This window comes from Ailuropoda melanoleuca, chromosome X (assembly GCF_002007445.2).
Source record: "Ailuropoda melanoleuca isolate Jingjing chromosome X, ASM200744v2, whole genome shotgun sequence".
Taxonomy (NCBI): Eukaryota; Metazoa; Chordata; class Mammalia; order Carnivora; family Ursidae; genus Ailuropoda; species Ailuropoda melanoleuca.
This window is the reverse complement of record NC_048238.1, coordinates 52,702,967-52,847,145: the sequence shown is the minus strand read 5'-3', so window position 1 is coordinate 52,847,145 and position 144,179 is coordinate 52,702,967. Positions and strand designations below refer to the sequence as shown.

General features: G+C 41.9%; 2 protein-coding genes and 1 pseudogene across 12 annotated transcripts; 1 reads left to right on the top strand and 2 right to left on the bottom strand.

Annotated features, from left to right (window-relative positions):
- Nucleotides 1–37,126: 37,126 nt before the first annotated feature.
- TAF1 (TATA-box binding protein associated factor 1) lies at nt 37,127–109,875 on the bottom strand. Of its 11 annotated transcripts, none has more exons than XM_034649841.1 (39): nt 109,620–109,874; nt 108,074–108,188; nt 107,814–107,930; nt 103,590–103,709; nt 102,022–102,263; nt 101,408–101,626; nt 100,812–101,030; nt 100,251–100,455; nt 98,690–98,866; nt 98,077–98,204; nt 97,863–97,970; nt 97,569–97,742; nt 96,534–96,707; nt 96,205–96,309; nt 94,269–94,469; nt 93,958–94,099; nt 93,461–93,591; nt 92,674–92,754; nt 88,086–88,235; nt 87,790–87,909; nt 87,332–87,507; nt 86,540–86,718; nt 85,126–85,339; nt 84,501–84,666; nt 83,259–83,470; nt 80,153–80,261; nt 79,839–79,937; nt 79,345–79,522; nt 74,068–74,135; nt 72,146–72,268; nt 71,321–71,413; nt 71,153–71,237; nt 47,950–48,017; nt 47,392–47,508; nt 44,072–44,197; nt 43,171–43,275; nt 42,751–42,907; nt 41,521–41,698; nt 37,127–38,937 (listed from the first exon to the last, which is right to left on the bottom strand). In XM_034649841.1, the coding sequence occupies exons 1-39, from the start codon at nt 109,797–109,799 to the stop codon at nt 38,718–38,720; spliced, it is 5,781 nt and encodes a 1,926-aa protein (XP_034505732.1). In that variant the 5' UTR covers nt 109,800–109,874; the 3' UTR covers nt 37,127–38,717. The 11 variants fall into 11 exon arrangements, with proteins under 11 accessions (XP_034505732.1, XP_034505733.1, XP_011235353.1 ...); XM_034649842.1 differs by having other exon boundaries at nt 85,126–85,336; XM_011237051.3 differs by having other exon boundaries at nt 102,022–102,200.
- Nucleotides 109,876–115,513: 5,638 nt separating this feature from the next.
- LOC100470143 (rho-related GTP-binding protein RhoG) lies at nt 115,514–124,752 on the bottom strand. Its single transcript, XM_011237049.3, has 3 exons — nt 124,588–124,752; nt 119,188–119,285; nt 115,514–119,009 (listed from the first exon to the last, which is right to left on the bottom strand). The coding sequence occupies exons 2-3, from the start codon at nt 119,197–119,199 to the stop codon at nt 118,419–118,421; spliced, it is 603 nt and encodes a 200-aa protein (XP_011235351.1). The 5' UTR covers nt 119,200–119,285; nt 124,588–124,752; the 3' UTR covers nt 115,514–118,418.
- Nucleotides 124,753–143,640: 18,888 nt separating this feature from the next.
- The window catches only part of LOC109491213, a 1,179-nt pseudogene continuing 640 nt past the window's right edge, over nt 143,641–144,179 (top strand).

Genomic DNA, 144,179 nt, shown 5'->3' with positions numbered 1-144,179 from the left:
ATTTGTCAGAGAGAGAGAGAGAGAGAACAAGCAGAGGGAGCGGCAGGCAGAGGGAGAAGCAGTCTTCCTGCTGAGCAAGGAGCCCAATGAGAAACTCAATCCCAGGACCTCGATCCCAGGACCCTGGGATCATGACCTGAGACAAAGGCAGACGCTCAACCAACTGAGCCACCCAGGTGTCCCTTTTTTCACAATTTCCATGGATCAGGAATCCAGGCACAAGTTGACTGAGTCCTCTGCTCAGGGTCTCACTGGCCGAAATGAAGGTGTCAGCTAGGCTGCAAATTCATCTGAGGTGTAGGGTTCTCTTCCAAACTCGTGATCGTGGCATGATTTAGTTCCTTATGGTCATAGGACTGAGGTTCCCATATCCTTGATGGCAGTCAGCTGGAAGTCGTTCTCAGCTCTTAGAGGCATCCCACATTCCTTGCCACGTGGCTCCCTCCATCCTCAAAGTCAGCAGTGGGGAGTCTCCCTTGTGTCAAGTTCCTCTCACACTTTGAATCTCAAAGAGCCCAGTCCCTCTCAATTCTTAAAAATTGTGATTTAAAAAATACATAATCTAAAAATTACCATCTTAACCATTTTGAGTGTACAGTTCAGTAGTGTTTAATATATTCACGTTGTTGTGCAACAGATCTCCAGAACTTTTTCATCTTAAAACACTGAAACACGATATTCATTGAACAACAACTCCCTATTTTCCCCCACTCCCAGTCCCTGGTAACCACTTTCTATTTCTATGAATTTCCTTTAGATACCTCGCACCAGTGGAATTACAGCAGATTTGTCTTTCTGTGACCGAAGAGCCCAATCCTTCTTTTTAAAGATTTTATTTTTAAGTAGTCTCCATACCCAACACGTAGCTCGAACTCACAACCCCAAGATTAAGAGTTGCATGCTCTACTGACTGAGCCAGCCAGGGACCCCAGCCCAGTCGTTTTTTAAAAGCTCGCCTGATTAGGTCAGCTTACTTAAGAAAATCCCTATTTCTTAAAGTTAGCTGATTTGGGATCTTAATTACATCTGCACAATTCCTTCACAGCAGCACTTAGATTTTTTTAAAAGATTTTATTTATTCATTTGACACAGAGAGAGAGAGCTCAAGTAGGCAGAGCGGCAGGCAGAGGGAGAGGGAGAAGCAGGCTCCCCGCTGAGCAGAGAGCCCAACGCAGGACTCAATTCCAGGACCTTGAGATCCTGACCTGAGCTGCCGGCAGACGCTTAACCAACTGAGCCATCCAGGCGACCCCCAACCCCAGATTGGTTTTTGACTAAATAACTGGGAGGAGGTGTGCATTCACCAGGCCGCCAGGTTTGGGGGCCATGAAAGAATTCTGCCTACCACGAACGGCAGAGGAAGCCTGAAGAAGGAGGGAGTGCGGACTGGTGCCTGTCAGACAACCAGAGCTCAATGTTCACGTATGGAATTAGTCCCTGTCCGCATGTGTACAGTAGGGCAACAGAGCAGTGAGAAAGACTAAAACAGCCCAATCCCATCATGTTCAAGCTATCAAGTTCTTGTCTCGGATTACTTGAAGGATTTGGCAGAGGGAAGCAACAGCAAGTAAGGAAAAAGAAATCAGCTGAGACCAAAAGCCTTTGATAATCCTATCCCTTGCCCCATACAGTGGGCAGAGTGGAGACATAACGAAAACATCCCATTCTCAGAGGTCCTGACAGCTGCCTCGGGGTGGGGTGGGGGAGCTGGGCCATGAAAGCCAAAATGGAGAGGATAAAGCTAGCTTCATATTACACCCTGAAAGAACACATGTGTGATATCAAAATAGCTCTGGAATTCATCCTCCATCTCCAGTAGCACAGCCGCTCCCTGCTGCTGGCCTAGACAACTGCAGCAGCCATCTCACTGGTCTCTAGCCCGACCCGGCCCTACGTCTCCAGGCTTCACCTTAGACAATCTAAAATACAAACCAGAGGGGCACCTGGGTGGCTCAGTCGGTGAAGCATCAGACTCTTGATTTCTGCTCCAGGTCGTGATCTCAGGGTCGTGGGATCGAGTCCCGCGTCGGACTCCACGCTCAGCACCAAGGCTGCTAAAGACGCTCTCTCCCTCTGCCTCTGCCCCCCGGAACTCGCACCCTCTCTCACACTCTCTCTCAAAAAAAAAAAAAAACTTTAACAAAATAAATAAAATACAAGTCAGAATTAAGTCAATACTCAGCTGACAGCTCCTCAGGGGCTGTCCGTCCTGTGTCAGCTCCTCCTGCTAATGCAGCCTCATCGGTTGCCCACATCCGTGCTGGTCTCGGTTACCTGAAAGTATCACACCACTGCACACTTCCAACCACGCCTTTTCCCAGTCTTTTCCCTCTATCGGGAATGGCCATCCCCTCCATTGCAGTCCTCCTAGACAATTTCTCTTTTTTAAAGATTTTATTTATTTATTTGAGAGAGAGAGAGAGCACAAGCAGGCGGAGCCGCAGAGGGAGAAGTAGGCTCCCCACTGAGCAGGGAGCCTCCCGAAGGGTTCCATCCCTGGGATTCTGACCTCAGCTGAAGGCAGACGCTTAACCAACTGAGTCACCCAGGCACCTCCTTCTCAACCTTTCTTAATCCCCTGCTTGATCACCTGAACTATACTCTCACCACCACCCTCTATCCCCTTTGCATTCCCATCTGCCAAACCAGTCCTACAAACATCTCACCTTGGGTCGGTACTAAACACCACCCTTCTCCCCTCCTTTATCTGGGTGTTTTCACCCTGCTAGAGAAAATCCACAAAACCATACAAATTAGTACCCCTGTAAATCCGTGGTCTTCAGCCTCCTCTGCTGAATCTCTCTACAAACAACACTACGTTCACACCCATCCTTATCTCCATCCCAACTTCCTGTTCCGGGTCCAACCATTCCCCCCCCCCCCCCCCCCCCNAATCTCCTTCAGAATCCTCCTCCATCAAGTATCCCTTCTTTTTCTGATTTCAATCTGTGGTGCCTTCTGCTCAGCCTTGAACATGTGTGGGTGTCTCTCATTAAGAACAAAACAAAAGAGGGGGTGCCTGGGTGGCACAGCAGTTGGGCGTCTGCCTTCGGCTCAGGGTGTGATCCTAGAGTCCTGGGACTGAGACCCGTGTTGGGCTCCCTGCTCCTCTATGAGCCTGCTTCTTCCTCTCCCTCTGCCTCTCCTCCTGCTCGTGCTCTCTCTCTCGCTGGCTGTCTCTATCTCTGTCAAATAAATAAATAAATAAAAATCTTTAAATAAAAAAAAAAGAGGGGCACCTGGGTAATCAAATTTAAATCGAAAAAAATATTTATTTATTTATTTATTTATTTTTAAAGATTTTATTTCTTTCAGAGAGAGAATGAGAGAGAGAGCTAGAGAGAGCACGAGAGGGTGGAGGGTCAGAGGGAGAAGCAGACTCCCGACGCTTAGCAGGGAGCCCGACGCGGGACTCGATCTTGCGACTTCAAGATCATAACCTGAGCTGAAGGCAGTCTCTCAACCAACTGAGCCCCCAGGCGCCCTAAAAAACTAAAAGTTAATCAGAAAGGGAGACAAACCATAAGAGACTCTGGACTCTGGGAAACAAACTGAGGGTTACAGAAGGGAGGGGGTTGACGGGTATTAAGGACGTGTTGTAATGAGCACTGGGTGTCATGCGGAACTAATGAATCGTTGAACGCTACATCAAAAACTTGTAGTATATGTTGGCTAACTGAACATAACGAAAAAAAATAAAAAATAAAATTCAAAAGCAACAACAAAAATACATATATAGATGGGAGAGAGACAGACATCCTGCTCCCTTCTGAGAGAGAAAACTTCGCTCCTCAGAGGCTGAAGTCAAGGATCCGGGTTCTTACACTAAACTTCTGTAATGTTAACGTCTTTCCAAAGGCCAGATAAGCCCTGTTATCTCCAGTTTTTACAGCCTAGAGCTGTCTCTAAGGTCTAGGCTTCATCCCTTTTGAAGTGTTAATACTTAGGGAAATAATGCTCCTCTTCCTGGCACCTTGGGAGCTTCACCAGCTGACTTAATCCTGGCTGTGACCCTTTGAATCTCTTAGGGAGATAAGAGAAGTTTTATTATCCACTAGGATCAGGGCAGTTAGCTAGACAAATGGCTAAAGATACCCTCATGGTATGTGAAAAGTGAAATGTGTCTAGGGGAAGTGAAAGCAAATATTTTCGATCTGTATATTGTATACATGGCAGTGGCTAGGGCTTTTTACAGGGCCACTGACAAACGTGGGGTAGTTTTATTTCCCGCACCAGGACTCTCTCTTCTGTCTTCTCATCTCACTCCACAGGCTCTCTGGACCATCCCACTCAGTCTTGTTTTAGCTGCTACCTGTGTGCTAAGAACCTCAAATATCTCACCCCCCCAAACATCTATATCTGTGTTCCACAGACACCTCACACTCCCCGTGTTGTTCAAATGGAAGTCGTCCTTTAAAAAAAAAAAAAAAAGATTTTATTTATTTATTTATTTATTTGACAGGGAGAGAGCAGGAGAGCACAGGCAGGGGGAGCAGCAGAGGGAGAGGGAGAAGCAGGCCCCCTGCCTAGCAGGGAGCCAGAGGCGGGGCTCGATTCCAGGACCCTGGGATCAGGACCTGAACCAAAGGCAGACGTTTAAGGACTGAGCCACTCAGGCGCCCCACCACCCCGAAAGTCTTGTACGCCGTATGCTAGTTGACAGCAGCACCATCTGGGTCACACTTGTGGCTGTCCTCATTATTTGAATAGCCTTTCTATATATAGAAGAATTTCCACCTTATGAGCTCTGCCTCCCTCATGTAAGAAGAGTCAGAACTCTTCACCAGCCTCCCTTGTGGATAGGACACCATCCGGGAACTTTGGCTCCTCCAATTAGAAACACCTGCATGAGACTCCGCTTTGGAACTGAGCAACGGGTTGAAATCAATAGTCAGACGCTTAACGGACTGAGCCACCCAGGCACCCCTGAATACATTTTGACGTTTAATAAATCTAAACATGGTTTTACTATATGACTCAGCAGTTCTACCCCTAGAATATACACTAGAAAAAATATTACATAAATGTACCCTTCCTCTTTTTTATTTTAAAGATTTTATTTATTTATTTGAGAGAGGGAGAGAATACAAGTGGTGGGGAGGGGTCTGGGGAGAGGGAGAAGCAGCCTCCCCGCTGAGCAGGGAGCCTCATAGGGGGCTCGCTCCCAGGACCCTGAGATCATGACTTGAGCCGAAGGCAGGCGCTTCACCGACTGAGCCACCCAGGCGCCCCTGACCATTCCCCTTAATCCCAGTTACCACTTCCTTGGTTCAGGCCCTGGTAGTTTTTCTGCTGGACTATTATACCTCCTAATTAGTCTTCCTGCCTCCAGTCTTGTCTGATCCTGGCCTCCGCACTGTTAATAGAGGGATTTATCTAAAACATAAGCCTGGCTGTCTTTCACTTGCTCACAACCTCATTACTTGCCACTTCCTATTGTGAAAAATGTTGCTATTACAACATGGAACCAGTTGTAATTACACACACACCTTCTCTATCTTGGCTCCATGCATTCGTTTGTGCTCTTCCCTCTGATTAAAATGACCTTCCTTACCCCCTTCACTTGGCCACCTCCTGCTCATTCTTTCAAACACCCCAGGCTGTAACGGGTGTCTTTTCTCCTAATTTCCACAATACTTCGTGGATGCATCTATCATTGCACTTAATGCAAGACACTATAATTGCCCATTTATGTATCTGCCTCTCCCACCTAGATTGTGAGCTCTCTGAGGGGAAAAATGAAAACTGAAATTATATATATGGATATATATATATATGGATATATATATATATATATATATATATATATATATATATCCTCAATGTCTACCTTAGTGCCTGGCATTTAGTATGCAAACAAAATGTTTGATAATTGATTCATAAATTGATTGACCCAATTCACACATCACTTCTATGAAAATTTCTTTTAAAAAAAGGTATAGTCTTTTTTTTAAAGGTTTTTTATTTATTTGAGAGAGACAGAGGAGAAAGAGGGAGAGCATGAGCAGGGGGAGGGGATAGAAGGAGAGGGAGAAGCAGACTCCCTGCTGAGCAGAGAGCCCGACATGGGGCTCAATCCCAGGACCCTGAGATCATGACCTGAGCTGAAGGCAGACGCTTAACCTACTGAGCCACCCAGGAGCCCCTGAAAATTTCTTTAAACCTTACCACCCTCTCATCTTCTGGAACTCCCCTAAAGCAGCTAGTGGTTCCTTCCTCTACACACTTTGTAAAATTCCTCTTTTTTTTCTTTACTTGAGGTAAAATTTACATAACATAAAATGAACCAATTCAGTAGCATATAGTATATTCACAATCTTCTGTAACCATCACCTCTGTCTAGTTCCCAGATAGTTTCATCACCCCAATGGAAAACCACATACCCATTAAGCAGTCACTTCCCATTCCTCCTGGTAACGACTAATCTGTCTCTATGGCTTTATCCTGGATATTTCATAAAAATGGAATCCTACGATGTGATCTTTTGTGTCTGTCTTTTTCCATAGAGCACAATGTTTTGGAGATTCATCCGCGTTGTGCCAGGTACCTGTACCTAATTCCTTTTATGGCTGAGTAAAATTTTACTGTTTGATGTACTATATTTTATCCCATTCATCCACTGATGGACATTTGGGTGTTTCCACTTTTGGCCGTTGTGAATAGTGCTGCTATAAACACTTGTGTACAAGTTTTGGTTTGAATTCCTGTTTTCAGTTCTTTGGGGTATAAACCTGGGAGTGGAATTGCTGGATCATATAGCAATTCTATTTTTTTTAACTTTTTGAGGAACCATCAAACTGTTTTCTACAGTGCCTGCACCATTCTACATTCCCACCAGCAACACACAAGGGTTCCAATTTCCCCACGTCCACGCCAACACGTGTACTTTTTCTTAAAAAAAAAATTATAGCCACTGTAGTGGGTATAAATTTGTATCTCTTGGGGCGCCTGGGTGGCACAGTGGTTGGGTTTCTGCCTTTGGCTCAGGGCGTGATCCCGGTGTTATGGGATCAAGCCCCACATCGGGCTCCTCCGCTATGAGCCTGCTTCTTCCTCTCCCACTCCCCCTGCTTGTGTTCCCTCTCTCGCTGGCTGTCTCTATCTCTGTCGAATAAATAAATAAAATCTTTAAAAAAAAATTTGTATCTCTTTGTGGGCTTGATCTGCATTTCCTTAACGACTAGTGATGTTGAACATCTTTGATGTATTTGTTGACCATTTGTATATCTTCTTTGGAGAAATGTCTATTCAAGTCCTTCATCCATTTATTTCAATTTTTAAAAATATTTTATTTACTTATTTGAGAGAGAGAGCACAAGCAGGGAGAGGGTCAGAGGGAGAGGGGGAAGCAGACTCCCTGCTGAGTGGGAAGCCGGGCATGGGTCTTGATCCCAGGACCCTGGGATCATGACCTGGGCTGAAGTCAGACGCTTCACCTACTGAGCAACCCAAGAGCTCTTTATTTTAAATTTTTTAAGATTTATTTATTTATTTTAGAGAGAGAGGGAGTATGTGAGCAGGGGGAGGGACAGAGGGAGTTGGGGAGAGAGAGAGGGAGAGAGAGAAGCCGACTCCCCACTGAGTGCAGAGCCTGACGCAGGGCTTGATCTCACGACCCTGAGATCATGACCTGAGCTGAAATCAAGAGTCAGACGCTCAACCTACTGAGCCACCCAGGCGCCCCATCCATTTATTTTAGTAGACTTAATTCTTTGAATGCAGTTTTACATTTACAGAATAATTGAGCCAATATTACATAGAGTTCCACGTACCCAACTTACTCCCTCTACCTCTACCCATTCCCACTCACAGGTGCACAGTTTTCCCAACTAGGAAATCTTGCAACAGTGTGGTACATTTGTTACGATTAATGAACCATAAAGGATATTGTTATAGTCTAATAATCTATAGTTTATATTAGGGCTCAATGTTTGTATTGTACCTTCTAAGGGCCTTGACAAACATATAATGACGTGTCTCCACCATTACACTATCATACAGTATAGTCTCACTGCCCTAAAACTCCCCTGTGCTCCACCTATTCAACCTCTCTTCCTTCCTCTCCCCTAACCTCTGGAAACCACTGACCTTTTTATTACCTCCACAGATAAACTTTTATTTTTTCGAAAAGTTTTATATTTGCAGAAAAACTGAGAAGACAGTACAGAGTTCCCATACACCCAACATTCAGCTTCCCCTATTATTAACATCTTACATTACTGTGGTACATTTGTTATAATTAATGAACCAGTATTATCCATCATTATTAGCCAAAGTCCACACTTTATTCAGACTTCCTTAGTTTTTACCTAATATCCTTTTCTTGTTCCAGAATCTCATCTAAGACACCACATTACACTTAGTCACCATGTCTTCTTGGTTGTGATGGTTTCTCAGACTTTCCTTGTTTTTGATTACCTTAATAATTCTTTTAAAATATTTTCTTTATTTATTTGAGAGAGAGAGAGCATGAGCAGGGGGAGGGGCAGAGGGAGAAGCAGACTGCCCTACTGAGCAGGGACCCTGACTCCGGGCTCCATCCCAGGACCCTGAGACCATGACCTGAGCCGAAGTCAGAGGCTTAACCAACTGAGGCACCCAGGGGCACCCTGACCTTAATAATTCCAAGGAGTGCTCGTCATGTGTTTTGTGATTTTTCTGGTTTTTCTCATGCTTAGATGGGGATTATGAGTTTGCAGAAGGGAGACCGAAGATGTAAAGTGCCATTGTCACTGTATCATAGTTACAATATATACTATACTTGTCATAGTTACAATATATACTATTAACGTGAGTTTTCACTACTGATGTTGACCACCTGACTGAGGCAGTGTTTGTAAAATTTCTTCCCTATAAAGTTACTCTTTCCCCTCCTTTCCATACTGTGGTCATTGGAAGGAAGTCACTATACACACCCACGCATAACAAATAGAAAGTAATGTTCCACCTCTTTGAGGGCAGATTAACTACATAGATTATCCGGAATTCTTCTGCATGGGACATTTGTCTCTTCTATTTCGTCATCTATTTCTTCAATCACTTATTTATATCGTATGGACTCATGGGTCTTTATTTTACACTTTACACCACTCTCGTTTTTATGCTCAATCATTTTTACTTTCTTTGTTACGCAATTAACAGCATTCTGGCATCAATCAACCAATAATAGGGTGGTTCACTTGACACCCTTAGCACATTGCTCCTGACACTGGGAAACTTTTCCTGGAACCTGTAGAATGTTGTCCTTCAAGTCAGAAGCAATGACGGCTCTCTGTAAGTATTTACTGAAGCTGACCTTCCCCTTGAGGCATACAGATAAAGGGAGTGCCTTTGGGGAGTGCCTCCCTATGCTTATCAATGAAATGAGGACTTCCCAGGCCGGATGGAGAAAACACTTTAAAAGATGTATTAGTCAGAGTTCAACCAGAGAAAACAGAACCAGTAGAAGACATATATTAAGAAATTTATTGCAGGAAATAGGCTTACATGGTTGTGGGGGCTGGCTAGGCAAGTCCAAAATCCATAGGGCAGGCCATCAAGAAGGGCAGGCTGGAACACCTGGGCACAGGCTGAAGCTGATGTTCCTAACGAGGACTTTCTTCTCCATCAGGGAAGCCTCAGCTCTGCCCTTAAGGCCTTTCCATCAATTGAATCAGGCCCACCCAGATTATCTAGCATAATCTCCCCTTTTGGGGGATACTCTCCTTTAGTAAAGACAACTGGTTATGGATTTTAACCACATCTATAAAATACCTTTGCAGCAACACCGAGATTAGTTTGACTCAGTAACTGGGGACCATAGCCCAGCCCAAGCCAGGAGAATGAGGAAGAGGGGAAAGGAGAAGTAGAAGAAGAGGAGAAGGGAAAGGAGAATAAGAAGGAAAAGAAAGTGAGGGAGTAGAAAGAGGTATAGGAAAAAGAGAAAAAAGAGAAGGAAGATGCTAGGTCAGCAGAGGGCTTCCATAACCAAAGTTATAGCAATAAGTCAAGGAATATGAAAAGAAAAACAAATTGAACCAGCCTCATTACACCACAGATAGGAAGCATTCTCCATGAAGGATTTGTACACACTCACTAGACAAGATGTTTTATCACATACTCCACAGAAGAAGAGGGAGGATTCTGTAAGTGGAAACAAAAAGAAGTGGAAACAGTTGCCCTTGGCAGGAGTAGCAGAGACTTTGTGGAAGTGGTTGGCTTGTTGCCACAGTGTTCAAGAGATCACAGGATAGAGCCTCTTTGTAGCCAATCAAAAAGGATAGTGCCATAGTCTCTGATCTAGAAATTCCACTTTGAAGGATGTTTTCTACATTTATTTATTCTCTCTATATATTTGTTCTATATTTATATAGAAACTTATATAGAAATATATAGAAATTTATATAGAAATATATATATTTGTTATATATTTGTTCTATATATATTCTACCATTAGATGTTTGAAATGACACATGTACAAAAATAGTCACTGAAACATTGCTCACAAGAGCAAAAAGTTGGAAGTAACCTAAACATTCATCAGGAGGAAACTGGTTAAATAAACTATGGTACAGTTAGCATGTAATATTACACAATCACAGAAACGATGAGTGACTTTATGTGGACTGACTTGGAAAGAACTCCAGGATGTACTATTAAGTGAAAGAAAGCAAGGTGCAAAAGTGGACACATAATGCTACAATTTGTGGGGATTTTTTATATGTTGATAAATGTATAGAATATTTGGAAGAATATACAAGAAACATAACCGCCGTTGCCTCTAGGGAAGGCAAGTGAATTGGGGGAAAGAAAAGGAAGGGAAACTTACTCTTTCCACATACATTTTTGTGGATTTTAATTTTTGTACTATACGGTATGTACACAAAAAACTAAATGCTGTATATAAAGCAATGCTCAAAGGGGACGAGGTGCTGTTTTCCCAACCTGTGAATCTGGAGTACGTCATAGACTCTCTATCAAACTTTCTTTTTTTTTTATTAAGATTTTATTTATTTATTTGACAGAGAGAGATGGCCAGCGAGACAGGGAACACAAGCAGGGGGAGTGGGAGAGGAAGAAGCAGGCTCTTAGTGGAGGAGCCTGATGTGGGGCTCGAACCCAGAACACTGGGATCACGCCCTGAGCCAAAGGCAGATGCTTAACCACTGCGCTACCAGGCACCCCCATCAAACTTTCTGATCTCTATCTGCTTCTGGTGCTTTCCACAGGGTTGAATAGGACTTCTACAACTAATTTGCAGAGCTCTTGGGCGGAATGGTGCCTGGCCAAAACTGAAGCCCTTGAGGGCCTAAGGGAGCATTTCCATTTCTTCATTGAGCTGAAGGCAGGGGTTTTGGAGAGCAAGGAGGATATGAGCAGAGGTGAATGCATAGCTCTTTGATAGCGTTAGAAAAATCAATTGAGGGGGGCACCTGGGTGGCTCAGTTGGTTGAGCAGCTCCCTTTGGCTCAGGTCATGATCCCAGGATCCTGGGATGGAGCCCCGCATTGGGCTCCATGCTCAGTGGGGAGTCTGCTTCAATCTCTCCCTCTGCCACTCCCCCTGCTTGTACTCTCTCACTCGCTCTCTCTGTCAAATAGATAAAATCTTTTTCTTAACAAGGGGATGCTTGGGTGGCTCAATAGGTTAAGCGCCTGCCTTCTGCCCAGGTCATGATCCCAGGCTCCTGGGATCGAGCGCCACATTGGGCTCCCTGCTCAGCGGGAAGCCTACTTCTCCCTCTGCCTGCCGCTCCCCTTGCTTTGTGATCTCTCTCTGATAAATATATAAAATCTTTTAAAAAATCTTTAAAAAAAGAAAAATCAATTTGGCCTTTTGGACCAGCTTTAAGATACTGAAATGACAGGGTATTAGCTATAGAATGAGGACATTTCATAAGGGTTAGAGAGTATTTACTTGGAGACATCTGATTTTATGGATTTTAAACAGAAAGGAAAATAAGAGTTAGAAGTATGTTTAAGTGAAACTAAATTTTTTTGCAATGAAGCACATTAAGAATGGCATTACAGGGGCACCTGGGTGGCACAGTGGTTGAGCGTCTGCCTTCGGCTCAGGGCGTGATTCCAGCGTTATGGGATCGAGCCCCACATCAGGCTCCTCTGCTGTGAGCCTGCTTCTTCCTCCCCCACTCCCCCTTCTTGTGTTCCCCCTCTCGCTGGCTATCTCTATCTCTGTCAAATGGATAAATAAAATCTTAAAAAAAAAAAAAAAGAATGGCATTACAGAGGGGCGCCTGGGTGGCTCAGTTGGTGAAGCATCCAACTCTTGATTTTGGTTCAGGCCATGATCTCAGGGTTGTGAGGTTGAGCCCCACATTGGGCTCTGTGCTGGGTGTGGAGCCTGCTTAAGATTCTCTCTCTCCCTCTCCCCCTCCTCCCCTTCCCTTTCTCAAAAAAAAAAAGAATGACATTAAAGAAAAAAATGACGGTAGAGTAGGTGTTGCCACCTTCACCAGATTAGGAAGCAGCTAATATCTTACATGAGAGCCTCAAGATGCTCTGTTTAATCCACATACACCCCCACCTGTTTTCCCCATTATTGCTTTTCTCAGAGACTTTTCCACTATGCCCTCTGGAGCCCCTGTTGCATGAGAAACAAATTACACTACACCCTTGTTTTCTTAACTGCACATTCCCTTCCATCCCTTGCCTTCGCTGAACTGAGGCTCTTTCCTGCAGTCTTCTCCTGAAGGAGATTGCTTCTTCTGTCATACTCTGAATACCAAAGATGGGGAAAGGAGGATGAGGGAAGCTTTCTGCGTGCACCCCATTGTGAAGTTCACCAGTTGTGAATAAACAATTTCTGTTCCTTTAAGGGTCATGGCATCTGGCTTTATAACTCTCTACACAATCTTAGACTATCATTCCAGGAACAAGGACAGGAAGATGGCGGCAGAAAGGGAGGACCCTAGGCTTGCCTTGTCCCAGGAATACAAGTAGATAGCTATCAAATCATCCTAAATACCTCAGAAATTGACCTGAAGGTTGGCAGAACAAACTCCACAACTAAAGGGGGAGAAGAAGCCACAATGAGGAAGGTAGGAAGTGCGGAGGCACAGCATGGGAAAGAAACAGATTGTAGCCATTACAGTGGAAACGGAACAGGGTCACAGAGAAGAGCAACAGACAGACTGGCAAATAGGGGAGCACAGGGGAAAATGAATCCCCACAGCAATTGGCTCAAAAACTGAGAGGGGCCAAATACTGTGACTTCTGGCAACCAGTGGGGCTTAAAGCCCGATGTTTTAAAGATCAGGGTGCTTGGGTGGGATAGAGCCCAATGGGCACTGTGCTGCTTTTGGAGAGAAGGCAGGCAAACGAACTTGCACACACAGCATGGAAGCAGTGATCTGAAGAGCACCTGGGGCACAAAGTGGGGAGGCTATTCACTCACCTTGGAGCAGAGTGTATCCCAGAGAGACAGCATTCACAGAGAGACCCCTCCAGGAACAAAGGAACCGGCAGGCACCATTTCCCTCTCCGACCCAACAGCCTAAGCACAGGGCCACTAGTGGGCACCAGCGCAGTGCCCATACTCACTACCTAACTTGCTTACACCAACCCCCTACCCTGCCCCGCACTCTGGTGGAACTACCTCTTCCAGTCACCCTTGCATCAGTACCAGCTTGGTGGGCACCCTCCCCCAGAAGACCACCCAAATCCCTGCCCACACCACGTATCCAGACCCAGAAGTTTCAGGGAGCTGTGATTCTGGTGGAGGTGGCAACAGGTCTCATTTCACAAATAGACCAGAGCACACCTAGTTGAAACTCACCACATTCAGGCCAGGGACCAAACATTGCCCACAACAAACAAAGAGAGCCTCTGCAGACAACTGGCCTGAAGGGTAAAGCGGCCAAGACACAACAGCAGAGCACATGCAGCATGCATTAGAGACACTCCCTGAAGCACCAGGTCCTGGGAAACAGGGGACACTACACTGCAGGCACCACAGGACCTTTTATTCCTAAAGCTATTACACTCCATAGCAAGAGATGTAGCTGGGGGGAGGTTAAGATGGCGGAGGAGTAGGGGACCCCTTTTTCAGCCGGTCCCCTGAGTTGAGCTGGATAGGTACCAGACCAGCAGGAATATCCACGGAATCAGCCTGAGACGCAGGAAGATACATCTGGATCTCTACAAATGAACATCTCCAGCGCTGAGTATCGAGGTACGAAGCGGGGAGCCGTGAAACCGCACACAGATACCGGAAGCTAAACAGAAGGGGGAGGGAGCCGCCATGTCAGGGCGCCGGGAAGCGGTAGCCACCTACAAGGGGGAGCGGACAAGACCGCGGACCCGCACGCTTGAGACAGCAGGCTGAGAAGGGAGCTCCGGGAGCGCACGCGGGACGGCTGGCGGTTGGCGGGCCACCTGCACGGGGGAGCAGGCGGACTCGCGGACGGCACCCGCGAGACAACAGACTTAGAACGCGAGCTCCAGGAGCGCGCGCGCAGGGCGGCTGGCGGGCCACCTGCACCGGGGAGCGGGCGGACCGCGGACCCGCACTCTGGAAACGGCAGACTGAGTCCGTGAGCCGGGAGCGTGCACCACCAAGCATCTCACGGAGCTCCGGAGCTCCGGTGTGCTCACTGGATCGAGGCTGAGACCGGGAGCTCCGGGAGCGTCCGCGGGGCGGCTGGCGGCTGGAGGGCCACCTGCACGGGGGAGCAGGCGGACTCGCGGTCAGCACCCGTGAGACACCAGACTGAGACGGGGAGCTCCGGGAGCCCGCGCGGGGCGGCTGGCGGCGGGCGGGGTTGGAAACACAAAGGACAGAGACGTGCCGGCCCTGGAAGTGAGGGCTGGGACGCCGGGTGTGGGGCGCACAGCCCGGGATGCTGCAGGGTTGAGCAGCACCAACAGAAACAGAGTTAAAGTGGCCAGAACATCAGTGGAGAACGATCCGCGATCCCTCTGTTCTGAGACAGAGGCTGAATTTCAGCCGCTGCTGCTCTCTCAGAAGAGGCATAGCAAACCGCCAGGGAAAGCCGCCAGAGAACAAAAGCCCGGAAATACCGGCTCACAGGGTGCCCATCCCCATCCCCCCTCGCAAGGGACACAGAGACTCTACCCAAACAGGGTTTTCTGAGTACCGGCAGGCAGGCCCCTCCCCCAGAAGGCAGGCTGAAAAATCAAGAAGCCCACAACCCGGAGCGCCTGAGTGGCGCAGTCACCAAGCACCTGTCTTCGGATTAGGGTGTGTTTACAACGTTCCGGAAAGGAGTCCCTCATCGGGCTTCTCCACCGGGAACCTGCTTCTTCCTCTCCCACTCCTCTGCTTGGGTTCCCTTTCTTGCTGACTGTCTCTCTCTCTCTCAAATAAATAAATAAACTCTTTAAGGAAGAAGCCCACATCCCTAAGATCTCTATAAAACAAGGGCGCACGGCCTGGGTCCCAGTCAACACTTGGGCTCTGGACAACCCTGCAATCTCTCTTCATCAGAATGACGAGAAGGAGAAGTCCCCCCCAGCAAAGAAAAGATAATGAGTCTGTGGCCTCTGCCACAGAATTGGCCTCGGCCACAGAATTAATACATATGGATGTATCCCAATTATCAGAAATGGAATTCAGAGCAACAATGGTCAAGATGATGAGTAAACTTGAAAAAAGCATCAGAGAAAGCGTTGCTGAGAATATAGAATCCCTAAGGGCAGAAATGAGAGCGAATCTGACAGAAATTAAAAATTCTATGGGCCAAATACAGTCAAAACTAGAGGCTCTGACGGCCAGGGTCACCGAGGCAGAGGAACGCGTTAGCGAATTGGAGGATGGGTTAGTAGAAGAAAAAACGAAAATAGAAGCTGGTCTTAAAAAAATCCACGCCCACGAATGTAGATTACGGGAGATTACTGACTCTATGAAACGATCCAATGTCAGAATCATCGGCATCCCTGAAGGGGTGGAGAAAAACAGAGGTCTAGAAGAGATATTTGAACAAATTGTAGCTGAAAACTTCCCTAATCTAGCAAGGGAAACAAGCATTCGTGTCCAAGAGGCAGAGAGGACCCCATCCAAGCTCAACCAGGACAAACCTACGCCACGGCATGTCATAGTGCAATTCGCAAATATTAGATCCAAGGATACAGTATTGAAAGCGGCCAGGGCAAAGAAATTTCTCACGTACCAAGGCAAAGGTATCAGGATTACGTCAGACCTGTCTACAGAGACCTGGAATGAGAGAAAGGCTTGGGGGGGCATTTTTAAAGCTCTTTCAGAGAAAAACATGCAGCCAAGGATCCTTTATCCAGCAAAGCTGTCATTCAGAATTGATGGAGAAATAAAGACGTTCCAAAATCGCCAATCATTAACCAATTTCGTAACCACGAAACCAGCCCTACAGGAGATATTAAGGGGGGCTCTATAAAGGTAAAAAGGCCCCAAGAGTGATACAGAGCAGCAAGTCACAACCGATACAAAGACTTTAAAGAGAAATGGCATCATTAAAATCATATCTGTCAATAATCTCTATCAATCTAAATGGCTTAAACTCTCCCATAAAACGCCACAGGGTTGCAGATTGGATAAAAAGACATGACCCATCCATTTGCTGTCTACAAGAGACTCATTTTGAACCCAAAGATGCATTCAGACTTAGAGTAAGGGGATGGAGTACCATCTTCCACGCAAATGGACCTCAAAAGAAAGCTGGAGTAGCAATTCTCATATCAGATAGACTGGATTTTAAACTAGAGGCCATAGAGAGAGATACAGAAGGGCACTATATTATTCTTAAAGGAAGTATTCAACAAGTGGATATGACAATTATTAATATATATGCCCCCAACAGGGGAGCAGCAAGATACACAAGCCAACTCTTAACCAAAATAAAGAGACATATAGATAAGAACACAGTAATAGTAGGGGACCTCAACACCCCACTATCAGAAATAGACAGAACACCCTGGCAAAAACTAAGCAAAGAATCAAAGGCTTTGAATGCCATACTCGACGAGTTGGACCTCATAGATATATATAGAACACTACACCCCAGAACCAAAGAATACTCATTCTATTCAAATGCCCATGGAACATTCTCAAGAATAGATCATGCTCTGGGACACAAAACAGGTCTCAGCCAATACCAAAAGATTGAAATTATCCCCTGCATATTCTCAGACCACAACGCTCTGAAATTGGAACTCAACCACAAGGAAAAACCTGGAAGAAACTCAAACACTTGGAGGCTAAGAACCATCCTGCTCAAGAATGACTCGATAAACCAGGAAATCAAAAAACAAATTAAACAATTTATGGAGACCAACGAGAATGAATACACAACGGTCCAAAACCTATGGGATACTGCAAAGGCAGTCCTAAGGGGGAAATACATAGCCATCCAAGCCTCACTCAAAAGAATAGAAAAATCTAAAATGCAGTTTCTATATTCTCACCTCAAGAAACTGGAACAGCAACAGAGGGACAGGCCTAACCCACTGACAAGGAAGGAGTTGACCAAGATTAGAGCAGAAATCAATGAATTAGAGACCAGAACCACAGTAGAGCAGATCAACAGGACTAGAAGCTGGTTCTTTGAGAGAATCCATAAAATTGATAGACCACTGGCAAAACTTGTCCAAAAACAAAGAGAAAGGACTGAGATTATTAAAATTATGACTGAAAAGGGAGAGGTCACGACCAGCACCATTGAAATTGCAAGGATTATTAGAAACTTTTATCAACAGCTATATGCCAAAAAACTAAACAATCTGGAAGAGATGGAGGCCTTCCTGGAAACCTATAAACTACCAAGACTGAAACAGGAAGAAATAGATTTCTTAAATAGGCCAATTAACTATGAAGAAATTGAGTCAGTGATAAACAACCTTCCAAATAATAAAACTCCAGGCCCAGACGGTTTTCCTGGGGAATTCTACCAAACATTCAAAGAAGAAATAATACCTATTCTCCTAAAGCTATTTCAAAAAATAGAAACAGAAGGAAAGCTACCAAACTCATTCTATGAGGCTAATATTACCTTGATCCCCAAACCAGGCAAAGACCCCCTCAAAAAGGAGAATTACAGACCGATTTCTCTAATGAATATGGATGCCAAAATCCTCAACAAGATCCTTGCTAATAGAATCCAACAGTACATTAAAAGGATTATCCATCATGACCAAGTGGGATTCATACCTGGGATGCAAGCATGGTTCAACACTCGCAAATCAATCAATGTGATACATCATATCAACAAGAAAAGACTCAAGAACCATATGATCCTCTCAATTGATGCAGAAAAAGCATTTGACAAAATACAGCATCCTTTCCTGATTAAAACCCTTCAGAGTGTAGGAATAGAGGGTACATTTCTCAATCTCATAAAAGCCATCTATGAAAAGCCTACTGCAAGCATTATTCTCAATGGGGAAAAGCTGGAAGCCTTTCCCTTAAGATCAGGAACACGACAAGGATGCCCACTCTCGCCACTATTATTCAACATAGTACTAGAAGTCCTTGCAACAGCAATCAGAAGACAAAAAGGGATCAAAGGTATCCAAATCGGCAAAGAAGAAGTCAAACTGTCTCTCTTTGCAGATGACATGATACTCTATATGGAAAACCCAAAGGAATCCACTCCCAAACTATTAGAAGTTATAGAACAATTCAGTAAGGTGGCAGGATACAAAATCAATGCCCAGAAATCAGTTGCATTTCTATACACGAATAACGAGACTGAAGAAAGAGAAATTAGGGAATCCATCCCATTTACAATAACACCAAAAACCATGCGTTACCTTGGAATTAACTTAACCAGAGACGTAAAGGACCTATATGCTAGAAACTATAGATCACTTTTGAAAGATATTGAGGAAGACATAAAAAGATGGAAAAATATTCCATGCTCATGGATTGGAAGAATTAACATAGTTAAAATGTCCATACTACCCAGAGCAATCTACACTTTCAATGCTATCCCGATCAAAATACCGAGGACATTTTTCAAAGAACTGGAACAAATAGTCCTTAAATTTGTATGGAACCAGAAAAGGCCCCGAATCTCCAAGGAACTGTTGAAAAGGAAAAACAAAGCTGGGGGCATCACAATGCCGGATTTCGAGCTGTACTACAAAGCTGTGATCACAAAGACAGCATGGTACTGGCACAAAAACAGACACATCGACCAATGGAACAGAATAGAGAACCCAGAAATGGACCCTCGGCTCTTTGGGCAACTAATCTTTGATAAAGCAGGAAAAAACATCCGGTGGAAAAAAGACAGTCTCTTCAATAAATGGTGCTGGGAAAATTGGACAGCTACATGCAAAAGAATGAAACTTGACCACTCTCTCACACCATACACAAAAATAAACTCCAAATGGATGAAAGACCTCAATGTGAGACAGGAATCCATCAAAATTCTAGAGGAGAACATAGGCAACAACTTCTATGACATCGGCCAGAGCAACCTTTTTCACGACACATCTCCAAAGGCAAGAGAAATAAAAGATAAAATGAACTTATGGGACTTTATCAGGATAAAGAGCTTCTGCACAGCCAAGGAAACAGTCAAAAAAACTAAGAGACAGCCCACGGAATGGGAGAATATATTTGCAAAGGACACCACAGATAAAGGACTGGTATCCAAGATCTACAAAGAACTTCTCAAACTCAATACACGAGAAACAAATAAACAAATCATAAAATGGGCAGAAGATATGAACAGACACTTTTCCAATGAAGACATACAAATGGCTAACAGACACATGAAAAAATGTTCAAAATCATTAGCCATCAGGGAAATTCAAATCAAAACCACACTGAGATACCACCTTACGCCAGTTAGAATGGCAAAGATAGACAAGGCAAGAAACAACAATTGTTGGAGAGGATGTGGAGAAAGGGGATCCCTCCTACATTGTTGGTGGGAATGCAAGTTGGTACAGCCACTCTGGAAAACAGTGTGGAGGTCCCTTAAAAAGTTAAAAATTGAACTACCCTATGACCCAGCCATTGCACTACTGGGTGTTTACCCCAAAGATACAGACGTAGTAAAGAGAAGGGCCATATGCACCCCAATGTTCATAGCTGCATTGTCCACAATAGCCAAATCATGGAAGGAGCCGAGATGCCCTTCAACAGATGACTGGATTAAGAAGCTGTGGTCCATATATACAATGGAATATTACTCAGCTATCAGAAAGAACGAATTCTCAACATTTGCTGCAACATGGACGGCACTGGAGGAGATAATGCTAAGTGAAATAAGTCAAGCAGAGAAAGACAATTATCATATGATTTCTCTCATCTATGGAACATAAGAACTAGGAGGATCGGTAGGGGAAGAAAGGGATAAAGAAAAGGGGGGTAATCAGAAGGGGGAATGAAACATGAGAGACTATGGACTATGAGAAACAAACTGAAGACTTCAGAGGGGAGGGGGTGGGGGAAGGGGATAGACTGGTGATGGGTAGTAAGGAGGGCACGTATTGCATGGTGCACTGGGTGTTATACGCAACTAATGAAGCATCAAAGTTTACATCGGAATCTGGGGATGTACTGTATGGTGATTAACATAATATAATAAAATAAAATTAAAAAAAAAAGAGAGATGTAGCTGACCTTCCTAACACAGAGACTTACACAAAATGAGAAAGCAGAGGAATTTGTCCCAAATGAAAGAACAGGACAAGGCTACAGCCAGAGATGTAAGCAAAACAGATATAAGTAACACGTCTGACAGAGAATTTAAAGCAATGATCATAAGGATACTCCCCAGACTTGAGAAAAGAGTGGAGCACATCAGTGAGACCCTTAACACAGAGATAAAGAATAACATAGCAAAGATAAAGAAAAATGAAATGAGAAACATGCTTGATGGAATGAATAGCAGGCTGGAAGAAGCAGAGGAAGGAATTAATGACCTAGAAGACAGAGTAATGGAAAGTAATCAAGCTGAACAAAAGAGAGAAAACAGAATAATGCAAAACAAGAATAGGCTTAGGGAACTCAATGACTCCAAGAAAAGTAATAACATTCGTATTATAGGAGTCCAAGAAGAAGAAGAAGAAGAAGAGGAGGAGGAAGAAGAAGAGAGAGAAGGGGGCAGAAGAAATAACAGCTGAAAACTTCCCTAATCTGGGGAAGGAAACAGATATCTAGATCCAGGAGGCACAGAGAACTCCCAAAAAAATCAACAAAAGCAGATCCACACCAAGACATATTGGAATTAAAATGGAAAAATAGGGATGCCTGGTTGACTCAGTCAGTTAAGCATCTGCCTTTGGCTCAGGTCATGATCCCAGGGTCCAGAGATCGTGTCCCACATCAGGCTCCCTGCTCAGTGGGGAGACTGCTTCTCCCTCTGCCTGCCACTCCCCCTGCTTGTGCTCTATCTATCTGACAAATAAATAAATAAATAAAATCTTTAAAAAAATAAATAAAATGGCAAAATATAGTGATAAAGAAAAAATATTAAAAGCATCAAGACAAAAGAAGACAGCTGCATAAGGCTATCAGTGGATTATTCAGCAGAAATTTTCCAAGACAGAAAGGAGTGGCATAATCTATTCAAAGTGCTGAATGAGAAAAGCCTGCAGCCAAGAATACTCTATCCAGCAGAGCTATCATTGAGAATAGAAGGAGAGACAGAGTTTCCAAAACAAACATAAACTAAAGGAGCTCATGACCACTAAACCAGGCCTGCAAGAAATATTAAAGGGAATTCTTTGATTAGAAAGGAGAGAACAAAAGTGACAATATGAAGTTAGGAACACAAACACAGTAAAAATGATTATTTCTGTAAAAAATCAGTCAAGGAACTCACAAGATTAAAGGATGTAAACTATGGCACAATGTACCTAAAACATGGAGAGGAGAGGAGTAAAGAATATAGGTTCAAACTTAAATGATCATCAACTTAATATAGACTGCTATATGCAGAAGATGTTATATACAAACCTAATGGTAACCAGAAATCAAAAACCACTAATAGATACGCAGAGAAGAAAGAGAAAGAAATACAAATATATCACTAAAGAAAATCAGCAAACCATGAAAGACAAGAAAGGATCAGAGAAAAATCTTCAGAAAGAAACACAAAACAAGTAACAAAATGGCAATAATTACATACCTATCAATAATTACTTTGAATGTAAATGAACTAAATGCTCCAATCAAAAGACAGGGTTTGGAGCGCCTGGGTGGCTCAGTTAGTTCAGCTCAGGTCATGATCCTAGAGTCCTCAGATTGAGCCCCACATCCGGCTCCTTGCTCAGCAGGGAGCCTGCTTCTCCCTCTCCCTCTGACACTACTCCCTGCTTGTGCTCTCTCTCTCTCGCTCTCTCTCTGTGTCAAATAAATAAATAAAATCTTTTAAAAAAGACATAGGGTGACAGAATGGATAAGAAAACAAGTCCCACCTGTATGCTGCCTACAAGAAACTCATTTCAGACCCATAGAAACCTGCAGTTTGAGAGTGAGGAGATGGAGAAACATCTATCATGAAAATGATATCAAAAGAAAGCCAGAGTAGCAATACTTACATGGAACAATATAGACTTTAAAACAAAGACTGTAACAAGAGACAAAGAAGGACACAATGTAATAATAAAGGGGACAATCCAGCAAGAAGACACAGCAATTGTAAATACTTATGCACCCAAATACATAAAACAGTAAATAACAAACATAACGGAACTAATCAATAATAATACGATAATAGTAGGGGACTTTAACACCTCACTTACATCAATGGACAGATCATCCAAGCAGAAAATCAACAAGGAAACAATGCCTTTCTTTTTTTTTTTTTTAAAGACTTTATTTATTTATTTATTTGAGAGAGAAAGAGAGAGCAGAGAGGGAGAGGGATAAACAGACTCCCCACTGAGCAGAGAGCCTGATGAGGGACTTGATTCCAGAACCCTGGGATCATGACCTGAGCCTAAGGCAGACGCTTAACCGACTGAGCCACCCAGGTGTCCCAGAAACAATGTCTGAATGACACACTGGAAAAGATGGATTTAGAGATATATTCAGAACATTCCACCCTAAAACAGCAGAGTACACATTCTTCTCAAGTGCACATGGAATGTTCTTCAGAATAGATCGCATTAGTAGGCCACAAAACAAGCCTCAACAAATAACAAAAAATCGAAGTCATACTATCTATCTTTTCTGACCACAGCGCTATGAAACCTGAAGTCCCAAACCACAAGAAAAAAATCTAGAAAGACCACAAATATGTGGAGGTTAAACAACATGGTACTGAACAATGAATGGGTCAACCAGGAGATAAAAAGAAGAAATAAAAAAGTACATGGAAGGGTGCCTAGGTGGCTCAGTTGGTTAAGTGTCTGCCTTCGGCTCAGGTCATGATCCCGGTGTCCTGGGATTGAACCCCGCATCGGGCTCCCTGCTCAGTGGGGAGCCTGCTTCTCCCTCTGCCCTTTACCCCATTCGTGCTCGCCCTCTCTCTCTCAAATAAATAAATAAAGTCTAAAAAAAAAAAGTACATGGAAATGAATGGAAATGAAATGAAATGGAAACACAATAGTCCAAAACCTCTGGGATGCAGCAAAAGTGGTTCTGAGAGAAGTTTATAGCAAAGGGGCCTACCTCAAGGAGCAAGAAAGATCTCAAATAAACAACCTAAGCTTACACTGAAAGGAGTTAGAAAAAGGACAAACAAAACCCCAAACCAGCAGAAGGAAGGAAATAATAAAGACTAGAGCAGAAATAAATTACATAGAAACTAAAAAAACAACAGAACACAACAGTGAGCCAGGGGCTGGTTTTTTGAAAAGATCAACAAAATTGATAAACCTCCAGCCAGACTTATCAGGGAAAAAAGAGAAATGACCCAAAAAAATCACAAATGAGAGAAGAATAACCACCACAAAAATATAAACAATTATAGCATAATAGTATGAAAAACCATATGCCAACAAATTCGACAACCTAGACGAAATGGATAAATTGCTTAGAAACGTATAACCTGCCAAAGCTGAAACAGGAAGAAATAGAAAATTTCAACAGACCAATTACCAGCAAATAAATTGAATCAGGAATCAAAAAACTCCCAGTGAACAAAGTTCAGGAGCAGACGGCTTCACAGGCAAATTCTACCAAACATTTCAGGAAGAGTTAATACCTATTCTTCTCAAACTATTCCAAAAAATAGAAGACGGAAGAAAACTTCCGAATTCATTCTATGAGACCAGCATTACCCTGAAATCAAAACCAGTTAAAGACACCACTAAAAAATAGAACAACAGGCAAATATCTCTGATGAATGTGGATGCAAAAATTCTGAGCAAAATACTTGCCAAGTGGATCCAACAATACATTTAAAAAAAGCACTCACCTTGATCAAGTGAGATTTATTCCTGGGTTGCAAGTGTGGCTCAATATTCACAAATCAATCAGTGTGGTACATCACATCAATAAGAGAAAGGATAAGAACCATGAGATCATTTCAATAGATGCAGAAAAAGCACTGAACACAGTACAACATCCATTCATGATGAAAACCCTCAAAAATTAGGTTTAGAGGGAACATACTTCAAATAATAAAGGCCACATATGAAAAACCCACAGCTAATATCATCCTCAATGGGGAAACACTGAGAGCTTTTCCCCTAAGGTCAGGAACAATGATGTCCTCTCTCACCACTTTTGTTCAACATAGCACTGGAAGTCCTAGCCACAGCATTCAGACAACAACCAAAAATACCAAAAGGCATCCAAATAGGTAAGGAAGAAGTAAAACTTTCACTATGTGCAGAAGACATGACACTCTATGTAGAAATCCTGAAAGACTCCACCAAAAAACTGATATACGAATTCAGTAAATTCACAGGACACAAAATCAACGTACAGAAATCTGTTGTATTTCTATACACCAATAATGAAACAGCAGAAAGAGAAATAAAGGAATTGATTCCATTTACAACTGCACCAAAAATAATAAGATACCTAGGAATAAATCTAACCAAAGAGGTGAAAGACCTGTACTCTGAAAACTATAAAACATTGATGAAAGAAAGTGAAGAAAACACGAAAAATGGAAGGACATTCCATGCTCATGGATTGGAAGAACAAATATTGTTAACATGTCTATGCTACCCGAAGCAATGCATAGATTTAATGCAATCCCTATCAAAATACCAATGGCATTTTTCACAGAACTAGAACAAAAATCCTAAAGTGTGCATGGAACCACAAAAGACCCTGAATATTCAAAGCAATCTTGAAAAAGAAAAGCAAAGCTGGACGCATCACAATTCTGGACTTCAAGCTATGTCACAAAGCTGTAGTGATCAAAACAGTCTGGTACGGGTGCAAAAATAGACACATAGATCAATGGAACAGGATAGAAAACCCAGAAATGGACCCTCAACTCTATGGTCAATTAATCTTCAACAAAGCAGGAAAGAATATCCAATGGAAAAAAGACAGTCTCTTCAGGGCACCTTGGGGGCGCAGACGGTTGGGCGTCTGCCTCTTGATTTCCGCTTGGGTTGTGATTTTGGGGTCATGAGATCGGGCCCCTGGGTTGGGCTCCACGCTCGGCACGGAGTGTGCTCGGGATCCTCTCCCTCTCCCCACCACACACGTGTGTGGGTACGCCCTCCCACTCCCTCTCCCTCTCTAAAATGAATAAACCAATCTTTAAAAAAAAAGTCTCTTCAACAAATGGTGTTGGGAAAACTGTATAGCTACATGCAAAAGAAAGAAACTGGACGACTTTCTTACACCATACACAAAAATAAATTCAAAATGGCTGAAAAACCTAAGTGTGAGACCTGAAATCATAAAAATCCTAGAAGAGAGCACAGGCAGTAACTTCTTTGACACTGGCTGTAGCAACTTTTTTTCTAGATAGGTCTCTTGAGGCAAGGAGAAAAAAAAGCAAAAATAAACCCTTGGGACTACATCAACATAAAAAGCTTCTGCGCAGTGAAGAAAACAATCAACAAAACTAAAAGGCAACCTACGGAAGGGGAGAAGATACTTGCAAATGACATCTCTGATAAAGGGTTAGTATCCAAAATATATAAAGAACTTTTTTTTTTTTTAAGATTTTATTTATTTATTCGACAGAGATAGAGACAGCCAGCGAGAGAGGGAACACAAGCAGGGGGAGTGGGAGAGGAAGAAGCAGGCTCATAGCGGAGGAGCCTGATGTGGGGCTCGATCCCATAACGCCGGGATCACGCCCTGAGCCGAAGGCAGACGCTTAACCGCTGTGCCACCCAGGCGCCCCAAAAATATATAAAGAACTTTTAAAACTGACCACCCAGAAAATGAATAATCCAATTAAAAACTGGGCAGAAGACATGAAACATTTCTCCAAAGATGACATCCGGGTGGCCAACAGACACATAGAAGGATGCTCATTGTCACTTACCATCGGGGAAATGCAGACCAAAACTACAAGGAGGTATCACCTCACACCTGCCAGAATGGCTAAAATCAACAGCACAAGAAGCAACAGGTGTTGGCGAGGATGTGGAGAGAAAGGAACCCTCGTGCACTGTTGGTGGGAACGCAAACTGGTGCAGTCACTCTGGAAACAGTATGGAGGCTCCTCAAAAAGTTAAAAATCAAACTACCTTATGCTCTAGCAATCACACTACTGGGTATTTATCCAAAGAATGCAAAAACACTAATTCAAAGGGATACATGCACCCCTCTGTTTATAGCAACATTATCTACACTAGTTGAGATATGGCAGCAGCCCAAATAGATTGATGAATGGATAGAGATGGGGTATGTATAGATATACAATGGAATACTATTCAGCCATAAAAAAGAACAAAATCTTACCATTTGCAGCAACATGGGTGGAGCTAGAGAGTATTACACTAAGTGAAATAAGTCAGAGGCAAATACCATATGATTTCCCTCATACGTGGAATTTAAGAAATAGAACAAATGATCAAAGGGGAAAAAGAGAGAGAGAGAAACCAAGAAAAATGCTCTTAACTATAGAGAACAAACTTGTGGTTACCAGAGGGAAGCAGGTGGGGGGATGGGTGAAAAAGTGAGGGGCGTAGGGAGCACATCTGTCATGATGAGCACCAGGTGATTAAAATAAAAACTTAAAAAAAAGGACAGATGAACCAAATGAAGTTTTATTCCTGGTATCAACAAGCCAAATGTAAACATTTTTTGAGACAACGTGGGACATCTGAACATCGATTGATTATAATAGATGGTATTAGGGATTATTGTTGTTTATGGTGTGTGATGAAGTTAGTTATTGATTTTTAAAGTTTTTATCCTTAAGAGGTACATACTGAATACTTTATTGGCAAATATGATGTCTGGGATTTTTAAAAAAATACTACAGCAGCCGTCCCAAAAGGCTGGAAGGGGGGAGGTAGATGAACAAAGACTCAAAAAATGTTGATAATGGTTAAAGCCAGATGCGGGCTTCATGGGGGTTCATTATGTTCTTCTAATTTTCAATATGTTGAAAATTTTCTACAGTGGAAATTAGTAAAATCCAGCTTACTGTCCTGGTTCTGATTCTCTCCTCACTGAGCAACATTCTGATTGCAATGTCTTCTCGTCTAGATTTGTCATTTAATAGAGAATGTACTTGATAAGCAAATACGAGTCCTTGCCTATCCGTTACAGTTCTCACTGCTGACTAATAATTTAGTAAATGTTCCTATATTGCTTTCAGCTTTGGACATAGCATCTGATTGGTGAGACTAAGGCCATGGGCTGGGATGAACGCTCCCAGTGGTCAACCAACTGGGTGCCAAACTGGTTGTCCCTGAGTAAACCTACTACTTCTCAGTAGTTTGGCATTCACTGTTTTACCAGCATGCCTTGCTTTTCTACTTGAACTTCAACAGTGGTAGACAAGTGATTTAGGAATCGATCAGCTGTGGAGTCAGAACAAGGCAAGGTCCATCGCCCCTCTCGTACCCGTTCCTGTTATTGAAATAGTCAAATAGTAAGTAGTAAAGTAACAGTTACCACGTACCGAGGGCTTCCTGTGTGCCAGACATCCTTCTACGCACTTCACCCTGCGATAGTTTTTCATCTTTATGATGATCCGACATTTACAGAAGAGGAAACTAAGGCCCCGGGGGACTTGCCTTAAGAGCCAGGTTTTGAGCGCAAGAGTTTGACTTCAAAGCCATGTTCTCAGGCACTGTGATGTATCATCTTCATTTGGAAACAATGTCAGAAGTCATCTGGTCTAGTTATTTTGTAAATCAAGCGTGTGAGGCTCTCTGAACTGCCTCGAGGCTCTGCAGTAGGCTATCGGAGACCGGCCAGGTAAACACGTTCCTGGCAAAATACAGAAGCATAGCATATGCTGGAGGACAGCTGAGTGCAAGGAAATTCAGTTATTATTTTGTAAGGAGTACTGGCGGCAGGGGACAGGGCAGCCTAGCCTCTTCTGCTTATAGTTAGAGACTATCTTCTCAGCCTTGGGGCTCTAAGACTTGATGCCTAGGGAAAGTTCCAGGTGGTCCTTGTCACACGGCTCCAACCAACATCAAAAGCAGTTTAAGTGCTTGAATGTTAGTAATTAGAGGTTTGCATGGAAAAACCTGGACTTTACATGTTATAAGATCAAGAGCTCTTGAAACTGGAAGTCAATGGACTAAACTGGGATATAAAATGTGTATTAATCAAGTGGATGTAGGACTATGTCATGACTTCCTTCTAAATAACGATTTAAAAAAAATCATCATGTGGGGCACCTGGTTGACTCAGCTGGTTAAGCAACCGATTCTTGATTTCGGCTCTGGTCATGATCTTGGGGTGGAGAGATCGAGCCTCGAGTCGGGCTCTGCACTCAGCGGGGAGTCCGCTTGAAGATTCTCTCCCCCCCTCTCCTTCTGCCCCTCCCCCCCCTGCTTACACATGTGTGAGCTCTCTCTCGCAAATAAATCTTTAAAAAAAAGTCATCATGCTACAATGCAGTTAAAGGGAACAACTTCTGGTTTAATTATAAGAAATGTCAACTTGCCTTTTTAAGAATTATATTACATTTTCTGGTAAATACATTCTTTCCAGTCTGATATTTATTGCTCAAAGTCAGGAGAAGCCATACTTATTTGGTGAGTTGAGAGTTAAATCTGATAACTTACAATTTGATTCTGAAGTTAAAAAAAAAATGGAATCATAAGAAGAGGAAACAAGAAACAAAACTTTTAAAACCCGCCATTTTTATTTCAAACATGGATTCTGGAAACACATCAAGAAACTTGGAGAAAAGCTAAAGTGAAATTTAAATTACAAAAGTTAGTGGCGAACCTACTGAAAATAAAAATTAAGTACATAAATAAATAAAGGGGCGCCTGGCTGGCTCAGTCAGTGGAGCGTGCCACTCTTGATCTCAGGGTGGTGGGTTCAAGCCCCATGTTGGGTGTGGAGCTCCTTCAAATAAAAACTTTAAAAGAAATAAATAGAAGAGAGTGGTGAAGAAATTCTTGTGCCTTTTTCACATCTACAACAGTTTGGCTGTATTTTGGTACTTGGAAATACCTGGAGCCCTCAAATATTTGTGTTTTCATTTTGATTGTGTCATCAAGAGTTCATTTTCTTATTTTTTTTGGATGATTTTATTTATTTAAGAGAGAGAGCACAAGCAGGCGGAGTGGCAGGCAAAGGGAGAAGCAGGCTCCCTGCTGAGCAGGGACCCCCCCCCCCCCCCGGGGACAAAAACTCGGGGGGGGGGGGCCCCCCTGAGCTGGAGGCAGCCACTTCACCGACTGAGCCACCCAGGTGCCCCAAGAGTTAATTTTCAATAAAGGGGAGTCCAGTACATTCAACAGTTCAATTATCTGGCGCTGCTGGAATGGGAGACGAAGTCAGTATGTGGTTCTGAAGCTTTTCAGCTTTCCCCTACCTTTGTCCATTTTCCTCAGTGACCGTGGCACCGATTTTCAGTCAAGGGCGTAACGCAACCCAGGGTGATAACAGAAGCAAATCCGAATGCGGGGAGGAAGATTCATGGGATAATGGGAGTTTGAAAAATCCTCTCGGGTGATTCGGACAAATCATCCTTTCTGGAGGATTCCCACATAGTCTGGAATACCCTAAGACTACATGGTGTTTGGAATTTATGATTTCACTTTAAAGCGTTAGGATTACTTACACTGGTCTAAATGGTCGAACTCTGGGGCGCCTGGGTGGTTCAGCCGTTAAGCGTCTGCCTTCGGCTCAGGGCGTGATCCCAGGTTCCTGGGATCGAGCCCCGCATCAGGCTCCTCCGCTATGAGCCTGCTTCTTCCTCTCCCATTCCCCCTGCTTGTGTTCCCTCTCTCGCTGGCTGTCTCTCTGTCAAATAAATAAAATCTTTAAAAAAAAATAAAAAATAAATGTTCAAACTCTGGTTTACTCAGAATATAGAACAAACCACAGCTAACGTTTACTGAGCGTGTCCTGTATGGTAGGCCTGGTGCTGAGCACTTCACACGCGTTAGCTCCTGTAGTTTCCTCTACAGCCCTGTCGGATAGCTGAGGAAACTGACCTTTCGCTAACTGCTCCAGGTAGCCCAGCGAGGAAGGCGTGGAAGCCACAAGTGTGACATTTAAGCCTGTATTTCAAACCACCACACTACACTGGAGGGCTTTTGTTGAAATGCTGTTTTTTCCTTGTCGTCCACGAAGAGACTATCGGAATCCGGAGTTACAGCTGGCATGTAGAAGGTTGGAGAGAGTGCAATGACTTGTTAACTTACCTCAAGAGAACGAAAATATGTTGTCCCAACTTTTCTTTCCTTTGTAAGATGGAAATCCGGCCTCTAACTTGCTTAGGACTCTTTCTTAGGATTTAGGAGTATTTAAATTATGCTCTATCGTTTGAGATTTAGACCCCTTTGGAGAGAAAATTTCTTTAGACCTTAGGCCACACCCCTTTTAAATTAGCTTCTTAACCAGGAGTCCAAGAAACATCTCATATTATATATAGAACCTGATGTATATATTTACCTTTTTTTCTGGAGAAAGAGTTCACAGCTTTTACCACCTTTTTTTTCCTTGAGAGGGAGAGGGGGTGAAGGGCAGTGGGAGAGGGAAGAATCCCAAGCAGAACCCACACCCAGCATGGAGCCTGACAGGGGGCTCGATCCTATGACCCTGAGATCATGGCCTGAGCTGAAATCACCAGTCGGCTGCTTAACTGACTGAACCACCCAGGTGACCTTTTACCATATTTTCAAAGTCGTCCATACCTCCCAAACAGGTTAAGATTCATTATTTTAACCGTTGTTTGACAGACTGAAAGTGGCTTGATAAAGTAGACCAAAGGTAAAAGCTGAAAATTTGTTATTGATAATCAGTTGGTTTTGAATGTAAGTGCCAAGGCCTAAGAATTTTTGCAATATTGGAGAAACTTCATCAAATTGTCTACATCAGGGACTGGAGGAGGCGGACAGGCCTCCCTACTACTTGGGAGGCTTTAAAAATAATCCTCTCCTCAAGGGCGCCTGGGTGGCTCAGTCGGTTAAGCATCCAACTCTTCACCTCAGGGTGGTGTGATGGAGCCCCATGTCAGGCTCTGCGCTGGGAGCGGAGCCTGCTTGATTCTCTCCCCCCTCCCTCTGCCCCTCCCCCACTAGTGTGGGAAATCTCTCTAAAAAAGAAATAGATCTTAAAATATACAGCGTCTAATACACTTACTACTGACATACTTTCTTCTGACACACAGTCGGGAAAACTGAAGCAAAATATATCTGGCACCCTAGCAGTCTCCATTTCTTGTTCGCAAATTCTTTTTCCTTCCTAATTAACTATTTCTCTATTTTAGAACATTTATTTGCTCCCAGTTTTCCCATATAGCCTTTTCCTCCTCTTAAAATATTCCTGATTTCATAAATAAGAAAACAAAGGAAGAGTGAACGGTTTTGTGACCATTGAGATTACTTACTTTCTGCCTACTACAGTGTAACTTAATTGTTTCCTCTGTTAGCTGAGCATTTCTTACATATGTTATAGATAACAGAGTCAAACCGTTGGTTGATAGGTCTTATTTGCACTATAGAGGTGAGAGAGTCACAAACACAGGATATAAGCATACGTTCTTATTTTGTTGTACATCAGGATGAATGGATATTTTAAAAACTTGAAAAGCTGTAATATGGAGTTGACTGAAAACGCTGGATTCCAAGTCCCCAAAATGTAGAAAATCCAAACCTATATAAGTAAAATTCAAGAGAAATGATTTTGAAACTCTTACATCTATTTATTTTTTTTTAATTTTTTTAAAAAGATTTTATTTATTTATCTGACAGAGATAGAGACAGCCAGCGAGAGAGGGAACACAAGCAGGGGGAGTGGGAGAGGAAGAAGCAGGCTCATAGCGGAGGAGCCTGATGTGGGGCTCGATCCCAGAATGCCAGGATCACGCCCTGAGCCGAAGGCAGATGCTTAACCGCTGTGCCACCCAGGTGCCCCTCTTATATCTATTTAAACCAACCTGCAGAATTTATAATTTATATGTAATTTAAACTGTCAGTTTCTGCATTACATTTATAAATAATAGGTGAGATACATAATATTAAAGGTAACTTGGGGCGCCTAGGTGGCTCAGTCGGTCAAGCATCTTCCTTTGACTCAAGCGTCTTCCTTCGGCTCAGGTCATGATCTCCGGGTCCTGGGATCGAGCCCCACATCTGGCTCCTTGCTCAGTGGGGAGTCTGTTTCTTGCTCTCCCTCTGCCCCTCCACCACCCCCCCACTTGTATTCTCTCTCTCAAATAGATAAAATCTTTAAAAAATAAAGGTAACTTATTTTTAAAATCTTTGACTACTTTTTATGAAAAGCAAGAGATAAATTTGCATTTACCTGATAATTAAAAAACTGTGACTGTATATTTCTTCTAAAGCACTTACAGTCACCAAAAGACTATTATTAATAGTTTCTATTATTACATTAAGGTATGCATATTAAAAATGCACATTCCAAGCCCAGGAATTTGAATTTACAATAAGTGACCCCGACTGCCACTCGGATGTCTACTAGTTTAACAACAGCTGAGGGCGCCTGGGTGCCTCAGTCGGCTGAGCAGCCGACTCTTGACTTTGGCTCAGGTCATGATCTCTGGGTCCTGCATTGGGCTCCACACTCAGCACGGAGTCTGCTCGTCCCTCTCCCTCTGCTCCTCTCCCTGTTTGCGTGCTTGCTCTCTAATAAAATCTTTGAAAAAATAATAAATACATAAAAAGAAGAGCTGATGCTGAGGCTAGCATTCATTTGGGAATGTTGCTGGATCAGTTTCCCAAAGCCCTCAGAGAAGAATTACCTGGGCCATCTGTAAAATACACAGAACACTGGTCCTCTTCCCTAGACATTCTGACTCAAGAGGGCTGGGTTGGGGCCTAGGAACCAGGGTGGTTTTTTTTTTTTTTTAAAGATTTTATTTATTCATTTGACAGAGAGAGAGCCAGCGAGAGAGGGAACACAAGCAGGGGGAGTGGGAGAGGAAGAAGCAGGCTCTCAGCAGAAGAGTCTGATGGGGCTTGATCCCAGAACGCCGGGATCACGCCCTGAGCCAAAGGCAGACGCTTAACGACTGAGCCACCCAGGCGCCCCATGGAACCACGGTTTTTAACAAGCACACCAGCTGTTTCTCTTTGAAGTCAGGAGGAAACAAGTTAGATTATTGTAATTAGGCAAATACTGTACTGCGATACCTAAGACCCTGGAATTGGGAAAGAAACAAACTACCAATAGGAAAGAAACTGGCTATTCTTACACTGATAAGGGACTTAGGTTTTGGAAACACAAAGCTGAGGCTACCTTCTCCAGCTCTACTCCTCTCCCACTGAAAAGCGTCTCACTACGTTTTGGATAAAGACAAAACTCCTTATTAGGATCTACAATGCCCAGGGGCAATGGTTTGCCCCCTTCCTACTGCTTAGATATATCCAACACTCACTCTTCTGGTCTTAATTTGAAGGGGGTCCTTCTGGGGCACCTAAGTGGCTCAGTCAGTCAGGTGTTCAACTCTTGATTTCGGCTCAGGCCATGATCTCTGGATTGTGGGATTGAGTCCCATGTCCGGCTCCACGCTCAATGGGGAGTCTGCCTGAGAGTCTCTCCCTCTCCCTCTGCCCCTCCTCCCCCCTTGCACTCTCTAAAATAAATAAATGTTTAAAAAAAAATAAAGGGGGTCCTTCTCCAGTCCAAGACTAATCCCTCTACCCTTTGTACCTCTGAATGCGTTCCCTCATTTGTAAAATGAGAAAAGTAATACCTATCTCATAGATGGGTCTAGATTAAATGAGGTCGGGTAAGAAGGGCTCTCTGCAGAGAGGCTGGCACAGTGAATGATGGCTATTACTTAATCAAATCAAGCTCTGTGTCTGCTTCCTCACATTCAATTGTTCAACCCACTTGCCATCTGGTTTCTGTACCCACAATTCCAAGGAAGCTCACCGATTGCCAAGTCCAAAGGACAGATTTCAGTCCTTATCTGATTGACCTTTCTGCGAGTATTAGACATCGCTGACCTCAACTCTATCCTTTGAAATTCTCCTTCGGCTTCCCTAAAAACCATGGATCCTATTTTCTTCATACTTCTCTGGCCAGTCTTTCCAAGCATCTTTTGTGATTCTTTCGATGCTTACCTTTCCAGATTTTTAAAAAAATATCTTAACTTCATCAAAGTAACACATGCACAGCTATCTGCCAATGACAGCATCCCAGCATCCAGTCTTGGTACAGAGCAGTCAAGAAATAGTAACTGAAAGGAATTCCACCAATTTCTCTCTTATATTTGGGTCTTCACCCCAAACTGCTTACCTTTGGTCCTACACCCTGACAGCTGTGTTGCTAAGTACCTTTGGAGAAAAATCACACAATGAAGTAAATTGGTTTAATGTTATGTATGTATATTTGTATGTATATATTTAAGTAGGTGGGTGAGCACGGAGCACAACGCAGGGCTTGAACTCATGACCCTGAGACCAAGACCTGAGCTGATATCAAGAGTCGGGCGGTCAACTGACTGAGCCACCCAGGTGCCCCAATTGGTACTATTTAAATTAACGTCTGTAACCTCATTTGTGTGTTCAACACCCAGCAATCCTTTTTTGCATCCTGTCAGCTCCAGCTCTCATTTCCTTTGGGGACCATTAAAAAACAAAACCAAACACCAAACCAAAGAGAAATACTTAAACAGGAATAGAGGGGTCAGGGTGAAAAAGATGAGCCCTCCTCCACTCCCCTCCCCACTCTACTTCACTCCTAGTGGTGTTAAGAGCTTGAAGTGCAGCCAGCTACGTCCTTTCTGTGAGTATGCAAACATGGATTTATATCCCCTTGTCCCTCAAAGAAATGAAATCAAACATCACTGCCCATTCGCTCATTTTTCAAGAATACTTTTCCATATTTGTACGCACTGCTCTTCCTCATTCTTTAACAGCGGTGTGCTCTTCCCCTGAATGGATGTGCCATAGTCCAACCTCTCCACTACCGATGGGGCACCGCGCTAGTTCCGTTCTTCGTGACCTCCCTTGGGAGCTCCACACTTTCGTTCAAGCTCCCATCCCATTTCCACTTTTCTCACAAGGATCTTCTTCCCTCTTTCCCAGAGGCAACTGAGGATGTGAAGTGGGAAGTCCTCCAGCTTCCTACCTCCCGAATCTACACACTGATCTGGGACTCCATCCATCCTCTGGGGTCTTCTGCCGGCGTGCACGCCCGCTATGCCTCCCGACACGCCCGCCCGTTCTCATACAGGGCTTCCCAACAGTTATCCTCTCTGGGGTTTTTCCCAACCCCTCTTCCTCTCTCGCTGTCTCCCCTAAGCTCACGTAAGCATGGTTACTTATATTCCCTTTTACGACTCTCTCCCTTTTATGCCTCACAGCCTCGCTTCTCGAGCATAGTCTATGATCTCTACTGTCACTTTCCTCATCTTCCATCTGCTGCTCGGACCATGCTGCCGGCTGGCTTCCAATCCCACTATTCTGCAACTGCTGCTGCTAGCCAAGGTCACCAGGGGCCTCCTAGGTGCCAAAGCCAAAGGCTCTCGGCTCATGCTTCCTTTTACTTCACCTCTCCACGGCATCCATGTGTTTTTTTGTTTTTTTTTTTTGCGGGGTGGGGGGTCTTAAATCTTCTCTGGTTTGAGAAGTATCTCTTCCGGTTATGCTTCTATTTCTGGCCACCCCCAAATAGTGGTGTTCACCAGGATTCTGTCCTCCATGCTCTTCTGACTACACGTTTCCCGGGTGACCTCACCTGCTCCCGAGGATGCACGAATTCTAGGCTTTCCACCTATCATCCTTTCAACGTCCGTGCTTCCAACCAAACACAGCCTGTGAACAGCATCACCATTGCCCAGGTCACCTAAGTCAGAGACCTACGTTCCACTCTTTCACCTTCCATCATCCAATCAGTCACCAAAGTGTACCTCTCATCACGGTCCTACTGCCCACATCTTGGCCAGCTTGAGTCTCCATCATCTCATCTGACATCGCCCCCTCCCCCCAGTCCATCTGTTCTCAAAGTGTGGCCAGCGCCATCTCTCTGAAACGAGCATTTGGTCCTAAGCACGGTCATCACCACCCTACGTATGCTCCCTCTATTCCACCCATTCAGAACTACTCGTTCCATGAACAGACCATGTAATCTCATGCCTCTGCCAAGAACGCCCCCCCACCCCCCTCTGCCTGGCAAACTCCTACCTACTTCTCATGGTCCATCTCAAAGGTCACCCCTGTGAAGCCTTCCCATCCTCACTCCATCAGCAGAGTTGGTAACTCCTTCCTCTCACCACAGATCCTCGTTAAGTATTTATTGCAATGATTGTGTTTTATTAAACTTATCTACATTTACATGTCTCTCTCTCATTCTAGCCCTTAGAGCTCCCCGAGACCAGAAACTAGACCTTACTTTTGTATCAGCATCCAGCAGACTGCCTGATAAAAGCAGGGGGGCCTTGATAAATGTTGACTGAACAGATGAAGGAATACCGTGTACCTACCCAATCTCCCAAACCAAAATTCTGAAAGCCACCTTCCATTCCATTCCTCCTTTTCTACCCTCAAATGCCAACTGGTCAAGTCCTGTCGATTCTACCCCCTGAAGATCTCTCAAATTCATGCCCCTCCTCCCCATCTTAATGCCACGGCCTTAGACTGGGCTCCAATACCCCTTACTTGAACTAGATTTGCTCCCCTCCAAACCATTCTCCACATTATTGCTGAGTATTTTAAAAAGTTTTTATTACAAAAATATACATACTTATTAAAAAATTCAAATACAGAAATAAAAGCACAATACATTCCCAGTATACACACAACCACAGAGCCCCCTTCCCTCCGATCCCATTCCCCAGAAGTTATCGCTGTGAACAGTTTAGCATATATCCTTTCAGACCTTTTCCTCCGCATATACAAGTATATACACACATATAAATATACACACATGGTTTTGTCTTTTACAAAAGTGGGGTCAAACTCGTCTGTTACATAGGATTCTTCAATTCTAAAGCACAAATCTGATGCAATCATTCTACCAGTGCTCCTCATTTCCTATAATACACAGTGCACACCCGTTAGCGTCGAGGATATGCTTCCTGCCAGTCTTTCAGTCTCATCTCTAGCCACTCCAGCATTAAAGGACTGGAGCACAAACCACCTCCGATCCTTTCTGGAACAAGGCAGGCAAGCACAAAAAAATCAGGAACACACTCTGCTAGAGATAGCAGATTACGCTCTGCCTGCACTTTTCCATCTGGCAAGCTCCTACTCATTCTTCAACAGTCAGCTTATAAATTACCTCTGGGAAGACCTCCCTTTTTCAGACATGGTCACTCCTCTGTTTTCCCCTCTACTTTACATCTAGTGTCTTCACTGCACTTAGCTCACAGCACCATTGTAATGATTTAAGAAACAAGTTTTGAATTCCACTCCCTCTCCCCAACTTGAGGGTGAGCTCTTTAGGTAAAAGCAATGTGTCTTATTTACTTTTGCATCCCAAGGATCTGACAGTGCTTATCACAGAGCAGATGGCCAAAAACAAATCTCTTGAGGATGTTATGATCGCAGGAACATTTACTAAGTACCTACTACGCACAGAATCAAATCCTAGGCATGAAAAGAAAGTCTTTGTCCTAAGGACCTTACCATTTTCCTACCCTGTCCCCTGGGGACGAGGGGCACAGAACACATTCACATGGCAACATATAATTTCTGACAAACAGGCTGTTTCAAAGATTGAAGTCATTTGCCTCAAATCCATTTAGGGACAAGGCATTGTAAAATCAAATAAATAATAAGGTAACAGGCAGTTTGTCCAATAGGTTTATGTGTTTACTGGGGCACCCAGTCTACCAGAACCCAGTTCTCTGTCCCAGCAGGGGGCTGTCACCTGTTCCAGCCTGCAAATTAGAAAACTGAGATGATACCATGCTTGGAAAATGTCTAATACACCAAGAGGAAAGAAAATTGTTAGTTCTTTCATAATTGCTCCTCCTTCCTGAGGGAAAAGTGATACCAAGAGCGGTCAACTGGAGCTAAAGGAGGGCACGGGAGAAAGAAGAGATTGTTCTCCTTTTGTTAGTGGTACGGAAAAAGGGGTTGCTTGGTTTTAAATCAAAGAGTGACACTGCCCCGGGAAGATCAGAAGAGGTGATTTGTTACCATTTATATACTATTTATTAAAGGCTAAGGTGTTAATCTAGTGATTTCAGGATCAGACGCTATACAACAATTATGAACAAATTAAGGAAGGTGAGCCACCTAGACCGGAGAACAGCGAAGGCTAACCAGGGAGGCCCAAAGGAAGCCTCATTCATCAGAGTCCAAGTCACTGTCCCCAGCAATGGAGTGGAAATCCTCACTGTCCTCCTCGTCCTCTGACAGGTGGACCTGGCTTAGTACGCTTGGCCCAGAGCGCTGCTCTTCCTCCTCATCTTCTTCCTCCTCTGACACCTCATACCCACCGATGCTGCTGAAGCTTGTGTCTTGGGTGTTCGACTTGGGATCAGGCTCCTCATAGCTCCCATAACTGAGAAGAGAAACAGGTCATCTCTCAAGCTCAGGTACCACCCTCTAGCTGACCAGTCCCGTTCTCAGTGCCACCAAGGGATCAGCCCGTCTCACCTCCCCTGGACACTAAAACGACTGTTCTGTAGGTCCCCGAGAGAAAAATGATCCTGTTCAAAACATCAACCTGCCAACTTCATATTCACAAGAACCCGAATGAAAGAAACTCCCCTACACCTGAACCACACACTGCCGGCTGGCGTGGCCGTAAATGCGGACAGCCTCAGAGTTTCATCTCCCACTTACAGCTTCACGCACGTACAGATCCAATTAGTTAACAGTCCTGAAGATTCTACCTCTTCCATTATCTTGTCCCTTCCTTCCCATCTCTACTCCGCCTGCCTTAGCTTAGTCCTTTGCTATCTCTGGCCTACGCCGCTGAAATCGGTCTTGATGCCTCCAGTCTTGCTCTCCTCCAATTCATTCTTCACACTTCTGCCACAGTGCTCTTTATTTTTTGTTTATTCTTAATTTTACTTAAAAAAAAAAAAACCACACAAGCAATGCATGTTCACTGTTTTTTTTTTTTTAAAAATAAAATACATGCCAGAAAAAAAAATCACCAGCAACTCCATCACCCAGATATAACCTCTTGGTATATGACCTTCCAAATTTTTTTTCTATGCGCTTAACTTAGATGCTTAAACATTTTTTATTTTACAAAATTGGAATACTCTACGTGCTCTTCAGGAATCTGTTTACACACTAATGATTATAATGAACATCCTTCCATGTCAGTGAACACCCATCTACAGCACCCTCTTAATCGCTGTATGGCACTCTACTATATGGCTGCCACATGACTTGACACAACCGTCTCTCACTGGGACGCTGAAGCTGTCTCCAACATTCCCACTACAAAAGACAAACTCCCTGTACAAATGTCTTGATGAAGGTGTTGTATTACTGCCACAGAATAATTTCCTAGACATGGAATTGGCCCCCAAGGGGGATGCACATTTTCTGAGTTTTTGGTTTATGATAAATTGCTACAGCTCTCTCCCACCCACCCCACCTTATCAATTCACATTACCGGCAGTCATTGGAGAATGTCTTTCCACACACCTTCCCAACACCGGGCATCATCATTCATTTTCATCTTTATCAATCTTACAGGTAAAATACTGCATTTCATTGTTTTATTGCCTTCCTTTGAGTCTTAGGGAAGTTATTTTTTCATATATTTACTGGCCATGTGCATTTCTTTTGGGGTACAGAGCACTCTTTCCAAAATGCAGATCTGCTCATACTTCTTATTCAATGTCTGCCCTGAACTTTCAGGCCCTTCATGATTTGGTCGTTACCTACCTCTGTAAATCGGCTCTCTCACACGGAGAGACCAAGCTGCTTACACGCTCTAGAACTGTTTCAGGACTCATACGCTGTTCTTGCTCTCTGAAGTACCCTTTGCTTTCTTCTTCTTCTTCTAGGTAATTCCTCATCCGAGTTAGCTCAGTTTCCTTCTCTAAGCAGCTCCTCTACCCCACTCCTATCCAAGTCCCAGAAAATCCCTGCGGTTGCCCATCACAGCATTTTCCAAGTCACACTATGATCGTCTGTTAACCTGTTCTAGGTTTCCCACTAGACTGAACTCTTTGAAGGAAGGCACCACATCTTAGTTGCTTCTGAACTTGCGATAAATATTTGCTTAATGAGTAAAGAAAGACTAACTGCTTCCTGGATACCTCTGGCTAGATCTATCTGATGTACCTTAAATCTAACATGTCCAAAGACAAATTTCATTTTTTTCTCCTTTCCTGCCTCATCAAATACCTACCTGCTCTTTTCACTTTCCTATCTCAGTGACATTCCCATTCATTATCTATCTCCCTACCTCCTAAATCCAACTGATCTATCCTGTAAATAGCTCTTCAATATGTCCCTTCCTTTCCCCCACCTCTAACAGATCCCAGCTGAAATCCTTATTATTGCCCTAGAGGTATTTAACATAAAAATCTGATGTTACTTCCTTTTCCTTGAAGTGATGATTCCCATTACCCAAACTCCAAGTGTCTGAACATGCCATGTAAGGTCCTCTACAATATACTCCCTTGCTGCTCCTGGAGCCACAACTCCCCACGACCTCCGTTCACCCTGGAACATCCTTTGGTATATTTCTGTGCCTTTGAACCTACTGTTCCATCTCTAAGGGTCTCCTCACCTCCTACCGCTTTTCTACTTAGCAGACTCTTCCTATTCAGCCTTACTGCCAGGTCCAGTTCGAATGTTCCCTCCTCTGCAAAACTTCCCCTGATTGCGCCAAGCAGAGTGAGACACTCCCTCCTCAGTGGTGACTTGGCACTTTGTACTTAGCCACCGTATTTGTCATGATTTTGTTGGTTACCAGTCTCTTCCACTAGCCTGTGAGCTCCTTGAGGGCAGGCTATGGCTTGCTTCTCTGTGTCTCCCCAAGGGCCTACACGGTGCCTGGCCCTAGAGGGTGCTCTGAAAATGTCTGACGGATGAAAGTAATCTGATGCCGGGCCCTGTGCCCTCGCAGCCAGGCACTGCTGCCGCAGCCCTGTAGCACGCTGCTGCCCATTACCTGATATTGCTATCCTCCAAACCATGAGAAGCCTCCCCACCGTCTGCCTCATAGGACATCATGCTTTCTTCGTTCTCCATGCCCATCCTTGTGTTCTCCTGAAGCATGCGGGGCTGTTTGGGTCTTATCCCACCAGATCCCACATCAGAGTCGCTTCCGCTTTCACTCAGCTGGATAGCTGTGAAAAGAAGACGGTCCTGAGATAAGCTGGACAGAATTACCCCCTTTGGCTTGGTCTTCCCAAACCAGTTACTGCCCCACATCTATACAGGCACCCTGCCTGGACTCCTCACCTCAGAGGGGGGCCTCGGGCCAACATCAGCAAGACCAGAGTTTAGAAACAGAATCCAAATAACCACTTCCTTTTCTCACCTCAGTCCGGTCTTGTTTTCTTCCCCCCATCATCTCCTGTACTTTTTCCTGCCACTGCCATTAATTGACAAAATAAACTAAATAGGATTCTTTTTTTTTTTTTTACTGAAGCATAGTTGACATACAATATTCTATTAGTTTCAGGATTACAACACAGTGACTTGGCAATACATACAGTATGCTATGCTCACTGCAAGTGCAGCTACCATCTGTCAATGGGCAATACTATTACAATATCATTGACTATATTCCATATGCTGTACTTTTTATTCCTACGGCATATTCATTCCGTAACTGGAAGCCTGGATCTCCCACTCCCCTTCACACCCATCACCCCCCCTCCCCCCGCCCACTGCACTCTGGCAACCTCAGTTTGTTCTCTGTTTCTTAGGGGTCTGTTTCTGCTTTGATTTTTTGGTTCCCACACGAGTGAAATCACACATGACTTATTTTACTTAGCATTATATCCTCTAGGTCCACCCATGTTGTCACAAACAGCAAGATCTCATTCTTTCTCATGGCTGAGTAGAGCAGGATCTGATTTCCTCATTCCCCCTCCCTTCCCTATTACAAACACAACACCTCTTTCTCATCTTAATCAAATATTCAAACCCAAGATGCTACTTAGGCACTGCCTCTTCCACGGTCATCTTCTGCACTTCTGTGTTCTATCTCTTCACCTCCTCAAAGGCTAATGAGTGTCATCATCCTGTGAGGGCTCAGTACTCTGAGTCTGTGAATGAGACTTCAAGGAGAGAGCAGCTTCTGGTAAAGGGATATGTGGCCCAGAGTTTCCTAGCCAGTCCTCAGGGTGCTACGGTGAGCTACCAAGAACAGAAGCTAAGGGACAAGACTTACCAGAGAAAGGATTGTCTCCTTCTTCATCACTCCCGGCGTCTTCCTCATCATCTTCTCCTTCAGACATAAGCAAATCCTCATACAGGACGCTGGCCTGAGGCTGTTGCACAGTTCCTTCCTCCTCATCTGCAAGATCACCGTCTGCATCTTCGCCTTCCTAAATGAGACCAGTTGGGGTCCAAGTCCCATCAATTGACCAAGAGACTAGAGGCCACCACCAGCACCCCCTTGCTGCCTCACGAGAAGTTAAGTAACTGTGGTGGATTGACTGATACAGCTGATTTTTCAAGGATTAAAGTCTGATTGGGCCTCACTATGGACTCTCTGATATCACCTTGGGATTTGGCCTGCCCTGTACTAGCGGGGCGCCTATCATGTAAGGGTATAACGTAACCATTAAGCTTCTGTAAGCATACTCACTGGGGCTGGAGTCTTAGGTTTCCCATCCTCCTCCTCCTCATCCTCATACCCTTCAATATCTACATCAGAGTCTTCCTCGCCCAGCCTACCTCGGCCCTGGTGCATCTGAGTAAGGAACACAAATAGCACATCATTGAGGGACGTGCCTGCAGGAGGAGTTAATCAAGGGCTCTTACCCAGGGCGGATGCTCCTCCCTGATATCCCAGCCAACCCCACAGCTAGTGGGGGCTGTTGACACAGCTCAAGGCATGTGTGCTTCTTCCCATTCATTCTTTGGAAATCACTGGTAGAGTAGAACAAAAAATCAAAAACCAAAAACCCGAAGAATGGGAAGGTCCTTGTTCTGCTCTTCCATATCATCACAAGGAGACTCTTCCTTCCTAACGCAAGCTTTCCTTAGCTTCTGTTAGGACTCCTGGGTTTTGTACTCTCCAGTGGAAGCCTGACTGAGATCACCTGGATTTTCAGCTTCAGATCAGGAGTATCTTCGGACACCTCTAGAACAGGCCAATTTTTAAAATTTCATTTAATTTTATAAATAATTTAGATTACAGCATACATACAGTATAGTAGCAGGGCCAATTATTTTGAACTCTGTCTCTGAATGCAGTTGGTCTTTCTAGTCACCTCTGAGGTTGCTCTGATGCCTCATACACTTTTCATACTTGTGCCTTCCCTGAAGTGCTTTTGTGCCTGACTTTGCCCATGGGGACAGACAGAAGACAATGCCAGTCAAGTGACCAGTCACCAGCCCACCTTGAAATCCCATTTCTAAGCCTTCATTTCCAGGGCCAAAGGGGCCCAATCATCCATGATACGGTCATGTATCACCACCATCACGCCCCCCACTCCCCACCAAAGCATATGACCAAAGCCACCAAGAGAAAAAGAACATCCTACCTGGGTCACCTGCTTTTCTGGAGTGGCAGTGGGAATATCCAGGACAGACATATTGCTCTCATCTTGAAATACAGAGGCATCTCGAGACACACTGAGGGATGTGTTGGTGTCATACAAATCAGGAGGCTGTGGCACAAATGTACAACTTAGCTTCTATTTAGGAAAGGGAGCAAGAAATACAGAACTCCCCTTCAGAGCATTCACTGCAGAAAAAGGTCATGCAGAGCAATCCACTTAAAGAGAAACAGTTTGACACAGCTTTATGGACAGCTCTTTGGGAATCCTACAAATGCTTGCTCGTTCTAGCAGAGTGGCGTCTGATGTATACGATCAGAAGCCTGAAGCAGAAGAGCGTCAAAGCTGTGGGATGGTTCTACGGCCCAATAGTCTTTCTGGTCAATAACCTAGTGTCTTCTAAGCCCTGACTTACACTGTTTGCAGGCCCAGGGCTTCACGCCTGCACAATTTTGATTCTTTGGTTTAGAGACATCTAATAGGAAATCGCATAAAGGAATTCCAATTCCAACAAGGGCATGTAGTGGGTTAATAGTTTATGAGCTCATCAGAGGATGCTATGAGGCAAAATGGTGTGGTATAAAAAAACAACACAGGCTTTGGAAAAAAATGCCCTGGGTTTGAGTCCTGGCTCCACTATTTGCTAGCTGAGTAACTTTAACAAATTATTTAATCACTCTAAGCCTTGGTTTCCTCAATTATAAAACATGGATGATGTCTGCCTCTCAAGGTTGCTGGGAGAATGAATGTGTAAGCTCCTTACCCCGTGCCTGGTATTCAATAAATTATAGATCCCTTCCCTCTTCCCTCTCCTGAGAGATGAGGGATTTAACAAATGGACTTTTCAGTGACAGGAGGGCAGGAGGAACTGATAAAGAACAGGCTGGAGAAGTATGAAAGCGTTCTCTAAAACTCGGAGGGTAAAAATATTACGTAGCTATTTAAAAATCATGTTTTCAAAGATTAATGAGATAAAATGTTCATAACATAATGTGAAGGGAAAACAATAAGACACAAGACCGTATTGACCAATTTCACTTTAACAGTGTCTACATACCCTGGTGAGCACTTGTGCGCGTGCGCACACATACACACACACACACACACTGCCCCCCACAGATTTGAAAGAAACACACCAAAATGTTCACGGTAGCTGGTTCTTTTGGAGTGGTGGACTTAACTCTAGGTAACTTACTCCTCTCCTTGATATTTCCTAATGAACATGTTGCTTCTATCAATAAAAAACCCAACATATGTGTTACGTTGTGGGGTTTTTTTTAAAAAGCAAACAAGCAAGGATGATTGAAGAGGGTTTGGAGAAAGAGGCAACACAGAATTTAAAGCATTACAGAGCAAGTAAACTAGTGGTTGAACAGAAGAAGAGAAAATCAGGGAATGAGGGGCTACTGGGGAACTGCAAGGTGCGCCATTTTAGGTGAAGTGTTAAGCTAAATGTATGATGTCATTCAAGCTAGGAGGAAACAGTTGAGTGAAAATACATTATTGACTACCACCATTTAGGGATGGAAGTAAAGTCCAATTACTGTTATGTTTCCATACACCCAGAATTATGACAGGTTAAACCTACACAAACCCTCTTGAGTAACACTGGGCTTGAAAATAGCAATGAGTAAGGACAACCGCTCGGGTGCACCTTCCTCAGGTTAAGAGAAAATGCACAGGGCTTCCTATTTTATGAAGTGTATGTATGCGTGAAGGCAATGATGGAAGGGTGAATGAAGTAATGAAGAGGTGCTCTCTACACCCTACTCACTCTTCACAGGGGACCCTCTAATTATACCGAACAACAGCCACTGCCCAGAAGGGAGAACAGCTGCCAGGCTTTCCTCAGCCGCCTGAGACAGTGGGGGAGGGGCACGCAAAAAATGAAGATAACCTTTGGGTCTGAGGCTTTGACTCACCAAAGGACTAGGTTTATGCTGTCAAAGATTAGAGCTAAGTATGTGCTGCTCAGTGGCTAGACTCTTCTGAGGAATGATGGCTAAAACCCAGGCTTTAACTTACCAGAAAGGGCCCTGTGGGAACTATAGGCCTATTAAGCAAAAAGGGCTTTCCTGGGCAACATCACTCACCCAAGCCCCCCGGACCCAATCTGCCCACATACTCCAACAGCCTTTCCTTGTTCTGGCCCTGGAAGTAGTATCTTAGGACTCTCTTTATACTTGGTCCCTCAGTAACCTAGGTTTTGGGGTAAAAGAGAGTAAAAGATAGATAGGGAGAGTACATGAAAATACAAACAGCAATAATCCAACAGAGATCATACAGGTTGCAGTATCAGTTCAGAGTAGAATGAAAAAAAATATTCCAGTGGGAATTGGGAGAATTTTGCATTAAAATGTTTGGTTAAATTTGAAAGGAAGTCTGAGAACTTTGTAGACAATTTTCATACAGACAAGGAAGCACTTACTGAATGTCTCCTACATGCCAGACAAATTAACTCATTTAATGTTTATGATAATCTCGAAAAGCACATTTTAGAGAAAAGGAGACTGAGCGGGCTTAAGCTAACTTCCCAAGTTCACAAAGCTAGATAAGAGCAGAGCAAAGATGCAAACCCAGGCCTGTTTTATTGCCAAAATTCATGTACTTCCCACTTTACCATAGTGCCTTCAATACAGAAACCAAGCACCAGCTATGTTCTTGGTAAGTCCCATTCTTCAAATATGGAAACATATGCTTATGTTCAAATATATCCAAGGTAACAGAACAGAAAGACTAAAAATTTCTTATTAATCCTGCTCCCTACTCTTGTGACATGTAACTTTAACAACATTATAAATGTTACCTGTCCTCATTTACAAGGGAAGGGAGTCAATCCAGGCAAATAGGTGACATCTGAGATACACTGAGATACATCTGAAGGAATGAGGAATCGGGCGTCTATGAGGCACAGGAACAATGTGACCAATGTCTATAATTGAGAATTCTATCCTCTAGGGATGAGCCTAGAACCCCAACTCATAGGCAAGGGAACTCCAGAGACTCAAGAGGATACCTGTGGCCACAGCAGTCAGGAATCTGGTATTCCTAAATACTGCCTCAACAACTAAGACCCCACCCCACTCCTTCATCCCACACCTGCTTCTTCTGGACTCAGCAAGGCCACCAAGACCCATGGCCCTCACTCACCTTAGCCTTTGAGAAGACAAGAAAGCACACGAAAGGCATATGAAGAGGAAGGACAGAGAAGAAGGGTATCTCAGTAAATATATCTGTTAACATGCTCCCAATTTCCCAAACCAATAAGAAAACTCTAAGAGGCAGTTCCCAGTCTTCAGACTCACCTGAGGTGTGTAAGGCCCTGGGGTCATTGGGTCCAAGCTTTCTAATTCTGCTTCCTCCAAAGCTGCTTCCTTAGCTGTACAAATATCCTTCTCAAGTTGAGTCAAATGCTCATCATACTGAGAAATAAACAAAACTAGTGAATTCACTGAACATGTTTTAGGCACTGAAGATATAAACATAAAGCAGGGGCGCCTGGCTGGCTCAGTCAGTAGAGCATCCAACTCTTGATCTCACGGTTGTGAGTCTGAGCCCCATGTTGGGCATGGAGCCTATTTAATAAATAAAATAAAATAAAATAAAAGTACACAAAGCAGACAAAAATCCTTGTCTTCATGGAGCTTCTTCTAGAGACAGGTCACATATGAAAAGTAAATAATCACATAGCTTGTTAAAAACAGTTAGCACTAGGTAGGAAAATAAAGCAGGAAAGGAAATGAGGGATGTGGGGTAGGAGGTTACATATGAAAATCAGATAGGCAGGGAAGACCTCCCCACCCAAGGGAACAAAGGTATTCCAGAATGCTACATCCCAAGGAGACCTCTTCTTTACCACCTACCTCAGTCAGTGTCTGGTAACAGACATTTACAATCTCCTGAGCAGTCTTAGTATACTGACTTTCAGGCCCTGCAAAAGAAAAAAGAAAAATGCCACGACTTTTGCAGACTTCAGTTCCAGAAATGTACTTCTGTCACCAGCAGTAGTGTCCCATGTTATCCTAGACCCAAAAATTCATGCCCCAGCTTTATCTCCGACTCTGGCTCTACTTCTGGAGGTGGGGAAGTTCAAATGCATACAAAAACAGAGACACTAATATGATGAACTTCCAAGTACCCATTACCCAGCTTCAATGATTGTCAACAAATGGCCAATCCTGTTTCATTTACACTTCAAATTTTACACTCCTCCCAAATTATTTTGAAGCAAATTCCAGCACCAATTCATTTATTTCACCCATAAATTGTTTTAGTATGTGTCTCTGAGGACTCTTCTAAAAAATAACTACATATGATAATGGCAGATATGTATCATTATACATTTGTCAAAACCCACAGAATGTACACCAAGAGTGAGCTCTGCTGTGAACTATGGGCTTTGGGTGATCATTAGGATGTGTAGTGTAGGTTCATCAAATGTAATAAACATACCACCCTGGTAGATGTTGATAATGGGAGAGCCTATGCACGTGTGGAGGTAGGGGGTATATGGGAACTCTCTACCTTCCACTCAACTGTTTCCTAAACTGCTCTAAAAAATTGGCGCGTGCGCTCTCTCTCTCTCTCTCTATATATATATATAAAACAAACCAGTTATATTACATCTGAGGTAATTAACAATAATTCTTTAGTATTATTAAGTAGCCAGTCAACATTTAAATTCACCAATTGTTTCATAAAGGTTCTTTTACATTTGACTTCTTTGAATCATAATCCAAATAAATTCTACACACCACTCTCAGACACTTTTACCTATTCCGTGATTCTTAACTAGACTATACAGTTCCCCATATGATCTTTGTCACAAGTTGCAGACCGGTGGCTTGCAAGTCACTCCTGTTTTGTTTGGCCCACATAAAAAATCACTTCAGTCTGTGAATACAGATTGAGCTGTCCACCCGTAACAAATACACTTTTTTGTATGTAAATTACACCTCCATAAAACGTTTTTAGACAACTCTTAATTAGTTGCCAACATTTAGTAACTGAGAAATTTCATATGAAAGCCCAAATGTCTGGCTTCTCTTAAAAGAGATGCAGTACCACAGTCGTCATGCCTACAGGGCACCCATGGGCTGGAGCTGAGCAGCAGCTGTCCCTTTGAGATAAGGCCTGTGCTCTGCAGGTTCCCATACTCCATACCAGGTCTGCTTAACTCATTTCTGCCTGGACCCTGGAGGCATTTGAGTTTTTAATCCCTGACTTCAATATGCTTCAATATACTGGGGTCACTCACCCATTCATTCATTCGAAAAACATTTCTGAGTACCTTCTACGTGCCAGGCAGAAAGGAGTACAATACAGACCACATCCTCAAGAAGCTTATGGTCTAGTCCAGTGAGACAGACTATAAACAAATAAGGAAATATAATGAAGTGGAAAAATCCATACAGGGTTACCAGTAGAGGCACAGAGGAAGAAGTGGCCAATTCTGGGAAGAGAGAGGGAAAAAGGAATTAGGAAAGGCTTCACAGAGGAGGGGATCCCTGAATTAGACCTATTTATTAGGATACAAAGGAGAAAAAATATACTACGTGTATATGCGCAACTTTCACACCAGACCTACTCTGATTATTACAAGCTATTACACGAATAAAAAAGTCTCTTTCAGGGGCTCCTGAGTGGCACAGCGGTTAAGCGTCTGCCTTCGGCTCAGGGCGTGATCCTGGCGTTATGGGATCGAGCCCCACATCGGGCTTTTCTGCTGTGAGCCTGCTTCTTCCTCTCCCACTCCCCCTGCTTGTGTTCCCTCTCTTGCTGTCTATCTCTATCTCTGTCGAATAAATAAATAAAATCTTAAAAAAAAAAAAAGTCTCTTTCAGTTAAAACCTCAGCTAGGACATCTGTTCTTTCAAAGATGTAATAAAAACCGTATCCTCACACAAGCTGACTGTGCCAAACACAAAGAAACAAGAAAGAAAACAAAGTCGACCATCAAGATATTTAGGACACATATAAAGACAGCGAGAGCTGGCTCACCACCAAGAACAGCTTGAGTGGTAAGAAGACTGCAGCTCAAAGTTTCCAGAGTTCTAATCTCCTAGGGCCACCAGGAGGCTAGCCCTCAAAATACTGCTGGAGACAGACGGCAGACGTTAACAGAAAGCTGGTTCATGTGGACAGCCATGCGTGGTGCTAGGGTAAACAGGCCGCAGACAGTCTACAGGCCGCCTCCAACAAGCCAGTGCAACATTAGCTTCTTCGGGACAGTGACTCTTCTACCTGCGGGGACTTGCCCTGTGGCTACAAGTCCAGCCTCTAAATGATGAATTTAGACCTTACTTGACTTCAGTTTTGAATCCTAAACCTAAACTAACCCTCTAACAGCTCATTGCTCTCGTTTAAAATACAGAGAAAAATTAGTTTTCTACATTTGCACAATTTTCTCTCTTAACCATTTTGAGGATGGGACCTTTTCCTTCCCCATTTTCTTTGCAACATACAACTCTAGAGAAATACCCGCTAATAATAACCCCAGAATATATTTTAAAAACACACTTATTTACATAAGCTGATACACCTGTTCATATGTTTGGATTACTAGCTGTTTGTGTCCTCAGTTTAACAGTGTGTGCTCTCAAGCATTACAGAGGGTTCAGCTATTTAACTCTGTTACTCTACTATATGCAAAGTAGTTTTGAGGTACTTTTGATAAAAGACAGCGGTGGAGTAACAGTGTATGTCAGTACACTTCAATAAATACAGAAATAAATGTACACTCCCCCCAAAAAAGGGATAAGGTACCCAGATGTTCTCTTATCCCAGGAATTCTTGAATGAGGCGGTAATGAGAGAAAGAGATCCATGAATGTCCCGAAACTGTAAACAAAATTCTGTATGTAGTAACAGTTTTCAGGGGGTGGAAGATCCATCGTTATTCCTCAGACTCTCAAAGGAGTCTATAACTACACCACTTCCACACAGAAAACCAAAATTAATTTTTGAAAGCATAATTTCCAAAACAACACAAAAATGAAGATGAAAGGTAAGACCATCTATGAATTATCACTGTGCCCTACAGGAGAATAAGCTACCCATTTACAAAAAGAAGTATTTTTCCAAATATACTTTGCTTTTTCTCTCTCCTTATTAAATCATAGCAATGCAATTGCAATGTCTTGTCAAGGAAATAGATTTATACTTTGTCTCACTCCAAATAAGGATTGGTCATAAACTACAGAATCACATATAATTCAAATCCAAATGTCCTTAAATAGTGGTAATTCCAATGACAGCTTTGGAAAGCTGATTTCCCACCCAAATCAAGAAAATTCTTTTTGTCACTTCTAAGTTAATTTACCTCTCTAGTGATGTGAGAAGAAAGTTACAAGCTTCATGGTTCTAGTTAGAGAGGGACAGCAAGTATTATTGCTATCTGAAAGGTTTCAGTGAAAAATACCAGTCAAGTTGGTGAGCAGTCCTGCACAACCAAGGAGAGAAGGACGTTTGTAATCACTCTTAAGTTCACATTTCCTTTGAGAATCTTTCCACCAATACTAAAAATAACCTTCCTCCTAAGAAAATGAGACTCTGCCAAAACAAGCATAAAGTATCATCTTGACAGTGAATGGTGCAGGGGGATATGCATGTGTTCCAATGTGAATCATTAAAATTAAAAAATCAAATCAAACCCCAGCAGCAGTAGAAAGCATCTTTTAAATAAAATCAGTGCCAGATTTAGAAACAGAAAAAGAGGAAAAAAGTCCACACAGCTAATTCCTAAAGAAACTACACACAGTCCACAGATCCCAAAGACATTAAGCTTGGACCCTCTCAATTCTTAGATATTTATCTCAAACTAGGTCTAGAAAAGGTAAAAAGAGAAGTAAATCTAATCTTTCAGACTGTAGGCTAGGCTCTTTACATTATGTAGAATGTGGATCAAATGCAAATTAAGATGTTTGGTTTCCAAGACAAGAGGTATGATCTCTCAAGCCAGAGTAACAGAACCCTACTCAGAATCTGGAATAGAAACTCAAGAAGCTAGAAACTATCCATAGGGGAACTGGGGTAATAAATCTCATTGGACAAGGGTAGGATTTACATTCAGGACCTGTCTGATGAAAAGCCCTGAAGAACCTGAAAATGCAGCCACTCTGGAAAACAGTATGGAGATTCCTCAAAAAGTTAAAAATAGAGCTACCCTACAACCTAGCAATTGTCCTAGGTATTCATCCAAAGGATACAAACATGGTGAATCAAAGGGGCACAGACACCCCGATGTTTATAGCGGCAGTGTCCACAACAGCCAAAGAATGGAAAGAGCCCAAATGTCCACTGGCAGACGAATGGATAAAAAAGAGGTCAATCATCAAAAAGAATGAAATCTTGCCATTTCCAACAACAGGGATGGAACTAGAAGGTATTATGCTAAGCAAAAGAAGTCAGAGAAAGACAAATACCATATGATTTCACTCATACATGGAATTTAAGAAACAAAACCGATAAACATATGGGAAGGGAAGGAAAAATTAAAATAAGATCAAAACAGAGGGAGACAAACCATAAGAGACTCTTAACTCTAGGAACAAACTGAGGGTTGCTGGTGAGGAGGGGGTGGGGGGATGGGATAACTGGGTGATGGGCATTAAGGAGGGCACTTGATGGAATGAGCACTGGGTGTTATATGCAACTGATGAATCACTAAATTCTACCTCAAACTAATAATACACTGTATGTTAATTTTTAAAAAACTTGAAAATGCTTTTCTTTCTTTCCCAAATGACCCACCATTCCATTCAGCAACTTAAAAAAATACATACACAGCCTTGGCTAAACACAGTCATCTCATACCTCTACAATTATCTGAAAAATGACAACACAGCAACTTCAAAACACCTTTTCCTGTAGAGTAAAATTCACAATAGGCCTTGACTCTTCATTTTTAAGCACTTACTATAAGCCAAGTATAGTGCCAGGCTCTGGTGATACAAAAGTAAAAATTAAAAAACAGAACAAACAGGTCCTTGTCCTTGATGCCTTTCATGGGCTCATGAAGATCATACAAACACTCACAATTTCAATACTACACAAAGTACTAAGGTACCGTAGAGCAAGTAGCAATGTGTCAGAGAACAGATCCATGTTAAAGACGACTTCATTAAATTTGCTCTCATCAAGTCAACCGATATGCTAACTGCCAAATCTGGTGAACATTTTTCATACTTGACCTTAGAAGCCCTGTGTCGTATTTGCAACTGGTATTTACTTCTCCCTTAAAACTCTAATCCCATGGCTTCTGGAGTAACACTCTCCACTCCTTCCTGGTACTGCACCGCCACCTTTGGCCATTAGTTCATTCAACAGATATTTACTGAGTGTCTACTATGTGCCAAACATTACCCTAAGCACTAAGGATGTAAGACAGACATGATTCCTGCCTTCATGAAGGTTACAGCAATCACTTATTAGATTCAGGCCATTTTTCTTCCTACACTCTTGGCCCAACTCTATATGACACCAACTACAATAGCTCATAAAGAATAAATATGGAGGAAGTTAACACAGATTTGTATCCCTCACAGTAAAGTTTTGTTTGGTTTCTCCTGGCACCACAGAGGTGCCTTGAAAATACATTACAGAAATTCCAGGGCTGAAAGAAAGCCTGTTTTTTCTTGTGTCTTTTTCTTTTAATAAATAATCATCTTTATTTTCCCCAATGGTATTTTCTAAATGTGCACTTTGTTGTAGCCTTAATATATTCTGGTGTGTATTTGCTTATTGGCATAATATACTATCTCACTCATCACAAGCACGAGACTTTCAGTGAGATGCTGCCTTATACCAGGTTGCTATATCGCTATCTACTAGCTCAATACAGTGCATAAGAGAAGAGGGCTAGCAAGCTATGGACATCATAGGTCTATTCCCTAACAAATATAAGTAGAAAGTGAATTCTTTTTTTTTTTCTTTTTTTCTTTCTTTCTTTCTTTATTTATTTATTTGACAGAGATAGAGACAGCCAGCGAGAGAGGGAACACAAGCAGGGGGAGTGGGAGAGGAAGAAGCAGGCTCATAGCGGAGGAGCCTGATGTGGGACTCGATCCCATAACGCTGGGATCACGCCCTGAGCTGAAGGCAGCTGCTTAACCGCTGTGCCACCCAGGCGCCCCAGAAAGTGAATTCTTGAACAAAGCAGTATTCTCATAAAAATGAAAAAAAACAACAACGACAGTTACCACTGAGCAATCTCCCTCTACTTCAGCCACAGTATTTTTTTTTTAAGTGGAAAGCCAATCTAGAAGTTTTTGCAGAAACATTCATAATGACATTCATTTAACTTTTCTGAGTCACATATGAGCAGATTTTACTTAAACAAGATCACATACATGAATGAAAATTGTCCATAACACATTATCAAGTGAAAAAAGACATACATACGGTATGTATAGAAAAAGGTCCATAATGCTTCACACCAAACCTGACAGTGGCCAACCCTGGAGAATGGGATAGGAAAAGGAAAAAAACAGAAGATTTTCCCTTTTCACTTACAATACTGTATGGTTTGGTGTTTTGTTTTTTTTTTTTGAAACAAGCATGTAATTTTTTAAGATGGAAAAATTTAGTTTAAGTTATATACTTGAATTTTACAGAAATAATTTCATCAGCAAAGATTTTTAAACATTGATAATTCCCGACATTGTAGAGGTTATAGGGAAACAGGCATTCTCCTTACTGTTGTTTTTCACTATAAATAGGTATATAGATTTTTAGAACACATTTTTAGAACACAGATCAAAATTTTCTACAAAAATACTCCTATAAGAGCACAATATCAACGAAATACAAAAATAGTGAAAAGCTGTTCACAAGCCAGCGTTACAGAAATACTTTAAATACCCAACAGGGGGATAGTTAAATAAATTAAGATACATATATCTATGCTATGGAATACATTAAAAAGAATGAGAGAGCAATATGAACTAATAAGACAGAATCAATAACTATGTCAATTTCCCCCAAAATTGATCTGTATGTTTACCTCAATTCTTATCAAAATCCCAACAAGACTTTTTCTGTAGACATAAATACTCCTCTAAAATTTATGTGGAAAGGCAAAAGATTAAGAAAACAATTTATGAAAGAATAAAATGAGAGGAATCACTCTACCTGATAAGACTTACCGTATAGCTACAATAATCGTTGTACTGTGCACAGGGATAGATACACAGATCAATGGAACAAAATAAACCTGGAAATAGACCCACACACTCAACTGATTCTTGACAAAGGTGCTCAAAACAATGGAGAAAGGATAGCTTTCCCAACAAATGAAATGGAACAACTGGACATCCACAGGCAAAACAAAATGAATCTCAACCAAAACCTCATACCATATACAAAAATTAATTCAAAATGGATTATGGATTTAAATGTGAAACACTAAAACTATAAACTTTTAAAAGAAAATACAAGAGGGAAAAAAAAACCTTTGTGACCTAGGGTTAAGCAGACTTCCTAGAGCTATATCAGAAGAGTACTCCATAAAAAAAAATTGATAAACTGGACTTTATCAAAATTAAACATTTCTGTTCTTTCAAAGATATTGTCAAGAGACTGAGAAGACACAGACTGGGAGAGAATCTTCATAAACCATACATCTATCTGATCTCTTCCATCTCTTAGCTATTGTAAATACTGTTGCAATAAACATAAAGGTCCACATATCTTTTCAAATTAGTGTTTTCATTTTCTTTGGGTAAGTAATTAGCAGTGGAATTATGGGATTGTACGGTATTTCTATTTTTAATTTTTTGAGGAACCTCCTTCCTGTTTTCCACAGTGGCTGTGCCAATTTACATTCCCACTAATAGCGCACGAGGGTTCTTTTCTCTCCACATCCTTGCCAACACTCAGTTTTAAAATAAATTATGGGGATACACAGTATAGCACTGGGAATATAGTCATGGGGATACACAGTATAGCACTGGGAATATAGTCAATAATATTGTAATAATGTTCTGACGATAGGTGGTAACTACACTTACATAGTGAGCACAACATAACGCTGAATTGTTGATTCACTATGTTATACACCTGAAACTAATATAACACTACGTCGACTATACTTCAATACATTTTGATTTTATTTTTAAAAATACAAATTTTTAAAAATCATACATATAATAAAGAACAAGTACCTAAAAGAAAGAATCCTCAAAACTCATTAAGAAAACAGCGCACACATACAAAGAAAGCAGCACAATTAAAACTGGGGCAAAGCAATGAAGAGACACCTCAACAAAGAAAATACATGGATGGCACATAAGCATAAGAAAAGATATTTAACATCAACAGCCATTAGGGAAATGCAAAGGAAAGCCACAGTGAGATTAAAGAATGACTAAAATGGAAAAAAAACCCAACAAGGATAATACTAAATACTAAAGACAAACTGGATCATTCATACATTGCTTGTAGGAATGTAAAATGGTACAGACACACGGGAAAAGAGTTTGGCAGTTTCTTACAAAACATATGTTTACCATCATCCTCTTGGGCATTTATCCCTGGGAAATGAAAATTTATACTCATACAAAACCCTGTACACAAATGTTCACGGCAGCTTTATTTACATTACAAAGTACTGGAAACTTGACAGTCCTTCCCTGAGTGAATGGCTGAACAAACTCTGGCACAAGGAACGTTACTCAACAATCGGAAAAAATGAACTATTGACACATTTAACAATTTGAACAGATCTCAAGACGATTATGCTTAGTGAAAAACTCAATGTCAAAACTAGTATTATTTATATTAACATGCTCAGATCCTGAGTGTTGCTGAACATCTGAACACGTTAATATATCGGCATCAGGGAAATACAAATCAAAACCACAACGAGATACCACCTCACATCAGTCAGAATGTCTGAAATTTAACAAGGCAGGAAACAACAAATGCTGGCAAGGATGTGGAGAAAGGGGAACCCTCTTACACTGCCGGTGGGAATGCAAACTGGTGCAGCCACTCTGGAAAACAGTATGAAGATTCCTCAAAAAGTTCAAAACAGAGCTACCCTATGACCCAGCAATTGCACTACTAGGTATTTACCCCAAAGATAGAAATGTAGTGATTCAAAGGGGAACCTGCACCCCAATGTTTATAGCAGCAATGTCTACAATAATAGCCAAACTATAGAAAGAGCCCAGATGTCCACCGACAGATGAATGGACAAAGAAGATGTGGTATGTGTATACACACACACACGCACACGCACACACACTGGAATACTACTCATTCATCAAAAGCAAATGAAATCTTGCCATTTGCAATGACCTGGACGGAACTAGAGAGTATTATGCTAAGCAAAACAGTCAATCAGAGAAAGACAAAAGAACATGTGGAATTTAAGAAACAAAACAGAGGAGGAGCACAGAGGAAGGGAGGGAAAGATAAAACAAGACGAAATCAGAGAGGGAAACAAACCAAAAGAGAGTCTTAACCATAGGAAACAAACTGAGGGTTGCTGGTGCGGAGGGGGTGGGGGGATGGGGTAACTGGGTGATGGGCATTAAGGAGGTCACATGATGTAATGAGCACTGGGTGTTATGTAAGATTGATGAATCACTGAACTCTACCCCTGAAACCAATAATAATATGTGTTAACTGAATGTAAATAAAATTAAACAAAAACAAAAAACAAACATGCTCAAATGTCAAAACTATAAAGATGAATAACAGTTAAGTGGTTGCCAAGGGACAAGACAGTGGTAGATGCACGTGGGGGGGATGCGGATACAGAGAGGTAGCATCAGGGAGTTCTTCTGTGGTGACAGAACAGTTCTAAATCTTGACTGCAGTGGTAGCTACATGATGGCATAAGCTGTATGAAGTTGTACATACACACACAAATGAACATAGATTTTCTAAAAAAGTGCAAACCAAATAAGGTCTGTAATCTAGTTAATGGTAATGTACCAAACCAATTATCCTGGCTTTGATACTGAACTATAGGTAAGATGTCACCCCTGGAGAAAGCTGGGTGAAGGGTACACAGGACTCTCCTTACTATTTTGTATTTCAAAAACAATCATGATATACTCACGAGCAAAGAGCAACTTACAGAGTAATTACCTATAAAAATGGCAATTCTTGCAAAAACAAAATTTAAAAAACCACATCATTGGGGGCTCCTGGGTGGCTCAGTCGTTGGGCGTCTGCCTTCAGCTCAGGGCGTGATCCCGGCGTTCTGGGATCGAGCCCCACATCAGGCTCCTCCGCTGTGAGCCTGCTTCTTCCTCTCCCACTCCCCCTGCCTGTGTTCCTTCTCTCGCTGACTGTCTCTCTCTATCAAATGAATAAATAAAATCTTTAACAAAAAAAAAAAAAAAAAAAAAAAACAAAAAAAAAACCACATCATTGTTAAACGTTTTATTCAAGTACAGAAAAAAGCATAGAAAGGATACGTATTACCTCTGGGGAATAAAACTATGAGAGACTGGGGTAGGAGAATAGGCAGAAACTTTAATGTTTAATTTTACATATTTTCAGACTGTTTGACCTTTTTATAAGAAATATTATTTTTTTATTTTTAAAAAAAAGAGGTCTATCTGACAGGAATGTGAATGACAGGCTAGTAAGTCTAGAGGATGGAACATTAGCCAGGTGACTATTTACTGTAATAATCCAGGCAAAATATAATGAGGGCTTTAGTGATATACTGGAAGTCGGAGATTTATTCAAGGGAAAGAAGTAAAAACAACTCTGAGGTTTCTAGGTAGAGCTACTGGGTAACACCAGTGCCACATTAAACCCAGACTGGAAACCATTAAAGGACTGAGTTGAGTAAAGGATGGAGGGGGAAAGTTGGACTAGAGGAGAGAACAACATTCAGTGTGAGAGGTATGTTTGAAGTTCCACGGGGACATCCAAGAAGAAAGACTCAGCAGGTGGATGGGGATATAGATCTTTGCTCAGAATAAAACTGAGAGTTACCAGGAAAGAGGTGGCTGCTGAAGTTAGAGGAATAGGCAAAAGAACATTCAGCAAAGGAGACTGAAAAGGAATGATCTACCAGGTAGGAGGAATATAAGTGCTAAAAATTACAAAGCCAATCATAATACAGTTTCAAGGAAGGAGTGGTCAGTGAAGTCAAATACTGGGGGTAAGGCCAAGATAATAACTGAAAAGTGCCAACTGTATCTGGCAATTATGTGATCCTATTCACTTGGTGTGTTGGACAAGGCAGAAGCCAAATTAAGGCTAAATGAGGCATGAATGGAAGGTAAAGAACAAAAGAGAGGTGTATTTATTAAAAAAAAAAATTCGGATCATGCTACAATATGAATGAACCTTGAAAACATTCTGCTAAATGAAGTAAGCCTGACACAAAAGGACAAATATTCCATATACTCTGATTCCACTTACATGAGGCACCTAGAAGAGGCAAATTTACAGACAGAGGAGAATAGAAGTTGCCAAGGGCTGGGGGGTAATGGGAGAATAGGATTTTTGTTTAATGGATACAGAGTTTGTTATGGGGTGATAAAAAAGTTCTGGAAATGGATGGCGGTGATGGCTGCACAACATTTTTAATGTACTTAATGCCACTGAATTATACACTTAAAAATGGCTAAAAAGGCAAATTTTTATGTTGTGTACATTTTACCAGAATTTTTTTAAAAAGTCTTGCTGTGAAGAAGAGGAAGAACAAGAATGGCAGCAAGAGACGGAAGCTGGATTGAGAGAGATTTTATTCTCTTCAATGATGCGAGAGACTGAAACTTCACACAGGAATATGTGTATCTTGGCCCCAATCTAAAGAAGGTCACTGACAGACTAAAAAAAAAAAAGAATCTTATATACTACTGGCCAACCTTACATAGTAGTCTCATAAGACAGACTTAGACACTAATATATGGAAATAGTTTAAGCATTATATTTACCTATGAACAATACTGAATCACCTACTCATTTGCAAACTGACTGAAAACTTGAGATTTAATAGCCAGTCAGGGAAAAAAAGAACACATGTATAATAGCAGCAAAACTTTTAAACTGCCTAGGAATAAACTTTAACAACAAAAAGACAGATGCTCAAAAGCAACAAAAACTATAAGATCTATGTGTAGGAACAAACTAAAGATACCTAGAAATTATCCAAAGAAAACTAGTAGCCTTTCTTTATTGAGGGAGTAAAAGAAAATGTGAATAAATGAAAAAAAAATGTAAGTTCCTAGATAGAGAAATGTAATATTATAAAGATAAACACTCTCTCCACATTAATCCATACATTAAATAAGATTTCAATACTATTTATTTGGGGACAAGTTAGAATCTAACAAAAATGATCCAGAGTTTATTTAATAATTGAGAAAAGAAAGCCAAGGAATTTAAAGTTATAAAGTCTGAGTGATGATCACAGTGATACTATCTGGTGTAATAATACTGCAGATTAGACAAATAAATAAAAGCGAATAGAAAACCCCCAAATAGGTTCAGGAATATATAAGAATTTAGTATATGATAAAGGTATCATTTCATTTAGTAGGAAAGGACAGACTATTCCGTAAATAGAACTTGGGACACTTTGGCTAATCATCTGGAAGAGAAAATAAATTAGATTTTTACCTTATACCATAGAATCTATTTTTAAAAATCAATAAACATTCGAGTATTTAAAATATGATAGGAACCGGAAGAGAACATAGTTGGATATCTTAGGGGTACGGGAGAGCTTTTAAACAATTATACCAAAGACAGAAATCATAAAGGAAAAGACTGATAAACGTAACAACATAAAAATGAAGTTTTTCATTTTCTCTGGGTACATACCCAGTAGTGGAATTACTGGATCAAAAGGTATTTATATTTGTTGAGGAAGCTCCATACTGTTTCCATAATGCCTATAACCAATTGGCATTCCCACCAAGAATGCACAAAGGTTCCTTTTCCTCCACATCCTCACCAACACTTACTGTTTCTTATGTTTTTGATTTTAGATATTCCGACAGGTGTAAGGCGATGTTTCATTGGGGTTTTGATCTGCATCTCCCTGATGATTAGTAATGTCTTTTCATGTGTCTATGGACCCAAAGAAAATGAAAACATGAATTTGAAAAAATATATGCAGCCCTATGTTTATTGCAGCATTATTTAGAACAGCCAAGATATGGAAGCAGCCCAAGTATCCATCCATAGATGAATGGATAAAAAAAGATGTGTGATACACACACACACCACACACACACACACGGAATATTACTCAGCCATAAAAAAGAATGAAATCTTGCCATTTGCAACGGCATGGATGGAGCTAGAGAGTATAAGGCTAAGTGAAACAAGCCAGTCAGAGAAAGACAAACACCATGATTTCACTCATATGTAGAATTTAAGAAACAAAAGAACAAAGAAAAAGACAAAAAAACAGACTCTTAAATACAGAGAGCAAACCGCTGCTTGCCAGAGGAGAGGTGGGTTTGGGGATGGGTGAAACAGGTGATGGGGATTAAAGAGTGCACTTATCTTGATGAGAGCACTGAGAAATGTATAGAACTGTTTGAATCCTACTATATACCTGAAACTAATATAACACTACATGTTAACTATACTTCACTTTAAAAAAGTAAGTTTCTATGTCAGAAAACACCGCAAATTAAAAGACCTTCTGGATGGAATAACTGCCACTGGCCTGCTATGAAACAGCTGTTTTCAAACACTGACCAACAAAAAGTGTGGGCCTATGATCCCTGAGAGAAGGGAAATAAAGGAGGAGGGCCCTACAATTGGCCTTAGCTTTCTACTGAACCCAAGCAAGGCACAGCAGTCTCACAAAGCCCCAGAGACAAATACCGGCATCGGAGGCTAAGATAGCTGGAAACTGCAGGGGAAAACTGGAGAGGAGGGAGCTCCACAGAAAAATAACTGAAGCTCTGCAGAGAGGCTCCCTTGAGTCTTTGGCTAACCTGCACCTGTTGAGAATGAGATTCCACAAGGGTCCTATAAGCAGAACAACTACCAGAGCTCACACACGGTTGGGAGTTACTTAAAAGAAAGTGGGGAGGAAAAAAAAAAAAACCCTCCCAGGAGTTTTTCGGTTTTTTGCTTTTTGTAAAGTTACTTTATATCTGATTGAGATTGTAGGGTCCCCACTGAGCATTCTGTAAGTTCAGGCTCTCAGGTTTAACGACACATGATCTACCTATCCTAGGCCTACCATGAAGATGGCTTCTCATCAGAGTTGATTTTTGGTTCGAAGAGCACTAGAGGAGGAACTTGCTAGGAAATTCTTTGGGAAAAGAAATATGAATAACTTGGCATCACCTACTGGTAGAGACGATGCAGTTCACTTCAAATCTGATCAAACATTAAGTAGTAACTTATGTCTACCAACAACTTATGGCCTTACGGTTTTGTAAAGACTGACAAGAAGTTTGGGTTGTGTTTTTCAGAAGGGATTTCTTGATCTATACACCGCTCTCCTTTCACAGACATGAAATGTTATGTGCCTTCTGAGACTACTGCAAATAGCTCCAATCCCAAGTTTGGGGTTTCCCTGATTATTAATGCTCTTTTCAAATGCTACTTGAACATGAAGAGAGGCTCTGAGACTGATTCTGATTCAGTACCTATGCGGTAGCTGGAAGGCATAAGGGCTTGGACTCTGTTACAAGTGTACAGCCCATCACCGCCACTTAAGTACAAGAGTCCTGTGACACGTCCTGCACCCTTCCAGGCGCACTTGCATATGCAGCGCTACTTACCTTCCACTTGCTGCCTAAGGAGCCTCGCCTCGGCGCTAGCATTCTGGCTACATACTGTATGCACACATACACACACACGGCAATACAGGATAAGTTGACAGAGCTCTAGAAAATGCTACAGAAATATGCTTATATGTAGTATGATACTACGTGTGAAGGATCAGAATGGCGAGAGTCTATGTTAACTAGATATACTGTTCTACTAACTTTGGTAGGGAATAGACCCTACGTGGACCCTATTACTATTAATTAAAAACAGAAGCATGTTCAAATCTGACCAGATCAACAAAATTTTAAACAAAAGTATTATTTTGTTTATGGTACCTGAGAGTAGGAAACATCTGGTATGTGGCCTTCAACTCCATGACTGACGTCCTTTTAGGACAAAAGACGTCACATTTTGTATCACAGGACACTATGAACCCTTATAGCCCTAGTCCGAAGTTTCTTATACTCTCATCAACTTGTTTAGGAGGGGAAAAAGTCAGCCTTCAAGGCTGTCCACTGCGGCTACCAAATCATTATCTACTACCCCTTGGGAAAAAAAATCCCCCCTACTTTGAGACTTGTTCCCTACTGTGCCAGAGGGTGAAAACCAGCAGTCTTGGAGCTAGACCTGACCTACAGAGAGAGGTTTTCAACTGGCCCAGAGAATTTTTTTAATTTCAAGTTATTAGTAAATATGTAAAACTTGGGAAATGTCACACACAAAAATCCACATTTTCGCTTCTCTTGAAAAATTAAGACTACTGAGCAACACTATACTCATTTCCTTAGGACAACAATCAAATGAAATAGATGACTCTTTAGATGGAGTACGTACTCTTCTAATTTACTACAATCCACACCTGGCCCACCTCATTTACATTACTTGCCTGGCCCCTGCAAAGCCACCTGAGTTTGAGATCGTGGCTCTTCATCTCTACTCACCATCACGAACCTACTCACATTCACCAAGGACCTACACACCTGGCAGAGTCTCCCTCTTGGCTCCAAATCCCTCCCCATCATGGTGGGTTACTCTAATGTTCACCCCTACTACCCATCCAAAATCCTTGCTAATTTCATGCCCGTGGTTTGCAGCTCCACTCTAGCCAAACATATCCAAGGCTGTAACCAGAATGTTGTCTTCAACTGAAAACAGATTCACTTCCGAAAGTTTCAATTCCAGTATCTTAACTTTTTAATCACAGCGTTGTATCTGTCCAGTTTTTTTCATTCCCTCTGACCTCAAGGAAACTTATAAGCCTATAAGCCCATTAGCTCCTATTTCCCAATCTATCAAGCCTCTCTTAGCTTTAGTTTCATCCCTCACCAGCCCCCATGCTTTAAAAAGTAAGGATGGATATATATATATATAGCATAGTACACCTCCCTTCATTAGCAACTGTATTTGAAGATGGAGGTTGGGGGATGATAGAAAATAAATTTGCGGGCGCCTGGGTGGCTCAGTCGATTAAGCATCCAACTCTTGATTTTGGCTCAGGTCATGATCTCAGGGTCCTGGGATGGAGCCCCATGTCAGCCTCCCTGCTCAGTGCGGGGTCTGCTTGTGCCTCTCCCTCTCCCCCAGCTCGTGCTCTCTCTCTCAAATATAAATAACATCTTTTTAAAAAATGACAATAAAATAATTTGGTAGGGGCGCCTGGGTGGCTCAGTCGTTAAGCGTCTGCCTTTGGCTCAGGGCATGATCCCAGGGTCCTGGGATCAAGCCCTACATCGGGCTCCTCCGCTGAGAGCCTGCTTCTTCCTCTCCCACTTCCCCTGCTTGTGTTCCCTCTCTCGCTGGCTGTCTCTCTCTCCGTCAAATAAATAAATAAAATCTTAAAATAAAATAAAATAATTTGGTAAGAAATGTGAAGTGTGTGAAAGTACAGATAAATCAAATGCAAACTCTGATTAACTTTTAAAGATAAAACACAAATTGCCAGGGACGCCTCGGTGGCTCAGTAGGTTAAGCATCTGCCTTCGGCCCAGGTCATGATCCCAGGGTTCTGGGATCGAGGGTCACGTCGGGCTCCTTGCTTAGTGGGGAGCCTGCTTCTACCTCTGCCTGCCACTCCCCCTGCTTATGCACGAGCTCTGACAAATAAATAAAATCTTAAAAAAAAAAACACACGAATTGCCAAGAAATTTCAAGCTTTTGTAGAGCTGCTTTGGGATATCCCCCAAACCAGAGACTATGCAGTCACAATCCTCTGCTATAAAGGGTCCTTTGGTGACAAAATTTGAGAAGTTCAAACTTCAACCTTTTTTTTCCTTGCTGACACCTTCAATTCTCAATCTTTCCAACATATTTAAGAAAACAAGATCCCAATCCTGAATCAATTCTATCATCTGCCTTCTTAGTTCCCTGACAATTACACAACTGTGCCAATTGATGCTACTATAAAAATGAACGGACTCCAGCATCAGCTGGACCCTCAAAGGCTCTGAAATGTCCCTAGTCAGCTACTTCCCAAATTTCCTATGACAGATAATTCAAACCCTTATGAACACTTCTCTTTAAATTCCTTCTCCCACCACCTCATCCACTGTCAGAAGAAGACCCTATTTCCTATTTTGGAGAAAAAGAAAGAGGCTACCAGGCAGAAACTTTCTCAGTGTCTATCTTCCCACCTTCCATAATGTCCTTTTCTTTCACCTATGTGAAGGTCCCTTGTCCAAATGCCTTCATCCCTTTCCACATATACATACATATTTAAGATATTTATTTGACAGAGAGAGAGCCAGCAAGAGAGGGAACACAAGCAGGGGGAGTGGGAGAGGAAGAAGCAGGCTCCCAGCAAAGCAGGGAGCCCAATGCGGGGTTCGATCCCAGCCCTGGGATCACGTCCTGAGCCGAAGGCAGATGCTTAACAACTGAGCCACCCAGACGCCCCTCCCTTTCCATATATTGATTACAGTTTTCCTCCTTCCCTTCACAGGCAAATTTCAGTTTCTACTTCCTCACTTCCCATTCATTCATATCCTCTGCAGTCTGGCTTTTGAAGATTTTATTTATTTGAGAGAGCGAGCAAGCAAGCGAGAAGAGTGAGCGAGCAGAGGGAGAGGGAAAAGCGGACTGGGCACTGAGTGCAGAGCCTGAGGCGGGGCTCGATCCCATAACCCTGAGATCATGACCTGAGCTGAAATCCAAAGTCGGATACTTAACTGACTGAGCAACCTAGGGGTCCCTGCAATCTGGCTTTTGATTCTAACCACCTCACTGAAACAACTCTTCTAACAACTATTCTCTCTGGTTTTCTATGTAGCACTTGACCTGTTGGCCATCTTCCTCTTCTCTTGGTTTCCAGGTCTTACTCTCTTTGGTTTTTCCTTCTTTCATTCCAGTCACTCCTCAGTATTCTCACCTGATCCCTTAAATGTTGGAATTTGTCAAGTCTATTCTCCTCTCACATTCTCTCTCAACTAAACAGTGGGTCTTAACTTTTTGGGGTTACATACAACTTTAGTAATCTGATAAAACTATGGTCTTTCTATCTAGAAAAACATACAACCATATATTTTTTTAAAGATTTTATTTACTTGACAGAGACAGAGACAGCCAGTGAGAGAGGGAACACAAGCAGGGGGAGTGGGAGAGGAAGAAGCAGGCTCCCAGCAGAGGAGCCTGACATGGGGCTCGACCCCGCAACGCCGGGACCACGCCCTGAGCCGAAGGCAGACGTTTAACCACTGTGCCACCCAGGCGCCCCCATACAACCATATTTTACATACAGCATCAGGGGTTCAAGGAATATACTCCTAGTCCCTACTTGAGCTCATTTACTTCTACTGTTATATGCTGATGATCTGAAAAATATCCATATTTACAGTAATGACTTCTCTCCTGAGCTTAGGACATGTATATAGTCAACCATCTACTGAGTCTTCACTTGGATGCTCTACCTCAATACAACACAGCCCAAACTGAACGTGACCACTTTCTCTCCAAAACCACTCCTCTATTTCCTATATTAGTCCATGGTACCACCAGTTACCCAAGTCAGAATTCTGGATGTCATCTGATTTATCCATCCTTCCAAAAGTGAATTTTTTTTAAATTATAAAGTATTGTGTGCTCAATTAAAAAAAAATCAAACATCTAAGCACAAACAAGTACAAAGTGAAAATTATCCTCCATCTCTCCCTTTAGTAATTCTATTCTATGGCAACAAATGAGCTAAACAGTGACTGATTCCTTTAGATGGGTATGTGCTCTCCAGTTCATCAGTCCCTGTTGTGCCTATTTCACGCATACCACCCTGGCCTTTATAAGATCTCAATTTGCAACCCCTTCTATATATACTGTTGAATAATCTATTTTTCAACAATACATCTTGAATACATTTTCATATCAGCATATACAAATATACTTCATTTGTTAGCTAATCTACCATTCTGATAGCTAATTAGTACTCCATCATATAGAAGTACCATCATTTATTTAACTGATTTCCTACTACTGGATATCAAAGTGCTCCCATGTTTTTGCAATTATAGTCAACTCTTAAACACAGGGGTTAGGGGAACCAACACCCTGTGCAATCAAAAATCCACTAATAACTTCTGATTCCCCAAAGACTTAACTACCGATAAAGATCCTATTGTTGACCAGAAGCCTTACTGATAATGTTAATAGTCAATTAACACATACTTTCTATATTATACGTATACATACTGTACTCTTACAACAAAGTAAGCTAGAGAAAAGAAGATGCTATTAAGGAAGTCATAAGGAAGAGAAAATACATTTACAGTACTCTACTATAAAAAATCTGCATATAAATGGACCTGCACAGTTCAAACCCATGTTGTTCAAGGGTCAACTCTTTGTTGCAATTATAAACATATGTGTATTTGTACACAAGCCTTTATATACTTGTGTGTGGAGTATTCCCCAGAGATGAACTGATGAAAAGTAATGAACATTTACAGTCCTTTAAAAAGTTTATACCCATTTATGTTTTCACCCAAGAGCATGAGTGCTTTGCATCATCCTGAATTCTCCCCACCCTTGACCCAACACCCCCAACTTCCAACCATTTATGAAGATATCAATTCTACCTCCACAGTATCTCTACAATCTGTCCCCATCTTTCCATTCTTACTGCTACTTAACCTTGGCTCAAGCCCTTAGTATTTTTTTTAAAAGATTTTATTCATTTGAGAGAGAGAGAGAGAGAGAATGAGTGCGAGTGGAGAGGAAGGGCAGAGGGAGAAGGAGATGCAGACTCCCCACTGAGCAGGGAGTCTGACGCAGGGCTCGATCCCAGGACCCCGAGACTCGTGACCCGAGCCAAAGGCAGACGCTTAACCATCTGAGCCACCCAGGCGCCCCAAGCCCTCAGTATTTTTAACCTGGACTATTGTCAACAGTTTCTCTATAGGTCTCTATATCTAATTCCCCTCCTAACTATTCTTCAGATAGCTTCCAGAATGACCTTACTAAAATACCTCATATGATCCTCTTTCCTTTTAAAGGCTTAGTGTGACATAGCAGGCCTTTTGTGATCTACCCCGCCTACCTTGAAAAACTCATCTTTTACCACCAAAAGTATCTCCTACTCTTCACCCTAGTCAAATCAACTATTCGAACTTCCCTATCCAAGGCACTCTCACCTACTTTTCTGTTTGTGCTCTCTGCCTGGAACTTCTTCCCCACCGTTCTCTACTTTACTATTCGGCTTGGCACAGAAGGTACTGAATATAAAATTAGCTACTATAATCATCATCCTTCAAAATTCAAAAACCTCTAGGAAGAGCTTCGTGCCTTTCATACTAGTAGGAAACTTGGAAAACATATAAAAGATGAAAACAAAGAAAATCCTAACCCTACATCTCAGAAATAGTGTTTCTTTCCAGATTTTTCTATGCATATGCAACTTTTAAAAAAAGTGTTAACTTAGATGAAGTAAGTTTTGTGTTCTGCTTTTCTCACTTAACACTGTGAATACTTTTGTCATTTAATTTTTTTCAAAAAAAAGCACTCAATCTTTATATAATAATCCATCATACAGATGGCACAATAATTAATCATTCCCTTTACATTAACCATTCAGGTTATTTCTCATTAATTATAAATAACATTATCATGAATATCTTTGTCTACATCCCTGATTAGGGCAGATTCTTCTACCATGTTGTATATACCATGCATGTATATTAAGCACTTACGTGCATTATTTTACTTAATCCTCACAACAGCCCTCTGAGGAAGGTACTATTATTATTCCCATTTTACAGACAGGAAAGCAAAGGCTAAGTTACTTGCCCAAAGTCACACTGCTATTACGTGGTGGGGCCAATATTCAAATTCAAGCCTACCTGATTACAAAGTCTGTTCACTTAACTATTTTGAAGTCTCTCAATGCTGCCAAAGAGCTTTCCAGAAATGTCTTACAAGTTTATACTGCCAACAGCAGTATGTGAGAGCACCTGCTTCACAAGTATTGAATACTTCCATTAAAAAAAAAACTGAGTTCATCTAATAGGTGCGGAAAAAGGTACCTCTTTGTTTCAATTTGCATTTCTTTGATTACTGGGTGTGAACGGAGTATTTATTCATGTTCATTAGCTATTTAATTTTGGTCTTCTATGATTTGCCTGTCTGCCCTTTGCTCATTTTTCATTTAGCATCTTCTGAATTTTTCTTATTACCTTATATTAGCTCCTTTTAAATCTGCCTTATATCTTAAGCCAGCCATCACCAAGGCCAAGCAGGCTTTCTGTAACATTCTTGCTTTATCACTTGTTACAGTCATTTTTAGACATCTGTGAGCCTCTCAACACTTCTTTTACCAGAATTCTGGCTGATCAGCTTTAGGTGTTTTCAGGAGTCAATAATGGAGAGATAACTGACCTGACAAAGGGCATTTCCACTCTCTAATTTCCAAAGAGCAATAAGAAGAACACAAGGGAGAAAGCAGACTCTTTTAAACCAACTCCGATGAAAGAAAAATTGAAGGCTCATCCCCTACCACCTTCCCTTAATGATATATGTAAGTTCTAGTCAAGTATCGTTTTTCTGAACTTGCCCCTTCTTTCATTCCCCCGTGGTATTAAACATTCTCTTCTTGATGCCCATTTCCTCATCTGCCTTTCTGGCTGTCCCTTCCTTCCCCTCCTCCCTCCAATTCTCTGTCCCGTCTATCTAGCAAACGTACAGTCACACTAGTTGGGCTGTTGAATACTGCTGCAGAAAAGTCATATAATCATGTGGATTTTTTAGTTGAGACCGTTGAGACCGCACTACGCCAGGCAATTCTCTCAAATGCCCTTAGCTCCCTCTTCTGTTTTGCTTAAGGAATTATATGAGATCACCGAATCACTGCTTAATTCCTCAATGTCTTTCCACTTAGGATAAAATAAAATTTCTTAAATACGACACAGGGCACACACAAAGGTCTCTAGGATTTGACTCCTAGAGACTTCTACAATATAACCAGTCATTCACCAACATGTACACATAACTGCAACCCCAACAACTTGTTTCTTAAGCCCATAAGCTTAAGTCTATTTAAATAGCCTGTCTCTGTGTCCCTCTGGCACTCTGTGCATACATCTAGCATAATATTTAACTTCTAGTAAACTTTCTTTTCTGTTTTCCCAAATAAACTACAACCAATCTGAGGGCAGGAATCATAGCTAAGTTGATTTTATATTTGTATCATCTCCCATGGCCAGCATATATTAGGTGCTCAATCAATGCTTACTTAACAAATCAGTCATTCAAAACTGATCTTTATTAGCTTATTTATGAAGCCTTTCCTAACCCGTAGGAGAAGGTGCTCCGTTTTCTCCGCTAGTGCACTTTGTATATCCTTCTAACACAGCCCTTGTCAAACTGCATTTTAACAGCCTCTCTCCATAAACTGGATTGTGAATTATGTGGGCAGAGTGACTACGTCTTTCCAACCAGTAGATTGAGTAGTTAGCACAGAAGTAACAACTTGGCATATATTATTGGTTCACGTACTGACCAAAAACTCCATGCTCTGAGAAAGCTCATGGTCTATAGACACATATTTCCTTAAGCTCCATCTAAGGGCCTGGAGCACAGGTGAATTTTCACATCTCATGGAAAGCAGTGATGGCGCAAAGCCCAAAGTAATACCAATTTGATTTTTATTCTCTTCTCATTTTTCTGTGCTTTCTGACGCTTAAAAAAATAAACGTACATTGCTTTTCCATCATTAAAAGTTATTTGCAAACTTTACAAAACACACTAAAATATGTGCCTGCTTAAAAAAAAAGGCACAGTACTGTTCAAGACTACTTCATGCAATTAAATTTTAATAATGCTAACTAACACCGGATGGATAGAATGATGGAAAGAAAAAAAAAGGAGAAATACCCACCATTATACTTAACACTGTTGGTCAGAATAAGGTTGACATCATCTAGAAAGCTCTCCCGACTCTGGTACTTGTGCTTGGAGATATTCTGTGATTAAAAGAACCAGGGGACTCAGATATATGTACAAATTTATTGGCTTCCAAAAAGACATTTTAGATCGAATCACTCACCTTACGTATAGTCTCTAAATCCATTGGGCTGACAATCACTTTGTAATAATCTGGAACAAACTTCTTATTAACTGGGTGATGAAATGGCCAAGACTAGAAAACAAAGCATGAGAAATTAAATGGAAACCGTTCTTTATACCAGAGATTCTCAACCTGCGTTGGGTCACAAATATTCCTAAGGTTCCAACAAAAGTTATGAACCCCTTTTCCCAGAGACATATAATCACACAAAATTTTGTATATAACTTAAAGGGTTCACGGATTCCTTTAAGGAAGAACCCCTGTTCTATACTCACAATTAAAACTTCTTATTCCCCAGTCCCATCCAGAAGTTTTATAGCATTAACACATATATAACATATGCCTACAACACAAAAGGAAATTCAGTTCAGCATTCCTAAGGGAGAATCATTACCAAAAAACGATATATACAGTGAACATGGTAGCCCTGCCATAAAGTTGTAAAAGACAAAAAAAAAAATCAAAAAGACGATAAACACTGGATAATTAATAAACTGCCAATTTGTCAAGAAGCACCTCTCAACCCAAAGCCTCCCATTAGCTGGCATCCTAATTTCTCTCCAGGGCTATTCAGGAACTTTCAACAACAGGAAGAAAGAATCTCTCTATATCCACAGGCTCCTGGCCTCTGATTTTAATGATCAAGCACTCATACGGCAAAAGAGTCAGTTTTCTAAAATCATACCAGTTTGAATTTACAAACACTACCCTCCAAACTCCCCTACACACATACACACTCACATTCTAATGTCCTTTCTCTTCCCCTACACTGTCTTCACAATCTTTAGCACAGAGACTACTTACATCTGGAACTGCCATCATTTTCTGGGTGACAATGTTGTCCAGAATGAAAGAAAATGCTACTTGGTCATCATCATCCAGCAAGGGGTTGATAGCTTTCTCTAAACGAGCCAATTTATCTTCTTTCTGGTATGAAACAAAGCAAAGGAAAAACAGAGGTTTCCTTGAGGTGTAATCACTGCAGAAACTTATGGATAACTTACGGTTCAGTTGTCTACTGCCCTTGCCCAAAAAAGCCTAACTTTGAATTCTCAACTTCAGTTCTAGGCAGAAAGTCCAAATGAGAGAAATGATATCCTAGTTAAAGGATTGAAAAGGATGTACCAATCACTCCTTTAGGTATTCTATTTCCTGTTCTTATAGATCACCAAAAACATACATCCCTGGGAATTGATAACTTAGCTCCCACAACAATTTTAGTTAGGTTTTAATGTTACACTGTTTTTGCTGTATACTATTGCTGAAAACACGGAACATATCATTGATTAGCGACTTTTACATAAGGGAATCTAACCCAATAAATTCGTTTCAGGGGCGCCTGGGTGGCTCAGTCGGTTAAGCGTCTGCCTTCGGCTCAGGTCATGATCCCAGGGTCCTGGCACTGAGCCCCACGTCGGGCTCCCTGCTCAGCAGGGAGTCTGCTTCTCCCTCTCTCTCTGCCTGCCGCTCCCCCTGCTTGTGCTCTCTGTCAAATAAATAAATAAATAACATCTTTAAAAAAAATCATTCAGACTGTACTAGGACTGTTCCAATTGCTCCACATCCTCCCCAACACTTAGTACTATCAGTTTTTTAAAATTATTTTTTAGTTTTTTCAGATTTTAGCCTTTCTGGTGGGCATGTAGTAATACCTAAACATGGTTTAAATTTCCATTTCCACAATGATCAATCAAGTTGAGGAATCTTTCCATGTTTATCAGCCATTTACTATCCTCTTTTATGAAATGTCCACTTTAATATTAACATCATCATCATACTTCCATTTTTTGTAAGCTTGTAAGGTGCCATTTTTTTGGTAAGTGGAATATAGGGGTGCTTGGGTGGCTCAGTTGGTTAAGCATCTGACTCTTGGTTTCGGCTCAGGTCATGATCTCCGGGTCCTGAGATTAAGCCCAACGTCAGGCTCCATGCTCAGCACAGAATCTGCTTGCCCCTCTCCCTCTGCTCTCCCCCCCCAACCCCGCCAAAAAAAGGAATAAACGAAATCTTAAAAAAAAAAAAGAAAATGGAATATAGAAAATCATAGAAAATCTTTTAGGGGTGCCTAGGTGGCTCAGTCAGTTAAGTGTCTGACTCTTGATTTCAGCTCAAGTCGGGATCTCAGGGTTTTAAGATCCAGCCCTGTGTCAGGCTCCACGTGGAGCCTGCTTAAGATTCTCTCTCCCCCCTCTCCCTCTGTCCCTCTCCCCACTCACTCTCTAAAGAAAATTTTTTAGAAATTAAAATTCCTCTCTGCCAAAACACAGTCTCTCAGCTCTAGCTGACTTCTTGGAAATGCACTTTCCTTGGGCTTTTCTAAAGTTATGTGGGTTCTAGATTTCAATCCTAGCTACACTACTTAATAACCATGATGTCTGGGTCAAGTAATCTTCTTCTACGGATCTCAGTTTTTCCATCTACAAAAGAAGGAATTGGTTTATATGATCTCTAAGGTCCCTTCCAATCTCTAACATACTAAAGATCTGCTACTCCTACATTTCTCTACTCTTCTGTTACACTCCCTCCTTCCTCAACCCTGCTACCAGCCCTCCCCAAATTCCATGCCTTTTTCTCATTTTATTTATTCATTTTTACTATCTATTTATTTAAGTTACCTCTACACCCAACATGGGGCTCAAACTCATGACCCCGAGATCAAGAGTTGCATACTCTTCCAACTAAGCCATCCAGTCACCCCTGCCTTTCTCTCATTTTAAATATCTTACCTCTTTGAGTTTTTCATCACAGAGATCCAGCATGGATTGAGAGATCTGGGTCAATGAGTGCTTTGGACCTAAATTTGTAGAGGAACAATAAGAGATAAGACCATTAAACACAGGAGACGAGAGCTGCCAATACCTCTCTAGACTTTTAACACATTTACTTTAAACACCTAATATGTGTCAGGCACCAGCCTAGCTGCTAGATTAGAGAGATACACAGTCTTATCTCCATTTTTCAGTGCTAACACATGGCAGATACACAATATAGATAAAAAACTAATTTTAACTCTCTTATTTATGTACATCCAACTATACTACTACTGATACTGCTGCCTTTAATACCTTGAAAGTAATAATAATGAACGGGGAATGTCAATTTGTTTAAGGATGGCTGAGGAGATGAAGGCATGATTTATAATCTCTCCATACTTAGCATATAAAATTTGTGATTGCAATTTTTGTTTACACAACTCATGGTTTGTGATGTCCTCCCAACATATGGCTAATCCAAAGCCTTTGTCATAAAAGACTTTCCATCCAATCTCGGACTATTTAGTTTCCTTAAAATCCGTAATGGGAGCTTCAGAAAATCCTCGAACTATTTCCTACAGTTCCCACTTACGGCTGCCCTGATTTAAGCTCATTATAGGGACGGTTAAGATTTTCGACTAGCCAGTAATTCTATTTCCTTTCAGTATTCCTTTGACTATCTTCCTCCATTCGTTTATGTAAGTGTTCCCCACACCCCAAACCTCAACTCTATTCTCAACTAATTAACCATTCATTTGTTTATTCATTCAACAAATGATTTTTTTTTTAAAGATTTTATTTATTTATTTGACAGAGATAGAGACAGCCAGCGAGAGAGGGAACACAAGCAGGCGGAGTGGGAGAGGAAGCAACAGGCTCATAGCAGAGGAGCCTGACGTGGGGCTCGATCCCATAACACCGGGATCACGCCCTGAGCCGAAGGCAGACGCTTAACCGCTGTGCCACCCAGGCGCCCCAACAAATGATTTTTTTTAAAGATTTTATTTATTTACTTGACAGAGAGAGAGGGACAGCCAGCAAGAGGGAACACAAGCAAGTGGGAGAGGAGAAGCAGGCTCCCTGCTAAGCAGGGAGCCCCACGCGGGGCTCAATCCCAGGATCATGCCCTGAGCCGAAGACAGACACCTAACAACTGAGCCACCCAGGCGCCCCAACACATGATTCATGATGGTCTGTGATGTGTTCAAATGAACACATTGGGTCAAAGAAAATGATATGAAAATAAATCATTGCCAAGACAGAGTAGGAGTGCTTGAAGTATTTATGGATGAAATGATATGTCTGGAAATACAGACTAAACAAGAATCGGCTATGAGGGTAATTGCTGAACTAGATGAATAGATGTGCTGAGGTTTATTCTCTCTACTTCTGTACATACCTAACAATTTCCATAATGAAGTTTTAAAAAACTGAGTATAGTGCAAATAGAGGGATACACTGGTTGCTATGAAATATGGTAGGGTTGCATATGAAACGTGTTGTAACCTATTTTTATAACAATTAAATCTGCATACTGGGAAGCAGGGAAGGCTTGCTGTGACTGACATTTTAGTGTCATTAATGAAGAGTAGAGGTCCATCAGGTAGACAGTAGGGTACAAAGACATTCCGGAGGAAAGAAAAAGTATACAAAGATACAAAATAAGCAAATGAACAGAAACAGGAGACACCACATTTCACAGGAACTGCAAGCAGTTTGGTACAACTGCAACACAGGTATGTGTGGGGGAGAAACAGGAAATGCAACTTGGAAAGGCGGGAGGGGCCACATTATAAAGGTCTCATAGGTGACAGAAAGCCACTAAGGATTTTTTGCTGGAAAAATTTTTTTAATTTGTGTTTTAGAAAAAATTACCCTATCAACAGTGTGAAGAATAAGGCAAGCAGCAAAGGGAAAGTCTGGAGCTGTTGCAAGGGGTCAAACAAGAAATGACAAGGGCTTCAACTAAGACAGTAGCAAGGACAGAGACTGAAAGTAAGGGGATGTGTTCTAGCAAACTGTAGAGGGTACAATTTATGGGACTTAGTGATCTCTGAGTATGGGGCAGAGAGAGTGGAACCAACAATGACCATCATTTCTAGGTTGTACAATGAGACAGACGGTAATATCATCAGTCTAAATAAGGTAACCAGATAAAGAGTTGCCAGTAGGGCACTGAAAAATGGACATGTCTGGCAGGCAATCGGAAACATGAGTATGGAGCTCAGAAGAGAGGCACGGGCTGGAGACAGTGATATCAGTGGATATATGGCAGCTGAAGTCATGAGAATGAAAAAGATAAGAAATAATTAGAGAAAGTACTCCTAGAAAAGAGAGAAGAGAGTATCGAGCAGAGACAAGTGGTCAATAGTGCCAACCACACTGGAGTTCAAGAGACTTCTAAGCACATGCAAATATGTTCAACATCAAAGACAAAAACTGTGTGATTTCACTTACGTGTAGAATCTTTAAAAACAAAAACAAAACCAAACTTGTAGAAAAAGAGATCAGGCTTGTGGTTACCAGAGGCAGGGGGAAATTGGAGGAAGGTGGTCAAAAGGTACAAACTTGCAAATATAAGATAAGAAAGTACTTGTACAACAGCATGAGGACTACAGTTAACACTGCTGTATGATACACAGTACAGCTACTGATAGTTAATCCTAAGAGTTTTCATCACAAGGCAGAAAATTTTTCTTCTTCTTCTTGTGTCTATGAGATGACAGATTCTTACTAAAATTACTGTGGTAATCATTTCACACTACAGTAAGCCAAACCATTATGCTGTACACCTTAAACTTATACGGTGCTGTGTATCAATTCTAGCTCAGCAAAACTGGGGAAAAAGATGCTCAACCCCATTTCCTGGAACACCAGGGAAATGCAGATCAAAACCACAATACCACTTCACATCCACCAAAATGGCTAGAATAAAAAAGATGGATAGTAACACAAGTGTTGACAAGGATGTGGAGAAATTAGAACCCTTACACACTGCTGATGGGATTAAAAATGCTGCAGTTGCTCTGGAAAACAATATGACAGTTTCTCAAAAAACTTAAACATCTACCACGAGTCACCAGCAATTCCACCCCTAGGTATATATCCAAGAGAAATGAAAACAAATGTCCACACAAAAGCTTACAGACAAATGTTCACAGCAGCATTATTTGTACTAACCAAAAAGTACAAATAATGCAGATGTCTACAAACTGATGAACACATTTTAAAAATGGGGTATATCTCTACAGTGGAATATTATGTGATGATAAAAAGAATGAAGTACCAAGCCATGCTACCACATGGGTAACACACATTAAAACTAACCACTTTAAATGCATGAATCGTACAGTATGTGAATTATTATCTCAATGAAGTTGTTTAAATAAACAGGTATTTCTGGAATGTGGCCACTTGATCCAGCAATTAGGAGGTTGCTAGTACTTCTGCAGAAGACAACTTCAGGGCTGTGAGGTGAGAATGGATTCACATCTCTGCCACTTTTTAGCAGTGTGACCACCTTAGTCAAGTTATTTAAACACTATAAGCTTATCTGCTCATTTGTAAAATGAGGATTATAATAGTACCCATTTCAGAGATTTCTTATGTTGAAATAAAGAAAATAATGCAAGTAAAACACCTGGAGCCACTGGTAGTTTTGCTACTACTACTGTCATCAGCATTGGGTAGGAGGAAGAAAGAAGATTGAGTTAGAGGGGGATATAAAGCTGCGACAAGGTCATAACTTAGATTTTTCAATTTTGTACTAACATCTCCACCTAAATGACCCACAGGTACCTCAGCTCTGTACTTTCAAAGTCGACTCTTAAACACCTTCTCATTCCTCTTCCAATCTGACTTTTAGGTATTTATCCTTGTAACTTGAATGACAGTTGGGCCTAACAAATGTGTTCTTCCCTTGTGTGTGACTAGCACTCTGCTAGGCCCTGAAAATACAAAGATGAATAAGACATAGTGTCTCCAGGAGGTCACAAAGTGATGGGAGATTCAGTAAATAATTATATACAACATAGTAAGAGTCATTAAGTTGATTTAATTGTGCTGGGAAGGACAATTTTTTAAAAAATAGGTATTTTGGGGCGCCTGGGTGGCGCAGCGGTTAAGCATCTGCCTTCAGCTCAGGGCGTGATCCCAGCGTTATGGGATCGAGCCCCACATCAGGCTCCTCTGTTATGAGCCTGCTTCCTCCCCCACTCTCCCTGCTTGTGTTCCCTCTCTCGCTGGCTGTCTCTACCTCTGTCAAATAAATAAATAAAATCTTTAAAAAAAAATAGGTATTTTGGGGAGTCTGAGTAAGTCTTCATGAAGAGAGGATACGAGCTGGTCTGGAAATATGAATGGAAATTCATAGGGCATGTTCCCACTGAAAGGGAACAAAGGGCATTCCAGACGGGGCAAAGACTGTGCAAGGGGCATGAAGCAAAGGCATAGGATATTTAGTGAAATATAACGTTGAATCTGGCAGGAGTCTCTAGTAGGTATGGGAGCCAGGCATCGGACAGGAGACTAGATAAATGGGTCAGGCTTGCTTATAAAACGTCTGGGAATCTAAGCACTGCTCTTGTCCCATGTTTACAGATGACAAAACTGAGGAGGCTGTGAGAGGCTGTCTAAGGTAACCGGGTAATTTAATCAGTAAGTGGCAGGGCCAGGTTTCATTCTCTATCTGTACCCTTAATCCCCACACTTAAATACATGAATCTGTGCTCCAGGATACAACTGGAGATCAGAAACCTTGATCCCTGATGTGCAGAAACTGTACTGTTTCCCCCCTTTTAGGACACAGAAAGCACATTTCTTCCCCCCCTCCCTTTGCAGATTTAGAGCAAAGTGAACATGTAAGAGCCTCTATAACAAATCTATAGATCAAATCCAAGATTCACCCACAGCAGATATGGTCGCAGGTACACACTCTGCATAGGTTCCATCCACACTGTCTCTCCCTTCTATTTAATCAGGCCCACTTCTTCCTCCCACTGATCTCCCTGCAACTGTTTCATTTCAACAGACAGACTCCAAATTCTCCAGAAAATACATTAAAAAGTGGGACTAAAAAGAAGCAACATTAAATGACAAAAATGTGCACTATCTGATTTTCATAAGCCCCAAATGCACTCATACACTATAGATCCTTTCAGTCAGTCCAACCTAGTCTAAATTTAGGACTAATAAGAGACAAATAAGGATCTGAAAGGTGATCTCTGCAGTCAAGGAACAGGTGATTCTTACCATTATAAGTTGCACTATTTTTCACGATTAGCTCCAAATGCTCTCTGAACTCTTCCCGAGATGGGTAGAGGCGTTTGCGCACATTTTCACGGAGTGTTTGTAAGTCCATTGGTCGAGTGATGATTTTGTAGTAGTCCTTTACAACCTTTGCATTGACTGGAGTATGGAAAGGGTAGGTCTGTGCAAATAAGAGACAGCACTATCCATGAGCAAAGAACACTTGTCAGGGCTAATTCCTGAAGACTCTCTCACACCTTACCTGTCTACCTGGCCATCGACTCTCAAAGGAATCTTTCTAGATGAAGCAGGTAGGTCTGTTTCGTCTACTAAACTATTTAAAAAATAAAAATAAAACAAACCCAAAAAACTACAGCCCAAGGAATTAGGAGTTCCACATACCTATGAGTATACTCTACTGCCCTCTATCTGAAATCACAGATAGAACACAAACGGCTTTGTCATTCCTACTGTAGATATGAATGCGATGAACTCACATTTGGAAGCTCTCTCATATCATTGATGATAGACTCCAAAATGGAGGACAATGTCACCATTGGATCTGTCCGGCGCCGGTGGATGGACTTATGAGGTCTCTAAAGAGAAACAAGAAATCAGAGTACTTCTTTAGATAAGAAAAACAAATAATACTTTCTAGCTATAGCTTAGGAATCTTGTAATGAACAGTACACATAATTTTCAGGGCAAGGCCAAAGGGAGAATCTAAGGCTGTGCCAGAGCCATGCATTAGAGGGCTGGAGGAATCAATGGGAACCCCATCTGGTCAGAAAGAAGCAATGCAGATACTCACATTTAAGTAGTCACAGTGAACGGTGGTTCCAACTCGCCGTTTCTTCTTAGGAGGAAGTTGCTGTTTAGGGAACTTGAGAACCAGAGACTTTCTGCGAACCTCATCTGCACTGTAATCAATAACACTTTCATAGCATGCAGTCCCTAACTCTAGTCCCCAGAAAAAAAGCAACTACAATGAAGAAGTCCAAAGTACCTGAGCATGAGCCTGAGGAGGAAAAACCCAAACCAAAGGCCAGATAGCCATAGTCTTTTTTTTTTTTTTTTAAAGATTTTATTTATTTGACAGAGAGCCAGCCAGCAAGAGAGGGAACACAGCAGGGGAGTGGGAGAGGAAGAAGCAGGCTCCCAGCAGAGGAGCCCGATGTGGGACTCGATCCCAGAACGCCAGGATCACGCCCTGAGCCGAAGGCAGACGCTTAACGACTGTGCTACCCAGGCGCCCCAAGATATCCATATTCTAAGGCTCAGCTCGGGCAAGGCCTCGTAAGATCTCCAAATTAATAAAGAACTAGGCAAGCCACAACTTCACCTCAGTTTCCTATTCGGAAGATAAGGGAACTAGGCTAAAGGAATTTCAAGAACCCTTCCGGCTCCAACATTCTATCTTAGGGTTCAAGAGCTAGGAGGCTAAACTTACAATGGAAACAAGGAAGAAATGAAAAACTGGTTTGGAAAAAAAAAACTAGTTTGCGTTTCCCTCAATCACTAAAAGCCCATTCAACTTCTTCCTTTCCATTGTATGGCATCAAGACACTAAATTTTCCTTTTCTAATGTGCTTCAAAACATAATGACTATTACAGATATTGATAAATTAAATCAGGAATGGAAAAAAGAACCCCAAACTTAATAGAAGCAAAAACAGACTGTATGGTGATGGGTGGTAACTAGACTTACGGTGGTGATCACTTTGTAACCTGTATAAATACTGATCTATAATACTGTACCTCTGAAGCTTACATAATGGTATCTACCAATTTTACCTCAATAAGAAACAAATGAATATAACTATATATCAAATTGATTAAAAATCACACACAAAAGAGAATTCAAATATATTTTGAATGTAATAACCTGACTGTACAACTGCAGTGGCATATAGTCTAAGGACAACAAACTACAGGAAACACCTTGAATTTACTTAATAGGTTTGTTGTTAGTGCTATTGGCATTGTAATTCTCAAACTGTTCTGTACATAACAGATGTACAGACAGAGCAAATGAATAAACATATTCATGCTGGGAAACAGAAAGGATACAGATATGAATGGGGGAAGAGGAAGAAGAATCTGTAGATATGATTTGAATTGGAGATTTTGATATGAAAGTTCTGATATGTGATTTACAATATATATTTATTTCCTAGTTCTGTCCACTAAAAGCCTAGAAGCAATGACATCTCAGTGGCAATGAGCATACCTAACACCTAGATCTTGGTTCTAAAAGCCATTCCCCAATAAAAGGAACCAGGGCTCCTTGAAGAAATGGCTGATTCTAGGTCTCGAACAAGGAAATTTCAAGGACAGCCTAGAACATCTCATGTCAGAAAAGCAAAGACACTCTCAAAGATTTACAGGATTGTTCCAAAAGGACACAGGATCTGGCTTTAAGAGGTCAAATGTAAGATAATATGGGCGTCACAATCACAAATAGTGTTAATAAATTACATTACATTCAGTGTACAAAAGGAAGAATTTCAGAATCCATAGAAATACTCAAACAGAAAGAAAAGGGAAGCTCTTCCTTATAGAATGCCAGTTAATGTAGAAAGAATGCTATAATTAGAAAAACCACTATTTTGCAACCCCCAATATAACAACGGAGTTAGGCAATGATCATCAATGGATGCTACAACTACTGAGAGAAAGATTGTTAGGGAACAGGATATTCACCCATATGCTAATTACAAAGGGAAAAACATACCTTTATTATAGAGGGTTCTGGGGATCACCACTTAAACAAGATGATCAAAATAGTGAGAAAACCTGACATTATGTACTTCTTGATGTGGTGTAGTAAGTACATAATATCACCTATGTAGTAATCTTGCCAAAGACATTTAATCTAAACATAATCAATGAGAAAACAATCAGACAAATCCAGAATATGGGATATTTTAGGAGACAGCTGGCCTGGACTCTTCAAAAAAGTCAATGCCATGAAAATCAAAATAGGTGGAGAGAACAGTTCTAGATTAAGAGACACTCAAAATACTTAACGTTTGAACGGGGATTGGATCCTGAGTTGGGGGTGGGGCAGGCCATAAAGGACATTGAGATAACCAGAGAAATTTAAATAAAAACCAAGTATTAGATACTACTGAACTAATGCTAATTTTCTTGGGTGTAATGGTAGTATCATGCTGTTATATCCTTATTCTTAGACTATGCGTGGTAAAGAACTTCTGAGTGAAACATCAAGATGCCTGCAACTTATTTCCAAATAGTTCAGAAAAAAAAAAGTTTTAGACATATAAAGAGGAAAATGCGACAAACGTTAAGTTGGTGACTTTAGAGGAATGATATACTCTATTAGCCTTTCAACTTTTCTGTAGGTTTGCAATTTCCACTTAAAAGTTAGGGGGAAAATGTTTTTTTAATTTAAAAACTTCTCCACTTGATTATCTATTAAATTCTCAGACAGCAAGAGACAGGGATAGGCATAGTTTATGTCTCCTTGGTCTTTCTGGGATGGTCCGTTATGGAACACTCTGAGATTAGGGACTTGCCAAGTATGAGGAGTGCCCACAAGTAGAACAGGAAGAGCACCTACGATATGCCAGGCACCATACTACACGTTTATATAGTCTGTCATTTTATCTTCATAACTACCCTGGAAAGGGTGGTTTTATTTGGTTAAAATAAGGAAACTGAGACTCAGAAAAGTAACATCGCATGCCCCAAGGCAAGTGGTAGAGGCTGAGGAGTGCTTTATGACAAAAGACCGTAACTGTCATTACTGGCAACAATTACTGAGGAAAATCCATCCAAGTTCCCAAGCTCTGAGTTCCACTTCAGAGAACACATCACATCCACCCCTGCCACCCCTTGATATCATCAACCTCCAACGTATCTCTCCACAGCACTTCCCACCTGCTATCCCTTACCTCTCAATTAGCTGTTTCCCCAGGACAATCTTGGTCCCTTCGACCTTGATAAGTTCTTCATTATCATTATGAATGACTGTCTTTTCTAACTCCTCCTCCTGCTCCTCTGTCATGGCAACAGGGTTGGAAGGTGGAGCATTTGTTTGATAGTAGAGGGGGCAGAATTTGTTTGTCCTCATGTGCCCAATGGCACCACAAGCCCCGCACTTCAGCTACAAAAGGAAAAGTTATCAATGTGTCAGAGGTAAACAGGCAGCCTAATGTTCGCTTTACAAAATACATATAAGGCAGGTGCAGAACTTCCGTCATACAGAACTGTTACACACCTTTCAAACAGAAGCCACTGGACAAGAGCCTGAATGGAAATGACACATCAAAAATAAAATGCAATCCAGAGACTGGACATTTTTAAAAACTCAAGCAAGGAAGAAAAGGGAGAGGATTTCCATTCTCGATTTAAGCTGCAGAGTATGAAAATGTTAAATATGCAGGAGAAAGTCTGTCGGAAGCCCAGGGCTGCATTCAGCGGCACAGGCAGGCAGCACGGGTATACTTCCGGTCCCAAGGAAAAGGCTCAATAATACCAAGTCCCCATCTCAGTTTTGCAACTGACCTCAGTTTCAGCTATAAAATAGGATCAACACTGTATCATATTTATGGAATATCATATATAAGAAAGAAACTTGAAAATATTTAATGACCTCTGCTGATAACTTTACAATTTATAAAGTGCTACACAGGCATTATATCACTTACTCCAACACACTATGAGACAGCTATCATTTCATACAGCAGTGGCCTCATTTCACGGTGTACATTAGTTACGTTGTATTATAATATCTGGAATCCTACTTCAGGCATGGAAAGCAACCTGTGCTGGTAAGTCTCTTTCCTGTTGCTTCTTTTAATATGTACAATCTTTAAAAGATGTGTGTACGTGTACACACACACACACACACACACACAAAAGTACACGTAAAAAACATCTCTCAAGGAAGCCTATCTCAAACCCTAGGAAGTATTTCCAACATACGAAGTATAAAATGACACCCAATGGTACCAGATTAGGTTGTCGGTACCAGTCACACTAGCAGTGCTAACACCTGAGTGGCCACACCAGTTCACACCAGCTCTCCACAATACTGCCCTCATTCCCAGTTAGGGAGGATGCCAAAAGCTAAGGGCAGAGGTATGCTTTCTTCCTCTGCCTTGTTAGCTATGACCATGCCACATTATAGTTACTTTTAGGTCAGGACGCTCCTTCATTTTTTTGGGCTTCTTCTCAGGAGGACCCTTAAGCTTCTCCTTTTCCTGGTTCCGCTTAAGCCGCCTCAGTTGCTCTTGAATCCTCCGCCGTTCCTTTCGCATCTCTTCTCGATGCTGTTCATCAAAAAGGGCAAACTTCCGACTGAACAGCAAGGGGGAAAAATATCACAGGACCGTAAGCAAAGCTAAACCAAGACGACGGTCCCAATAGCTAAACACCTCAGAACGAAAGTAATCCATCCAGACAGAAATAAAAGGGGCTATCCGCATTCCCATCTCCCCCACTGATCAGCCTTCCATGTGCAGAGCAGCACCTCAGAATGAGACGCCCTGAGTCATCCCTGAGATTTCTGCCAACCAACCATAATGCAAAGGACCCAGGTGGAACTGAAAACGTGCCTTTATCTTGGAACAAATTTGAAATTCTCCCTGTGATTTGGCTCTGTCCAAACCCAAAGACATAAAGGCACCCAATCAACACAGACTTCCAACTTCCAGCTGCACAGAATCCTGTCACTAAAACACCAGCACCTACCCTCACCCCTATCCCCTGCTTTCATCATCCTCCTTATTATACTGGACAGCGGTGAGTCAAACTCACATGAATTCCTCATCCTTTGTGGTTCGTATGCGCACATAGGCATCAATGACAGCTGGCTTTCGGACTGTCTCACAGCGAACGTACTCCTTCCCCTCTTCATCTCGAAATGTGCGATAAATCTTGAGACAACGGCCGGTGGCAGAAGAGTTAAGGCTAGTCACAGAAGCTGTGTCATCATCTCTGTGATTGTTTCCTGACGCTGCTGAACCTGCTGCTGCAAGGCAGAAAAAGATTTCCACACATTCCCCCACCCATCCGAACGGTCCTTTTCCTGAGGCTGAGCGGAGACCTCGAAGCTCAACAGGCCACAAAGGTACGGTTCTACCGAAAGCATCATACGGTTCTACCGAAAACATCGTCACCACCAGCCCCCAAATACACTGAATGAAGAGGAATCACCTGAGGCTTCTCATTACACTAGATTCCAATTCAGTAGGGTTTGATGGGAGGCCTGAGAATCTGCATTTCTAACAAGCTCCCTTGTAACGTGGATCCTGCTGGTCTAGAACCGCCCCAGTGGGAAGGCTTTACCACATCTTTACAAAGTAGCCAGAACACAAAATTACACAAAGCTTTTATAGAGAGGAGGAAACAAAGGGGAGGAGGAAACAAAGGAAAAGACTACTGGGAGTGAGAACAGTCATTTAAATCTCCATCTTCAGCCTTTAGCCTCCCTCTCATAGTATCTATATTCAAGTTTTCATTTGACTGCTTGACGTCTCTACTGGCAAGTGTCGTGGGGACCTCAAACTCCACCCATTACATCTTCCCTTCTCACACCTGCTTCTTTCTCTGACGTTTCCTACTTTAATCAATGGTACCACCATCTTTCTGGCAAGCCCGGAGTGAAATCTTACAGTCACCTTGATTTTTCACCTCTTTTCATTCCCAATATCCATATCCCAAACCAGTTCAGGCCTTTATCATCCCCACTCTCAACTTCTGCAATTTTCGGCTGGTGATTTTTAACTCTATTTAGGGCCTAGGACTCCTCTGAGAATCTTCTGAAAGTAACGGATCTTCTCAGAAAAAGCACAGTTGCACAGAATTTTACATATGATTTCAGAGGGTTCAAGAGCAACCCCTCAAATTTATCCACGAAATCTGTCTTAAAAACTCTTAGCCTCTAGGATGTATGCCCATAAAGCCCCCTTGATGTAAGCGCCGCTAGCCCTGGCTTGGACAGGCCTGACACAGACAGAGGCAGCAGTGGACTGGCAGCATCTCTTCCATCCGGCCCCCAAGACACACCTCCAGTCCGGCCTGCAGTGACCTCTCTACGTCATCTATGGGCTTTTCTACACTCATCCCCCCCCCACTTCTTCTGCCTCCAGCTGTGGCTCAGTTGTCAGTCTGCAGTTATTCCCACTTTTCCGATCCTTCTCTTTCTTGTCTGTGAAGCCACTACCCTCACCCAGTAGCATCCGCTGCAGTTCCTTCCGCTCCTGCTCCTCCCGCTCACGTGACAGCTGAGAGCTGGTTTTCTTATTCTGCAACATGTTCTCGATGTTCTTTCCCATTTCTTCAAAGTCACTGTCTTCAGCTGAGCTGCTGTCCGTGTCGGTTGATAATACTTCGGTTGATGACAAAACTCTGAAAAGAGAAAAAAACGATGTCAAAAATCAAGATGAAGGGAAACACGAAAGTGTATACAGAGCTGAAGAAATATGGCTTTAGTCAACAGTAGGAAATTGGGAAATCAACCTTAAAAAGGAATACTCGAAATCCACTAAGACACGGGGGCCTTAACAGAAAAGCTTTACAAAGTTTTCCTCGACTTTTGTCAACAAGGCAAGTCTGAAATATGAAATAGCACAGCAACTCTTTTGGAATTCCTAGAGAAAGCCTGAGAAATAAAACAGCACGCTGGTCACTTTTAATAGAGTGCTACCATCCTCTCACAAGTAAGCCTTCAGGAAAAAACACTCACTGTCCCCTATCACCACTGTAGTAACTGCTAGGCCCAAACAGGCTACAAAAGTTGCCATGGAACCCAGAGTACCTCTTGCCAATGCAAAACCTTTGCCAAGCTGCTCTGAAAGGAGCAGGTGTTCTAGCAGGATTATGAACAGATACCACCCTGAAATCTCAGATACCTGACCACCTAGTCACATTATCAAGTGACCTCCTCCTCTTCATTATAATATAGAGGCTGGGACCCCTCCCCTTTCCAGCCTGGATTTTCTGCAGCACTAAAACAACACACTTGTTCTGTAAGTCAAAGATGCGTTGACATTCCTCTTTGTAACGCTCTTGATGCTCAGCCACGGAAAACCTTGACCCACGGGCAAATTTACTCATGGGCCCCTCTCCAGAGCGGGCCTGCTCTGTGGACATCGTGCGGACTACATCGATCACTTCCCAGCGGGACAGCTTTTTAATCTACAAGAGAGACAGAGAAATACACACACACCTAAATCATCAGAGATTTCAAAGAATAAACCAAGGCACACACTTAGGAAGTCAGACCAAAAAAAAAAAAAAAATCACCCAAAGCAAATGAAACAGAAAGCTTAGGGAAAGCTAACTCCTGAAAAATTGCCTAAGATCCAGTGTACTATAATGTACACCACAAAATTATCCAGATAGTTCCTTGCATCTGCCTCCTAGCTTTTCCCTCTCTATACAAAGCCCCCCTAGGAGACTCAGAGTCTCCATGCTCACCTCTTCTTCAGGCACGCCAAATTTACGTAGAAGCTGCTTGGCATTTTTCAGGGAAAGGCGACGGAGATCTGCATCTGTTCCTGTCACTGTCTTCTTCACTGGCTGAGGTTCCTTATCATCCTACCTCAAACACAAAACAAAACAGGCAAGAATTGTAGTAAGCTAAACTTCTTCTAGTAGGCATGTAAGCCATCCCGTCAACTTAAGTGTTTTCCAGATCCTCCAGCCCCTTCACTTCCACTCCTTAACCTCCATTTCTTCCTCCCTTGATCGTTTCTAGGATTTCAGAGTCTCACCTTCTGCTGTGTGGGTTTGTTTGGAATCTTGACATAGGAGAATCCTTCACCACACCCTGTAGGATCTGCCACCCCAGTCACCTCCAAGAGACACTTGCCCTTCATGGCAGCAATGAAAGCCCTTGTGGTGTTCCAAGGAGCAGTGCGAACCTGAGGTATAGAAAGAGATTCTAAGGCCTGTGGGAAACATTTGCTCTACATCTAGCCATACTTAGAAGGTTGGAGTAATTACAATAATGTACAATTTGATGCTTTCTTAAATTATGCATGAAGATCAACAGTTGCATATAAACCTGCCCAGTACTCAGCTTACTCTTCTTCCCCGCTATGGAACTTATGTTATGACAGTACACAGAAATCAAGATCTCAGCCAGTATAAGGAGCAATATGCGGAACAGTGGTACCCTTCAGCCCCATATCCCTTGGGATATGCTGAGAGTTCTCAAAGACAGTGCTGCCCCTCTCTCATGATGCTCAAAGAGACTGAGGATGCATTTGACTGCCCAACTGCTGAAAGGGCTTCTTTAGAATGGCCAGTACATTCTATAATTAAATGTTAAGCATGTTCTACAAGGTACTGGCTTTAACCCCAGGTCCATTCTACCTCTGCTACTGGTTTGGTCAAAAATGTCTGTCCCCTCCTGGGACCCTAAATAACGTTTACTGACCCCGCAAAATAATCAGGGAATTAAGACAAGAGGAAAGTGCTTGTCCACACAGACCAGTTAAGAGTATACACAATTAGCTAAAAAGTGGCCAATTCTCTAAGCAAGATTCAATCCTGAAGGCTATTTGACAAAATCCTTACTTTCTGAAATTCTTAGACATCCACTCATTCTTCACTCCAACCTCAAAAGACCACCACACTGCTTCTTCACTCACTGTCTGACCTCATTTACAATCATTCACTGATTTAACAAATATTTATTGAACACCTACCACATGCCAGGCACTACTTTCTCATGGACCTCACGTTAGTGAGGAAGAGACAAATAACCAACCAAATTCAATACTGCATATCAGTGCATTGACAGTAAAGTAGAAAATGTTACATGTACATAAAGACGGGAAGAATAATGAGCCAATATGGTGGGAGTGAGGGCAGGAGTCAGGGTAAGCTTCCAAGGAAATACAAATTCTAGGTGAAAGTAAGATGGTAGAGGAGCGGCAAGAAAACATTCGAGGCAGAGGAAAAAGCAGTCGCAAAATCCTGGAGGGCAACAGAAAGAAACTGAGGGGATTGAATGAACTTTAGTATATTTAGAGCTTAGAGTACAAGATGGACAGTGACAGGAGATGAAAGAAGGTTAGAGTTATATACATTCCCAAATCATGCACACCTTATAAATCATGTCAAGAGCTCTTTCTAAAAGGAGTGAGGACCCAAAGGAAGTCTTTAGGCAAGAAAGTTACATGATCAGATTTTTATTTTAAAAGGTCATTCAACTTTTTAAAAAATGGTGCTGGAATAACTGGACCTGCATATGTAAGAAAAAGAACCTTAATCTATACCTTGCCACCCTATAAAAAAAATCAACTCAAAATGCATCTCAACGTAAGATCTAGAACAACAAAACTTCTAGAAGAAAACATAGAAGAAAATCTTTGCATCCTTGAGTTAGATAAAAATTTCTTAAATACCAAAACAACAAACAACAGAGAAAACTGACAATTTGGATTCTGCTCTTCATAAAACACTGTTAAAACAAACAATTAAAAGACAAGCCACAGACTGGGAGAAAATTTTTGCAAATCACATACATGATAAAGGAGTCAGACCTAGAATACATAGAGAACTCTCAAAACTCAATGTGAAGAAAACAAGGAATCAATTAAAAATAGGAGGAGACTAAAAAGATGAACAGACACTTGACCAAAGATGATGTCTGGATGATAAACACATGAAAAGAAGCTCAACACCCTCAGCCACTAGGGAAATGCAAATCAAAAAACAGCAGTGTGAGACCATTTCACATCTGACAGGAGAGCTGTAACAACAACAACAATAATAAAAACAAGTGTTGACGAGGATGTGGAAAAACTAGAACCCTCATTCATTGCTAATAAGAATGTAAAAATAATGCAGTCACTGTGGAAAACAGTCCAGTAGTTCCTTCAAAGCTGAAACAGGGGCACCTGGATGGCTCACTTGGTTAAGCATCTGCCTTCAGCTCAGATCATGATCCCAGGGTCCTGGGATCGAGCCCCACATTGAGCTCCCTGCTCAGCAGGGAGTCTGCTTCTCCCTCTCGCCCCCCCCAACCCCCATTCGTGTTCTCTCTCAAATAAATAAAATTTTAAAAGAAAAGGGTAACAGAATTACCATATAACCCAGTAATTCTTCTTGTAGGTATTTACCCAAGAAAAAAAGAAACGTGTCCAAAGATTTATACATGAATATTGACAGCAGCTTTATTCATAATAGCCAAAAACTGGGAACAACCAAAATGTCTTTTGATAGGTGATTAGCTAAACTGTGGTATATCCACATTATGGAGCGCTATGTGGCAATACAAAAGAACAAATGATCAATAACCTAGATGAATCTCAACATAATTACAGGGTGAAAGAAGACAGACAAGAAAGAATACATACTTTCAACAAATGGTGCTGGAAATAGAATATCCACATGCAAAATAACAAAGCTCAACCTTTACCTTATACCATATATAAAAATTAACTCATAATGGATCAAAGACCTAGGTATAAGAATTTAAAATATAAAACTCTTAGAAGAAAACATACAGGAAAAACCATGACACTGGATTTGCAATGATTTCTTGATATGGAACCACAAGCAACAAAAGTAAAATTAGATACAGTGGACTATATCTCAAAAACTTTTCTGCATCAAAGGACACAACAGAGTAAAAAGGCAACTTATGGGAGAAAATACTTGCACAGCACGTATCTGATGAGAGATTGATATCCAGAATTTATAAAGAACTCCTACAACTCAACAACAAAAACCAAAAAACCCAATTCAAAAATGGGCAAAGGACTTGAACAGACCTTTCTCAGAAGAAGATATACAAATGTCCAATAAGTACATGAAAAGATGGCTCAACATCACTAATCATTAGGGAAATGCAAATCAAAATCACAATGAGATACCACATCACAACCATTAGGATGGCTACTATCAAAAAAATAATAAATAACAAGTGTTGGCGAGAGTGTGGAGAAATTGAAATTCTTATGTACCACTGACAGGAACGTAAAATGCTGCAGCTGCTTTGAAGAACGTTAAGTATGGAGGTTGCTCAAAACACCAAAAACAGAACTACCATGTGATCCAGTAATCCACTTCTGGGTATATATGCAAAAGAAAACAGAATCTTGAAGAGATATTTGCACACCCACGTTCCCAGCAGCACTATTCACAATAACGAGAGGTGGAAGCAACCCAAATGTCCATCAGTGGATGAATGGATAAACAAAATGTGGTATATACACACAGTGGGATGTTATTCAGCCTTAAAAAGGAAGGAAATTCTGATATATGCTACAACATGCATGAACTTTGAGGATATCATGCTGGATAAAATAAACCAGTCACATAAAATCAATATTGTATGATTCCACTTAAGGGAAGTAGCTAGAGTAGTAAAATTCACTAAGACAGTAGAATGGTGGTTGCAGAGGCTGGGGGAGGAAGGAATGGGGGCTCGTCATTTAATAGGTAAGAGAGTTTCAGTTTTGCAAGATGAAGAGAGTTCTGGAAAATGGTTATGTAACAATGTGAACATATCTAACGTTACCAAATTGTACACTGTGTATTTTACCACAATTAAAAAAAGAAAGAGTACATACTGTATGAGTCCGTTTACCTAAAATTCTAGAAAATGTGAACTCATCTATAGTGACAGAAAGCATCAGTGGTTGTCAGGGCACAAGGAGTGAAGAGAGGAGACAGGAGAAAGGAATTCCGAAGGGGTACAAAGAACTTTTGGGGGTGACAGATATATTCACTATCTTGATACACGGATTCACAGGTATAAACATACATCACAACATATCAAATAGTACACTTTAAATATGTGCTGCTTATGGTATGTCAATCTTACCTCAATAAAGCTGTTTTTGTTTTTTTTTTAAGAAGGATAAATGGAAAAAAATAACAATGGATAAATGGGATGTACTAATAAAATTAGCATAAAACCAGGGCATCTGGGCAGCTCAGTCAGCTGAGCATCCAACTCTTTTTTTTTAAAGATTTTATTTATTCAACAGAGATAGAGGCAGCCAGCGAGAGAGGGAACACAAGCAGGGGGAGTGGGAGAGGAAGAAGCAGGCTCATAGAGGAGGAGCCCGATGTGGGACTCGATCCCATAACGCCGGGATCACGCCCTGAGCCAAAGGCAGACGCCCAACCGCTGTGCCACCCAGGCACCCCTGAGCATCCAACTCTTGATTTCAGCTCAAGTCATGATCTTAGGGTTGTGACACTGAGCCCCACACTGGGCTCCGCGCTCAGGGCAGAGTCTACTTGAGATTCTCGCCCTCTGCCTGCCCACCCCCCCCCACAAGTGTGCGCACATGCGTGCTAATAATTAATTAGTTTTAAAAAATTAGTGTAAAGCCTTACCTCATCATCAATCTTCATCTGGAAATCTTCCTCATTTTCTTCTTCTGGAGCAAAAAAGGATTTCTCACCATAGCCAGCATCCTGAAAGAGCACAAATCTAAGCATGAACCAATCAATAAACTGGAAAAGTTTGTACTTGTACCAAGTACAAGTTTCACTAAGTACCAAGTACAGAGTATCAAAGTACATTTTTGCATAGAGAATGGATTCTGTAAAGTCTTCACTGTCTCTGTCACCGTTCTACATCCTTAGGCTATCAGAAGATACTTTACATTTCAGGGAATTTGCCAGCTGATGTATGGATAGTTAAGGCCCATAAAGGAAGCTAAGTAGAGATGCTCATTACTGCTGACTCTAACTCAGTGGTCTAGCTGTGCCAGCTCACCCCAGCTGGATCTTTCCTGTTTGGGTCTGAGAAGGATATTGTGGTTCTCTAAAGCACATGTCCAGCACCATCATCCCTGCCCACCAGGAAGGCTATGGAAAACAACCGAGAAGTATTTGCCCTGTTTACACACCTGTCTTGTAAAGAACAAAGATTAAAGTCACCACTGAAATGGATGAAACAATATGCCCTAAGTCCCCATTAAGCCTTCCCACTGATACTTAGCTACACTGTAGTTTTCCTCAGAACCAACATACACAGAGTACTTCCGAGCCTGAATTTTTAAGCAACCGGTTAATAATCTAGTAACCATCATTTCTAAGACAGCGAGAACAGTCTTTATCCCCATTTCTCTGAAACAAACCCACAGGCACAGGCAGCACCTAACAGGAAGATGTTCACCTTCAGCCGCTGCTCTGCAGCTATCATGCTATAATAAGCACAGCACTGCTCTGGAGACACCATAGCTCTGATCTCCTCTTCAGTCGGTAAACGAAAATCAGACTTCAACACCCACCAGTTTGAGTCCATCCCTAGAAAAAGTAGAGAAAAGGAGACCATTCTGAATTCCAAAGGCCCTTCCACTGACAGCAACAAGGAGAACAAACCGAGACTGAACCAAGCAATGTCCCAGAATGTCTAGGTACAGTTAGCCTGACTGCCGGAAAAAAAACCCCGCTGCCAGGTTTCCTACACCTTGTGACACACAACATACAATGAATTTCCTGGCAGGCACGAATCAAAAAGCAATCAGAACCTCCGTTAATTAGAAGATTTACTACTTCCTTCTTTTAATGACTCTCAATTTCTAAATATGTGAGCAGTATATCCTTAGCCTTTCATTCCGTAATTCCCTTCTTGGAAAGAGACAGAACAAATAATTAGTCACAACTAATGACCTGTGCGTTTGAAGTCAGCGCAGAGCTTTAACCTCTTTCGGATGCTACTTTCTGAGTGAGAAGGAAAGGCTTTTTTTATATCTTCCATTCGGATCCGCCGTGGCCGATCTTTACTCTTCCAGAAGAGGCGGTAAATAAAAACCTGCCCAACAAACCAAATGTTTTTCATTTGGCAAAAGAGAGGACAAAAGTGCTCACCAGGGCTCCTTCCCCTGCTAAGCCCCTATGTATTTTATCTTTCCTGATGTGCCCCCAAATCCACAATCCCATTAGGTGCATCCTGACCCACCTCCCTGTTCTGTCATTCTTACCTGAAGAAAGTCTCGAATATGTGTATTAGCCCTTTTGGAGTTGGGCCCAGGAACTTCAAACAAGGGGCACTGCTGGCCGACCACAAAAATATCCACTAATTCCCGAATATAGTAACCTTGTCTTGTCCGAATGATAAGGAAGTCAGTTTCTGGCATCTTATGAAGATAAATTGGGGCACGAAAAAGATTGTTCTCAAATGCCTAACAAAAGTAAAAACACAAAAATTATATACAGAGAAATCCCTAGGAAATTTAGTCAACTAATGAGAAAGGGAAATCAAGCTTGTTCGCACTCTATCCCCATAATGCCATCTAAAACCTATCCAATAATATAAACAAATTGGAATATGGAACGTCAAACAGGATTAGAAAGTAATTTTTTACCCACTGGCTATCTTTAAGAGTCAGTAGTAGGGAAACTACAAGATTTGGTTTCAGATGACACTGACTCTGCTACTCACTGTATGATGTCAGATTAGTTATTTAGTATCTCTGAGCTTAACTGTCCTCATCTATAAAACAGAGATACTATTTAAAATGCCTATACCTTGCAGGACTGCTGTGATTATATGGAAAGATCACTTTATAAACTAACAAGTACTATATTACTACCCTAGGGCCCCAGCATAGCTCCTGACAGAATATAAGTAAGATCAAAACATTTGTAAAGTAAATAAAATGACAAAACCAAAAACTAATGGGGGAGAAAGTGTGCTAGAAAAGGCAGACTAAACATACAGGACAGAAACATTTGAGCTTGCTTAAGTATCAGCCAGATGAGGACCAATCAAGCCTGTGATTCGAAGGAAAGACTTCTCAGAAAATCAGAAAGAGAGAAAATCTTTAATATATGGATGTGGACAGAAAATTTTAAGTATGGGGGGGAAGAAAATTTTAAATATGAAATGGGGAGAAAAACAATTATAAAAGATAAAAGAGGATTTTTTTAAAGATTTTATTTATGCATTTGACAGAGAGTGGGAGAGAGAGTGGGAGAGCGAGCGAGAGAAAGCACAAGCAGGGGGAGCAGCAGAGGGAGAGGGAGAAGTGGGCTCCCCACTGGGCAGGGAGCCTGATGCAATGTGGGGCTCGATCCCAGGACCCTGGGATCATGACCTGAGCCGAAGGCAGACACTGAACCAACTGAGCCACCCAGGTGCCCTGATAAAAAAAGATCTTTAAGAGACTATAAAGGTAGCCACAAAAGAAAGGGAGAGATTGGTAGAAAACGTCAACAGAAAGTTATAGGGAGAGGAAGGCCAGGAACAGTCTAAAGATGCTTTGGGAGAATAAGCAATAGTAGTAATAGAATACACTAGCTATTAAGAGGAGGAAAAGTGGTTAAGACTACCAAGAGAAATGGAGGACAAAAAACAAGGTAGCAGAATGCTAGAGATGTCCTCACATTATTTGTGCACCTCTGTACTTCTCTTTAACAAAACATGTAAAAGCTAAGTTGCCAGAGGGCCTCTCTACACAAATCAGAACAAAAGGGGGGGGGGGCGGGAAACACTTTATGGCCAAGGACTGTAAATGGCATGGTTCAGGTGTGCTTTAATACCTCAAAATGACCATGACTAACACAATGAAAACATACCAATTCTGCAGATACAAATTAAATACTCATTAACTAACTACAGTAAATTATTAATCCCAGATTGACTTCCGCATACCACCCAAGTGTTTCTGGACCAGTGTGTGTTTTCCAAAAACTACTTCAAATTTAATTTACAAATAACATTATTAGGAGCCAGTTTTACTAAAAAGATCAAAAGAAAAATTGGGGATTAGAATCATTTGGGGATTATACTGATCCTCCCCATACTTGATATATAAGTAGTACCTCAATCAACTAGAACTGGTTCTTTCTGGGCTGACTAGCTCCTCACCTGTCAAGTTCCTTAAGAAAGAGTTGTAACAGGAAAGAATCCCTCACCTGCAGTAATTGGCCAGGATGGAGAGAGCCCAGGAAGGGAGATGTATGGCAGTAAACAGTTTCTCCATATTTACAATCTGGGGCTCCGGGATCTTTTCCAGGTTTCTAGAAGGAACACAGAAGACCCAGTTACTACCACCGAACAGAATCAATAAGCCTACACAAGATACTCCTTGAGCATAGCATTTTACTGTTACTAACGACAAAAAGGATACCACTTCTTTCTCCCAAGAAATTTACATCATAACACAGACAAAATATATGTTTGCAGACTATTGCTGGATATGTAATTACAACTCTATTAATAGCGAAAGTTTTCTGAGACTCACCCGCTTATAGTAGTTTTTTATCTTGGTTGCCATGCCAACCTGCATCATTAATGGTCCATTTTCCTCACTGTATTCTGCAAGAATAAGATCTCCATCTTTGCCTGTGAGGTCCTGAGGTGTGCGCATAAAAAACATCTCTCCACCACCAGAAGCTTGTCTCTCTTGTTCTCTCATCTGACCAGAACAAAGAGAATACAGTTCAATTCCTGACAAGAAGTACAAACTGATGTTCATTCTGAGACAATGACACCAAAAATGATTTTGCCTCCCCCTTTTTTTTTTTTAAGATTTTATTTATTTATTTGACAGAGATAGAAACAGCCAGCGAGAGAGGGAACACAAGCAGGGGGAGTGGGAGAGGAAGAAGCAGGCTCACAGTGAAAGAGCCCGATGTGGGGCTCGATCCCACAACGCCGGGATCACGCCCTGAGCCGAAGGCAGACGCTTAACCGCTGTGCCACCCAGGCGCCCCTTGCCTCCCCTTTTTTTAAACTTCATTGCAAAAATTTTCAACCATGAAGTTGAAACTATGAATACTTACTATCCCACCACCTAGATATAACTTTATATTTTACCTTGTTTTATCTAAAATTATCTCTATAGATTTTGCTGCATCATTTTTTCAAAGATTTTATTTATTTGAGAGAGAGAGAAGGCGCGTGCACAAGCGGGTGAGCAGCAGGCAGAGGGAAAGGGAGAAGCAGGCTCCCCATTGAGCAGTGAGGCCGATGCGGGGCTCGATCCCAGAACCCGGGGATCATAACCTGAGACGAAGGCAGATGCTCAACCAACTGAACCACCCAGGCGCCCCCGGAATCATTTCTGAAAGCTACAGTCACCATGACACTTCACCCTTAAGTATTTTCACATGCATCCTCTAAGAATAAGGACATTCTCCTAAATAACTACAATAACATTCTATCACATCTGAGAAAAAAGTAATTTCCGAATATCATTAATATCAAGTCCATTTCCCCAATTTGTACTCCAGTGTCTTTTACAGCTGTTTTTTTCCTAAACAGAGCTCAGTCATACCTTAGCCTTCTTTTTGATGTGTTTTAGCAAGGGCTGGACTGAGTGGGGACCTGGCTGAGAGAGTGCCCCGAAGGAGTATTTCTTCAGAGGTGGGCGATGGAACTGCCGAAGTTTGATGGGCCCCATATGGGTAGGAAAGAAGGGCTGGCGTAATTCCACAGCAGGAATCGAGTGCTAAGACAGGAAATACAGGGTTCAAATTAAATACTAACTCCAGCCTAGGCAAGAGTTACCCATATCCTCCATCAAAACAAGGCAGTGGTTCCCATCCATCACAGAAAAAAATGCTTTTACCTGGATAATATTTCCTCCAAAGGTGCCTCGAAGACCCTGCTGCTTGGGGTAGTAATATTCATCATTGGAGAGATTCCATGGATCTTTCACTTCTGGCTGAGACATGTTCTAATGATGGAACATCAAACAGACATCAAATAAACCTTAGACTACCCTTCTCCATTATCTTTCTCTGTTCTTCTAAACAGCCTAAGTCCCTTTTCCCTGGGCAGACCTGCTGTGGTTCCTCCTTGATGACCCCTGTTTTCCCTAACAGAATTCGACTCTTCTTCAGAGATGATTCCTTCTTACTCTCCTTGGAAGGGGAGTTGGAGGTGGCCTCTTCCTTCTCATCAGGAATTTCTAAGGATGAAACAAAAGTCACTCTGGAGATACTATCCCTGAAGCTTCACCTTTCCTACAGATATCTTTGTGCTTTCTAACCAGATCTTTCATCCCAACCCAGACCACTTCTAGTAGGTGATTCCCTCTAACCAAACTACACTCCTGAAATCTCAAGAGATACTACTTTTCAATATTCCTACACTAGGAGTTTTCCCTAAGCAAAACATAAATACTAGAAACTAACAGCCACAACTCTGCTCTCTCAACTGCTACCTAGAAGTTCTAGTCTTTCAGTTTTTTAAAGTAGGCTCCACACCCAATGTGAGGCTGGAACTCACGACCCTGAGATCAAGAGTCACCTGCTCCACTGAATAAGCCAGCCAGGCACCCCCGAGAAGCTTCTAGTCTTGACCTTCCCAACCCTTCTGATTTCCCTGTTCCTTGACATTAGCACCAAGCTGTCAATTACGGAGAAGGAACACTGGTCCCTGCCAATACCATACCCAAAATGAGGTTCTCATCATTGGGATCAAGTGTCAAAACAGGAGGCTCCAACAGCCGGGGCATGGCCTGAGCATCCCAAATGATATTGTCCTCCCAGCGTCCATACACCAGCTCCTCATTGTCAATGGGAAAGATAGAGTACCAAGGTTTGTCATCATCCAGGGTGGCTGCAAAACCTACTCGGAAAAGGAGGAAACACTCAATAACAGACAAAACAACTATGCTCCTTTCAATCAGGATTCTAGCAAAAGGAAAAGGAGTAAATGTTAGTGAAGTTGTTCATATTTTTCTTAAGACTCAAAATTTAAACAGCCATGTGTGTTTAATAAGGGACTGGCTAAAGAAATCATAAGAAATGATATGGTAAAATATACTAACGTTAAATGGTAGTAAAATATACATTAAAAATACAGTAACTATTGGTAAATTATGAAAACGTCTACATAAGAATACTATGCAACCAGCAAAGCATTCAAGATAGAACGAGAGAAGGGAAAAAACCTTTTAGATTTAAAAATTAAAGACATTTTTGTTTTCCTCTAGATTATAAAAGTAATCCAGGTTAACTGAAGGGAAATACAGAAAAATATAAAGGAAACTGAAGCTGTTTGTGATCTCACAAACCAGAAATAACCACTGTGAATCCCATAGTGCATTTCCTTTCAGTCAGCCTTCTATGATTATACATTGTGTATTTCCCACTTAAATAAACAGGGTATCCCATATGTCACTTTACGGTTTTTTTCTTTTTTACTTGAGTTTCCCATGTCATTAAACATTTTTATAAAGAACTTTAAATGACACAGAGTAATACTGATGTCAAGTGAAAAGCACGGTATACAAAACTGCCTACAGAAATGAGCTCAACTACACACACACACACACACACACGACAGAAAACCAAAAACAAAGTACACCGAAAACTTAATAGTAGATCATCTCTGGATAGCTGGATTATCAGTGATTTTTGGCACTGTATTCTATTTTCAAAGTTTTCTACATTAAGCATGACGTACTTTTTTTTTTTTTTTGCATACTTAGGGAGAGAAAAAGAAAATTCTAGCATGATAAAGATAAAGAGGCTGGCTTTGAAAACAGAAGTAGACCACAGAGATAAAACCTTGTTCTAGTTCAGAAAAACCATGAGCTTCAAAGTGGTTTTCACATTTTTCTAATGAGAAATCAGAGTCCATCCTAGCTTGTTAATAGTGTACAACTTAGGGGTGCCTGGGTGGCACAGCAGTTAAGCATCTGCCTTCGGCTCAGGGCGCGATCCCGGCGTTACGGGATCGAGCCCCACATCAGGCTCCTCTGCTATGAGCCTGCTTCCTCCCCCACTCTCCCTGTGTTCCCTCTCTCGCTGGCTGTCTCTATCTCTGTCAAATAAATAAATAAAATCTTTAAAAAAAAATAAGTGTACAACTTATTACGGGCTAGAATCAGGGCTCAGGTCCAAAACATTTTGCTGTCCCTCAGGAGCAGAAAAGAGTACAGCTAAACCCACTCAGGATAACTGAGATGAAGGGCAGTGTGCTAGACACAGCTGGCACGGAAGCACACCTTGCTGAACGTTGTAGGCCATGGCATTCCTAGTCATGCTGGAAGGAAGCCAGCCTGCCAGGCTTGCACGCTGAGGTTTTGTTCCTTTGTGTTTGACATCCTCCCCATCCCAGATGATATCATCCTCCCAATGCAGCTGTGTCACCATCAGGAAGTTTTCATCAGCCAGAAGGTCCATGCTGTTTTCCTCAAGTTTCCTAAAGTCCTACAGAAACAGAAAAGGAACAACAAATCCCTGAACGGTCACTGGTCGAAGCTCCCACCCCAGATCCCCCATCAGACACATCGAATGTAGTCCCTGACTTGAAAGAAGAACCTGATAATGGAGCAATGTCTGCCTCCTCCCGCTGCTGGTCTAGCGCAGCACTCACTGCCCGAACAGAATCCTTGCGATGGGGTCTAGTCGCCAGGGCGACATACTGTTAACAAGCATAAGGCTTAGAACCTCCATAGCCCACTGAAGACACCCTATCTGGTATCTCCCCAACTAGAAAGCAAAGTTAAGTAAAATGGAAAGGGCCCTGGGAGCAGATTCCTTTCTTACATACCAGTGTCACTTACCTCCATTACTCTACATTTCATCACAGGTTCATGGTCCATTTTTCTCAGTTTGAAGCCATAATCAAACCCACTGCCATCTTCAGGGACACCCAGCATATCATACCACAGCCGAGCAGGCCCGTAACGCCACTCAGCCACTCTTGGTTTGGTATCTGTCACTTTATCTGTATCTCCAGGTGACTGGGAAAACTTGGACTCAACAGGAGCCATCATTGTAATCTGTAACAGAACAAAGCAGGAGGGAAGGAGGATTTCCTGATCCCAGAAGTCCTAGAGCTATAGGGAGTCCACAGCGAGGAAGGGAAGTCAGAGGAACTATAAGGATGATTCTTCAACAGGACTGGAATTAGAATGTGAACAATGGAGCTAGATCATGGCACACTCTGCCTAGCAAACTCCTATTCACCAGTGCTGGCCCGCGATACTTTTCTACTATACAGGGAAGGGACAGCCGCTAAAACTGAACTCAAGATTACTCTTGCATAATCAGCACAGGACTCTGCCTGCTAAGGTGGAATTTCCAATTTAGAGATAAGCTAGGGAGAACTCATGTGTTCCTCTTGTAGGTCTCAATCCCAGGTCTCCATTTTGCCTACTTCGTCATCAGAGAGACACTGCTCTGGAGGTGGTGGTGGAGCGTAGTCATAGTTCCACAAAGACTTCTGGCTGACTTCTGACTCTACCAAACACTCCACCTCCTGGATCTGCTCTTCCTGTATCAGCTCACGGTGCTTCTTCTTCCTCTTTCTCCGAGCGCTCCGCCAAACAGATGGGACATTCTTCCCTGGTCCGAAAAGACGTAGGAAGCGTAATACCTAGAACACAAGAGACTCAAAAGACTCAACATCTGATGGGAAAGCAGCAGCGTCTAGGTCTGCAAACTCCCTTGAGGGGTCTACTAGGCTGTGGGGGAGGGACCGAGGAGCGCTGAATTCAGAGTTATAACATCTACCAAGAAAGTAAAGAAGTATCCCTTAGTAATTTGCACTCGTTCTTTTCAGACAACAAGGACAATTTCAAATGAGAACTACGTAAATCACATGTACTATCATCAATGCATACAACTTTATAAAAAAGACCTAATACAATGTCACTGAATAAGGAAACGCTTAAATCTTATCCATTCTATATTCAACATCTTAGCAAAAGAACTCAGCATTTAGGAGAGGTCAGTGGTTTGCAATGTGGGGGCATTCTCCATGGAAGGTACCTTCCCAGGCCGAAATTCCGGGAAAAGTTCTGTGACACTCGGCAACAGCTTGGTGGCATCATGCTGCATAATCCCAGCCAATGGTAGGGTCAGCTTTCCATCTTCAGATTCTGCCTGTGTTGCTTCCTGAGGTCCCATCTCAGATTCTGAGTCAGAGGAACTACTGAAGTCCACTTTCTCTGAGGCCAAAGAGGAAGGGGCAATGATGGAGGGCAAGATGATGCCTTCTCCATCCTCAGACACTGCAACAAGGAAGAGAAACCCCTTTGGCATGTAACTGTGAGCATATTTCCTCTGATTCAGCCAGTACCCACTCTAGGCTATATGCATGGCTCAGTGGCAGGGGATATAGTTCCAAGCACCCAGATTACTAGTATGCAACCCAGAAAACTCATTCCAACTCATTATCTCCCACCATCCCCAACTCACCTTGTACCCGGTACCCTAGGGTTGTGATGAGAGAAAACAAACACTATTACTACATTTACTACTTTCTACACATATATTAAAGGAATGTGATCAATAGCAGAATTATGTAGCACTTTTATACCAATCAGGCCTTATCATTTCTACTTTGGGGACCCATAAACTAAGAATTTAGGCCCACAGGATGATAATGAAGTTGTTGAACATAAAATAAAATTCAGGACATAAAGTTATCAGATGTTATTTAGCCTGCAGACTAAGGCAAAAATGGCTAAAACTCTAATAGGAGGAATTTAGGCTAACATAATTCTCAAAATACAGGAGATCAAAAATACTGTTCTTCCGCAATCTCCTAGCCTAGGACAGAGTAACTATTGTGGCTGACACAGGAAAAGTGGAGAGGATCGCTAAAGCCCTTGCCTTTGAAATCTCTGAATCTGGTAGTTGGCCCTTTATGATTTATGCCCATTCTAGGATGCCTTCCCCCATTTACTCATTTCTTTTAAAGACAGTCATCTAGACAGGTAGTTTCCAAATACCAATATGCAGATCGGTTGCACCAGCAATTACTTGGAGAACACTTGGAAATTCCTGGGCTCTATCCCAGATCTTCAGAATCAGACTCTCTGGGTGAGAGTCAGAAATCTGTATTTTTTTTTAAAGGCCTGGGATGACTGTGACGGGCAGCTAGATTTGAGAACCACTGACCTAAACTACTTTTTGTTGAGTAACTGTTAAAATACTGTTGCCAAGGGGCGCCTGGGTGGCACAGCGGTTAAGCGTCTGCCTTCGGCTCAGGGCGTGATCCCGGCGTTGTGGGATCGAGCCCCACATCAGGCTCTTCTGCTATGAGCCTGCTTCTTCCTCTCCCACTCCCCCTGCTTGTGTTCCCTCTCTCGCTGGCTGTCTCTGTCTCTCTGTCGAATAAATAAATAAAATCTTAAAAAAAAAAAAATACTGTTGCCAAATGTTTCAAAAGTAAAACTTCCCTTTGACATTAAAATTTTAAAATTGTATGAATCACTTCCAGAAGATGTATCCTTTCCTAGCAGCTTAATTTTAATAGCTCCCTATGGGTAGGCCAAAAACCTAGATCTATAAATGGAACTTGTTCCTTGGACAAAAAAAGAGTCTCCACTTACCACCGGTAAGTGGATCCTGGTCCTTATCCTTCTTCATTGGTCCTGGGGGTGGAGGTGGAGGAGGCATCAACTTGCAGTCAATGTCTTCACAGTCAGCATCATAGTCATCTCCATCATAATCTAATGAAACCAGGAGGATGATCTCAATATCCAGAATGTCACACAAGAGCTCTGAGTTCCTTTGTTACACAAGAATTTAAAGCACCATGTGAAACACTAAACAGATCCCTTAAGAACACACAGGAGGTGCAGCTTCTGCCTTCAGAAAGAGATGATGACACAATACCACCAAATACCAGAACACTATGTATATCTCATACAGAAACTTAGGGAACGCCCAGGAACTGTTTATTTTTTAAGATTTTATTTATTTGACAGAGAGAGATACAGCGAGAGAGGGAACACAAGCAGGCGGAGTGGGAGAGGGAGAAGCAGGCTTCCCACTGAGCAGGGAGCCCGATGCGGGCTCGATCCCAGGACCCCGGGATCATAACCTGAGCCGAAGGCAGACGCTTAATGACTGAGCCACCCAGGCGCCCCCGCCCAAGAACTGTTTAAAACCTTTGTTCCTTCTCCTGATCAAATCCTATTTGATTTTTTATTTTCATCCTGCTCAATCTCATAATTGAATTTAACATTCTTTCTTCTCTGTCAGTTTAAGACTAGACTTTCTCTCTGGGGCGCCTGGGTGGCACAGCGGTTAAGCGTCTGCCTTCAGCTCAGGGCGTGATCCCGGCGTTATGGGATCGGAGCCCCACATCAGGCTCCTCTGCTATGAGCCTGCTTCTTCCTCTCCCACTCCCCCTGCTTGTGTTCCCTTTCTCGCTGGCTGTCTCTATCTCTGTCGAATAAATAAANGAATAAATAAATAAAATCTTTTAAAAAAAAAAAAAAAAAAAGACTAGACTTTCTCTCTTCCCACACCCCAAATCTTTGACACATTTTTTTGTCTACCTTCTGCAGTTTGTTGTTCTTTTTACTGACCTTTAACCTCTGGGATCACTCAACACCTGATGGTGAACACTCTGCTTTTATTCCTCTACACAAGTTGCATTCCCTCACTCAAGAATCACCCTTAATCCAGATTAAACACAAATCTGTAGGTCTTGCCCTGACTTACCCCTCTACAATCACACTGCATGTTCTGCTGCCTAGAGAACCTTTCCACTCAGGGGTGCCTGGAAGGCTTAGTCAGTTTAACACCTGCCTTTGGCTCAGATCATGATCTCAGGGTCCTGGGATCGAGCCCTCCATCAGGTTCCCTACTCAGCAGGGAGTCTGCTTCCCCCTCTCCTGCCTCTTTCCCCTGCTCATGCTTTGTCCCTCTCTCTCTCAAATAAATAAAAAATATTTTTTTAAAAAAAGAGCCTTTCCACTCAGATATTCCACAACTGCATCTCTCATTACACTGAAATATCCTTCACCTCTTTAAAACTCCCTTTCCTTACTATCAATACCACCTCCATCCTCATTTTCCCAGCTTAGGACTTGAAGTCTCCTGTCTCCTCCATCAATCTCTTATCCCCCCACAACACACCTTTTCCAATCAATCATTAACAGCAGTCATTATAGCAATCCCATTTACTTAGTTCCCATTATATGCCAGGTATTTGTAGTTACTTTATAATTCTCCCAAGAATGTTGGCAAAGCAGGAATTATTCTGAGATAGTGAAGCGACTTACTCAGGGTCACACAGTTTTAAATGACAAAGCTAGAATTCAAGGCTGGTTGAACAACAAAGCCTATATTCTTTCTAATGCACTTCCTTATTTACCAGTTCTACTGATGTTTTATCAGCAACTCTCAAGTTTAATTCTGCTTAGCATTTTCCACAATTGCCACCCTACTCGATTGCTTTACATCTAGCCTACAAGAACAGTCTCCAAGTTAGTCTGGACCTTTACCCTTTTTCTAATTAAAACCCCAAGCAACAAGTATCACTTCTCATTTTCATTTAGGAAGGAAAGGCAAGGGGCGCCTGGGTGGCTCAGCCCTGCATCGGGCTCCCTGCTCGGCAGGAAGCCTGCTTCTCCCTCTCACACTCCCCTTGCTTGTGTTCCCTCTCACTGTCTCTCTCGGTCAAATAAATAAATAAAATCTTAAAAAAAAAAAAAAAAAGGAAGGAAAGGCAACATTTACAGAGCATCCACCATGACACTGTACTATGTAGGTGCTTTCATACCCCGTGATAATGAACTTAAATTCCCACATAAGACCCATTAATGAGGTATTATCACCTTTATTGCCGACAAGAAAACTTAGGCATCATTACAAATCTAAGCCTCAAAGACTGAGCAACTTTCCTAGGATCAAACTATATATATATTTGGAGCTGGGACTTGAACCTATCATTCTGACTCCAAAGTCCATTTTCTTTTCATTATACCACCCTGCCCCTTACTCAACAATCAATGTTGGTTTACAATCCTTTATGACATCAAATCCCAAGTAAGGCATACACATCAAATGCTGTCAAACTGCTCTCCCCTTGGTCCTTACTATCTAGCCGTATGTTTTCCACTCCTTTCAGGAAAACCTGCTGGCCAATTCCCCCTGCACTATTCACTTATTTCTATCTCCAAACCTTTAGACAAGACACGTTTTCAAACCAAAATGCCCTGCTGCTTCCTCTCCATGAAACCCTGTCTTTCGAACTTTTGCTCAAAATTCACCTCCATGACATCTTTTCTAATGACATCCACCCACTTTCAATTATTCCAGAGAATCCTTGTAAATCAAGCCACGTGAAGGGGCCAGTGCCAGAGAAGGAGGAAGTTAGGACACAAGTGAAGGCACCTTCACTGAGTAAGAGAACTTAGAAATGAGCATCCCAAAGTACTAAGACTACCAAATGCAGCATCCTCCTAGATTTTCTAGGTCAGCTCATAAAACCCAACTAGGACACCCCCATTCGTCCTCTTCCTTAACATCCCTATCCAAGACAATAAACCCAAACCTGAAAATTCCAATATTCCCTGAAAATCAGAGCTACCGCCTCCCCCTTAGCCTAAGTCAGGATGCCCAAAAATAACAGTTACAATATTTGTCTTAAATATTCTGTCAACCTCTTGAAATGAAATACAATACTCTATACAGAAATATGAGCCTGTAGCTGGCTTATGTCTTTTTGTTATAAATAATTATGCTTCACGTTTGTTTATCCCATCTTCCCCAAATGATAATAATATCCATGATTGTGAGACCTGTATCTTCTATTTTTCTGGGTTACCTCCCGTGTATGTGGTACAATTAATTCTCTCTCTATAACAAGCACTCAAATCCATTAATTGGTCCTGAAATCTAATTCAATGAGGTGGACAAGGAACAAACAATGAGCAACCTCATACAACAGTGTCAAGCAGTGAAAAGTAGTATAAGGCAGTGGAAACAATGTGTCAACTATACCTCAACTAAAAGTTGTAAACAATTACAAGTAAAAAAAAAAAAAAAAAGGAACTATGATCAGTAGCTCTAGGTTCCAGACCATAGAACTAAGCTCCTCAAGATCAGAAAATGGATTTTATTATCTTTGTACAATACTATCATAGTTTATAGTCCATAATAGCTCAATAAAAGTCTAATAACCTGAATTATTGAGTAGTCAAGGTCTGCCACTACCTAACTTATAGAACTTTTAATAAAGTCCCACATCTTATTAAAGTCCAAGTTTTCTTTATCTATGATGAGGTTAATAACAAATAATCACTAAGACCCCTTCCAGCTCTGATTCTGATTCTTTATGTAGCACCTTATACCAGGGAAAGAAACCTACATTGTAAGCAAGCATTAAGTGCATTCTGTTAGCATATAGGTGGTGAGTGATTAACAAAAGTGGAGCCAACAAATATGTGTGCTCATTTATATATGACATTGTATATACTTAATCCTCCTTGAACTACCAAGTCCTTAAGAGCAAAGACTGAGTTCAAATAACAACTAAAACCGTGCCATGAACCCTGTAGGTACTCAAATACCAGACGATAAGGAAAGCATTATCATCCTTACTTGGCATTCACCAAGAATTTGGGACTAACCTGTTTGTGAGAAATAAACACCTGCCCCAGAACACAAAAAAAGATAGCAGCTACATGGAACTGAGCTAACAAAGAGAAAAGCTAAGGACGGAGAGCAGGAACAATGGCAGAAAGCATACATAGAAACAAAATGGACTACACAGCAAGAAAATGAACTGGCGTGCTCTACTGAGGACACTAAAGAATCACCTGAGTGGCAAAGGGGCTGCAAGCTCCCCATTGTCTGCTGGTATCTTCGGCTTTCATCTTCTGCTACCTCATTGATGTCTGAATAGTCCACAGCATCTTCTGTGCTCCTGATCCACCCTATAAGTAAAAGGGGGGGGGGGCAGGTATATCTCAACAAAGAGCAAGTAACTCTCACTCCCTTAGATAATTCCCATTGAAAAGTGCATACACGGTAAGTGGCTAGCCTCCTCCCTCCTTACTCCCCACGACCCACACTTCACCTTCATCATTTACCAGGGCACCATCAGTCCCAGTCAATTCTTCATTTGCGGTGAGTTCAGTGATCAGGCTGCCCAGACCCAAAGCCCCCAAGCCTGCCAAGTGCTTCTTACACTCCTGAAAAAGGGACAGCACCAGAGTGGAAGATAACAACTAAACCTAAGCTTCCCACATCACAACGCTTATTTCCCTGGTCCAGCACAAAGCTATGAATCCGTATTAAATATAACTTTGCAGTGTACTAAAAGGAGCATCACATTCCAGAACTGTAAAGTAAATCTTCCACTAAACTCCACAGTGATCAGATCTTTATCAACATATTAAGTCCGATTTCATCACCATACTTTAATAAAAGATTAGTCAAAGAACCATCACCAAGGGGCGCCTGGGTGGCACAGCGGGTTAAGCATCTGCCTTTGGCTCAGGGCGTGATCCCGGCGTTATGGGATTGAGCCCCACATCAGGCTCCTCCGTTGGGAGCCTGCTTCTTCCTCTCCCACCCACCCTGCTTGTGTTCCCTCTCTCTCTGGCTGTCTCTGTCGAATAAATAAATAAAATCTTTAGGGGCGCCTGGGTGGCACAGTGGTTAAGCGTCTGCCTTCGGCTCAGGGCGTGATCCCGGCGTTATGGGATCGAGCCCCACATCAGGCTCTTCCGCTATGAGCCTGCTTCTTCCTCTCCCACTCCCCCTGCTTGTGTTCCCTCTCTCGCTGGCTGTCTCTATCTCTGTCGAATAAATAAATAAAATCTTTAAAAAAAAAATAAAAATAAAAATAAATAAAATCTTTAAAAAAAAAAAAAAAAGAACCATCACCAAGACCAAACAAATGAACAGTTCTCCGAATGAAGGCTAAGGCAAATGGCATCACTGGGATTAGAGAAAGGATGAGAAGAACTTTTTTTTGCTACCCTCTGTGTGTTTGTGTGTGATGCAGAACAGGAATAGTGATTAATATTTTCACCTTGAGAAAATGAACCTAAATGAAAGGTAAGGTTCATCTGGACACAGGAAACAATTTCATGAATGGCAGTGAAAAATGGGAAAACTACCCAAGAAGTGCACTGGACCAGAAGGGGTCTGCCCCAAATAGTCTGAACATTCACTGCTCTAAGAGCTGAGGCCTGAACCACACGATCTGTCACAGGTTCTGTCCAGTCCTCTTGCTCTAGAGCCACCTCAAGTCAACGATGTAAGACAGGCAGTTTCAAAAATCTCCGAAGTCCTCACAGCAACGGTTTAAAAGCAGTGTCACTAGGTTACGCTATTTTTCCGGCTGCCTTGTTAGGATGAATATTATCCCCAAAGCCACCCACATCGGCGCCCCTGACCTACAAGGGCTTGCCTACAGTTCTCTCTTCTTCCCACCCTCACCCAGAACTGAGCCTCCACACTCTACATTATGAACGCTCTACTAGGATAGTGTCCGCTTCTCATTTCCTCTCTTTACCTTAACCGCGCCCTCTCTCTCACAGGGGCTCCATTCTAAGCACCCTCTACTCTCCTCACTCAGCCGTACCACCAACCCATACCCACGTCCAACCCCTCACATCATCCAAGACGCTTTCCCCCTCCAGCTGTCCGGCTCCATTGATGTTGCCGAAAAGGAAACCGGTTAAAGAAAATGGGCCGCCGCCAGCAGAATCCTCATCGCTGTCCGTGTCCGACATGATGGCCGCTGTCGTGCCACCAGCGGCTTCGGGCAGCAGCAAATCCCAGCCTGGTCCCATGGACCGGAAATAGAAACAGTAGCCGCCCAGAAGTGACTTACAGGGCTCCTTGACCCCACCAGGCCCTACCGGAAGCGGAATGGGGAGGGGGGAGAGGGGAAGGGGGGGGAACTAACCGGAAAGACCGGCCGTCCTACGAAAAAGGAGAATTGGTTGCACTACTTTACTAACGGCTTTTGATTCGACCGTACGCGATCAGGCGGTTGGGTATGCGGAAACGGTTGGTCAAATAAAAGTTTGGTCCCGCCTCCTTCCACTAATCTCTGAATGAGCATTCCCAGTGCATTGGGTGAGAGTCACGGCTGATCCTCCAATCAGAAGGAGCTGCCTGGGTCACGTAGCGTACGTCCTAGTAACCGCGGGTCACCACGCCGTGGTACGCGGAAGTGAAGATGAGAAGCGGAACTCCTGTCTGCTGTTTCGGTTCTTTTTCTTAAGGAGAAACTGGCCCGTAAATCGCGCGGTGCCAGAGGTACCTATCCAAGTTGTTTTGAATTACATTTCCCCATGGAAATGGAGTCCCCTCCCCCTCGGTTTCTTTCGGGAAATGTGAAAAAGATGAGTAAAAGGAACAGCCGACCCTTCACCTAGGTTCACTAAACGTTAACATTTTTACAGGTTTTATTTTTTTTAATTTCTGAATCATTTGAAAGTAGGTTACAAATATGTGATTCTCCAGCCCTAAAAAAGACATTTTTTCTACGTAACCACAAAATCATTATTGCATCTTTAAAAATTAACATTAAATCATTATCATTTAACATACAGTTCGTATTTCGTATTTAGATTTCCCCAGTTGTCCTAGTTGGAGCAGTTTACACTTTAGTCCAGGATCCGCTGACGGTTCTTGCACTGCACTTGGTAATCTCCCTTCAGTCTTAATCCAGAAACACCAGCCTTTTCTTTGTGTTGCATGACACTACATTTTTGGGGAAAAGTCCAGGCAAATTGTCTTGAAAATATTCCATATTCTGAATTCGTCTCACTGTTTCTTCGAATTGACTTACGTTAAATATTTTGCCGGCCATCAGAAGGCACAAACATCAGGTTGTCACACTATTGGTGATGCTGTATTTGAGCACCAGATCTCTCCATTGCAAAGGCACATTTTTCCTTTTGTAATTACTAAATGGGGTTGAGATTGTGTGAATATTCACCCAATGGTTTTAGCATCCTTGCCTGAATCAATTATGTTGGGAGAGTGCAGAAGGGTGATTTTTCTAATTCTCAAATTCATTCTACACTTATTAAGTGGATTTATTCAGTAAAGAACTCAGTCTTAGCTCCCTTCCCCCGTTTTTATTTTAATGTGTCATAATCTAGCACCATCATTATCCTTTTTGAAGCTCAAACTGTTCCAACTTTGTCCAGTGGGACCCACTTCACTCTGGCTCCTGTGTTATTAGTCTTGGAGTACTTCCTTGCTTTTTGGCACAAGATGTTCTGGGCTTACTCTGTACATTCCCTGTCCCAGACCTGATATAAGCCATTTCTCCAAGGAGCCCTGGTATCTTTTAGTGGGGAATGGTATTTAGAAACTGGGGCATTATTACTTAATAGGCCCTTTCAGTGGAGAGAGCTAAAAAAAATAATGAGTTAAAAGGGCACCTGGCTGGCTCGGTCGGTAGATCATTGCAATTCTTGGTCTTGGGGCTGTGAGTTCAAGCCCCACGTTGGGTGTAGAGCTTCCATTTAAAAAAATAGAAATAAAAAATAATGAGTTTAGACTAATACCTCTAATTCAAGTCCAACACCACAGGGTTCTCCCTCACTTTTCCCCATTTCATATTTCTATCTTGCTTCTCTTACAATTAAAACTCTGGTTCCCAACATCCATATATTGACTCTCTTCAGAATTACAAGGTGGTTACCACTACCAACAATAAACCTAAGTAAAGTTCAGAAGTTCTTTGCAGTTGTTTGTGCTTAGAATATATCCTACTGGGGCACCTGGGTGGCTCAGTCATAAGCATCTGCCTTCAGCTCAGGTCATGATCCCAGGGTCCTGGGATCAAGCCCCGCATCAAGCTCCATGTTCAGCGGGAAGTCTGCCTCTCCCTCTCCCACTCCCCCTGCTGATGTTCCCTCTCTTGCTGTGTCTCTCTCTGTCCAATAAATAAATAAAATCTTTTTTAAAAAAGAATATATCCTATTAAGGATATATAGGGTACTGTGTGTAAAAATTACTTGAATCATTTTTTTTTTCCTCTGGGGAGTTGTTTCTGTTTATATTCAACTTTACAATTTGCTTATATTATCCTTTTTTATATAATTTAATTTTTAAAATATGTAAATTTTTACATGGTTAAAAGTCAAAAGTATGTAAAAAGTTATTTCCAGACAGTCTTGCTCCCATGCCTATGCCCTCTACCCCAATACCCAGCCACTCCCTATAAGTAACGATTCATTCATTTCTGGTTTAACCTTCCTGTGTTTATTTTTTTTTATTGAGGTGTAACTAACTGACATATAACATTCTGTTACTTTCAGGTGTACAATAGAATGACATGATACTTGTACTTCCTATGTTTCTTTTTGCAAAAATAAGCAAATGAGTATACATATTATTTCTTTTCATTACACAAAATAGCATACTATATATACTCTTTCACCTTGCTCTTTTTCACTTAATAATTTAGCCGGGAAATCACAGTGTACCACTTTGTAGCACTCTTCCTCATTCCTTTTTATGGCTCCTTAATACTTCAATGCATGGATGTCCCTTGGAATGTTAAAGGTAGTTATATTTCTAGGTCAGATGACAAACATCTGCCAAAACGTGCACAGTAGCTGAGATGCTGCACTTTAGTAATGAAAACTTAGGAGAATACTATTGCTATACTAATATTTAAAACAAAAAAGCAAAATGGAATATGTTTTTAAATGTACTTTATTTTTTTAAAGATTTATTTGACAGAAAGAGCCAGAGAGTACAAGTAGGGGGAACAGCAGAGGGAGAGGGAGAAGCAGGCTCCCCACTGAGCAGGGATTCCCCACACGGGGCTGGATCCCAGGACCCTAGGATTATGACCTGAGCCGAAGGCACACGCTTAACTGACTGAGCCACCCAGGCGCCCTAAATGTACTTTATACTGCTTCTTAGATGCTTGTGCTTAAGGAAAAACAGATTCAGCAAGAGGTAGATGGAGGCTTATAGAATGGGGAAGGGGGGGGCGTCCTGGGATCAGGCACCACATTGGGCTCCTGGCTCAGCGTGGAGTCTACTTCTCCCTCTCCCACCGCCCCTGCTTGTGCTCTCTATGTCAAATAAATAAATCTTTTTAAAAATTCTAAAAAAAGAAAAAGAATGGGGAAGGGGACTTCACATGCTATAAATGCTAAAGATGCTATTCTTGGGGCGCCTGGGTGGCACAGCGGTTAAGCGTCTGCCTTCGGCTCAGGGCGTGATCCCGGTGTTATGGGATCGAGCCCCACATCAGGCTCCTCCGCTATGAGCCTGCTTCTTCCTCTCCCACTCCCCCTGCTTGTGTTCCCTCTCTCGCTGGCTGTCTCTATCTCTGTCGAATAAATAAATAAAATCTTTAAAAAAAAAAAAAAAGATGCTATTCTTGACTCAAAACATGGTTTTATATAAATTTACCATATGACCCAGCAATTCCCAGCACTCCAGTATATACAAGAGAACTGAAAACATGTCCACACAAAACCTTGTACACAAAGGTTCACAACAGCACTATTCATAATAGCTAAAAGGTAGAAACAATCTGAATTTCCCTCAATCATAAGTAGATAAAATACGGTATATCCATACAGTGGAATATTATTCAGCAATAAAAAGAAATGAAATAGGGGCACCTGCCTGGCTCGGTTGGTGGAGCATGACTCTTGATCTCAGTGTCGTGAGTTAGAGCCCCACGATGGGTGTGGAGATTATAAATAAATAAACTTTAAAAATACCCCCCAAAAATATTATTAGTAAAGAAAGCATTGTTTTAGGTAAGGTCGCCCTTCAAAGGGGAACAGAGGGGCCTATAATTTCCTACTGCTGACCAGGAAAATGCATGTTGACTGGTTAAAGGTTATATTCCTGGTGGAACTGAAACTCTAGTTAAGTTAGGTATTAAGTCTTGGTTTTACTGATCTGGGGCTCCTAACCTTAGTGAATCCACTCTGGATTTTCTTTTTGACACTATGTACTGCAGAAGATAAAAGATACGTAGAACTATGGGAATTTAAAGAACACTTTAGATTACTTTCAAATGACCAAGGTTCTTTGAGGGAATACAGCAATTCTCTTACTTGAAGATATAGTCAAACTAGGATGCACTAAGGGGGAAAATGGGAGAGGCAATAAATATAATTAGGGAGGTGGGGTGGAAGAGAAAGCCTTTCTTGATCTTCTCTGCAAGACAAAAGTAAGTTTGGTCAAAACCCCCCCCAACAAAAAGGAAATAAAGTACCCCTATGTGCTGCAAAATAGATAAACCTTGAAAACATTATGCTAAGTAAAGGGAAGTGAGTTCCAAATGACCACATATTGAGTGCACCTGACTGGCTCAGTCAGTAGAGCATGCAACTCCTGATCTCAGGGTCATGAGTTCAAGCCCCATGTTGGTGTAGATCTTACTTGATAAAAAAAAAAAAGACCACATATTATTTGATTCCATGTACATGAAATGTTCAGAGAAGACAAAGTAGATTACTAGTTGCCTGGAGCGAGGGGGAAGGGAACAGGGATTAAGTGCATGAGGAATCTCTTTGGGGTGACAGAAATGTTCTAAAACTGGATTTAATCAGGGTGCCCGGCTGGCTCAGTCAGTAGAACATGTGACTCTTGATCTCAGGGTTGTAAATTTGAGCCCCGCCTTAGGTGTAGAGATTACTTAAAAATAAAATTTTGGGGTGCCTGGGTGGCTCAGTCGGTTAAGTGTCTACCTTCGGCTCAGGTCATGATCTCAGGGTCCTGGCATCAAGCCTGGTGTTGGGCTCCCTGCTCAATAGGGAGCCTGGTTCTCCCTCTCCCTCTGCCCCTCTCCTCCCCCCCTCCCTGCTTGTGTTCTCTGCTGTCTTGTGCTCTCTTTCTCTCAAATAAATAAAATCTTTAAAAATAAATAAAATCTTAAAAAAATAAAACTGGATTTTGGTGACAGCTGTGTAAGTAAGTAAATTTACTAAAAGTCATTAAACTGTACACCTGAAATGGGTGAATTTTTTGGTATGTAAATTATATTTCAATAATGCTGCTTGCAAAGCAAAACAAAACACAACATGGTTTTGCTGTTCCTTACTAGTCACTTAATAGTGCACCAGCACTATATACAATTAACAGTATCAGTTTATTTTTATAACAAACAGGAAGGATATTTTCCTGAAATAACTGGAAGAGGGAAAGGACATTAAATGTTATGTCCTATATTTACAACCCTAGTCCCTAGTACTGTAATACCTATAACACAATAGGAGTGTGATAATTGTTTACTGAATGTAGTGTGGTGAGAAAAATCATCTACGGGGAGCTCACTGGTCTGTCATTAGTGAAAACAAGCAGGAATGAGAATACCAATGTTAGCAGGGAAGACAGTTCCCGACCCTGATTGTCTGAGGTAGAAAAATAAGTACAGTTATGCACAGGTGTGACGTGGAATACAATTATAGTTATTTCATCCTTTGCAAGTTCAAAGGCATTTAGAAACCACTCGAAACAAAGGAGGAGGGTTGAGGAATTGCTGATTTTTAGAAAGCAACAGACCCAGTAAAATCAGAAAAGTTTATTGCCATTCATTATGAACAATTTAAAAGTGGTATCGGCGTGTTAGTCGTCATACAAATTCCTTGTAAGTCTAAAAATCAAGATGTCAGTATCTGTTTAGGACCATCAGATCAGCCCAGTACAAAGCCATACTCTCAGATTTGTGGATCATACCTCCATTCGCTAGAGGACACACGTTCGACCAAACCAAGCCCAGGCTTACATTTGAGATTTTGCCAGGCAAAGCGGAAGCAGGAGGCACTATTAACTTAAAAGCCAATTAAAACGATTTCAGTAGCTAAATGGAAAGTTCCCAGAGACACAGGCGACAGCTGTGTTTCTAGCTCCCTCCAACCATGAAGTCCTGTAAGCACCTCAGGCGTCAATCTGAACATCCTGAGACTGGAATACACTCAAGCAATACGTGCTTCATTTGGCTGCCTGTTGGGAACACTCAGTGACTACACAGAGCAGTTGGCACACGTGCCCACAGGCCAGTTGACTCCTACAGTCCCCACACTATGATTCTAGACCCCACTTTCCAAAGTGCTACTGGGCCTTAGTGAAGGAGGGCTACCCTCACCCTCTTCCAGTTAACATCCTGTTCATACAGAGCCCCTACAACACCCCCCCCAACAGGAGGCCCTGGGTCACACACCAGAAATAGATACAGTACATTGAAACTGAGATAGAAGACATCTACTGGACAATACTATCCATCCTGGACCCTCCACAGCTGTAGACAATGGTGTAGAAATATACACCAATGAATTACTATATGAAGAGGAGAGTGCTGTGATAAAGGAGAAGCAAAACAGAACACTTCAGTCTATGGTGAGGGAAGGGAAAACCCAAGGAAAAGGAGGAAGAATAGTGAGCTAATGTAACCTTTTCCTTTCTAACAATACTTGGTATCTACTTGACCTCCAGCTTTCCGATTCTCCAAGAATAGGGGTGCCAGATTTAGGAAATAAGAATACAGGATGCCCCATTAAATTTGAGTTTCAGATAAACAGCAAATCATGTTTTTTTTTTTCACTCTATGTCCCAAATACTGCATGGTTCATACTTACACTAAAAAATTATTTGTAAAAAACAAAACAAAACAAACCACTCTCTTTTATCTGGCAACCCCATCCAGGAGGCTCGGTTAACCTGAGGACTAATCAGATCATATACTGTCAAAGGGCAACACCAGACCGTCCTAGAACAAAGCAGAGACACTTTGTTCACCACAGAAGGAGCTATGTGACCCTTTAACTCCATTTCCCAAACCCTCAAAGATCCCATGCTTTTTTGGCAGGGTGAGAGGATATGGGCACAGTGGAGTTGTCAACCACTATCCGCCACGTAGAGAAGTAAGTTTCCCTTCTGAATCAAAAATACAACTAGAGAGAATAAGGAGAAGCAGGCTTACTCGGGTAAGGAGTCAGACTCCTACCGCCCCAGCGCAGGCTGAGCAACCCCAGCACAATCCCCACACATGGGACAGCCCCAGGGTCTGGGGATCCAACATACGCCAACTCTCTTGGAGCAACTAAAAGACCTCAAAAGGCAACTAGGACTGAAAACACATACACACACACGCACACACAGATGTACAGAGGAGGGAGGAACAGGAAGAGAGCAAGGCAGGACACTGAGAAGAATTACACAACTCCCTGCTAATGACTGGCAGAACATTTTGTTTGGTTGGTTGGTTGGTTGGTTGATTTGTGGGGTTAACCTTCAGTAGTCTTTCCCTAAAGCAGAAGCTGATGGAAAAAAGGGGCCTCACAGAAGCCTCAGGGACAAGGCTTTATGGGGGATTAATTCCACATCACCAGGCCCATAGTGCTATCATAATCTGATAGCAGATCTGACCATCAGACCCCACATCCCATGCACTATCGTGACTAAGTGCCAAAGCCATCTCCTAAGGGTGGAAGAGGAACCAGTAACAAGTTCATGGCTGATAAACATTCCTCTCAAAGGCATAAAGAGGGAAACATCATTATGCTTTTTTTCCACAGCCTCTTTGGCAATTTCTAGTTCCTATTAACCCAGCATCTCTGAAACTCTGTTTCCAGAGATGTTAACAGGTGTTGTGTGGAACCAAAAAAAAAAAAGTTCAGTGAAATAAATTTGGGAAATGTTGCCTACTTATTAAAAGTTATAAATCCCTCCAGTAGAGGAACCTGTTCAGCTTTATTTAAACCACTGGTTACCAGAAGAGGGTGGGGTGGGGTAAATAGGTGATGGGGATTAAGGAGGAGGGCACCTGTGATGAACACCAGGTGTTGCGTGGCAGTACTGGATCACTGTATTGCACACCTGAAACTAACATTACACTGTATGTTAACTAACTGGAATTTAAAAAAACACTTAAAAAAAACCTACTGGTTCCTGACTTACTTGACCACGGAACCTTGTTAATGAGCATCTATTAGTATCTCCCAGAACTCTGAAAAATGCTGCTTAACCATTTTTTGCGAACATGTCTTATCTCCAGAATGGGAAGAACATGTCGACACCGGGTATCCCCAGGAATCACATGACTTTCCAAAATTAGTATATCAGAAAGTTTAAGGCAATGATTTGAAAACTGTAGAAACTTGTCCTTCTGTGAGGCACTTGCTCGATGGTAAATACAGCTAGGAAAGCTAATTCAGAGGTAAAAGTCAGTCAGTCAGTCTCTCTCTCTCACTCTCTCTATCTCTCTCCAAACTTCCTCCAAAAGGTTCAGACCAAACTTCAAAGCAGCCATGTACAAACCAGGCTATCTTTGTTCCTCCAAAAGCCCAACAATCTGGAGTCTAGGGTTTCTAGGAAAAGAGACAAATGGCTCACGCCGGCATTGTTCAATGCTATCAAAGGAATCCCTCTTCTTCTTCCCCCTTACGTGCAGTCCCCAAGTGGCACCCCAAAAGCTATAAAAGGACACACTTCTTGGTGTTCTTCTTTGTGGCAGGGTAAAGCACAGCCCGGACAGCTTCTGAAAATACCTCGTGCACCCCATCCTGCATCAGGGCTGAACATTCCAGATACTTCACAGCCCCCACCTGCTTAGCCAGGGAAGTGCCTTGCTGAGGCGTTGTGGGCACTAGGCTCTGTTCCTTCAGCTTCTTCACCGTCTCAATGTCATTCCGCAGGTCTCTCTTGGTACCCACCAGCAGAACAGGTACATTGGGGCAATGATGGGAGACCTCCGGGTGCCACTTATGCCTCACATTGGCATACGAGGATGGGTTGCCAATGGAAAAACAGATGACAAAGATATTGGTCTGGGGGTAGGACAGCGTTCGCAGTCGGTCATACTCCTCCTGGCCAGCTGTGTCCCACAGGTTCAGGCTGACAAGCTGGCCATCCACGGCTGTCTGTGCGCTATAGTTGTCAAAGACAGTGGGGATATACTCCTCAGGAAAGGCATTTGTGGTGTAACTGATGAGGAGGCAGGTCTTACCTACAGCCCCGTCTCCTACCACCACACATTTGATCGTCTGCATTCCGCCCTTGGAGTCCTAAGTGCAAGAGAGAAAGCAAGAACGTTCACAGGTGCTTGGTTCATTGCGGGAGCCTAAGCTTTATCAACACTTCTCTCTGAGGACAAAGAGGGGACGGAAGACCCGCCCACTGCCCAGCCCCTTAACACCACAGAAGAGTCAGCTGGGAAAGACTACACAAGGCAAGAGTTCTTACCGTGGAGTCCATGGACTGCTAGAGGATAAACTTCAGCAGGTCCTGGAAGCCGCCTCTGAAGTATGCAATATTATGTGTACATACATAAGTGAATTTTTCTGGAAAGAAGATCCAAAACTGTCATCGGATTGTCAAAAAGGGCTGTGAGCCCAAAAAGATTAAAAACCATTCATATACATAGGTATTTAGGTTACATTTTTGCCATGAGGTCTGGCTATACTCTATCAAAGGTGCCAAAACATAGTGGGTGCTCGATAAATGGAAACTAATTTTTAAACTACCATTGATGTTGGGGCGCCTGGGTGGTGCAGTCGGTTAGGCATCCGACTCTTGGTTTTGGCTCAGGTCGCGATCTCAGGGTCGTGGGATCGAGCCCTGCATTGGGCTCCGTGCTCAGCACGGAGTCTGCTTGAGATTCTTTCTCCCTCTCCTTCTGCCGTTCCTGCTCATGCGTGCACATGTGCTCTCTCTCTCTCTCCCTCTCAAATAAATAAATAAATCTTTTAAAAAACACACTGATGTAGGGGCGCCTGGGTGGCACAGCGGTTAAGCGTCTGCCTTCGGCTCAGGGCGTGATCCCGCCGTTATGGGATCGAGCCCCACATCAGGGCTCCTCTGCTGTGAGCCTGCTTCTTCCTCTCCCACTCCCCCTGCTTGTTCCCTCTCTCGCTGGCTGTCTCTATCTCTGTCGAATGAATAAATAAATAAAATCTTTAAAAAAAAAAAACACTGATGTAGAAGGAGGTTCTAAAGGTTAAAACAAAAGAAATATGGCTCTTACTTTGGGTCTGTGGCTATAGACTGAGCAAAGAAACCTCTGTCCCTGACAGTGACATCATAAAATCGGAGAAAGGTAGGCCAGTCAGACTTATTTCAGAGTCCAAGCTCTGATGTCAGACGACCTGGAGTCCAAAACCAGTCCTTTCTTTTTCTAAGCTTTGTCAACTTGGGCAAGCTTTTCACCCGTGGCTTACATGAAAGAATGTTTGTGTAGTACTTATTAGTGCCTGCCACATAGGAAGTACTCATTAAGTATTAGAAACTACTATGACTTCATAATAATTCTTCTGTTCTGGGGAAGGCAAAAGTTCTGTAATGTCATCATAATGCTAGACAAACCAGGGACCTCATCCCCTCCCACCTTATCTGATCAAAACCATTGGTCATACCACCACCATACTTCCTCATCCATTTCTTCATGAATCAAGTATTTGAGAGTTAATGGTAAGGCACAGATGACCTCCAAGAAGCATGTTTACTGTGAGCTCCCATGTTTATACACCCATATTAAAACCCTATCAATCCCCTACCCTGTCAGTGCCCCCAAAGCACTCCATTTCCTTTAGCTTAACTACTGCACTAATTTCAGACCTGATCCTGATAGCATTAACTTCTTCAAGTGTTGGAACATGGAGGAAAGGGCATAAATTGTCATATGTATTTGATTATAGAAAAAAATTGAGGGGCTCCTGGGTGGCACAGCGGTTAAGCATCTGCCTTCGGCTCAGGGCGTGATCCCGGCGTTATGGGATCGAGCCCCACATCAGGCTCCTCCGCTATGAGCCTGCTTCTTCCTCTCCCACTCCCCTTGCTTGTGCTCCCTCTCTCGCTGGCTGTCTCTATCTCTGTTGACTAAATAAATAAAAATTAAAAAAAAAAAAAAAAAGAAAAGTTGGCCTTCTGGGGCGCCTGGCTGGCTCAGTTGGAAGAGCATGCAACTCTTGATCTCAGGGTCATGAGTTAGAGCCCCACATTGGGTGTAGAGATTACATACATACATACACACATGAACTTAAAAAAAAAAGAAAGAGAAGTTGGCCTCCTGAGTATGCTTCACACAGGCCCACTAGAGGTAGCTCTCTTCCCACACAGCCAATTCTGACTAGCAAGGCATTCCATCCAGAGGCCTTCATTAGCACAGGTCCCACAGCTAGAACTCCAGCGTATAATTCAGCTCTAGTATTCACTGACCAACAGCCCTATCTTTTTCCATCTAGGAAGAGGCATAAGGATCAAACATACAAGGTCAATGGAAAAAGGGTAAAGTCACCACCACATTCTTGGAGAACAGCCTTCCTGATTTTCCCAGTCCAGATTAATTTCTTTCTCCCCTGAATTCCTATAGCAATTTCTTCGGGAGCAACTCATCTTCCCAGCCTGCTATCCATATCATCTGGTACCCAACATCTCTGTTCAAAGGGACTGCTTTCAGGCCAAGTGTGCGTCTGAGGGAGCTGCTAAACCAGAGCAAACTCTTAGGCCCAAAGACCACTTTGGACCCCAAGCTCAGCTCCTCATCTCTGTAACTAGGAAAAGGCATCCACATTCATTTCTTTTTTTTTTTTTAAGATTTTCTTTATTTGAGAGAGAGAGAGAGAGAGAGAGATAGTGAGAGAGAGCACAATCAGGGAGGAGAGGGAGAAGCAGGCTCACCACTAAGCAGGGAGCCGGATGTAGGACTCGATCCCAAGACTGTGGGATCATGACCTGAGCCGAAGGCAGGTGCTTAACTGCCTGAGCCACCCAGGCATCCCCACACTCATTTCTGCTTTATATTTACTAACCCTCCTGGTATATATGGTCTGCAGATTGGCATTCAAGCCACACTGATGTGGCTAGATGACGAAGGGGAGCTAGAACATCCCAGCTCTGAAACAAAACCCAGGACATCCTCACCCATGGTAAACTCTCTTTGAAAGGGAGGGTTCAGGAAATGTCCCAGGTACTTTGGGGGCTGCTTTGTACAATTAATTGACTCATTTATTCAGCCCACATGTTCATTATACTATTTTATTTACTTATGTGTATGTTTGGAATTATCTGTAGTTAAAAAGTTTAAAAATAGTAAAAAAATATATCTAAAAGAATTGAAAACAGGATCTCAAAAGACATACTTGCGCACCAATGTTCAGTGCAACATTATGCACAAGAGCCAAGAACCAACCTAAAGTCCATCAATGGATGAACATATAAAGAAAATGTGAGATATACATACATATGCATGTATGTAAGTATATATTTATATTTAAGGATGATATATATGTGTGCATGTGTGTGTATATAAATATATATGTATATAGTTAAGGCTGAATATTCTTCAACCTTAAGAAGAAGGAAATCTTGGAGCACCTGGCTGGCTCAATTGGTAGAATACGTGACTCTTGATATCAGGGTAGTGAGTTCGAGCCCCACATTGGGCATGGAGCCTAATTTAAAAAAAGACAGAGAGAAGGAAATCTTCATACGCTAAAGATGGATGAAACTTGAGGACATATGGTAAGTGAAACCAGTCATAAACAGCCATATACTGCAAGATTCCACTTACATGAGATATCTAGAGTAGTCAAACACATAAAAACAGAAAGTAGAATAGTAGTTGTCAGGGCTGGGGGAGGGGAAGAGGGGAGGGATTTTTAAAAAATTGTATTTATTTTAGAGAACGAGAGAGAGTAGGGGGAGGGGCAGAGGGAGAGAATCTTCAAGCCAACTCCCCCGCTGAGCAGGTAGCCTGACACAGGGCTCGATCCCATGACCCATGAGATCATGAATTGAGCCAAAATCAAGAGTCAGACACTTAACCGACTGAGCCACCCAGGGACCCCAATGGGGAGCTGTTTAATGGTGACAAAGTTTCAGTTTTGCAGGGTGTCTGGATGACTCAGTCAGTTAAGCATCTGGCTCTTGATTTCATGTCATCATCTCAGGGTCCGCTAAGTGGGGAGTCTGCTTGTCCCTCTGCCCCCCCCATGCTCGCTCGCTCCCGCACTCTCTCAAATAAACAAAATCTTTAAAAAGAAAGCTTCAGTTTTGCAAGACGAAAAATTCTAGACATCTACTGCACAGCGATAAGCATATAATTAACACACTACTGCATGTGTTTAAATGATTTACAATACTAAAAATAAAAATATTTTGAAAGGGTTTAGAGCTCTGAGAGAAGGCCAGGAGTTATAAGAGAAAGGCAAATGAGAAAAGCTTGTTTACCTCAGCCTCGGGATCTAGCACAAAGCTGTCCAGCAAGGATCACCTACAGCTTTCCCCTCCTCATCACCACCACTATCTGCATTCTCCCGGGTACTCCTATGGGCAACGCACTGCTGGACGGGCCTCAAAACAGAGTAAAAAGGGGGACGCCTGGGTGGCTCAGTCGGTTAAGTGGCTTCCTTTGGCTCGGGTTCCCGGGGTCCTGGGATCGAGCCCCACATCGGGCTCCCTGCTCAGCGGGGCGCCTGTTTCCCCCTCTCCACCACTTGTGCTCTCTCGAGTTCTCGCTCTCTCTCACACAAATAATAAATAAATACAATCTTTAAAAAAAAAAGAGTAAAAAGAAAGACTGCTAGAAGCTTACAATCTTGTGGATTCACGAGGCAAACAATAATACAAAGTAATGCATGGCTCGCAGGGGGAAAAAAGTTGCTATGGGGAAGCAAAGGGAAACTACAAAATGAGAGCTTGTTATAGGCATTGTGCCAAATACTTTTACATATCTTATTTAAGCCTCACAGTAGCACTGTGAAGGAGACACACCAGAGCAGCTCAGAGACCTTTAGGTACACCTCTAGGATTGGAAACTGGGAGAGGCCTGGTGCTGCAGAAACCAGCACCCCCAGAAAGTTCCCTTCCCAATCATTCACAGTGAACTGGAATTACAGTTTCTTCTCAATCTTCCCACCTCGTCTGACAAAGCACCCTTCTTCACACGTACAGTCTGCGTAGGAGTCAATTTTCTCCTAGGTTGGACACAATGTAAAAGACCCAATAACAGTCAAGACAAGACTGCTCTTACTGTTTCTAGCACATTCTCCCCCAGGTCTCATCCTTTGCAGAAGTCTGAGTCAAATCCACTTGAAATCACTCTGTAACTCTCTGAAACCGAAACAATTCAGCAGAGGACCCCACATTTGTATTTACTACTCCCCACGACTAAATTCCTCTACTAAAGCCCGGCAGCTTTTTCACGCTCACGACTGACTTGTTTGGTGCAAGGCCAGTCGAAGGCGGCTTTGGGATTCTCGAGGCCGAAGGAAGCCATGTGAACACTGCCCAAACCCGAGCCCGGGGAAGACTACCCTACGGCTGGAAACTTAACCAGAGAAGCAGGGGTGATGCCCCAGCACCAGCACCACCACAAGCCGGCTCGCCACTTCCCTCGCACCCCTCCCCACCGAGGCTACTTGGTCGCGGCATTTCCTCGGGGTTCGTGAGCCTGGGACACAGACGCGCCGCACAGGGGATTCACAAGTAGCAAGAGCTGGGACCTACACCTCACCCCAGCGTCAAATGCCTTCCACCCAGGAACGGCTCCCGGACTAACGCGAGCGTCCGGGGCTGGGGAGACTCAGGAGAAGTGCGGGGGGTAGGGGAGGAGTGCTGGGGCCGGGGAGTCTCCACGAAGATTACCGGGCGAAGCAGCGGTCCTCCCGCGTAGGTCACCGCAGCGAGCAGAGCCTCGGCGCGCCTCTCGCCGGGGTGGGCGGGCTCGGCGGGCTCGGCGCCACATCCGGGCAGCTACCGAGTCCCACCCCGTCGTCAGACGCAGTCTCGGCTGGGTGCCCCGACACCTCCTGGGAAGTGGAGTCCTAGCGCCGGCCTCGCTGCCTGCGAGCCACAGGCTTCTGGACTCCACCCCCGGGGTCATCGAGGACTACTTGGATCCGCCCCGAGCTGCGGGCCTCTAGCTACTCTGTTCGGAGTTCCCCTAGGCTCCTCTTTCCCTTGGCAAAGTGAGGCCGGCCCCGTCTCCCCAGACCCCGGTTTCCTCCTCGAGGCCACCACTGACAGAAGGAGGCAGGCAGGAAACTGAAGTTAGGAATTAGGAAAAACGGAGGCGCTGAAAGAAAGTGAGAGTGAGCGAATTAGGGTTACTTTTGGTCACCATATTCATTTCCATTTTCTAGAGTTTCCTGTAAGTGGAATCATACAGTATGCACTCCCTTTTTTAGCGGCTTTATTGAGATAGAAATTCACATACCACACAATTCGCTCATTTGAATTGTACAATTCAGGGGTGCCTGGCTGGCTCAGTCGGTGGAGCATGTGACTCCTGATCTCCGGGTTGTAAGTTCCAGCCCTACCTTGGGTGTAGAGATTGCTTAAAAATAAAAAATAAAAAATTTTTTTTAAATTTCGTACAATTCAGTGTGTTTTTTGTATGTTACATCATTAATGTTTCAAATTGTAACTATACATAATAAAATTTGCCCTTTGAACCATTTCCGAGTGTACAATTCAGTGGCATTAAGTACATTCACAAGGTTGTGCAAAACCATCACCACTGGTATTTCCAAAACTTTTTTGTCGTCCCAAGCAGTAACTGAACCCATTAAGCAATAACTCCTCATTCCCCCCTGCCTCCAGCCCCCGGAAACCAACTTTCTGTCTCCATGATTTTGACTTTTCTATTGATGGACATTTTGGTTTTTTGCAACTTCTGACTATCGTGAATAATGGTGCTATGAACACTGGCTTACAAGAATCTGTTTTTGTTGACTTTCCCTATCGTTTTCTGTTTCACTGTTTTCCACTTTGATCTTCATTTTTTTTTGTCCCTATACGTTGAGTTTTATTGGCTCGTCTTTTTACTGAAGTGAAAGCTGAAGTCATTGTTTTGAGACATTTCTTCTGTTCTAATTAATATAGGTTTTTAGTGCATAAAAAACTACTCGCTAAGGGGCACCTGGGTGGCTCAGTGGGTTAAGCAACTGACTCTTGATTTTGGCTCAGATCATGATCTCATGGTGGTGAGATTGAGTCCTCCATCAGGCTCTGCACTTAGCGTGGAGGAGCCTGCTTAAGATTCTCTCTCTCCCTCTCCCTCTCCGTCTGCCCCTCCCTCCAGCTCTTCACGTGCTTGCTCTCTCTCTCCCCTCTCTCTCTTTCTCTCTCAAAATAACTAAATAAAATACATTTTTAAAAATTATCCCCAAAATACTGCATTAGCAGAATGCCATAAATTATATGTGCGGTTTCATCTTTATTCAGTTCAAAATATTTTCTAATTTCTCTTTTGATTTCTTCTTTGACCCATGGGATATCTAGAAGTGGATTGTTTCATTTTCAAATATTTGAGGATTTTCCAGAAATATTTTGGTTGTTGGTGTGTAATTTAATTCCATTGCTTTTAGAGAATATATTTTGGATGACTTGACCCTTTTGAATTCATTGAGACTTTTTTTTTGTGGCCTAGAATATGGTCTATCCTGGTAAATACTCCATGTGCACTTGAAAAGACTGTGTATTTTGTTGTTATTGGGTGGAGTGTTCTAAAAATGTCAACTGGGTCAATTTGGTTGATAGTGTTGTTCACTTCTTCTATATCCTCACTAATTTTACGCTTACTCATTCTATTAATTACTGAGAGAAGGGTATTGCAATCTCTGACTAAAACTGTGGATTTGTCTGGTTTTCCTGCAGTTTGTCAGTTTTCGATTCATGTATTTTGAAGTTCTTATATTAGGCACACACATATTTGGAATTGTTACATTCTCTTCATTTGTTGACCACTTTATCATTATGAAATTACCTTCTTTATTCCTGGTATCTTTGTTCTGAAATCTACTTTGTCCCATATTTATATAGCCCCTCCATCTTTCTTTTAACCAGTGTTATCATGGCACATCTCTTTTACATACTTTTTATTTTAACCTATTTGTGTCTTTGTATTTAAAGAGCATTTCTTGTAGGCAGCAAATGGTTAGGTCTTGCTTTTTTTTTACTCAATCTGATCATCTCTACCCTGTAATTGGGGTGTTAACACCATTTATATTTAACATAATTGTTAATATGGTTTAAATTTGAGTCTGTCATTTTGCTATTTGTTTTTCATTTGTCCCATCTCTTCTTGGTTCTCTTTTTTTTCCCTCTTTTTCTACCTTCTTTTAGATAAATCAATATTATTTTAATTCCTTTTTATCTCCTTATTGGCTTATTAGCTTTACATCTCTGTTTTGTTATTCTAGTGGTTGCTTATAGGTTTATTATGTACAGCTGTAACTTATCAGTCTACCTTCAAGTGTTATTATACCACTTCATGAAGAGTTATATGTTATGTTATGTACTTACGTTAATGTACTTCCATTTCTCTCTTTCTGGACTTTGCACTGTTGTTATGCATCTTACTTTTACCCCAATTATTATTTTTTTAAACAGTTAAATTTTTTTAAAGATGTATTTATTTTAGAGAAAGAAAGAGGGCAAGAGTGCACGAGTGGGAGGAGGGGCAGAGGGAGAGAATCTTCAAGCAGACTCCCCACTGAGCATGAAGCCTGGTACAGGGCTCTATCCCATGACCCAGGAGATCATGACCTGAGCTGAAACCAAGAGTCAGATGCTCAACCGAATGAGCCACCCAAGGGCCCCATAAACAGTTAATTTTTTTTAGAGGTTTTATGTATTTACTTGTCAGAGAGAGAGCACAAGCAGGGGTAGTGGCAGGCAGAGGGAGAAGCAGGCTCCCTGCTCAGCAGAGAGCCCGATGCAGGACTCCATTCCAGGCCCCTGGGATCATGACCTGAGCCGAAGGCAGACGCTTAACTGATGGAGCCACCCAGGTGTCCCAACAGTTCATTTTTAATAGACTTTATTTTATTTTAATTTCTTTTAAGTAGGCTCTACCCCCAGCGTGAGACTCGAATTCATGACCCCAAGATCAAGAGTCATATGCTCTACCCAATGAGCCAGCCAGGCGCCCCAATAGACTTTATTTTTTAGAGCAGTTTTAGGTACAGCAAAACTGAGCAGGAATGACAGAGAATTTCCATATACCTCCTGCCCCTACACAGGCAGAGCCTACCCCACTATCTCAACATCCCACACCAGCAGAGTAGCACATTTGTTACAACTGATGAACCTACATTGACACATTGTTACTATCCAAAGTCCATGGTTTACATTAGAGTTCACTCTTGGTGTTGTATATCCTAAGAGTTTTGACAAATATACAATAACATATATCCACTATTACAGTAGCATACAGAATAGTTTCACTGTCCTAAAAACCCTCTGTGGTCTGCTTATTCATTCCCCTCTCCCCACAATCCTTAGCAAGCATGATCTTTTTACTGTCTCCATAGTTTTGCCTTCTCCAGAATGTCATATAGTTGGAATCATACAATATGTAGACTTTTCTGATTGGCTCTTTCACTTTAGTAATGTGCATTTGAGGTTCTTCCGTGTCTTTTTATGGCTTGATGGCTCATTTCTTTTTAGTGAATAATATTCTATTGTCTGGATGTACCACAGTTTATTTATACATTCACCTTCTGGACATCTTGGTTGCTTCCAAGATTCGGCAATTATGAATAAAGCACTATAAATATCTAAGTGCAGGTTTTTGTGCGGTCGTGAGTTTTCAATTCATTTGGGGCAATATGAATGTGATTGCTGGCCCAAATGGGCAATTATCTTTTTAAAACAGCTTTATTGGGGTAAAAATTTACGCATCATAAACTCACCCATTTTAAATGTACAACTAAATGATTTTCAGTATATTGACAATGTTGGGATGCCTGGGTGGCTCATTGGTTAAGCATCTGCCTTCAGCTCAGGTTATCATCCCAGGGTTCTGGGATCGAGTCCCACATCAGGATCCCTGCTCAGCGGGGAGTCTGCTTCTCCCTCTCCTGCCACGTGCTCATGCTGTCTCTCTTTCTCTAAGATAAATAAATCTTTAAAAAATCCTTTGTCAGACATGCCTTGTGGTATTTTCTTCCGCTCTGTGGCTTGTGTATCATTGTGTATCATTTTCTGAAATAGTAGGAGTTTTTAATTTTGATATGTTCAAGTTTTCCTTTTATGCTTAGTACTTTTTTGGGTCCTCTCCTGTGTAAGACATTGTTGCCTATATGTTTATGTATTTTACAGCTTTTGTTGCCAATATTTATATCTCTTATTTTGATTTCTCATTTCACTGCATTGGTTAGGACTTCTAGCATAATGCTAAATGGTAGCTACTTTGTCTATGAAAGTCTGTGATTAGGTTTTAGGGAATAACAGTGAGACTGGAGGGAAGCTAGAGACACTACAAAGGAAGAATCAATAGATTTGGTAAGTAACCAAATAAGGGGGGTGAAAGAGAATTATAGTTTAGAAATAACTTGGATGTTAAGATTAGGAACAGGGAGAATGACGTTGCCATTATCAGAAATGAAACAATGAAGAAAGTTATTTGGGGAGAAAGATAAGTTCCATTTTAGATATTTTCATTTTAAGTTTACAATGGAGCTTTTATTCAGAGGTGTCCTCTAGGCAGTTAGAGAATTGGCATTTGGATGAGAAGCTTGGCCTGGAGATAAAGACTTTACAGTCATCAGCAAAGGTGATAACTGAAATAATAATGTGGATTAGTTACTTGAAAGAAAAGAAGTTAGGGGTGCCTGGGTGGTTCAGTTGATTAAGCATCTGTCTTTGGCTCAGGTCATGATCTCAGGGTCCTGGAATCAAGCCCCGCAACGAGCTCAGTGTTCAGTGGAGAGTCGGCTTGTCCCTCTCCCTCTCCTCTACCTCTCCCCCTGCTCATGCTCTCTATCTCTATCTCTCTCTCTCTCAAATAAATAAATAAAATCTTTTAAAAAGGGGGGAAGGTGTGCTTGGATGGCTCAGTTGGTTATGTGGCTGCCTTTGGCTCAGGTTGTGATTTCAGGGTCCTGGGATCGAGCCCCAAATTGGGCTCGCTGCTCTGCTCCTCCCCCTGCTCGTGCTCTCTCACTCTCTCTCTCTCTTTCTCTCAAATGAACAAATACAATCTTTAAAAAAAAAAAGGGAAGTTAGAGAAAAAGAGAAAAGAGTTTGACTTTGGGCCTCAAGGATGAAGGTAGGAGGAAGTAGAGGAGCCAAGAAAAAAAAGAAAAGAAGGATTTAGAACAGAAAAATATCTAGAATAGCTTTAAAAGTTATAAGGAATAGTTAACAGTGTCAAATAGGAAAAAGAACTTAAGGGAAACAAGGAGTGGAGGTGGCGGATATTTTGAAATTGTCAATAAGAATATCCTTAGATTGGCAACCATGAAATAAAACATTTTTAAGATACTAAAGACTACTAAACACAGACTAAGTATTTGATGATGTTGAGAAATTACATATTTTACTGAGCGTGATAATGGTATTATGGTTGTATTTTTTAAGTCTTTATCTTTTGAGCCCAAAATGAGCCCAAATACTTAAAAGTGAAATGATAAGATGCCTAGAATATGCTTTAAAACACTCCAGCAAAAAAATAAAAATAAAATAAAATAAAATGCTCCAGCAAAATCTTAATAAGTGAGAGGGATATATAAAACAATAATAACAGGGTGTTAATTATTATTGAACTGGGTGATGGGTAGATGGGGGTTCATTATACTATTCTTTTTCCTTTCTATATGTTTGAAAATTTCCACAGTAAATGGCTTAAAAATGCATGGTTTGGAACGACCTCCAAGATACATTGTCAAGACAAAAGTAAGATTCAGAACATGTGGATGGCATGCTATCAATTAAATAAGAAAAAAATTAAAAAGAAAGTCTAGGAATACTTGTTTGTATCTGCAAAGAATATCTTCAATAAGATATGCAAGAAACTGGTAACTTCAGTTTTTTTCTAAAAGAAGAACCTGTATGGCTTTGTAGTAAGAGTGAGAGGAAAAATTTTAATTTGTATATCCTCTTAAACCTTTTGAAACTTTGCAACACCTAAAGAACAAATAAGCCAATCAAGAAATGGGCAGAAGACAGGAACAGACATTTCTCCAAAGAAAACATACAAATGGCCAACAGACACATGAAAAAGTCCTCAACATCACTTGGCATCAGGGAAATACAAATCAAAACCACAATGAGATACCACCTTACACCAGTCAAAATGGCTAAAATTAACAAGTCAGGAAACAACAGATGTTGGGGAGGATGTGCAGAAAGGGGAACCCTCCTACACGGTTGGTGGGAATGCAAGCTGGTACAGCCACTCTGGAAAACAGTATGGAGCTTCCTCAAAAAGTTCAAAATAGAGCTGCCTTATGACCCAGCAATTGCACTACTAGGTATTTACCCCAAAGATACAAATGTAGTGATCCAAAAGGGAGCCCACACCCCAATGTTTATAGCAGCAATGTCTACAATAGCCAAACTATAGAAAGAGCCCAGATGTCCATCAACAGATGGATAAAGAAGATGTGGTATATACAATGGAACACTACTCATTCATCAAAAACAAATGAAATCTTGCCATTTGCAATGACGTGGATGGAACTAGAGGGTATTATGCTAAGCGAAATAAGTCAATCAGAGAAAGATAATTAATGATCTCACTCATACGTGGAATTTAAGAAACAAAACACAGGGGGCGCCTGGGTGGCACAGCAGTTGGGCGTCTGCCTTCGGCTCGGGGCTCAATCCCATAACGCTGGGATCACGCCCCACATCAGGCTCCTCCGCTATGAGCCTGCTTCTTCCTCTCCCACTCCCCCTGCTTGTGTTCCCTCTCTCGCTGGCTGTCTCTATCTCTGTCAAATAAATAAATAAAATCTTAAAAAAAAAAGAAACAAAACACAGGATCATAGGGGATGAGAGGGGAAAATAAAGCAAGATGAAATCAGAGAGGGAGACAAACCATAAGAAACTCTTAACCCTAGGAAACAAACTGAGGGTTGCTGGAGGGGAGGGAGTGGGAGGATGGAGGAACTGGATGATGGACATTAAGGAGGGTACGTGATGTAATGAGCACTGGGTATTATATATGACTGATGAATCACTGAACTCTACCTCTGAAACTAATAATATACTATTTGTTAATTAATTGAATTTAAATTAAAAAAAAAGAGTTGGCTTCTAAACCAACTGAGCCACCAAGGAGCCCCTGAAAACTGAGTTTAAAAAAAAATCCAATTATGGGGCATCTGGCTGACTCAGCAGGTAGAACATGCAACTCTTGATCTCAGGGTTGTGAGTACAAGCCCCACATTGGGCTTGAAGCCTACTTAAAAAAAATCTGGGAGCGCCTGGGTGGCTCAGTCAGTTGGGCATCAGCCTTCAGCACGGGTCATGATCCCAGGATCCTGGGATGGAGCCCCGTGTCAGGCTCCCAGTAGGGACCCTGCTCATCCCTCTCCCTCTGCCCTTCCCCTCTTCCCCTGGGTCATTCTCACGTTCTCTCTTTCTCTCAAATAAATGAATAGAATCTTTAAAAAAAATAAAATAAAAAATTGAAAAATCCAGCTATATGTTATTTACAGGAGGCAGACCTAAAACAAAATGACACAGAAATGTTGAAAATAAAGGGATAAAAACTCATCAGGCAAATATGATTTTTAAAAAAGCAGAAAGGGAGGGGTGCCTGGCTCACAGAGTTGGAAGACTCTTGATCTAGGGTCCTGAGTTCAAGCCCCATGTTGGGTGTAGAGATTAATAAATAAAATAAATAAACTTTAAGAAAGCAGAAATGGCAATATTAATATTGGATAAAGTAGAATTCAAGACAAGGGGTGTTAAGTGGTACAAGAAAGATACCATTTGTTTAAACTGCCAAAAGGGCACAATCGACTGACAGGGAAGATATAGCTGTCATTGAACTTTTCATACAGAACATGATAGTAGTGAAACATACATGACAATGACAAAGACAAAATCATGGCTGGAGACAGACATTACTCAGACTGACAGATACAAAGAGCCAAGCTAGGTAAGGGTACAGAAGATTTGAGTACCACAAGTAATTTGTTGGATTTAAGAGATTTGTGTAGAAATATGCACCCCAAAATAGACTACACATTCTTTTCCAAGGCTGTAGAACACTTACAAAATTGATCGTGTACTAGGCTACAAGAAAATAGTAGTAAATTCCAAGGAGTGAAATAATACCAGCCAGATGTCGTGGAAGATGGCAGAGCAGGAAGCTAGGAATCCATCCATCCTCCTAAACAATTATTGAATTGGAAGGAACTGTCTGAAGTAACAATTTTGGAACTATGGACTCTAGTTAAATTCTTGCAGAGTCCAGGGGAGAGCTTGATAAAGAGGCTTATAAGTTTTGGTAAATTTCTTGAAATGTTGGCCTTTTACCCAGTAGTTGCCATCCCCCAGCACTGAGACAGGTACATAAGGGGACAGTTCCTGGCTCAGCTTCCTGAAGCTTGAGTAGGCAATAAAGACATTGTCCTCCAAATATCAGGATTATTGTGGTTTGATTGCTGATTACTGTTTTTGAGGGCTGAGAGGCTGGCACAAAGGCTGACCATTGTTTCAATCCCCAGGGGCTGAAGCAGCTTACAGGGGATTTAAAGAAACAGTACTTGGGATTTTGGGGGGTTTCTTACTTCTTTTCCCCTTTTAGGGACAGAGACATTTAAAGAAATCTTTGTCAGGTTACTGGCTGACCACAAAGATAACAGAACAGAAACGTCAGTGCCCATGTACAACAAATAATACACGCTTTACAAAAATAGTTAGCAAAAGTCACAAATAGATGGCTCTAGTCCTCAACAAACAAGATTCATCAATTCAGGGAGTGGAAGAATTAGATGTCCAGAGTTACCACAATAGTAATACTCAAAATGTCCAGTTCTCAAAAAACTTACAAAATATACTAATAAACATAGAAGTACGGCCCAGTCACAGGGAAAGAAGATTTGAAAGAGGAAGCCCAAACATTGGGATTACTAGTCAAAGATATTAAATAAACTGTCTTAAATATGTCCAATAAGCTCAAAGAAACCATGGATAAGAATTAAATGAAATCAGGTAAACAATACATGAAAAAATGAAGGTATCAATAAAGGATAGAAATTACAAAAAGGAACCAAACTGAAATTCTGGAATTGAAAAATGCAATAACTGAAATGAAAAAACTCACCAGGGGTCAACAGCAGATGTGAAAAGGCAGAAGAGATCAACAAATTTTAAGATGAGACCACTGAAATCATCCATTCTAATGAAAAGGAAAAAAGAATGATGAAAAATGAACAGAGCCTGAGGGACCTGTGGGACATCATCAAATGTACCACAGTACACATAGCAGTCCCAAAAGGAAAAAAGAGAGAGAAAACAGAAAAAAAAATTTTTTTAAATAGCCAAAATTATCCCAAATTTGAGTAGATACATGAATATATATGTCTAAGAAGCTCAATGAATGCCACACAGGACAAATTCAAAGTTCCACATCAAGACACATTATTGTCAAATCGTTGAAACCCAAAGACAAAGAATTTTTAAATCAGCAAGAGAGAAGTGACTGATAATGAACAAGGGAGCCTCAATACGATTAATAGCTGATTTTGCCTCAGAAACCATGCAGGCCATAAGACAGTACGATGATATGTTTAAAATTCTGAAAGAAAAAAATGTAAACCAAGAATTCTACATCCAGCAAGACTATCCTTTATAAAAGAAGGAGAAATGAAGACATTTCCACATAAACAAAAGCTGAAGGAGTTTATTGCCAGATCTAACCTACAAAAAAGCTACAGGGAGACTTTCAGGCTGGAATGAAAGGAAACTAGCCAACAACTTGAAGCTATAAAAAAAAAATAATAAATGAGGGGCACCTGGGTGGCTCAGTTGGTTGAGCATCAGCTTTCGGCTCAGGTCAGGATCCCAGGGTCCTGGGATCGAGCCCCACATTGGGCTCCCTGCTCAGTGGGGAGTCTGCTTCTCCCTCTCTGCCTGCTCATGCTCTCTCTCTCATTATCTCTCTCTCTGTGTCAAATAAATAAAATTTAAAAAAAGAAAAGAAATAATAAAGGACACTGGAAAAGGCAATTATGTAAGTAAACACAAAAGACAGTATTATTGTACTTTTGGTATGGTTTATTACTTATTTTTCCAATATGATCTCATAGGCAAACACATAAAACATAATTGGAAATCTATATTAATGGGTCTACAGTGTATAAAGATGTAATTTGTGACAATTACAATAATAAAGGGGGAGAGATGGGGATGGGAACAGAGTATTTGTATACTATTGAAACTAAACTGGTATTGGGGCGCCTGGTTGGCTCAGTCAGCGGAGCATGTGACTCTTGATCTTGGGGTTGTGTGTCTGAGCCCCACATTTGGGTGTAGAGATTACTTAAATAAATAAGCTTTATTTTTAAAAAGATTTTATTTATTTATCTGACAGAGAGATAGAGAGAGCACAAGCAGGCAGAGCAGCAGGCAGAGGGAGAGGGAGAAGCAGGCTCCCTGCTGAGCAGAGAGCCTGATGCAAGACTTGATCCCAGGACCCTGGGATCATGATCTGAGCCAAAGGCAGCTGTTTAACTGACTGAGCCACCCAGGCACCCATAAATAAACTTTAAAAAAAGAAAATAAGCTGGTATTATTCAAACTAGGTTGTTATAAATTTAAGATGTTGACTGTAATCCCCAAGGTAACTAGTAAGAAAATAACTTGAAGATACTCCAAAAAGGAAAGAAGGTCATCACAATGGCACACTACCAACAAAGGCAGCATAGGACAGATAAGGCATAAAGAAAATAAATAGACTCCAAAAAACAGAAGAGGAAGGAAAACTTCCAAATTCATTCTACAAGGCATACATAACCCAGACACCAAAACCAGATAAAAACACTACAAAAAAAGAGAACTACAGGTCAATATCTCCAATGAACATGGATGCAAAAATCCTCAACAAAATATTGGCCAACTGAATCCAACAATACATTAAAAGCTCATTCACGGGGCACCTGCTGGCTCAGTCAGAAAAGTATGAGACTTTTAATCTTGGGGTCATGAGTTCGAGCCCCACATTGGGTGTAGACATTACTAAAAATTGTTTTAAAGATCATTCATCACCATCAAGTGGGATTTACTCCCAAGATGCTAGGGTGGTGCCCCTTTGGATCACAATGCTTGTATCCTTTGGGTAAATACCTAGTAGTGCAACTGCTGGATCATAGGGTAGCTCTATTTTGAACTTTTTGAGGAACCTCCATACTCATTTCACGAGTGGCTGTACCAGCTTCCATTCCCACCAACAATGTAAGAGGGTTCCCCTTTCTCTGCAACCTTGCCAACATTTGTTGTTTCATGACTTGTTAATTTTAGCCATTCTGACTGGTGTGAGGTGGTACCTCATTGTGGTTTTGATTTGTATTTCCCTGATGTTGAGGATTTTTTCATGTGTCTGTTGGCCATTTGTATGTCTTCTTTGTTAGTGTCTTCTGCCCATTTCTTGATTGGATCATTGGTTTTTGGGTGTTGAGTTTGATAAGTTCTTTATAGATCTTGGATACTAGCCCTTTATCTGATATGTCATTTGCAAATAGCTTCTCCCATTCTGTAGGTTGCCTTTTAGTTTTGTTAACTGTTTCCTTTGCTGTGCAGAAGCTTTTTATCTTGATGCTATCCCAGTAGTTCATTTTTGTTCTTATTTCTCTTGCCTTTGGAGACATGTCTAGCAAAAAGTTGCTGTGGCTGAGGTCACAGAGATTCTGTCTGTGTTCTCCTCTAGGATTTTGATGGATTCCTGTTTCACATTTAGGTCTTTCATCCACTTTGAGTTTACCTTCATGTATGGTGTAAGAAATGGTCCATTTTCTTTATTCTACATGTGGCTGTACAATTTTCCCAGCATCATTTGTTGAAGAAACTATTCTTTTTCCATTGGATATTCTTTCCAGCTTTGTCGAAGATTAGTTGACCATAGAGTTGAAGGTCCATTTCTGGGTTCTCTATTCTGTTCCATTGGTCTATGTGTCTGTTTTTGTGCCAGTACCATTCTGTCTTAATGATCACAGCTCTGTAATAGAGCTTGAAGTCTGGCAACGTGATGCCACTAGCTTTGGTTTTCTTTTTCAACATTCCTCTGGCTATTTGGGGTCTTTTCTGGTTCCATACAAATTTGAGGATTGTTTGTTCCAGCTCTGTGAAACATGTCAATGGTATTTTGATAGGGATTGCATTGAATGTGTAGATTGCTCTGGGCAACATAGATATTTTAACAATATTTATTCTTCCAGGGGCGCCTGGGTGGCACAGCGGTTAAGCGTCTGCCTTCGGCTCAGGGCGTGATCCCAGCGTTACGGGATCGAGCCCCACGTCAGGCTCCTCTGCTGGGAGCCTGCTTCTTCCTCTCCCACTCCCCCTGCTTGTGTCCCCTCTCTCACTGACTGTCTCTATCTCTGTCAAATAAATAAATAAAATCTTTAAAAAAAAAACAATATTTATTCTTCCAATCCATGAGCGTGGAATGTTTTTCCATTTCTTTGTGTCTTCCTCAATTTCTTTCATAAGTGTTCTGTAGTTTCTAGAGTACAGATCCTTTACCTCTTTGGCTAGGTTTATTCGTAGGTATCTTAGGGGTTTTGGTGTTATTTTAAATGGATTGATTCCTTAATTTCTCTTTCTTCTGTCTCATTGTTGGTGTACAGAAATGCAACTGATGTCTGTGCATTGATTTTATATCCTACCATGTTGCTGAATTCCTGTATGAGTTCTAGCAATTTTGTGGTGGAGTCTTTTGGGTTTTCCACATAAAGTATCATGTCATCTGTGAAGAGTGAGAGTTTGACTTCGTCTTTGCCAATTTGAATGCCTTTTATTTCTTTTTGTTGTCTGATTGCTGAGACTAGGACTTCTAGTACTATGTTTGAACAACAATGGTGAGAGTGGGCATCCCTGTTGTGTTCCTGACCTTAGGGGGAAAGTTCTCAGTTTTCCCCACTGAAAATGATGTTTGCTGTGGGCTTTTTGTAGATGGCTTTTATGATACTGAGGTATGTTCCCTCTATCCCTACACTGTGGAGAGTTTTAATCAAGAAATGATGCTGTATTTTGTCAAATGTTTTTTCTGCATCAATCTAGAGGATCATATGGTTCTTGTCCTTTCTTTTGTTAATGTGGTGTATCACACTGATTGATTCGGGAATGTTGAACCACCCTTGCAGCCCAGGAATAAATCCCACTTTGTCATGGCGAATAAGCCTTTTAACATACTGTTGGCTCCTATTTGCTAATATCATCTTGAGAATTTTTGCATCCATGTTTATCAGGGATATTGGTTTGTAATTCTCCTTTTTGGTGGGGTCTTTGTCTGGTTTTGGGATCAAGGTAATGCTGGCCTCATAGAACGAGTTTGGAAGTTTTCCTTCCATTTCTGTTTTTTGAAACAGCTTCAGAAGAATAGGTATTAGTTCTTTAAATGTTTGGTAGAATTCCCCTGGGAGGCCATCTGTCCCTAGTCTCCTGTTTCTTAGGAGATTTTTGATTACTGCTTCAATTTCCTTGCTGCTTATGGGTCTGTTCAAGTTTTCTATTTATTCTTGTTTCAGTTTTGGTAGTTTACAAGTTTCTAGGAATGCATCCATTTCTTCCAGATTGCCTAATGTTGGCATATAGTTGCTCATAATATGTTCTTTAAATTGTTTGCATTTCCTTGGTACTGGTCATGATCTCTCCTCTTCCATTCATGATTTTATTAATTCGGGTCCTTCCTCTTTTCTTTTTGATAAGTCTGGCTAAGGGTTTATAGATATTAATTTTTTCAAAGAACCAGCTTCTAATTTCATTGACCTGTTCTACTGTTCTTTTGGTTTCTATTTCATTGATTTCTGCTTTAATCTTTATTATTTCTCTTCCACTTCTCTTCTTTCTCCAGCTCCTTTGGGTGTAAGGTTAGGTTGTGTATTTGAGACTTTTCAAATTTTTTGAGAAAGGCTTGTACTGCTATGTACATCCCTCGTAGGGCCGCCTTTGCTCTATCCCAGAGGGTTTGAACTGTTGTGTTTTCATTTTCATTTGTTTCTATGATATTTTTAAATTCTTCTTTAATTTCCTGGTTAACCCATTCATTCTTTAGTAGGACAGTCTTTAACCTCCAAGTATTTGATTTCCTTCCAAATTTCCTCTTGTGATTGAGTTCAAGTTTCAAAGCATTGTGGTCTGAAAATATTCAGGGAATGATCCCAATCTTTTGGTAATAGTTGAGACCTGACCCAGTATGTGATCTCTTCTGGAGAACGTTCCATGTGCACTCGAGAAGAATGTGTATTCTGTTGCTACAGGTTGGAATGTTCTGTATATATTTGTGAATTCCATCTGGTCCACTGTGTCATTCAAAGCCCTTGTTTCCTTGCTGATCTTCTGCTTAGATGATCTGCCCATTGCTGTGACTGGGGTGTTGAAGTCCTGCTATTAGTATTATTATCAATGTGTTTCTTTAATTTGTTACTAACTGGTTTATATAACTGGCTGTTCCCAAGTTAGGAGCATAAATATTTATAATTGTTAGATCTTCTTGTTGGATAGTCCCTTTAAGTATGATATAATGTCCCTCTTCATCACTTACTACAGTCTTTTGTTTAAAATATAATTTTTCTGATATAAGGATTGCCACCCCAGCTTTCTTTTGATGTCCATTGGCATGATAAATGATTCTCCACCCCTTCACTTTCATTTCTTTTTAAAAGATTTTATTTATTTATTTGACAGAGAGAGACAGCCAGCAAGAGAGGGAACACAAGCAGGGGGAGTGGGAGAGGAAGAAGCAGGCTCATAGCTGAAGAGCCTGATGTGGGGCTTGATCCCATAACGCCGGGATCACGCCCTGAGCTGAAGGCAGACACTCAACCGCTGTGCCACCCAGGAGCCCCTAGATTTTATTTCTACACTAAGAGATTCTCTAGTCTTTTATGTTTTTTTCAAGCCCAGCTAGTAACATTACAATTGTTACTCTGAATTCAATTTCTGACATTTCACTTATATCCATATTGATTAGATCTATGGCAGAGATTATTATTTCTGGTTCTTTCTTTTGCTGTGAATTTCTCCTAGTCATTTCGTCCGGAGACAAATAGATGAACAAAAGAACAAAATAAAAAATATCAACCACAATCCTAGTGAAATACACAGTAGACAAATCTGGAGAGGTCAGAAACCAAAAAAAGAAAAGGGAAAAAAAAGGGAAAAAGAGATTATAATCTCACAAGTGGACAAAACAGGGTGATCCACTTGATCCTGGTGTATTTTGGTCTGTTTGTTAGAAGACACTAAATCTCAAAATTGTAAAGAAAGAAAAAATACATATATATAGTGAAAGGAGGCCAAAAATGAAGAATATATCTATAAAATGTAAATGTAAAAATTAAAATTAAAAAGACTTAAAAACAAGGAGTTGATAAAATGAAAAGCTAGTTGAAAGGGGGAAAAAAAGGAAAGAGAAAAAGAAAATTTTGAACTGAAAGACTAAAGACTCATGAGAAAAAAAACCTCAAATTCTATATACTATTTTCCCCTAGCACAGGAGTTTTTCAGTTCTGAGTGATCCATTTGACTGATGCTCCTGCTGGTCTTCTGGGGGAGGGGTCTGTTGCACTGATTCTCAGCTGTCTTTGCCTGGGTTGAGTTGCACCACCCCTTGAGAGGGGGCCAGGTTCAGTGTAAGCTGCTTCGGGTTGCTCTATGTGGCCTTTGCTCCCGGAAGGCTCCTCTCATCGCTCTTGCAAAAAGTGGTCACTTTTCTATTTGTAGAATTGCAGCAATTCTTTTTTAGATCTCGGGTTGAATCCACAGGTGTTCAGAATGATTTGATAGATAACTAACTGAATCCAAGGGACCAGAAGAAATGTGCGCCCCCTATTCTTCCGCCAGCTTCCCTCCTTTTATTTACAGTGGAATATTATTCAGCCATAAAAAAGAATGAACTCTTGCCATTTGCAACAACATGGACGGAGCTAGAGAATATAAGGCTAAGTGAAATAAGTCAGAGAAAGACAAATACCATATGATTTCACTCATATGTGGAATTTAAGAAACAAACCAAAGTAGCAAAGGGGGAAAAAAAGGAGAGAGACAAACCAAAAAACAGACTCTTAACTATAGAGAACAAACTGACAGTTACCAGAGGGGAGGTGGGGGTGGGGGGGGGGAAGAAAACAAATAGATAAATGGCAGAAGTAAGTTTCTCTTTATCAGTACTCACATTAAATGTAGATGGTTTAAACTCTCCTGGTAAAACGCAGAGCTTGGCAGATTGGATTTAAAAAAGAGGATCAGAATCTATATGCTGTCTATATGCTGTCACTTTATTTTTTTAAAATATTTTATTTATTTATTTGACAGAAAGAGACAGCGAGAGAGGGAGAGAGGGAACACAAGCAAGGGGAGTGGGAGGGGGAGAAGCAGGCTTCCCACCAAGCAGGGAACCCAATGAGGGGCTCGATCCCAGGACCCTGGGATCATGACCTGAGCCGAAGGCAGACACTTAATGGCTGAGCCACCCAGGCACCCCTATAAGAAACTCACTTTAAATATAAGAACAGAAGGAGGTTGAAACTAAAAGGACTGAAAAATATGTTGCATGAAAATAGTAACCAAAACAGCACAGGGGTGACTACTGTCAGACAATTAGGCTTTAAATATAAAACGGTTATAAAAGACAAAAAAATGACATTATATATTGATGAAATATTTGATCCAGCAAGAATATATAACAATTGTAAACGTAAGAACAGAGCCCTAAAATATATAAAGCAAATATTTTTTTTAAATGTATTCAGTGGGCAAGGTTTATTCCATCCTCCTTTTTTTTTTAAGATTTTATTTATTTATTACGGGGTTGCCTGGGTGGCTCAGTCGTTAAGCGTCTGCCTTCGGCTCAGGGCGTGATCCCAGCGTTCTGGGATCGAGCCCCACATCAGGCTCTTTTTTTTTTAAAGATTTTATTGATTTATTTGACAGAGAGAGACACAGCCAGCGAGAGAGGGAACACAAGCAGGGGAGCGGGAGAGGAAGAAGCAGGCTCCCAGCAGAGCAGAGAGCCTGATGCGGGGCTCGATCCCAGGACCCTGGGATCACACCCTGAGCCAAAGGCAGACGCTTAACGACTGAGCCACCCAGGCGCCTCTATATAAAGCAAATATTAACAAAGCTGAAGGAGAAATAGTTCTATAATAAGTTCGAGACTTCAATACTCCATTTTCAATAATGGATAGTACAACCAGACTGATCATTGCAGAAACAGAAAACTTGAACAAGACCATAAACCAGAAGACCGGTAGCTGGGGGCTTCTGGATAGCCTCAGGATGGGGTATGATAGCCAGGAGAACCAACCATGTGTATAGAGAATAGGGAAGGGAGAGGGGCTGGAGACTTACCAATGGCCAGTGATGTAATCAATCATGTCTATGTAATGAAGCCTCCACAAAAATCCAAATTGAAGAGGTTCAGAGAGCTCCCAGGCTGGTGAATGTGTGGAGGTGCTGAGAGTGGGGCATACCCAAAGAAAGCATTGTAAGCTCCACACTCCTTCTCCTACACATTTCTGTACCTTTTCCATCTGGCTGTTCCTTTCCCGAGTTTCAATCCCTTTATAACAAACTGGTAATCTAGTACGTGAACTGTTTTCCTGAGTTTTGTGAGCTGCTCCAGCAAATTATCAAAAATAAGAAGGGGGTTATGGGGACCCCCAGTACATAGCTAGTCAGTCAGGAGCACAAATGACAACCTGGACTTGCAACTGGCATCTGAAGTGGAGGCAGACTTGTGTGACTGAGTCCTTAACTTGTGGGATATGATGCTATCTCCAGGAGACAGTGTCAGAATTGAGTTAAATTATAGAACACCCAGTTGGTGTCTGCTGAAACCTGGATAATTGCTTGATGTGGGAAAAACACCCACACATTTGGAATACAGAAGTATTCAATTGGTAGAGGAAACAAATATGTCCTTTTCACACACAACCTGCCAAAACCAATCCATGAAAAAATAGAAAATCTGTAAAGACCCAAGAGTAGTAAGGACTTGAAACAGTAAAGACTTCCCGACAAAGAAAAGCTCAGGATCAGATGGCTTCACTGGTGAATTCAACCAAATATTTAAAGAAGAATTAACACTAGTCCTTCTCTGAGTCTTCCAAAAAATTGAAGAGGAGGAAATACTTCCTAATTCATTCATGAGGCCAGCATCACTTTGATATCAAATCCAGACAAAGACAAGAAAAGAAAACTACAGGCCAATATCCCTGATGAACATGGATGTAAAAATCCTCAACAAAATACTAGCAAACTTACTTCAACAGCATATTAGAAGGATCATATACCACATTCAAGTGGGATTTACTCCTGGGATACAAGGGTGGTTCGACATACGCAAATCAATCAATGTAATACACCATGTTAACATAATAAAGAATAAAAATCACAATCATGGGGCACCTGGGTGGGTCAGTTGGTTTAAGTGTCTGCCACAGGCTCAGGTCGTGATCCCGGAGTCCTGGCATGGAGTCCTGCATCGGGCTCCCTGTTGAGCAGGGAGTCTGCTTCTCCCTTACCCTCTGCCTCTCCCCTGCCCGTTTGTGCTCTCTCAAATGAATAAATAAAATCTTTTTTAAAAATTTTAAAAAAATGGTAAATTTCATGTTATACATATTTGGCCGTTAAAAAATATGAAAATAGGAGATCAAGTTCTCATGAATTCTCCCAGGAGCCACTGTTTTTCCGCTTCCCCTAAGCGGCCTGAGGTGACCTCTGAAAACAGCTCGCTATTCGCTTGACCCAGAAAACCCTACGAAATCACAAAAATCAAGAGGTTCAAATCTTCGTGTTCACTTTAAAAACACACATGAAACTGCCCAGGCCATCAAGGGTATGCATATCTGAAAAGCCACCAAGTACCTGCAAGACGTCATTTTGCAGAAGCAGTGTGTACCATTCCGTCGCTACCATGGTGGAGTTGGTAGGTGTGCCCAGATCAAACAGTGGGATGCACACAGAGTCGGTGGCCCAAGAAGAGTGCTGAATTTTTACTGCACATGTTTAAAAATGAGAGAGTAATGCTGAACTTAAGGGTTTAGATGTAGATTCTCTGGTCATCGAGCACATCCAGGTGAGCAAATCCCCCAAGATGTAGCGTAGAACTTACAGGGCTCATGGGAGGATTAACCCATACATGAGCTCTCACTGCCACATCGAGATGATCCTTACTGAAAAAGAGCAGATTGTTCCTAAACCAGGAGAGGAGGTTGCAGAGAAGAAAAAGGTATCACAGAAGAAACTGAAGAAACAAGAACTATGGCCTGGGAGTA

What these genes read in the sequence shown, in the direction of transcription:
- TAF1 (XM_034649841.1), bottom strand. Translation starts at nt 109,799, where the DNA reads ATGGGACCAGGCTGGGATTTGCTGCTGCCCGAAGCCGCTGGTGGCACG. An exon ending in ATCTTTGACTTACAGAACAA is followed by an intron (nt 86,719 to 87,331) that starts GTGTGTTGTTTT and finishes TTCTCTTTTCAG; the next exon opens with AGTTTTGTCATCAACCGAAG. An exon ending in AACCTAAGACTCCAGCCCCA is followed by an intron (nt 42,908 to 43,170) that starts GTGAGTATGCTT and finishes GGTCTCATTTAG; the next exon opens with GAAGGCGAAGATGCAGACGG.